Source organism: Odocoileus virginianus, chromosome 33, assembly GCF_023699985.2.
Source record: "Odocoileus virginianus isolate 20LAN1187 ecotype Illinois chromosome 33, Ovbor_1.2, whole genome shotgun sequence".
In the NCBI taxonomy this organism is placed as follows: Eukaryota; Metazoa; Chordata; class Mammalia; order Artiodactyla; family Cervidae; genus Odocoileus; species Odocoileus virginianus.
The window spans coordinates 8,798,384-8,917,378 of record NC_069706.1 but is presented as its reverse complement, the minus strand read 5'-3'; the positions used below and the strand labels follow the sequence as shown (position 1 = coordinate 8,917,378).

General features: G+C 41.0%; 1 protein-coding gene and 3 pseudogenes across 8 annotated transcripts; 2 read left to right on the top strand and 2 right to left on the bottom strand.

Moving 5' to 3' along the window:
- The first annotated feature begins 13,402 nt into the window (after positions 1–13,402).
- LOC139032887 (tricarboxylate transport protein, mitochondrial pseudogene) lies at positions 13,403–13,939 on the top strand (annotated as a pseudogene).
- A 4,495-nt stretch (positions 13,940–18,434) lies between these two features.
- On the bottom strand, positions 18,435–86,603 carry ATF7IP2 (activating transcription factor 7 interacting protein 2). 8 transcript variants are annotated; one of them, XM_020903151.2, is made up of 14 exons: positions 86,463–86,603; positions 85,782–85,900; positions 85,178–85,319; positions 84,980–85,093; positions 69,066–69,922; positions 67,926–68,050; positions 56,912–57,046; positions 56,246–56,344; positions 53,157–53,314; positions 30,215–30,285; positions 28,968–29,029; positions 28,431–28,500; positions 20,551–20,636; positions 18,435–19,944 (listed from the first exon to the last, which is right to left on the bottom strand). In XM_020903151.2, the coding sequence occupies exons 5-14, from the start codon at positions 69,910–69,912 to the stop codon at positions 19,531–19,533; spliced, it is 2,067 nt and encodes a 688-aa protein (XP_020758810.1). In that variant the 5' UTR covers positions 69,913–69,922; positions 84,980–85,093; positions 85,178–85,319; positions 85,782–85,900; positions 86,463–86,603; the 3' UTR covers positions 18,435–19,530. The 8 variants fall into 8 exon arrangements, with proteins under 8 accessions (XP_020758810.1, XP_020758809.1, XP_020758808.1 ...); XM_020903150.2 differs by lacking the exon at positions 86,463–86,603 and adding an exon at positions 86,143–86,369; XM_020903149.2 differs by lacking the exon at positions 86,463–86,603 and having other exon boundaries at positions 85,782–86,134.
- Positions 38,091–38,190, top strand: LOC139032927 (U6 spliceosomal RNA; annotated as a pseudogene).
- A 3,028-nt stretch (positions 86,604–89,631) lies between the features above and the next one.
- On the bottom strand, positions 89,632–90,325 carry LOC110143503 (bublin coiled-coil protein pseudogene; annotated as a pseudogene).
- Positions 90,326–118,995: the final 28,670 nt, after the last annotated feature.

The window sequence follows — 118,995 nt, the reverse complement described above, 5'->3', positions numbered from 1 at the left end:
TAAGTTGCTTCAGTCTTGCCCGACTCTTTGCAGCCCTATGGACTGTAGCCTGCCCAGGCTCCTCTGTCCATGGGATTCTCCAGGCAAGATTACTGGAGTGGATTACCATACCCTCCTCCAGGGGATCTTCCTGACCCAGGAATCAAAACCGCATCTCTTAAGTCTCCTGCACTGGCAGGGGGAGTCTTTACCACTAGCGCCACCTGGGAGGTTTACAAAATTCCCATTAATCATACTGACATGTGTTGCTTTCTTTCTGACCATTCCCTTTCCTTTAGTAACGACACCCCAAACCCCTTTTGGAATCATCTCTACCTGCCAGTGGGCAATTAGGTAGGCATGTCGATCTATCAAGGTGTCTCGTGACCCGAGCCAGGTCCATGGACACTTCTCTCTAGACTCTCCTAGGCTCATGAGTGTGGGAAACACGACCCTCAAGAAGCTACCTTTTACGGTCTCCATTAGTTCCTGTCCTTTGATTCTCCACTGTGGCCCCTTTTGAGCCATCTCTAGCTGACAGCACAGTTCTGTGGGCTACCCCAGGCTCCTCCCATAAATGCTTTTGTTGCTGAAATTCTGGTCCACTAGACCATGGGTTCCCAACCTCCGGAATCTAATGCCTGATGATCTGAGGTGGAGCTGATGTGATAGTAATAGAAATCAAGTGCACAATAAACGTAATGTACTTGAATCATCCTCAGACCATCCACCACCTCTCCCCACCAGTCCATGGAAATTTTGTCTTCCACCAAACAGGCTCCTAGTGCCAAAACGTTGGGGACTGCTGCACTAGACAATGCTGAAGTGTCTCTCTTCATCTTTGTCTGCATACTGCTGGAAAGTTCTGGAAGGCTATGTCCTCTTTGGATTTGTCATGGGGTTGGGGGAGGAGCTAGGTGGGGACCAGAAAGTGTGTGCTGTTTATTTTGCCACTTTCATCACAGACAACAAAGGGTAAGTTGCTTTCCAGAATCTCATTGGGATTTGAGTCTTTTCCACTTGCATTGGACTTTCAGCTTAAATTAATTGCCTCTAATTTATACCATTCAATTCCAATTTAATGAAATGAAGTGAGAATGATAAAATCCACCTGCTAGGGCTTTTGTTTCTTAGTGGACCTGAAGCTACAGAGTGGAGCACATGGGCAAGGAAGAGCTTCTGACTCTAAGTTTAGAAAAGCAATTCCAGTGAAAATGTTTGACTCCAGACACAAAATCAACTGCGAATCCATGTGGAGGTCTGAGAGGAAAGGACCTTGCTGTACCTGTATTAGCTAAGGTCTTGCAACACTGGCACCGTGTTTCAACTGCGTCGTTTGGTAGTATTGTGACCATCGATTGATTCCAACACCGAAAATGACAAGTGAAAGTGTCAGTTGCTCAGTCCTGTCTGACTCTTTGAGATCCTGCAGACTGTTGCCCGCCAGACTCCTCGTCCATGGAATTCTCCAGGCAAGAATACTAGTGTGGGTAGCCATTCCCTTCTCCAGGGGATCTTCCCCACCCAGGGACTGAAACTGCAGTCTCCTGCATCGCAGACCATCTCCTGAAAAAGCAGGTTTAATTTCAGCTTCAACACTACGGAGAAGGGGCGTGACTGCCCCCTGGTGGCCATTGCTCCAAATTGTTCGTTCAGGTTTTGAACGAACAGGTCTTCAAGATGAGGGGATGAAATTTGTGAAATTGAATGTGGGCGGTAAACTGCAAACATTCCAAAATCTCAACATTTAACCATTGACCTGGACTCTATGCATCTCTATATTCAATTACAGTCTCAATCAGAAAGCAAAGCAATTTGGTTTGGTCCGGTCAGATAAAAAGTCTTTTTTTTTTTTTTTTTTTTTCCGAATTGGATATTCCTCAGAGAAAAGAAATCATTACAGGAGTCCTTTTGTGGCCATTCTACATTTCCTCTGCCTTGCTATTTCTTCCTGGAGGAAGAAGGGTGTGTACATTTATCTTGCCATCCTTAATAGCTGCGGGGCAGAGTAACTGAACCCCGAGGCTGGTATGTGCATTGATGTTTCCCAGGAAAGAATTTATTCTTCAGTTCCTCTGCCTCTGGAGATGACTTCCCAGTCTCAGCTGCTGTCATGTTGCCCTGACCATTGCCATAGCCTTTTAAAAAAAGTTATTAATCTATTTATTTTTGGCTGTTCTGTTGCTGTACGTGGACTTTGGCTAGTTGCGGCGAGCCAGGGCTACCCTTGGTGGCAAAGCACGGGCTGCTCATTGCAGGGGCTTCTCTTGTTGCAGAGCACGGGCTCTTAGCCGTGTGGGTTCAGTAGTCGCACTTGTGGGCTCTAGAGCTCGGGCTCAGTGGTTGGGGCGCATGGGCTTAGTTGCTGTGCAGCATGTGGAGTCTTCAAGGAGAGGGAATCAAACCTGTGTCCCCAGCATTGACAGGTGGATTCTATCTGTTGAGTCCTGCCCCAAAGCCACGGGTGTGAGGCCTTTGATACCAAGGCCACAGAAGCAGAATCCAGAACCAAGGTCACCTCCAAAGCTGACTGAGCAAAAGCCCCCCTGATCATCACTAACAAGCTTCCTGATCCCAAATTAGGCAAAAATGCCCACCTTGGCAGTCACCCTATCGCGCCCTAGTCAATCACCTGATGCCAACCTTCCAGCAGGAATTTTCTTTGTCTCGAGGCTGTAAAAACTGGCTATTAACCCTTGAAAAGCGTTGACTCTCCTCGATCTAGTAGAAGGTCAGCCCGCTGTGTTGCAGTGCCCACATTATCTCTGCCCTTTGTTCTTAATAAACTCACTCCTTTCTGAAATGCTCTGTGTCTGGAGATTCTTTTCCAACCCACGCTCAGACTGACTCAAGGCTATCCACTGCACCACCAGGGAAGTCCACCATAGCCTTTTAATTTGTCACCCTGGCTTCCCCCTACTCATCGCCCGCCCCACCCCACCACTCCCAGCCCATTTTCTCTGTGGCAGCCAGAGTGATCGCAACCTGCAGCCTGGTCCTGTCTCCCACCTGGGTTGAAAGCTTCAGTGGCTCTCTGTTGCTCCCAAGATGATGACCGAAATTCTTAACACAGACAACAGTGTTTAACAGCATCCCAGGTGCTGGTCGCTGCCTCACAAAGGAGCCCCAAACTTAAGTGATTTAAAATTCATTTTGCCCCCAGTTTTATGGGCCCACTTATGGCTAGGATTCAGTTGGGATGTTCATCTGCTCCATGTGATCGCAGCTGAGGCTTTTGCAACTCAGGATCTGCTCCAAAGATGATTCCCGTGCTCACAGATCTTCCACCTCAGGGCCCCCTCTCTCCATGTGGCAATCTGTCCTCCAGGGCCTTGTGGTCTGGGCTTCCCAGCCACAGGTGATCTCAGGGCTGTTGTATTTCTTAGATGGTAGCTGGTATCCGAGAAACAGGAAATAGAAGCCGCCTGGCTGGCTCCCAGGGCTGGCAAAGCATTGCTTTCATTGTATTCTGTTGGTCAAAGTCATCCTAGAAGCCCCAGAGTCCAGGAGGTAGAAAGACAGAGTCCACTTCCAGAGCAGGAGGCAGAGCAGCACTGCAGAAGGGCAAGTGGCCTGGGAGGTCCTAGGCTAGGTACTAGGACTAGGTCTGGCCCCCACCCTGGACTCTCCCAAACCACCTGCCGCTTGCAAGCGTTCCTCCCATGCACTTCACCTGGTGTGTTCTACCCAGCCTACTGCTGCTGTTCAATTGCTAAGTCATGTCTGACTCTTTGTTGACCCCAAGGACTGCAGCACGTCAGGCTCCTCTGTTGTCCACTATCTCCCGGAGTTTGCTCAAATTCATGTCCATTGAGTCGGTGATGTTGTCGAACCATCTCATCCTGTAGATTTCAGCTAAATCAGGATTTCCAGGGGATGGTCTCACCCGACCCTCCACGAACTCTAAGAATCCACAATCCGTTATTTTGTCTCCCCAGTTGCTCATTATGAAAATTTTCAACCTGCAGAAATGTTGCAAGAATAACCCTACTTTCCACTTAGAGTCACCAATTATTAACATTTTTGTCACATATGCTTTTATTATTCTCTTTGTGTGTGTGTGTGTAAATATTTTATGAGCCCTTTGTGAGTCAGCTTTGCCTCCAAGGCACTTTGCCTCCAAGGACTTCGACATCTCTGCTAAGGACAAGAGTGTCTTTCCACGTAAGTACAATATGATGGTGGCTTTCAGGTGGTTTAACACCTACCCACAGAGTCCAGAGTCAGACTTCATCAAGGTCCAAATAATGTCCTCTAGATCCAGGATCCGCTGAGGGTCATGCATGGCCTTTCATTGTCCCATGAGGTCCCCCTTTAAACCCAAATCCTTTTCCTTCAGAGGACCTCCCTCGGGGGCCCTTCTCCAGGCAGTCTCATGTCTTTCTCTTTAGGATCCCTCAGCTTAAGTGCCTCCTCTTCCAGGAAGTTCTCCTGCTTCTCTTTTAATACTTATTTACTTGACTGCTTGGGGGGTCTTAGTTGTGGCACGTGGGATCTGGGATCTTGGTTGTAGCATGCACGATCTTGTCACCGGAGGACGCGAATTCTTAGTTGCAGCATGCGGACTCCGGTTCCCTGACCAGGGATTGAACCCAGGCCCTCTCGCATTGGGAACTTGGAGTCTCAGCCCCTGGACCACCAGGGAAGTCCCCAGGAGGAAGCTATCACGCCACACAGCATCTCCCTGCTTATTTTCACACGGACCACGTTGCATCACTCTCTGAAAGTCTCACGTGTGCACTTTTTACTTGTTAACTCCTGTGTCTCCTACCAGCTCAGCCCCTAGAGGGCAGGGACAGTGACCAGTCTTGTCCTCCACACGAGTGCCTGGCATGGTGTCTGACATCTAGTAGCTTTCTTGATGAATGGATGCATGGATATTTCACTGTAAAATTTCACCAATGGATGAAAATGGAGTTTTGGGTTGCTGAGGCTATGTGTCTTTACCAAACGTCTACCATGTCCTAAACCTTTAAACAGGGCTTCCCTGGCGGCTCGGCAGTAAAGAATTCGCCTGCCGGAGATGCAGGTTTGATCCCTGGTTCAGGAAGATCCTCTGGAGAAGGAAATGGCAACCCACTCCAGTATTCTTGCCTGGAACACCCCATGGACAGAGCAGACTTGGGGGGGCTACAGTCCACGGGGTCGAAAAAGAGTCGGATACAACTGAGTGGCTGAACAAGGGCAACAAAGGCAGCCTTAGGGGCGGGGTGATCAGCTTGCGGACGTTCTCGCCGTGGTTGGTGAGGTAACAGGAGATGTTTAGGGAAACTTAGCCGTCAGTCTTCTGACCCCAACCAGTCTGCCGTCTACGTGCTGGTGGTCAGCAGTTTCTATCCAGTGAGGCCCTGGTTTCTGCGGACAGCTTGACATACATGTCAGATTGTTATCTGTTTCCCTGGAGGATGAACCGGGGTGCTGTGACTGTTTCACGGCTGACCTGTGGTTCCAGCTGTCACTAGCTTTCTGGCTTGACTGCCTTTGCCTTGTTCGTGCGTTCCCTCACTTCCCTAATTAGTAACTGCTTGAGTCTGCTCTTCGGATTTGGGAGAAAGACCTGTGAGGCTAGAACCTTTCTCCTACAAACAAAAAAAACATGGGACATAGAAGGATCTGCCGCCAGGAAGTACCCGCGGGGTCCTGTTCAGTTTCAATCTCACAAATCTTTGGTCATAATTTCAAAATTCCTGTTGCCGGCCAAAATTATTGGCCTTCTCTGCCCACTGAAGCCAAATGAAAAATATGGAGACAGTTCGGAGGAAATAGACAGTTGGTTTTAATTCTCAGCCGGCGGAGAGGGGACGACAGTAGGCTCATGCCTCAAGAGCTGTGCCCCCTCTGACACCCTTGAGGAGTCTAGGGGCTTATATAAGGCAGGGGCTCGCAGTCAGGAGTCGGTGATGAGGAACAAAGGTGGTGGGATCCTGATTTCTTCTTCTTGCATTGTTTCAAAGACAGTCATAAAATGGCGCCAGAAACCCAGTGATTGAGTCTGGCAGTTCGGTGGCCAGACTGCAGCCACCTGCGGGGAAGGCCTGCAGCCTTCTCTCTGATGTGTAACTAGGAGGGCAAGAGTGTTGTAGGGGTAAACAGAGAGGGGATGTATTTAGCACAGGGGCAAAGGAGAAAATGCAGATTGTAGCTCCTGCGGAGTTAGGGGGCAGAAAAGCAAACTTAGTCACTGGCAGAGTTAGGAGTGTTACAGAAGTCGGACGTTGAGAAAGCAAGCCCCACCCTGGGAGAGCTGGAGAACTCAGGTTTATGACGCCGGCGGGTCCCGAGGAGTTAGCACGCCAAGCTCTGGGTTACAGAGCTTTTATAGGCAGTGCGTGACATCAGGCTACAGTAGGCAATGCTAACTGTTAATAGGCTAGTTTGAACTAGAGGTTTCCCGCACAGGACACCGGTTAGGACCGGGGCGGGGGTGCGGAATGCCTGACCTTTCACACAGACAAGCAAGGTTAAGGAGGATTACAGGGGCTGGGCAATTGCAAAAGCGGGGCAAAGGTGAGTGAGAGAGGTTTCAGCTCCTAACATTGTTAGCAGTCCCCGTTTCCCCGAGACTACGTGACCTACGTGATCCAGACTTTGCAAGGAGCAAACTAAATTACAGAGGCAGAACGAGCCGGAAGTTATTGTAAATTTTAACTTTTCCTCTTCAGGAGCAGTTAAAGTAAAAAAAAAAAAAAAACAACAGGAATGTTCAGCCCTGCTCACGGTTCTCTTTATCTTCTTTGTTCTCAGGAGAGGGAAAGAGAACTCATTTCTCTTTTTGCCTTTTCACTGCAACATTCCTTTCAACGAAATTTGAGAAAAACATCCTGGTGTCTGGAGTATTATTTCGTTGCGTGTAAGAGCTGTTGCTTGTTGACTAGTGATGGTTTGAGTTTTAACTAATTTCTGTCCTTTTCTACCATCTAAAGGGCCAATCTGTCAAGATCTTCCACCACTCATAATTCCTGTGGTCTCTGTCGCCAGGTGGCACTAGTGGTAAAGAATCCACCGGTCAATGCAAGAGACACAGGTTCAATCCCTGGGTCGGGAAGATCCCCTGGAGGAGGAAATGGCAACCCACTCCAGTGTTCTTGCCTGGAGAATCCCATGGACAGAGCCTGGCGGGCTACAGTCCATGGGGCCCAAAGAGTCAGACATGGCTTAGCACACACACCCTGTGGTCTTAGAACTTACCTGTACCCTTGGAGGCTTAGATTCTGGTGTGTGAGCTATCACAAACTTGTATACCCGATGCATAGTAAAGCCAAACTGAAACACTGGAATTCGGAGCAGAGCAAGATTTATTGCAGGGCCAGGCAAGAAGATGGGGTTTGGCTCATGACCTAAAAAGCCCCAAGCTCCTCAAAGAGTTTCAGCAAAGCACTTTTAAAATCCAGGTTGGGGTGGAGATGGGGGTGGGATGTCCCAGGGTCTGTGGTTAGCTTGCACACAAATCTCTGACTGGCTAATGGTGAGATAGCAAGGTGATGTCAGCGTGAGGTAGAAACTGCTAGGCACTCAGCATAAAACACTGAGACCTCAGTCTTTTTTTCCATAAACATCTTGCTCCATTAACCTAAATCTATATACCCTTTATTTCAATTTCCTGGCATTCTGAAGAATGCCTCCCTGGTCTGGCAGCTCATAAAACATCCAGAACCAGGACAGGACATCTATTAACTGCTGCCCAACTTATCAGGAAGAAAAATATCAGGTGGACCATTAACTCTTAGCCCCTACATCTGGTCCCTAAGTAATGGCCTGGGATCATGAGAAAGGGTCACAGGATGGCGACTCAGTGTCTGAGGAAACTTAGAAACTGGGGATCAAAATAAGCCATAAAGATGTCAAACTGGATGTGGTGGCCTTTAAACTGATTGGTTAGAAATTACATATGTTAGGGGCTTCCTAGGTGGTGTTAGTGGTAAAGAACGTGCCTGTCAATGCAGGAGACATAATAGATGTGAGTTCAATCCTCGGGTCGGGAAGATGCCTTGGTGAAGGGAATGACAACCCACTCCAGTACTCTTGCCTGGAGAATCCCAAGGACAGAAGAGCCTGACGGGCTACAGCCCGCGGGGTCACAAAAGAGTTGGACACAACTGAGCGACTAACACACACAGGCTAAGAAATATATAGTAAAGGCAGTCCATGGGGTCGCAAAGAGTCATATGCGACTCAGGGACTGAACAAAAAAACAACAAAGGGTTTGCTTAGTAGCATCTGTTATGCAGATTGATCTTAGGTCTTCTAGGCACTGGAGAGGGAAATTTCCATCTTTACAAATGGAAATTTATGCCCTGGTTTTAGGCAGACGGGGGAGGGCAGTGAGTTCTTCCTGTGTCTTCGGCTTTCTCTAATGCCTTCTGTTCAACATAATCCATTTTATGGTGAAGTGGCATATTTGTGGTAGCAAATGCTGATCCCTTTCAACATGGGAATAGCATAAAAAAAAATCAAGCAGCTACAATCCTCCCCCTGAGAAAATCTCAGGAGGCTAAAAGGTAGGAAGTAACTGAATCAGATTCGTCTGTGTTACAGGACTCTTGTTTTTTAACTCCATCCTCTGGATTTGTGGTAATAGCGAACATAAGTCTATGTCTACGCTTTATCCACTTCAGCTCTGTCAAAGGGACATCAAGATGGAGGGAGGAGCTTCCCTGGCGGCTCATCTGCCTGCCGATGCAGGAGACACGGGTTCCATCCCTGATCTGGGAAGAACCTACGTGATGCAGAGCAACTAAGAAGGTGAGCACAGCTATTGAGCCTGTGCGTGGGAGCCTGGGAGCCCTAGAGGCCCCTGCTCCACAACAAGAGAGCAGTCCCCGCTCGCTGCAACTACAGAAAAGCCTGCACAGCAGTGAAGACCCTGCACGGCCAAAACAAAAGTAAATAAGTTCAGTTCAGTTCAGTCGCTCAGTCGTGTCAGACTCTTTGCGACCCCATGAATCACAGCACACCAGGCCTCCCTGTCTATCACCAACTCCTGGAGTCTACCCAAACCCATGTCCATCAAGTCGGTGATGCCATCCAGACATCTCATCCTCTGTCGTCCCCTTCTCCTCCTGCCCCCAATCCTTCCCAGCATCAGGGTCTTTTCCAATGAGTCAACTCTTCGCATGAGGTGGCCAATCAGTGAAACAAATAAAATTATATTTTAAAAAAGATGGACTGAGCATTGCTAAGAGAGCTCTCTGAAATGAAGCCGGGAGGCCATCAGGGGAGTGGGACTCGTGCACGTCTCATTTTGGTTGGAATCTGACCTTTTGAGCACTTACTATCTTAAAGCAGGCATCCAGGACACCTACACAATGTTTCAGAAACTCTAGATAACTGCCAGACCTGGAGCCTGAATAACCTTGTGACTTTTGTCTTTCTAAGGCCTCAATGCCCTCTTCCCCAGAATACTCTTTTGATTTTACCTGAATCTGTGTCTCCCGAATTGCAATTCTTAGGACCCTAAATAAGGCTCTTTGTTCTTTGAAGCCTTGATAGGAATTATTGTTCAACAGCTGCTCCCGACTAAAAAAATGCACAAAGTGAGAGTTGTGAGTTAAGTTTTGTTTGAGGCAAAACGAGGACTGCACCGGGAGGCAGCACCTCAGAAAGCTCTGAGAGACGGCTCCAAAAAGGCAGGGGGGGGAAGGTCAATATATAAGGTTTTGGTGAAGGGGAAATTCAATACCATTAAGTACTCATTTTACAAAAGATTTTCTGCTAGTCACAAGGATCTGATGTCACCATGAAGGGATTTAGTGCTTTTCTAGATATGAGGAGATGCAAGAATAGGGAGCATAAATTCAATTCCTGAAAATATCTGACTATCTAAAGACCTGTCCCACCAGATCCCCTGGAGCATAGAGTGTCTCAATCCACCTTAACTCCCTCAGGGGGTGTTGAAGGTCAACAGCACTGTGTTCAGTCTCTGAAGAGGCAAATGGCAAATGCCCTTGCTTTTCAGTTGCTAGCAATGCTCTTCAGTTCAGATCAGTCGCTCAGTCGTGTCTGACTTTTGTGACCCCATAAATCGCAGCACGCCAGGCCTCCCTGTCCATCACCAACTCCCAGAGTTTACTCAAACTCATGTCCATAGAGTCGGTGATGCCATCCAGCCATCTCATCCTGTCATCCCCTTCTCCTCCTGCCCTCAATCTTTCCCAGCATCAGGGTCTTTTCCAATGAGTCAACTCTTGGCATGAGGTGGCCAAAGTACTGGAGTTTCAGCTTCAGCATCAGTCCTTCCAATGAACACCCAGGACTGATCTCCTTTAGGATGGACTGGTTGGATCTCCTTGCAGTCCAAGGGACTCTCAAGAGTCTTCTCCAACACCATAGTTCAAAAGCATCAATTCTTCGGTGCTCAGCTTTCTTCACAGTCCAACTCTCACATCCATACATGACCACTGGAAAAACCATAGCCTTGACTAGACAGACCTTTGTTGGCAAAGTAATGTCCCTGCTTTTTAATATGCTTTCTAGGTTGGTCATAACTTTCCATCCAAGGAATAAGCATCTTTTAAATTCATGGCTGCAATCACCATCTGCAGTGATTTTGGAGCCCAAAAAAATAAAGTCTGACACTGTTTTCACTGTTTCCCCATCTATTTGCCATGAAGTGATGGGACCAGATGCCATGATCTTAGTTTCCTGAATGTTGACATTTAAGCCAACTTTTTCACTCTCTTCTTTCACTTTCATCAAGAGGCTTTTTAGTTCTTCTTCACTTTCTGCCATAAGGGTGGTGTCATCTGCATATCTGAGGTTATTGATATTTCTCCCTGCAATCTTGATTCCAGCTTGTGCTTCTTCCAGCCCAGCATTTCTCATGATGTACTCTGCACATAAGTTAAACAAGCAGGGTGACAATATACAGCCTTGACATACTCTTTTCCTATTTAGAATCAGTCTGTTGTCCCGTGTCCAGTTCTAACTGTTGCTTCCTGACCTGCATATAGGTTTCTCAAGAGGCAGGTCAAGTGGTCTGGTATGCCCATCTCTTTCAGAATTTTCTACAGTTTATTGTGATCCACACAGTCAAAGGCTTTGGCATAGTCAATAAAGCAGATATAGATGTTTTTCTGGAACTCTCTTGCTTTTTTGATGATCCAGCGGATGTTGGCAATTTGATCTCTGGTTCCTCTGCCTTTTCTAAAACCAGCTTGAACATCTGGCAGTTCACGGTTCACATATTGCTGAAGCCTGGCTTGGAGAATTTTGAGCATTACTTTACTAGCGTGTGAGATGAGTGCAATTGTGTGGTAGTTTGAGCATTCTTTGGCTTTGCCTTTCTTTGGGATTGGAATGAAAACTGACCTTTTCCAGTCCTGTGGCCACTGTTGAGTTTTCCAAATTTTCTGGCATATTGAGTGCACCACTTTCACAGCATCATCTTTCAGGATTTGAAATAGCTCAACTGGAATTGAATGTCAACATTCTAGGAATCAGCAAACTAAAATGGATTGGAATGGGTGAATTTAACTCATAAGACCATTATATCTACTACTCTGGGCAGGAATCCCTTAGAAGAAGTGGAGTAGCCATCATGGTCAACAAAAGAGTCAGAAATGCAGTACTTGGATGCAATCTCAAAAATGACATAATGATCTCTGTTCATTTCCAAGGCAAACCATTCAATGTCATGGTAATCCAAGTCTATGCCCCAACCAGTAATGCTGAAGAAGCTGAAGTTGAACGGGTTCTATGAAGACCCACAAGACCTTTTAGAACTAACACCTAATAAAGATGTCCTTTTCATTATAGGGGACTGGAATGCAAAAGTAGGAAGTCAAGAAACACCTGGAGTAACAGGAAAATTTGGCCTTGGAGTACGGAATGAAGCAGGGCAAAGGCTAATCAAGTTTTGCCAAGAGAACACACTGGTCATAGGAAACACCCTCTTTCAACAGCACAAGAGAAGACTCTACACATGGACATCACCAGATGGTCAACACCAAAATCAGATTGATTATCTTCTTTGCAGCCAAAGATGGAGAAGCTCTACACAGTCAGCAAAAACAAGACTGGGAGCTGACTGTGGCTCAGATCATGAACTCCTTATTGCCAAATTCAGACTTAAATTGAAGAAAGGAGGGAAAACCACTAGACCATTCAGCTATGACCTAAATAAAATCCCTCATGATTATACAGTGGAAGTGAGAAATAGATTTAAGGGACTAGATCTGATAGTGCCTGATGAACTATGGATGGAGGTTCATGACACTGTACAGGAGACAGGGATCAAGACCATTGCCATGGAAAAGAAATGCAAAAAAGCAAAATGGTTGTCTGAGGAGGCCTTCCAAATATCTGTGAAAAGAAGAGAAGCGAAAAGCAAAGGAGAAAAGGAAAGATATTCCCATTTGAATGCAGAGTTCCAAAGAATAGCAAGGAGAGATAAGAAAGCCTTCCTCAGCAATCAATGCAAAGAAATTCAGGAAAACAACAGAATGGGAAAGACTAGAGATCTTTTCCAGAAAATGAGAGATACCAAGGGAACATTCCATGCAAAGATGGATTCGATAAAGGATAGAAACGGTATGGACCTCACAGAAGCAGAAGATATTAAGAAGAGGTGGCAAGAATATGCAGAACTGTACAAAAAAGATCTTCAGACCTAGATAATCATGGTGGTATGATCACTCACCTAGTGCCAGACATCCTGGAATGTGAAGTCAAGTGGGCCTTAGAACACAATGCTCTTGGCAAGTGCCAATTTGCAGTTGACAACTGCCATCTACCAGTTGAAGATAAAACCACCATCTGATTTCATGGTGTTGGACATATCTCAGTGATGGGAAGACATTTGAAATGATTGAAAGGGGCTTTGCATCTTCCAAGTTTAGGGCATAACACCACCTCATTGACTATGCTAAAGCCTTTGACTGTGTGGATCACAACAAACTGGGGGATATTCTTAAAGAAGTGAGAACAGCAAACCACCTTACCTGCTTCCTGAAAAATCTGTATGCAGGACAAGAAGCAACACTTAGAACTGGACATGGAACAACAGACTGGTTCCAAAGAGGAAAAGGAGTAAATCAAGGCTGTATATTGTCACCCTGTTTATTTAACTCATAGGCAGAGTACATCATGAGAAGTGCTGGGCTGCATGACTCACAAGCTGGAATCAAGATTGCCAGGAGAAATATCAACAACCTCAGATATGCAGATGATACAGCTCTAATGGCAGAAATTGAAAAGGAACTGAAGAGCCTCTTGAGTGAGGAAGAGAGTGAAAAAGCTGTCTTAAAATTCAACATTCATCATGGCATCCAGTCCCATCACTTCATGGCAAACAGCTGGGGAAAAAGTGGAAACAGTGTCAGATTTCATTTTCTTGGGCTCCAAAATCACTGTGGATGGTGACTGTAGCCATGAAATTAAAAGACGCTTGCTCCTTGGAAGAAGAGCTATGACAAATGTAGACCTCCCTGCGCAACTGGTACCGAGGGGACAACCCCAACAAGCCCATGAACCCGCTGATCACTGGTGTGTTCGGAGCCATCGCGGGTGCAGCCAGTGTCTTCGGAAACACTCCACTGGATGTGATCAAGACCAGGATGCAGAGACTGGAGGCACACAAGTACCGAAACACGTGGGACTGCGGCCTGCAGATCCTGAGGAACGAGGGACTCAAGGCGTTCTACAAGGGCACTGTCCCGCGCCTCGGCAGTGTCTGCCTGGATCTGGCCATCGTGTTCATCATCTACGACGAGGTGGTGAAGCTTCTCAACAAAGTGTGGAAGACGGACTGAGCCCTGGGGTCTGTGTGCAGGCTGCCCCCGGCGCCCCCTTCTTACAATTCCAGTGCAGTCGTGCCAAAAGGCCTGTTCCCTGTCCCGCGTACTCCATGGCCTGGGTGTCCCCTGTGGCCGTCGGGTCCACACGTTCTCTGTGGCCTGTACACCGCCACCACAGTGTCTGTGTGTCCAGCTGAGACTGGGTGTCCCTCTGGCCTGTGAATCTGTGCCCACTTGTCCACATGCTTGTGTGCCCGTGTCATGTTTCGTGTGCTGTGACCCTGTGCCCCACTTCCCGGGGTGCCCGTGTGGCCGGGGTCACGTCCCAGCCTGGTGCCTTCCACCCTGGGCAGCAGGGGCAGTGCCCCGGCCCACCACAGCTGCCTCCGGGCCTCAGCCTGGCCTCACTGCATTCCAGGGGCTGCGTGGCCCCCGCTTTTCCCGCCACTGGCCTTAATGGCCCTCGGGCCCTCCCTCCGCCCGGGACAGGGTGGCACCTGCCACTCTCAGGACCACCCTTCCAAGGCAATAAACCGGATCCTGTTGCAAAAAAAAAAAAAAAAAAAGCAGGGATGTATAGTCAAAGCTATGGTTTTTCCAGTAGTCACATATGAATGTAAGAGTTGGACCATAAAGAAGGCTGAGCACCAAAGAACTGATGCTTTCAAACTGTGGTGCTGGAGAAGACTCTTGAGAGTCCCTTGGAGAGCACGGAGATCAAACCAGATCAAACCAGACCCTGATGCTGGGAAAGACTGAGGGCAAGAGGAGAAGAGGGTGACAGAGGATGAGATGGTTGGATGGCATCACTGACTTAGTGGACATGAATTTGAGCCAACTCTGGAAGATAGTGAAGGACAGAAGCCTGGCGTGCTGCAGTTCATGGGGTCACAAAGAGTCAGACATGACTTAGCGACTGAACAACAGCTAATGAGAGTGTCTTATGGGCACCTGTTATGGGAAACACCGACTGAGACCACTCACCTTGGCCAGGGACCATAGTGACCATTTGGGTGAGTTATTTCACAACAGAAGGTCCTGATAAGGAACATGGAACTAACAAGCCAGCATCAATGGAAGAATTCAGGAAAGGTCAAAAGGAGATGCCACGTGTCCTGCTACCTCCCGGATCTTTCTCGCTGGCACCCATCTCAGCTGAGCGATGCGTGTGTCACCAGAAGGACCCTGAATCGGAATGATTGGCCTAAGGCAACCTGGAAACTAATCCCATCACCACAAAATGGCAGGGCAGTGCTCCTGTATTCCCTCCCCCTCCTGCTCTCCACCTGGGCACCACTTCCCTATAAAGTCTCTTGCTTTGTGAGCACACGTGTCTACTCAGACAATTCATTTCTGAGTGTTAGACAAATGCTCCCTTTGGGGCCCTGGAAGGGGTCCTCCTTCCTGCAATGCACCTTGGAAGTCCCAGCTCCACAAACTGTTGGGTAAGGGCCAGGCATCATTGTTTTAAGCAAATTGTGGTCCCTCCCCAGTGATGAGTGACTGGATTAATTTCCCTAAGGCTGCTTAACAAATTCCCACAAACTCGGTGGCTTGGAACAACAGAAATGGATTTTCTCACAGCTCGAGAGGCTGGAAGTCTGAAACCAAGATGCTGGCAGGGCTATGCTCCCTCTGAAGGCTCTGGAGGACAATCCCTCCTCCCCTCTTCCAGCTGCTGGTGGCTCCGCTGCTCCTTGGCTTGTGACTGCCTCACTCCAGGCTCTGCCTCTGTCTCTGCCTGTCTCTGCCTCTGTCTCCACATTGGAAACGTGTTCACATTGTTGCTGTTGTTCAGTCACTCAGTCGTGTCTGACTCTGCGACCCCATGGACTGCAGCACGCCAGGCTTCCCTGTCCTCCACTGTCTCCTGGAGTTTGCTCAAACTCATGTCCATTGACTCGGGGATGCCATCCAACCATCTTGTCCTGTCGTCCCCTTCTCCTCCTGCCTTCAGTCTTTCCCAGCATCAGGGTCTTTTCCAATGAGTCGACTCTTTGCATCAGATGGCAAAGTATTGGATCTTCAGCTTCAGCATCAGTCCTCCCAATGAACATTCAGGGTTGATTTCTGTTAAGATTGACTGGTTTAATCCCCTCGCAGTGCAAGGGACTCTCGAGTCTTCTTGAGAATGTTCACATTATAATCTTTAAAAGGATTTTCTTCTATGTCCACAGCCACCTCTGAGTGACATGCCATCTCCTGCTGATCCTTGCACCCCAGTAAATTAGTGGTTACTTTGGAAACAAGGTATTTCTAATTTCCCCACCCCCTAGCATAGACTTAAATGTTTTTGATTTCAACTATTTGCCAATAAAGGACTTGCTTTGTCCAAGGTATTCTACGTTACATTGTTAACTCCTTATAATGACCCTGAATCTCTCACAGCTCTTGAGCTCAGACAGCAGAGCCCCAGTTAATCAAAGAGGGAGAAAGAGGGAGAGGAAGGAGTCAATACATTGAGAAACAGGAGGCTCAGATGCTAACCTCACAGTGAAGAAGGCTGGAACTGGCTTTCAGACTCAAGGGTCTTTCTGTGAATTCCTAATTCCACAAGAACAACATATAAGACGCTCCGTTTCTGGGACAGTCGGACAAGCTACTGACCTACTCAGCTCCCGGGGTGAGAATGCGCCTTGACTGTGTGGGGGCCCCCTGGTCTCTGAGGGAGTCGTCGAAGCTGTAGAACTGGGAACTGATCATAGGGGCTAGACCTGGCCCACTGTGGGAGAGCTCGTGAAGTCTATGCAAGCTGTTCCCTCCAAGTCTATTCGAGTCTGGAGTTGCCAGAGGCCAGCCAGGTGGTCGACAGGAAGGAAGGAAGGACGTGAACAAGAGCAAGGACAAACTGGAAGCACGTCGGTATCACCACCTCTAGTCTTGAAGCCACAGGAAACACGCCCAGTAAGAAGGGCCCAGGGCCGCACACGGACGTGCCCTGCACTTGGACAGGCTCTGGCGTAAGCGGCGGGAGCCCAGAGTCTGCAGCCAGCAGAGCTTGGGAGCGGCCATGCTCTGAGGCCCGGCATCCACCTTCAGAACACACAACAGGGAACTGATGTTGTGCTTCTGCTCTGAATCTCATGCAGCGTCTCGTGACACTAAACTTGAACCAGCCAGGGAAGGACAGCCCGGGAAGGCAGTTACAGCCTAGCGATGCAGACAGGACCCAAAGCCAGCACATCTACCCTATTAAGAGCAGCAGAGTGCACCTCTCATGGACCGCAAACCCCAGATGAGATGTGTGTGTGGGGTTTTGATTCTGGAGCCACAAGGCAGCAAGGACAGTGGGGAAGGTTTCGTTTCCCCCGTTGTCCCCACGGGGCAGCAGTGTATAGGCGGAACCCAGGACGAGTGCTGTGTGTAAATGGGCTGCATCTCTATGACTTGGACAAGCCAACTCAGCTCCCAGGGCCTGTTTCCACATCTTTAAAATGGGCAGAAAATATCTTCACTGTCAACTACAAATTGGCACTTGTCATCTACAAGGATTAAATCATGTGCTGCTACAGCTGCTGACCTTCAACACCCCCTGAAAGTTGTTCAGGGTGGAGATGAGAAATGAGTTCCTCTGTGCTTTGAGGGGTTTGGGTGCTGGCAGAACAGTTCTTCACATAGGTATTTTCAGGAGTTGATTTTATGAGCCCAATTCTTGTATCTTCTCGTATCTAGAAAACCACTAAAATCTTTCATGGTGAATGCTCTTCGTGACTAGCAAAATCTTCACAAGACTATAGAAAGCTTTTGGAAATTTAAGTGCTTGATTGCATGTATTTCCCCTTCACCCAAATCACATATATACTGACCTTCCCCCCTGCCTCTTTGGAGCAGTTTCTCAGAGCTGAGGTGCTGTCTCCTGGGCTGCAGGCCTCATTTTACCCCAAATAAAACTTAACTCACAACTCTCACACTGTGCATTTTTTTGAAGTCGACATATCACAGTTGTACATTTTTAAAAGTCAACATATTATTATGTAGTAGAATATAAATTGCATAAACCGTCTCAAGTCTGAAACCTCATGGGAATTTGTTGCAAAGTTATCTTTTCCCCTTTCCTGTTTTCCAAGCTAGAGTCTCTCAGCTCCCTGGTAATTCCATAAACTACCCACAGCCTTTTCTCAGTATAGCCAATTTTAGCCTGTCAATTTAAGATTTTGGTTCTGTTGCTTAGGAGGCATAAAGATTTCCCACCAAAAGAACATGAGACTTTTCCTGGGTGGGGGTGGGGTGTTTACCTTGTACTATGTAACTGCACGTCCTGGTCTTGTCCCCAGGCCAGTTCTGTTCTGGTGTCCCTGGTGGGTAACAGTGGAGGATCTTGCCCTTGACCCTAAAACATGCAACAAACATTGATGCTTTCTGAACCAGCAGTTTGAGGATGCTTGCCACCTGCCTGCCTCCTCTTCCTGTTACTGTGAAAAGTTCTCTTCCTGAAGACTTGTTTACCTATCAACAGGCCAGAAGATCTGCTGGTTGGGGAGCAGTCTCACTCTGCTGATGCACATGGGAGTCCTGCTTTGGGGTCAAGGCACTGGGCCTCGCTTGGTGAGTGCCAACCCAGAGGTGCTGTCATCCCCAAACCGAAGCCCTCGTCCTCTGCTGCAGCATGCCGGCCACCGCTCTGGGCTGAAAATAGGACCTCACAGGGGGTGCTCATCTCTTCACATTCAGAATCTGGCTCTTCCCAGTCATACTGGTTGAAAAGGTAAAGACACAAGAGACTGAAAAACAACATCTTTTATTTATGACTGAAGATGTGACAGCATTCACAAAATGCCAAGGAAAGCCATTCCCTGGTTCAGTTTTTTAAATCTGAGCCTCTGACGTCTGAACTTTTCACTATGTACCAGCCAAGGATGCCTCTTTGTGGGAAGTTTCCCACTAACAGCTATTTTTCTGTTTTCTTAACGTCCTAGTGTTACTCATCCAGTTTTTCCCCTTGGGTCCTGACTGACACTTGTCTACTATGCTCATCTGTTGCGTTTCTTGGGCTATTTGTAGGAGCCGCAGCATCATATCAGTGATCCCTAAGACAGAGGTAAGCAGGATACATCTATGGGAACCCTCCGTGTTATATTCTTTCTCTGAGTAATGATGGCAGCCTGGAAATGAACAAAGGGGTTTGCCAAATTAAAGCCTTAAATTTACGGTACACAACTTCATTTTCCTCAACTCAAACAGCAGGTTGGATAATTTTTTATTTTACAAGAGCTACTGTATTTTTTGTGTACACAGCACACAACATTTAACTAGCTTTATTACACATGTTAAGTATACAAACTGATTTAGGGAAAACCTCTAGACTGCTTCCTCAAATGATTGACATGGCCCAAAAGTTGGGAGGGTACAAATTCATAGCCCTTAGAATATGAACAGAATGGGAAGACATCTAGTCTCAAAAAACCTTGGTGGAGATGCACCCTGGGGAATGATCAGGCCTCAGTAAACAGCTGAATTTCCCTGTACCTGTATGGGACCACAAACAAGTCACCAAAAGTGAACTGTCAACAGAGAAAACAGGGGCTGCTTGCCTCCGAGGGCTTCTCATAGAAGCAACAGCTCCATAGTACCAAAGTTATTGCACCTACGGCTGAGTGGCATGGGTCCATGATATCCATTGAAGTACTTCTTGAACGCAAATCAGAATTCACTAAACAAGAGGCCACTTACAACATGGGAAAAAGGACTGTCCCTGTATGAAGGGTTCACAATCTGAACTGGCCCTTTAAGACAGTGAATAGTGTTACAGAAACATTGTAAACAAATAATTCAAATATGAAAACGCAAAATGTGCAATTAGAAAATACATTTTTTACTTTTAGGTGAGATTTTCAGAAAACCCAGGAATGGATTTTATATCACAAAATGGTCCATATCGCCCAAAAATGTCTTTTGATTGGACAGTAAAATAATACTTTCTGGAAGCTAAAAACTGAGATAAAGTACAGGCCATTGGGAGTGGCAAAGCCTTAATCTCTCCGATCTTCTTCCAGATCAGCTGATTACTCGGGCTCTCGTGGCAGAGGAAAAGGTGGTAGCTCTCCACGGGGGCGCACTTGGGGTTGATCTTGGTGATGTTCCACGTCAGCGCGATTCCCCTGGGTCTCAGCACCCGTTTAACTTTGAGCTCAGGCTTCTGTGGAGGAAGTGTATCACGGATTTTGTCTACCAGTTCCGGGAGTAGTGGCGGCGGTTCTGGGAGAGGTGGCAGGTGCTCAAAGGATTCACGAACCTAAAACACATTCATAGAAAGTTTAGCAAGCTGGATTGGTGGGTTCTGATTTTTTTTTAAGTGGTCAACTGCAGTTCTACAATATGTTTCCCATTCCTCAATCCATTTATCAAAATCATAAGAGCAAAAGGATGCTTCAAGGATATGTGAGGCTGGTTCCAGTTTTTTCAAACATTAGCTTTGAGTTAAGATCTGTACACTTTGGAATATCACTAATTTAGAATGAGTTAGGTCCCAGACCTTCTGGAGAAATATTCCATCTCATTGCCAAACTGTGTTCCCAAACACTGTGCCAATTTACATGAAAAGTACAAGTGTAGGAGAACATCCATTTCCCTCCACCCTCATTAACAATGGCTACTACTCTTAAAAATCTTTTCCAATTTGTTGGATTAAAAAATGGACTTGTTTTAATTCTGTAGCTTCTGGAAAATTCAATTACATTATTTTAATTGAGTAAGTAAGTAGATTCATAATAGCACATTTAAAAAGCATACTAAAGTGCTTTCGAAGCTGAAACATGACCCAATGTTTCTTCATTAGTGAAATGGGTGCTTTCACTCAACTTGGAACAAATATCCCTTACAGAACATTTTGTATCAGTACCTGGGCTGCATTCTGTGACACTGGGGTTGTCTCTTTTGAGACTGAAACAGCTTTCATAGGTGACTCAAGGGTGGATACTAGGCTTTCTGTGAACAACACAAAGTTTAAAAGTAAAATTTATCTGCAATAGTCAATCCCATAAACTTTAAAGCCAACAGCAGTTTACATCTTGTGTAATAAGTAAATGTGAATTAAAATTATAAAACTATGAAATAAGATAAACTTTTGCCAAAAGTTCAAGTCCCAAAGGTATCAAATATAGATAATTTTTATTTGATATGACAAAAAGTCCCCTTTCAAGGTAAACATGTATATTGTGGTGAAACTGGGAACTAGGAAACATTACCCATAGAAGAGGGATTCCTGCTTAGCAGTCTTAGGGGCTGTTAGGTCAACACGGTTGTCTGTAAACACGGAACGGTTCACAATCCTGTATGAACGTGCAACACAAACAAGATCTGCAAATTCAGAGTAGAACTCACGCAGACCTGGGTTGCAAGAATCTCTACTGCTGAGGTCCATGTTAGCCCAGGGGCGATTAAGACATACACTGTGGGCTGCTGGAAGGAAGGGGAGGAAGGAGAGGTAGAACAGAGAATGGGAGAGAGAGAGATGGGTAGAAGAAGAAAGAAAAGGAGAAAAATAGAGAAAATGTGGGTGTGAGGGAGAGAAAGAAGGTTTAGTAGGTACAAGAATAGTTTGAGGACAACTAGGGAAAGTATTAAGAGGATAGTAAGAAAAAGGGCTCCATGTTGGAAAGAACGGCCTGATAACTAGAAATTTCAGAAATTTGAACAAATTTAATAAGCAGCAAAAACCATTTTAGATTCATTGTGTGTGCTGTGATATATTAATAACTGTTTAATATATTTTATGAATCTCATCAAATAAAATTTCTTTCATTTGTTTTTTCCTTTTAACTGACAAGGATAATTAAGATTCTTCATAGTGTTTCAAAGATATTAGTCACATTATTTACTGGTATTAAAAAATCTTTTTAGAAGAGGTAATGATTTCATGCTTTTAATTGTAAGATAATCTGGACAGCCTTTTTAATGGGTTTGTTAATTAAAACTAGATTTGTGAAATCATAATCTGCAGGTTAATCAATGCACAAGAGCAGATACAAATAACTTCCTTTATATTTTCAAATGAACAGTTTCATACAAAAAAAAATTTCAACAGATAATAGCTTTGCATAACTAACATTCCTTCTTTCAAGGTAGCAGGTCAACAAGCCTTAGCAAATTTAAACAGGTTAGAAACAAAACAGGACTTTTGTCCCAAATCAGTGAATGTTTGGATCCTCTCCATCATCAGTGTCCATGTCTTGTGAACACTCTGCAGCTTTTATCCTTACCTCTATAAAAATGGGCAGTGGTCACTTTAGAACTTTATACTCTCAAAACAACAGGAGCAAGCACCCCATTATTTTAACGTTCTTTCTCATTAAATTGCTAGGGGAGAATTGTGGCTTCTAGTTTCAACTTAATCCTTTGGTGTTTGACCTTCCAGATCCTTTGCTGCATGTATATGTACATGCATTCACTTGTAAATATTTATAGTATAGACATGATTTTTAAAGTTTGCATTTAAAAGTGAAAGTGGAAGTCACTCAGTCGTGTCTGACTCTTTGTGACCCCATGACAATAAGCCCACCAGGCTCCTCTGTCCACAGAATTCTCCAGAAAAGGATACTGAAGTGGGTAGCCATTTCCTTCTCCAGGGGATCTTCCTGACCCAAGGATCAAACCTGGGTCTTCTGCACTGAAGGCACTCTTTACCATCTGAGCTACCAGGGAAGCCCATAAAAGTGAATTATTCAGATACAATTTACATACAGTATAATGTACCCGTTTAAAATGTGCAACTCTTTGAGTTTTGACAAATGTACTATTGTGAAACCCTCACCAACTTCAAGATACAATGTTTATATTACACCAAATAGTGTCCCTTTTGATAATACTAACGAATCTGACTCCATATTGGATCTATTTCTTTTATTTGAACCTTTGTATTCTACTGCTTTTGCTGCAACTTAAAAACATTGCTGATGGCCTGAAATATATAGGATAGCTCATTCTCAAGGTGCTGACCTTTAAAATTAACACTTTCCCATTTACATAGAGATAAAAAAGTTGCAGAATAGAGAGTAACATTTGTCTTGCTGGAGGTTTAAAGGAACACTGTAAAAGGACCTATGTGAACAAACAGCTGCCAAGAACAAAGGATTCTAACACCAAGAAGTCTGTAGCAACCAACCACATTCCCTCCCCTTTTAGTATAAAAGAAGCCTGAATTCTGACTCAGAGAAGATGGTTCTTTGGGACACTAGTCGACCATCTTCTTAAGTTTCCTGGCTTTCTGAAGGAAGTTGCCACTCTTTGCCCTAACAACTCATCTCTCGATTTACTGGCCTGTCATGCAGTGAGCAGTACAAGCTGAAATTCAGTAATATTCACAATCCCTCTCTCATCACTGGCCCCATGAAACCATAGGGTCTGTTGTCACTAACAATTAGATGGCTTTTTCTAGAATTTGACATAAACTGAATTAACATGGTTTTTGTTCAACATTTTGTTTCTGAGATTTATCAATGTTGTTGTATATAATAATATATTTTGTTCATTTTTATGTTGAGTAGTACTTAGCTCTATAGACAGTTATGCCACAACCTACTTATCTGCTGATGAACATTTGGGTTGTTTCTAGTTTGGGACCATTATAAACAAAGTTGCTATGAACATTTGTGTAAAAGTCTTTGTGTAGATGGGCTTTCCCAGTGCCTCAGTGGTAAAGAATCCACCTGCAATAGAGGAGACATGTGAGATGCTGGTTTGATCCCTATGTTAGAAGATCCCCTGCACAAGGAAATGGAAACCCACTCCAGTAATCTTGCCTGAAAAATCCCATGGACAGAGGAGCCTGATGGGCTACAGTCCATAGGGTTGCAGAATCTGAGTGACAGAGCACGCACATTTTGTGTAGATGTAGGTTTTCATCTCTCTTGATAAATACCTAAAGATGGAATACTAGTGTCAATTGCTAATGTATTTAGAAACTGCAAAACCACTTCCAAAGTGGTCTTACCATTTTATATTCCTACCAGCAAAACAAGAGAATTGCAGGTTGTTCCACATCCTTATCAACACTGTATATTTTCAGTTGTTTACATTTCAGCCATTTTAGTGGCTGTGCTGTAGCATCTCATTATGGTCTTAACTTCCCTACTGATGAGCAACGTTGAGAACGTCTTCTTCTGTTTATTTGCCATCCCCATATCTTCTCTAGTGAGGGGTCACCTAATTGCTTTGGGTTTAATTTGTTCTTTTTATACCTAAGGCAGTTGCTGCTGTTCAGCTGCTCGGTTGTGTTCAACTCTGCAACACAACAGACTGCAGCAGGCCAGGCTTCCCTGTCCATCACCATCTCCAGGAACTTGCTCAAACTCATGTCCATTCAATCAGTGATACTGTCTACCCATCTCATCCTCTGTCATCCCCTTCTCCTTCGGCCTTCAGTCTTTTCCAATGAGTCAGCTCTTTGCATTAGGTGGCCAAAGTATTAGAGCTTCAGTTTCAGCATCAGTCCTCCCAATGAATATTCAGGGTTGATTTCCTTCAGGTTTGACTGGCTTGATCTTCTTGCAGTCCAAGGGACTCTCAAGAGTCTTCTCCAACACCACAGCTCAAAAACATCAATTCTTTGGCACTTAGCCTTCTTTATGGTCCAACTCTCATATCCATACATGACTACTGGAAAAACCATAGCTTTGACTAGACGGACCTTTGTCGGCAAAGCAACGTCTTAAGGCAGAATCTTAGGTTATTCATGTTAGACTTTCATTTTACTTTCTATCTTTCCTAATATAAATATTTAATGCTAGTAATTTTCTCTAAGCACTGCTTTAGTTGCATTCCTTCAGATTTTGATATGCTGTGTTTTCATTCAGTTCAAAATATTTTTAAACTTCCCTTTTGCTTTCTTTGACTCATGGGTTATTGAGAAATATAATCTTTAGTTTCCAAATATCTAGGTATAACCCAAATAGCTTTCTGTTACTGATTACTTGTTGTATTGTATCTGTAATCATAGAATATATTCTCTATCCTTTTAAATATACTGAGACTAGTTTTACAGTAGAACCAGCTTTGTGGTATGTTTCATATCCACTTAAAAAGAATGCATATTCTTCTGTGACTGCATTTGAGTGCTATAAATGTCAAGTAGATTATTTAGTTGGTTGATAGTGTGGCTCAGGGTTCTATAACTTTACTGACTGTATATTGTATCAACTACTGAGAAGGGAGTGTTGGAACCTCAAATTATAATTACCTTTCTATTTATAATTTCGTCCAATTAGTTTTTATATTAGGAATCTTGAAGTTCTACCATAACGTGCATTAAGTGTAGATTTGTTTTTTGGGTGCACTGGGTCGGCCAAAACAACTGGTCTGTTCTTCTGGTTGCAGCATGTGGGCTTACTCTAGCTGCAGTGTGCATGGACTTATCCTGTTGTGGTGCAAGGGCTCTAGAGCATGCAGGCTCAGCAGCTGGGGCACATGGGCTTAGTTGCCCCATGCATCATGGCATGTGGGATTTTAGTTCCCCTACCCGGGACTGAACCCACATCCCCTGCATTGGAAGGCAGATTCTTAACCACTGGACCACCAGGAACGTCCCATAAACATAGGTTTAGTGTGCCTTTCTGATGAAATGACTGTTGCACTGTTATGAAACAGCCTTTTTTTCCCCTGGTAATATTCCTTGTTCTTAAGTCAGTCTGATAATAACATAGCCACTGCAACTTTATGATTAGTGCCTGCATGGCTTACCTTCTTACACCCTTTTAATTTTAACCTATCCATATATTTATATTTAATGCATATCATGTAGCTATCATAATTAGGTCTTGTTTTGTTATCCAGTCCAACAGTGTGGTTGCTTAAAATGCTGTTTATTCCATCTACTGAACTTTCAGTAGTTTCTTTTTACTTCATTTGATTTTCTATCTTTTATTTCTCTTATTTGTTCATGTTTTCCTTTAAAACTTTGAGTATATTTCTATTAGTTCTTTTAAGGTCTTAGTCTGTTAATTCTGTCATCTGTCAAAAGTCTTTCTTTTGACTAATTTTTCTCCTGGTTTTGGATTCCATTTTTCTTCCTCTATCCCAAGTGATTTTTAAAAATTTGATGATGAATATTATGAATTTTACATGGTTGTGTGTTGAATTCTATTGTCTCCTTTGAAAAAAAGTAGGCTTTGTGTGATTAGCCGCTTATTTTGGTTTTATTAGGGCAAAGCTAGAGTTGCGTTTGCTTTAAGATGAGTTTGCACCCATGTATTCAGTGAGAATCTGCCACTATGGCGTGTCAGATACGAAGCATTTCCCACTGCTGTTTGAGCTCTGGAAACTGTTTGGCGTGAAGCTCGTTGGTCACTCTTTGCCCAGTTTCATGCAACTTCACTCTATGCATGTGTCACTTGACATTTCAGCAGACTCAAGAGGACGCCTGTGCTAACCTCTTGGAACTCTTTCTCTGAGTGGCTTCCTCATCTCAGTATTCTTCACCTCATTCCAGCTGCTTCAGCCTCTCTGAACGTCAGTCGCTGCCTCCGCCTGAGCAAGACAGCCTCTTTCTGCTTAGGATTTCTGTCAGAGGATGGCAATCTAGAATGAAATCTGGGGCAATTCACAGGGCTCATCTCATTCACTTCCTTCTCTCAGAGACTGCAGTCCTGTACTGTAATATGTGAAAAAATTTTTCCTAGATCTTGTTTAGTTTTCTACTAGTTTAAGTCTGATCCCATTAATTCCACCCTGAGTCTACATATGTACTTTCATAACTTTTTTCTCTTGATATATTATTAACATGTTTATATAAATATATATACTTTGATATTATTTTTAGTGGCTGAATATGGTTGTACCATATAAATCTAATTTTTGCAATTAATCTCTTATTTCTAGAAATTTAAGGGTTTCCAAAGTTTTATTTTTCATGAATAGCACTGCAATGAACATTTTCATATTTCCTCTATACTTCAGGTTTTTCAGATAATTATTCAAAGAATTGAGTCACAAAGCTTGCATATTTGTAAAGTTTCGATGTAACAAAATGTCTTCCAGAAAAATTAATTTACAATCCTGTTCACAGTATATAAACTTACATTTCTTTTAAAACTATTTAATGGGCCTCTCCTTTGGGGCTGGCCCGCCCTCATGCCTCGAGGGTGTACTATCCTTTGTTTTTCCTAATAAAACTGAGCTGTAACAGAGCTGTAAAACAAACAAACAAACAAACAAACACAAAAAAACTATTTAATGCAAAATCTGCATTAATTCAACATTCTTTGGGAAAACGTATACTGTGTGCCAAGCACTGTGCTAAAAAGATGAAAATACACGGATTAATAAAAACATTAAAGTTGCTGCAAAGAACGTTAAGTCTTTTTAGGAAGACAGATATGTGCAGAAACAATTATGAAAAGAAAAATAAAGGTATAATATAATCATGCGCAAAATACCAAGGGTAAGGAGAGCCAAAATAGCCAATTTCTGCCTGGAAGGAATAGTTCAGCACAAGTGTCTAAATTGAATATATTAAAATATGAGAAGTGGGGTCATCAAACAAGCCTAAGAAGGTACAGAGGGGCAAGCATTCCTGGCAGAGAGAACAGCATATGTAGTGATGGCAAGGAGAGAAGCAGCACTACCTACTGAGATGCTATTAAGGCAGAGGGAAGGAATTTGTAGAAGATAAAGCTAAAAGTTTTCAAGGTCTAAGTCATTAAACATTCTGTATAGGGTGAGAGGAACTTTCAAGAGGGAGGGGACTTACATATACTTACAGCTGATTTATGCTGCTGTATGGCAGAAACCAACACAGCATTGTAAAGCAATTATCTACCATTTAAAAATTTAAAAAAAATTAAAGATATTCAATAAAAGAATTCTGTATATCTTGTTAATGAATTTGGATTTTACTCTAAAGACAAAAATATACACCAGATTCATTATGGACTCCAATTCATTTTAATCTTTTTGTAATTGGAAACTGAAGGGTTTTTTGATTCTGTCATGAAGTTCCTGAAGATTTCAATAGTTCAACCTTTGTTTGGATCCACAGTTGTGATGGGAGAATGAACTGGACTGTGTAGTTCATATAGTAATCTCTGCTTTTAAGTATTACATAATTTACCAATCCTAATAAGTGGAATTCAAATATTTCATTAAATAGTACCATAAACACACAAGTGCAATTAAGAGATGAAACCCTGTAATTTATTAGCAGCCCTAGAACACTGTATTTTACTTCTTTTTGCTTAAATCTGAGAAAGAGGGCACTGCTGTCACATTTTCATGTTATGCCCTAGCATCCTCTCATAGCCACTATTGTTTAAGGAAAACAGGGGTGTCTCATAGGTAAAACAGAGATTTCCAATAGCCCCAGGCAACCCAGATGAGTGAATGGATAAATTACTACACATTCACATCATGGAATACTACTGAGCAATAAAAAGGAATACTTGCTCAACAACTTGGATGACCCTTGGGGGAAATTATGATGAGTGAAAGAAGGATACATATTATATCACATTTATATAACATTCACACAATAATATAATAGTGAGGAACAGATTAGTGGCTGCCAGGGTTTAGGGACTGGGGGAAAATCCTAAAAAAATCCTTACAGGTAGTATGAGGGAAACTTGGAGTGATGTAACAGTTGTGCAATTTGATTGTAGTGGCAGCTCCATAAATCTACACATGATAAAATTAATGTACACTAACACACACAAAAAACTTCATAAATGGGTCAAATGTATCTTGAGTTGTTACCCCTTCCCACTTTCTTGAAAAATAAAAATCCTTTACCTGTGTTGCAGTCTGACAGGCCTTCTTCTGTCAGATCAATCACAGAATCATGTTTCTTCTTCTCTATAGCCTGGAAAGTTGTTAAAAAATAAGATTGTGCCTCAACAGAAAATGTTTTTTAAAAACTAGAACACACACACAAAAAATAAAATAAAATAAAACACGTTATTTCAAATTACCATTTATAAGCTAGAGATTGAACATTCTTTAAGTTTTATGGTTTAGTTCAACTCTACTATGAAAGAGAAGCTTGTAAAATACTATCCAGTTTCTGTGAGGATGATTAAGGAGGGTCTAAATGATTTAATCTGGTAGTAAATACAGCTGTGACACATGTTTATCATTAGCTGTTTACTTTTTAATGTTTAAACTGGACTGGAACCTGGTCATGCTAGCTAATCAGATATTAATTTGTCAGAGAATGACTCTCAAAAGAATAAATGACACAGATGAGTCATCCAACATGTAGCAACACTAAAGTTCCTAGAACTAACATATTCAAATAAATAATATTCAGAGACAATGTTTGCTACCTACCATAGCTCTCTTTTTAGCATCAGCTGAATTGTTAGAATTTCCTGATGTAATTTTTCCAGTAGCTGAAAGAAAATTATTAAAATATGAACATTTGACAAGTTTACTAACTATTAAATATTTATGGACCTTATAAGATACAAATGCTGAAACAATAATAATGGGGATGCTAACTAACTATTAAATAATCATAAAAAATTGTAACTCAACTGACTTATTCCAAAGACCAACAAACCAGTCCAAAAAAAGCAAAATCTAATTTTGGTTCAAAAGGTTTTGTCCTTTGGTACCTTTACAACTGTATTAGTAACTCTTTTTTGAGTATCTGTCTGTAAACTACTGGAGCATTTGAGGAGATAAACTGGGAAATGTACACATTTTTTTTAATTTATAGTATCTTTAGATTAGACCACCTGCAATGGCTGAAGAGGATTCTTCATAGAACCAGTAAAGGCATCAGATAAATGTGTAATATCCCTTAACTATCTGATTTATAATCTTAACAGCCCAAATCATGAGGGCAATTAAGTAGTTATGTAAGTGGAGATAAAGTTTTCTGAAAAGAAGATGTAAATTTAATTCTCTAATATATACTAAAAATGAAAACAAAATGGGGAATTTTGAAAAAGAAATTATGAGCCAACAAGATAGCTATTTGAAGGGAAAGGAAATTGACTGGGAATCTAAGGTTAAAGATTTTTACCTAAGTATAATGAGAAACTCTAAAGAGTAACATAGGTGTTATTTTTTAAAATTAAAAAAACAAAAGATACTAAAAGATTAGCCAAACTTTATTTTTTGCTTTTTTGACTGTGCTGTGCAGCATGTGGGATCTTAGTTCCCCAGTCAGAGATCAAACCTGTTCCCTCTGCATTGGGAGACCAGTCTTGACCACTGAACCGCCAGAGAAGTCCCAGATTAGCCAAACTTTAAATCCTAAGTACATCACTACCACCACCAAGACCAGAGCAAACAAGTACAAATAACAGATATGAAAGGTAAGTAGTTTTATAATTTATAAAGCCATTCAACACACGTAAAGAAACAAACAAGAAAGAAAAGGCCATAAATTGATTAACACAAGGTTAAAAAGAACCTCAACTTTATTCAACAATCAACTGATTTATTCAGGTTAATCACAGATATAAATTAAACATTTTTTGAGAGTAGAATTTTCAATTCTGTTTTAAACAAATACTGATTTGAGGCTTTCTGATTTGACAGAACATATTTTAATCAACTTAACATACCTGTTGGATTTGATGCAACTGGAGTTGTCAGATTAGGATTTTCCACAGAAATCAATAGGACATCATCGTTACTTAAATGAAATAAACATGTATTATTATGTTGAGACATGTAATCAATGGTTATAATTATTCTATTTTACCATTTCATAACTGATATGTTTTAATCTAACAACTGGTGGGGGGAGTCAGAATGAAGATGATTAACCAAGAACCCAAGAAACCCTGGGCATAACCAATTATTTATATAATCAAAAGCTCACAATACACAATGAATTTAGTAGAGATCCTTAAAATTTAGTAGAGATTCATTTACAATAAAGCCAAATGTATAATCTATAAGTATAGGATATCTGTATGTGTACAAAACATACAAATGTCACTCTAGCACACATATCTGCCTTCATGAAAATGAAACAATGTAAAAATAAATTAAATCTTTGTTACAGATGAAGAAGTATAAAAAATATATTAAAAAATTAATTCTGTTACTACATTATATTACTATAGTAGCAACATTTACCACACAAAAGACTGAGGAAAGGATGATAAATGATGCTGATTCTGGTTACAGAATATTCTGAGTCAGAAGACTGTCTTCTGCTCCATTTACTCTGACTGCACTTTTTTGAATCTGACATTTAAAATTGGAATTTTTGTTAAGAAAATCTTAACACAAATTTTAGTAAGCCAATTTAATTTGCTACATGAATTTCACGTGACTAGTACACAAGGTTGTGCCATTTTCTTATAGATGCTTTTAATTCTTAGCTTTGCTATTTGATCTATGATTCATTTCAAGTTATTTTTGTATACGCTGTAAGAGGTTCACTTTTCCCCTCTGGTTACTCCAGCAACATCTGTTGAAAAGACTACCTCTTCCCTATTAAATTATTTCGGCAACGTCATTGAAAACCAATGGATTCTCTGTAGACTCTAATTTGTCCATTGATTTATATTTCTTTCCTCATGCCAACACCATTCTCTTAATTCTTATAGCTCCACAGCAAGTCGAACTCAGGTAGTATATGTCTTCCAATGTTATTCTTTTATAACACTGTTTTCATCTTCTAGGTCTTTTGCATTTCACACAAGTTTTTTGTTGTTGCCGCTGTTAGTTTATTTTTGGTTGTGCTGGGTCTTCAATGCTGTACAGGCATTTCTCTAGTTGTGGTGCATGGGTGTCTCATTGCCGTGGAGCACAGGCTCCACAGTATGAGGGCTTCACAAGCTGTGGCACATGGGCATAGTAGCTGCGGCTCCTGGGCTCCAGAGCACAGGTTCAATATTTGCGGTGTATGAGTGGGCTTAGTTGCTCTACGGCATGTGCCATCTTCCTGGACAAGGGATTGAATCCATTGTCTCCTGCACTGACAGGTAGATTCTTTACCACTGAGGCACCAAGGAAACACTTCACACAAGTTTTGGATCTGTTTGTTACTTTCTACAGAAAAGGATGCCAAGATTTTGATTAAGAGTGCACTAAATATATAGAACAATCTGGGTGAAGTGACATCTACGATGAATTTTCTGATTTGTAAACATGGCATCTATGTATTTATACATCCTTTGTCTCAGTAATATTTTGTACATTTAAAAGTTACTAAATAACTTTTCCAACAGCAGTTTTACATTTATAATAAAGTTGTAGAAAGTAGTGTTTTCCCATATACCCCCAACCCCTCCCACACACAACCTCCCACAAAATCCTGTACCACAATGGTTCTCTTGTTACAACTGCTGAAACTATGCTAACATTACCATTATTGCCAAAGTTCATAGTTTAGCATTCACTCTCTTTTTTAAAACTATTTGGCTGCATGGGGTCTTAGTTGTGGCATATATATATATGTATATGTATGTATATATATACACATATATGTATATATATGTATACATGTATATATATATATATGAATATGTATATGTGTGTGTGTGTGTGTGTGTGTTGTGGCAGGCAGGATTTCCAGCTGTGGCACAGGCACTGCACTCTTCGTTGTGGCATGTGGGATCTGGTTCCTTGACCAGGGATCAACCCGGGGTCCCAACATTGGGAGCACAGTCAGCCACTGGACCACCAGGGAAGTCCCACAGTAGCATTCACTCAGTGTTAGGATGTTTTATGAATACTGACAAATGTACAATGACAAGTATCCACCATTATTGTATAATATAAAATAGTTCCACTGCCCCCAAATCCCCAGTGCTTTGCCTATTCATCCCTCCCTACTAACTTCTGACAACATTTGATTTCTTACTATCTCCATTTTTACCTTTTCTAGAATGTCATGTAGTTGAAATCATCAGTATACGGCTTTCACAGATTGACTTCTTTCATTTAATAATACACATTTAAGTTTCCTCCATGTCTTTTCATAGCTTGATAGCTCATTTCTTTCTTTTTTTTTTAAGCACTAAATAGTATTCTATTGTCTGAATGTACCACATTTGTTTATCCATTCACTTACGGAAGGACATCCTGGGGCAAGTTTTGGCAATTATGAATAAAACTACATTTTACATGATTCTATTTTCTATCCTTTTTTAGCATATTATACTATTGTAATTAGTGGCTGCCCTAGAGTTTGCAAAATACATTGACAACTAATCCAAGTCAGTTGTCAAATAAATACTACATTGCTTCACAAGGAGTACCTTCATACTCAGTTACAGCTGACTCTTTGCGACCCCATTAACTGTAGCCCATCAAGCTCCTCTGTCCATGGAATTTCCCAACAAGAATACTGGAGTGGGTTGCCATTTCCTCTTGTAGGGGATCTTCCCCACCTAGGAATTGAACCTGTGTCTCCTGCATGGCAGGCAGATTCTTTTCTGTTGAGTCACTGATAAAGCCCCTACAAGTACCTTATAATAATAAAATATTCCTAATTTCTCTTTCTGTTCCTTGAATCACTGCTGCCATTCATTTCACTTATAGTAAGTGTGTTAATGAGCACACACATGCATACACAATCAAATACACTGTTGCTATTAATTTGAACTCATCGGTTAAATCAACTAAGCTACTTTATGTTCACTTATTCCTCTTCTTTATGTAGATCTGATTTTCTGACATGCCATTTTCTTTCCCTATGAAGAATTTTTAACATTTCCTGTAAAGCAGATCTACTGGCAACTAATACCCTAAATTCTTGTTTGTCTGAGAAAGTCTATTTCTCCTTCAACTTTGAAGGAGATGTTTACAATGCAAAGCATTTTAGGTTGGTAAATTTTGTTCTCATAACACTTGAAATACTTCACTCTACTTTCTTATTGTTTGTATAGCTTAAAGGAGAAGTTGATATAACTCTTATCTTAGCTCTCTATAGACAAGGTGCTTTTTCCTTAGCTTTCAAGACAGCTTCAATTTCTGAAGTTTAAATTATGTTTAGGTGTATGTGTTTGGTATTTATCCTGCTTGGTGTTCTATGAGCTCCCTGGATCTGTGGTTTGGTCTCTAACGTTTATTTGGGAGAAATTTTTAGTCACTGTTACTTCAAACACTGCTTTTGTTCCTTTCTTTCTTCCTTCTGGAATTCCCATTATGCATCTGTAACACCCTTTGTGGTAGGCATCCTGAGTTCTTGGATATTCTGGGTTATTGTTTTGTCACTTTTTTTCCCCTCTTAGTCATATTATTAAAGTCAGTCATTGCTTTTCTCAGCAATGTCTAACTAATAAGACCATAAAAGGCTTTCTTCAATTCTGTCAGTAGTTTTCATCTCAAGCATTTTTCTTAGAATATCTATCTCTCTGTTTACATTACCAACCAGTTCTTGGATTTTGTCTCTTTCCATTAAAGTACATTAATCATAGTTTCTAAAAAAATCCTGGTCTGATAATTTGAACATTCCTGCCATATCTGACTCTGGTTCTGATGCTCGTTTGCTATCTTCAAATTGTGTTTTTGTTTTTTAGTCTGGTCATTTTTTTGTTGAAAGGTGGACATGATGTACTGGTTAAAAGGAACTATGGTAAACAGGCCTTCAGTAATTCAATAGTAAAATATGTGGGAAGAAGAGGCACTCTACTTTTCCTATGATTAGGCCTGTCTTTTAGCGAGCCTGTGCCCCTAGAATGTGAAATTCACTAGTGCGTCTCTATCCCCCACTGCCCTCTTAGGTGGGACAGGATGGCCAGAGGGGGCTGGAATTGGCTATTTCTCTTCTTCCACGTGTAATGCTAAAGGGAGCACATGTTGGATGTTTTCTTTCCCCCAGGTAGGTTAATCTCTGGTAATAGTTTCTCCTGAGGGCAGGCCTATTCAAAAGCTTCTTTTTACCTTGCCCATTGCTGGAAGCATGAAAGAATTTTTTTCCAGTGATCAGTAGAGCTCGTATAGGTAAAACTCACAAAACCGTGTCTTCTCCAATACCAGGACACTGCCCCCCTTCCCCCTTCCTTGGAGTTTTTAACTCTGGGATTTCCCTGAGCCTTTAGCAATTACAATTTGGGATTCCCTACCCCAGCAGTGGTTGCCGTGGAGGTTTCTTTCTGATCCCGTTCCAGGATGTTTTGATTCTCCATTTCTGCCTGTTTCTCTCTCCAATTTGAGGGGCAGTAGTTTGCTCAATGACTTTACTTCTATGGTGAATCAAAGATGAGTGGTTGATTTTTTTCAGTTTGTTCAACTTTTTACTTGTTAGTATGGAGTGATGACACCTCACATGCTAGACCAGAAATCTGAAGTCTACTTTGTAGTTCTGAAGTTAGGTATATATATATATATTCTGGTAATTTATGCCTATGAATATCACATTCTTTGATGATATTATATTCATAAGTGGCACTAATTTAAAATTTTAAATTGTTTATTGCCTGTATATAGAAATACTATAAGAAAACAGTATTATATGTAACATATATACACACACCACATAGTACAGAGGAACGGTGTGATATACACACAGACATAGACCCTACACGGGGTTTCCCAGGTGGAGCAGTGGTAAAGAATCTGTCCGCCAATGCAGGAGATGCAAGAGATGTGGGTCCAATCTCTGGGTCAGGAATATCCCCTAGAGCAGGAAACGGCAATCCACTACAGTATTCTTGTCTGGAAAATTTCATGGACAGAGAAGTCTGGCAGGCTATAGTCCATGACTGAGCACACATAGATAGATACCCTATATAGAAACACAATAAAATGTATTTATCCACATATTTATAACTTGTAGCACTCTTCATTACTTTACCTTTGCAGAGATCCAATTTTCCATCTGGTATTATTTTCCTTTTACCTGACGAAGCTCCTTTACACTCCTGTAATTCAGGTCTGCTGCTGATGTATTTTCACTTTTTTTTTTTAGTGTGAAAAGTCCATTTTTCCTGTACATGTCTGAAAGATATTTTCACTGAGTGTAGAACTGCAGAAACTTAGACAGTTTCTCTTTTAATCAATTAGAGATGTCGCTCCACTTCAGTACTTTAGAGATGTCTTGTTTTCAACATCTTTAAAGTTTTGAATAGTTTACAGTGAGAATCCACATCCTACTTTTGTTCCTTTCCGTGTAACGTGTCTTTTCTCTCTGGCTGTTTTAAGATTTCCTTGTCAACACTGATTTTTAGCAATCTGGTTATGATGTGCTTTCCTTTTGCTTCTTCTTCTTGGGTTTGTTAACCTTTGTTCCTTTCTATTTATGGGTTTAGAATTTTCATCAAATTTGGAAAAATTTTAGATATATTTTCCTGCCTCCTGCCTAGTGATGACTACAATGATATATATATATATATATATATATATATATATATTAGACTGATTGATACTATTCTTCAAGTTTCTCATGATCTGTGCTTTTTCTCCTCATGCTTTTGTTTGAACAGTTTTTAATGATATTTCACTGATTCTTAAAAAGTCAGTAGTTATCTATTTTGTTATTAATCCTATCCAATGTACTTTTCAATTTAGTCTTTCTCCTCTAGAAGTACATTGCATTTTTAAAATATCTTCCATTTCTCCTGTCATGTTGACATTTTGTTCTATATTGTTGGATATGAAGAATATATAATTGCTGTTTTATATTGTTTTCTGGTAAGCCCATCAACCATGTTAATTCTAGGTTTCTTTCTATCATTTTGGTTTTCTTCTTTTACAGGTTATATTTTTCATATTTTGCATGCCTATTAATTTTCTAGCAGATGTCAGACACTGTAAAATTTACACTGTTGTACGATGTTCCATTCCATCAGAGGGTGTTGGACTTTATTCTCACATAAAGTTAAATTACTGAGGATTAGTTTGACTCCTTTGAGTCCTTTTAGCTTCTTGGGATAGGTCTACTGTAGTCTTTTAGTCTAGGACTAATTTAGCTCACTACAGCTATACACGTCTAAGAAGTTGACCTGTTGTTCCACTTAAGTCTCTTCATTATAGCCAGTGAGAAAGAAAAAAATGTTCCCAGCTCTGTGCAATCACCAGAAAGTGTCTGGCTCTCTTCCTTACATTAGTTCTGACCTAACCCTCTCATTTTTCTATTCTTGGCTTGTATAGATCTGTGATCAGCCAAAGATTTGATGGGTTCCCTTTGCAGACTGAGTTCTGCCTTTATGCAATGACCTCTTCTTCATTGTTCTGCCTCAAAACTTCTAGGTAATTCAGATTCTCCAATATCTGATAAATGTACTAAGACCAGGCAGGCTGTTTGGGCTCCTCCCACCCCTGTTTTTCAACTTTGGAAATGCCTCCAGGCAGAGTTGGCATAATTGTTTGGTGCATTTCATTTGTTTCCTTTCTCACAGGGATCACAGTCTTGTGTTCCTTGTTGAACAATGTCTGAACACAATTTTTTTCTTTGGTCTAGTCTTCTGGATGTTTACAACAAAAGAACAATTCCTTTAGCAATTAATACTTCATGAACAGGAGATGTTTCCCCATACAGTGATTTCCACTTCTGTGAAATCAACTGTTTTTTAAGTACACTTTTAAACCCAGATTTAATTGAGTAATTTTTTTGAATAATTTTTATATCAAAATTTTCAATAAGAGATTCTGACTAAAGCTATTATTTCTAAGTTCAATAAATAAAGTTTAGATCCAAATTTTTTATCAATGATATTTTACTCTTCTACTCATTTTTGGCCTTGAACAAAACTTACAAAGTTTATTTTGTATATATTTTTTTCTACTAGTCATATAGTGTATGGAAGACTAATAGCTGTGTTAATTCTGTTGCTTAACTACAAAAAACTATAAGCAACTCTTTTCAGATATTCATTACACTACAAAATTCTCTTCTCAAGCTCAAAATGCTTCATTTGATATCTCTACTGTTTTTAATATCTTTATTTGCTGCTATAGTAGATCAAACATAATGTTATTTAAGAGTCTAAGACATTAAGCAGAAAGACTTTAAAAAGCAATGTCAATCTCATTGAAATTTTGGTTTGGGGAGGTAGGGTGAAGAAAGCTGAGTGCTGAAAAATTGATGTTTTTGATCTGTGGTGTTGGAAAAGACTCTTTATAGAGTCCCTTGGACTGCAAAGAGATCCAACCAGTCCATCCTAAAGGAGATCAGTTCTGGGTGTTCATCGGAAGGACTGATGCTGAAGCTGAAACTCCGATACTTTGGCCACCTCATGCCAAGAGTTGACTCATTAGAAAAGACCCTGATGCTAGGAGGGATTGGGGGCAGGAGGAGAAGGGGACGACAGAGGATGAAATGGCTGGATGGCATCACCAACTCGATGGACATAAGTTTGAGTACGCTCCGGGAGTTGGTGACGGACAGGGAGGCCTGGCGTGCTGTGATTCACAGGGTCGCAAAGAGTCGAGCACGACTGAGGGACTGAACTGAACTGAAAGAGTAGAGGCCCTGGTGAGCACTACAAGCTTTCAGCTGGAATCCAGTAAGGGCTGGCTACATCTTCAAAGTCAGAGTAAGTGCTCGCTTCGGCAGCACATATATTAAAACTGGAATGATACAGAGAAGATTAGCAAAGTCAGAGTGAACTAGATGTAGAAGGAGACTAACCAAAGTAACAGGCCTGAATTTATAACCGTTCTTTGAGCAGATTAGGTGACCAGGCCCTACTCTATCTGCCAGAGGACAGAATAAATCTTGTCTATAGGAAGATATTATCCAGAGCCTCACCAATTCTTCAGAAATTATCAAGTACATTTGACAGAATCAAATGACTGGAAACTGAGAGAAAAACATATACACAGATGATTGTGATACTGGAGTTATAAAACAAGGACATAAAAAAAAACTATGAAAGTTAGTTTTAAAAATATTGAGGAAAGATAGAGAAAACAGTTAAAACCAGATGGAACATTTATCAGAAAAATAATAATCTGCCTGCAATGCAGGAGACCCAGGTTTGATCTCTGGGTCAGGAAAATCTGAAAAGCTGAAAATCCAGGAAAATCTCTAAGCCTGGAGAAGGGAATGGCTACTGACTCCAGTATTCTTGCCTGAAGAAGTGGAAAGACTTAGAAAGGAAAAAGATATTCTTGGTAAATAAATCTGACCAAAAATTTAAGACAGGCAACTCAAAAGGAAAACATACAAAAGTCTTAGAGAAACTTAATGAAGGAAGTTACCCAAATTACTACCAAACATAAAAAAGTATTTAATTTCATTATTAGAAGGAAACCTGGAGAAGGCAATGGCACCTCACTCCAGTACTCTTGCCTGGAAAATCCCATGGATGGAGGAGCCTTGTAGGCTGCAGTCCATGGGGTCGCTAAGCATCGGACACAACTGATGGACTTCATTTTCACTTTTCACGCATTGGTGAAGGAAATGGCAACCCACTCCAGTGTTCGTGCCTGGAGAATCCCAGAGACGGGGGAGCCTGTTGGGCTGCCGTCCATGGGGTCGCACAGAGTCGGACACGATGGAAGTGACTTAGCAGCAGCAACAGCAGAAGCAAACAATTAAATCAAACATAGGCATACTACAGAGACATCACATGTCTGATTCCAGACCATAGTAATGTTAAGCAAATACCTCAATAAAGTATATCACATGAATTTTTTTGATTTCCCAGTGCATATAAAAGTTATGTTTACTATACTACACTGTGCTGTACACGCCACAGTAGTCTATTAAGTGTGAAAAAGCATTATGTCCAAAAAAAAACCAATGTACATACCTTTATTTAAAAATATTTAATTTCTAAAAGATGCTAACCCATCATGTGAGCCTTCAGTAAGTTGTAATCTTTTTGCTAATAGCTGATCTTGTGTTGATGTTGATGGCTGCTGACCGATCAGGGTGGTGGTGGTTGCTGAAGGCTGGGGTGTCTATGGCAACCTCTTAAGATCAGTTAAATCTGCTGCATGAATTAACTCATCCCATCACAAAGCGACTGGTGTTTCTGTAGCATTAGCATTTTATCCATGGAAAAACATCTTTAAAAATTGGAGTCAATCTTCTCAGACTTAGTCACTGCTTTGGTTTATGTAATATTCTAAATCCTTTGTTGTCCCTTCAACAGTCTTCACAGGATCTCCAACAAGAACAGATCCATCTCAAGAAACCAATTTGTTTGTTTGTCCATCAAAGGTTATCATGAGATTGTAGCAATTCAGTCATCTTCAGGCTCTGCTTCTAGTTCTCTTGCTATTCCACATTTACCGTTACTTCCTCCACTGAAGTCCTGAACCCCTCAAAGCCATCCATGAAATTTAAAATCAACCTCCTCCAAACTTCTGTTAATGTTGACCTTTTGACTTCTTGTCATGAATCATGAATGTTCTTAATGTATCTAGAATGGTAATTCCTTTCCAGAAAGTTTTCAAATTACTTTGCTTAGATCCATTGCAGGAATCACTATCTATAGCAGCAATAGCTAAACAAAGTATTTAAAATAATAAAATTGAAAGTTGAAATTACTCCTTGATGGATCCATGGGCTGCAGAAAAGATGTTCTGTTAGCAGGCATGAAAACAGTATTAATCCCACTATACATCTCCATCAGAGCTCTTGGGTGGCCAGGTGCATTGTCAATGAGCAGTAAATTTTAAGAGGAAACTTTTTTCTGAGCAGCAGATCTCAAACATGCAGTTGAGTAAAATATTCAGTAATTTAAGCCTTGGTATGCTGTCAGCCAGGCATTGTTGCTCTACTTATACAGCACAAGCAAAGTAGATTCAGCATCCTTCTTAGGAGCCCTGAGAGTTTTGGAAGGGTAAATGAGCACTGGCTTCAATTTAAAAGTCACCAGCTACATTAGCCTTAAAAAAGAGAGTCAGCTTGTCCTTTGAATTTTTCTTTTTCTTTTAAAAGTCAGGGCCCAAGGAGGTCAGACTTTTAAAAATTAATTAATTAGGCTGCGCTGGGTTTTAGTAGCAGAACTCTGGATCGTCAGTCTTCATTGCGGCATGCAGGATCTTTTAGTTGCAACACGCAAACTTAGTTGTGGCATGTGGGATCTAGTTCCCTGACCAGGGATCAAACCTGGGCCCCCTGCATTGGGAGGTTGGAATCTCAGCCCGTGGACCACCAAGGATGTCACAATGTCCTTTGAAATTCTGAAGCCAGACATTGACTTCTCTGTTATTAAAGTCCTAGATGTTTCATCTTCTTGCAAAATAAGATTGCTTCATCTGCACTTTTGTTTAATGTTACCACCTTTGTTAATTATCTTTGACAGATCTTCTGAATAGTTTACTGCAACTTCTCTATCAGCACCTGCTGCTTAACCTCACACTTTATGTTGCAGTTTTTCCCTTAAACCTCATGAACCAACCTCTCAAACATTTTCTCATCACTCTGATCCTTCATAAAACTGAAGTTAGAGCCTTGCAGGTTAGGCTTTGGCTTAAGTGAAGGTTCTTAAACATTCTAAAAAAAATTAAATAAATCACTATGTATAGAAAATTTACATACATAAATTGCTATGCAGAATAGCTATGATGGAGGGAGGCCCTTTGCATTCATCATTCACAGCTTGGCCAACTGTTTGGTTCCAGAGGCCTAGTTTTCTGCCCACCTCAAAGTTTCTAACATGCTCTACTCACTAAGCTTAATCATTTCTAGCCTTTGACTTACAAGTGAGAGACATGTGGGTCTTCTTTTCACTTTAACATTTAAGAGGCCATTGTAGGGTTATTCATTAGCCTAATTTCAATATTGTTAAATCTCAGGCAATAGGAAGGACCAAGGAGAGGGAGATAGATGGGGTCAGTGGAGCAGTCAGAATGCACATATTTTTATTAAGTTTGATATCTTATATGAGTATGGTTTGTGGCAACCCAAAACAAAAAAATAGAATGGGTCTAAATCCTGGCTCTGTCATTTATTTACTAGTTGAGTGTTTTAGGGGCAGGAAACTTGGTTAAAGAGAGATATGTAATAAATGTAAGATTAAATAAGTATTAATAATGAATAGGAAGGAGCACATGCAAAACAGTGGAAAGTTTTATACTATAGCTCGTAACTACTATTTTCTCCTTTGTATCTCTGCAAACATTTCTTCACATAAAGTTCAATGTAAGGCTTATTTTTTAGACAATAGTAATGTTTCATTGCATCAACACTGGTGAAATGATCTGTTCTTGGGTGCCTTAGACCATGATGTTTTTCATCTTTGGAAATGATTGCATATAAAGGCATTTTCTTCCTATTTGAGCAAGTTCCTTTTTCATCGGATACATATTCTGGTTCACAAGCCTTCTCTTCTATGAGCTTTTTGGCTCAGCTGTTAACTGCCTTTTTTCTTCACACTCTAAAAAGAAAATACTTAAACTTCTAAATTGAACCATTACTATAGACACAGAAAGTTAGAAGTGGCACTAATTCCTTCAACACCTGAGGTATCAGAAGAAACAATTATAAAGTCTTAAATAGAAAAAACAATATCTTCCCTTTACTTTTTAAAAAGATCCTTTATTTCTTAAATATTCTAAAAAATTTTAAATAAATTACTATGTATAGAAAATTTACATACATAAATTGCTATGTAGAATAGCTATGATGGAGGGAGGCCCCACATTTGAACAATTCAAGAAGCTATATTAAAAAATTTTTTAAGAAATAAAAATTAAAATATCTGTTTGAAGACATCAGAAAGCTCTGACGAAAGCCAGGATACAAAGAACTATTAAGATCCCGGAAAGAAGTGGGCTAGACACTTGCCACTGATGTCCTCTCAAGGCATCTGACAACTAAACCACACAGGAATACAAAGATGCCAAGAACAAAGTGACTGATAGCAAAGTGAATTGTATTGGGGAGACAAAAACTGGAATACCAAGATCGCTTAAAGAAAAAAAACAACAGCCAGACCACAGGAATGGACGAAAATGAGCATAAGTCGAGTCCAAAAACTGCAAATCAGCCTCAGTTCTGCTCAATTTCCAACTGGACTGAAATGTTGTACTATTTACCTATTGCTATATAACAATTAATCCCCAAACATAATGGCTATAAAAAATAACATTTACTACCTCACAGTTTCTGCAGGAAAAGTACAGAACTGTCTAGTTGGGGGGGTGGGTTAGGCTCAGGATATCTCACGAGCTCACAGTCAGGATGCTGGCAGGGGCTACAGTCACTGGAATACATGACTGGGGTGGCACGTTCAAAGGGTTTACTCACATGGTTGCTGGCAAGGTGCTTCACCATGTGGGACAGGATAGGCCGCTTGATGTCCTCAAGAAACTTATTCTGTCCCCATGTTATTATGGTATTTAACCTGCCCCAGAGCATGCAATCCAAGAGAAAGAAAGCTATAATGTCTTTAGTGATTTAGTTACATACTGTCACTTTGCTACTTTTGTATCCTATTTGCTGTCACTAAGTATAGCCCAAGCCAGGAATTAGGCTCTACCTTTTATTGAGAAGTTCAAGTATTAGCCGCTCAGTCATGTCCAACTTTTTTGGACCCCATGGACTGTAGCCTGCCAGGCTCCTCTGTCCATGGGATCCTCCAGGCATGAATACTGTGGTGGGTTACCATTCCCTTCTCCAGGGGATCTTCCTGACCCAGGGATTGAACCTGGGTCTCTGGCACTGCTGGTGGATTCTTTATTGTCTGAGCCACCAGGACTATCAAAGAATTAATGGGTACATTTTAAAACCTTCAGTAAAAGAGTCTGTGTCCCTCTCTCTGCCTCCTGCCAGAATATAGGGTGAATTCACTCTGATAAAAGATAATATCATTTAGAGCCTCCATTATTTTTAATACATAATGTCCAAGATTCAAACAAAAAAAATCAGTAAGTGCAATAAGAAACAGGGAGGACTTCCCTACTGGCACAGTGGATAAGAATCCACTTCTCAGTGCAGGGGACATGAGTTCGACCCCTACCTGGTCCAGGAAGATTCTACATGCTGCAGAACAATTAACCTGGGTATCACAACTACTGAGCCTTTGCTCTAGAGCTCACAAGCCACAACTACTGAGCCTCCATGCTGTAATTACTGGAGTCCATGGGCCTAGAGCCAGAAGAGAAGCCACTGCAATGAGAAGCCAGGGGACCACAGTGAAGAACAGCTACCACTTGCCACAACTAGAGAATGCGCGCGCAAAGCAATGAAGACCCAGTGCAACCATAAGTATATAAATAAAAGAAACAAGGCAAAGACGACCTGTTCAGTAAACAGAAAGAGCTCAAAGTGACCCAGATATGAGTGATAAGAAGTAAATCAGAAAATAATAGTAATTAAAATGTTCAACATGTGATGACAAGATGAAGAATGTCACCAGAGGACTTAATTGAATCTATTAAAATTGAATCCAATGGGAAGAAGAGACTGGAACATTAAACTGAAACTAAGAACTAAATACACGTGTATTTAATAGCCACTTGGATACAGTTGAAGAGAGGATAAATAAAATAGAAAACAGTGAAAATAGCACAGAGAACAAAAACGATGGAGTGTACAGAGAAGAATGTAACTGGAATACCAGAAGGCGAGAAGAGACAGGATGGTGCAAAACCAGCATCTAAAAGGAAAACAGCCAAGAAGACTCTTTCAAAGATAATAAAAAGACACGAAGTCACAGATTCAAGAACTCTGAGCTCCAATCAGGATAAACTATTTCCCCTCCACATGACAGAATATGACTGACAAAAATCAACGATATATATAGACTATCTTGAAAACAGCTACAGAAATACACACACTATCCTCAAAGAAGGAACAATAAGATGGATATCTAACTATTCAATAGCAATTCTAAAAGTCTGAAAACAAGGTAATGACATCTTGAAAGTGCTAAAAATTAACTGCCAACTTATAATTCAATACTGGGTTAAAACATTTAAAAATAAAGACATATGAAGTTTTTTTTCCAGACAAATACAATGTCCTGGGTGGAATTTTAAAAATAAATATTAAATGGAATTCTTGAGGCAGAAGAAAAAGTATCCCTGATGGAAATACAGGAAGAAATGAAGAGCAACAGAAAGGGGAAATACAGTTCACTCTTGCACAATGAGGGCACTAGGGGTGTCAAGCCCCCCTTGCAGTTGCAATCCAAGTATAAACTTCTGACTCCCCCCAAAGCTAGTAATGGGACTCATAGGTGGCTCAGTAGTAAAGAATCTGCCTGCCAAGTAGGAGACCTGTGTTCGAGCCCCATGTTGGGAAGATTCCCCTGAGGAAAGATATTGCAACCTACTCCAGTATTCTTGCCTGGGAAATTTCATAGACAGAGGAGCTTGGTGGGCTACCGTCCATGGGGTTGAAAGACGTGACCTTCAGCTTTATGACTAAACATGGACATGACTTTATGACTAAACAACAAAAACAAAAACTAGTAATAGACTACTATTGACCAGAAGCCTTACTGGTAACATAAATAGTTAACATATATTTTGTATGTTATATTATATACTGTATTCTTTCAGTAAAGCAAGTTATAGAAAATATTAAGAAAATCATAAGGAAAATACAGTTATAGTACTCTTCTGTATTTACTGATACTGTAAATTTACATAGTTTACAAGATGAATTGTCTGTCAGTACCTACATCAATATTTATCCTATAAGATACAAAATACCATAGATAGTGTATGTATTATTAACATTAGACATCAAAAATGAAACTGAGAAATTCATATTTGCTTACAGGTACTATTTTTACTGAAAAAATCCATTATGTCCATGTATATAAGTAGACTGAGCAGTTCAAACCCTTACTGTTCAAGAGTCAATCATATTTGAGGAACTCTTAAGTGAATGATGAAAGTGAAGAGGAACTAAAAAGCCTCTTGATGAAAGTGAAAGAGGAGAGTGAAAAAGTTGGCTTAAAGGTCAACATTCAGAAAACGAAGATCATGGCATCTGGTCCCATCACTTCATGAGAAATAGATGGGGAGACAGTGGAAACAGTGGCTGACTTTTTTTGGGCTCCAAAATCACTGCAGATGGTGACTGCAGCCATGAAATTAAAAGACACTTACTCCTTGGAAGGAAAGTTATGACCAACCTAGATGGTGTATTAAAAAGCAGAGACATTACTTTGCCAACAAAGGTCTGTCTAGTCAAGGCTATGGTTTTTCCAGTGATCATGTATGGATCTGAGAATTGGACTGTGAAGCAAGCTGAGCGCTGAAAAATTGATGCTTTTGAACTGTGGTGTTAGAGAAGACTCTTGAGAGTCTGTTGGACTGCAAGGAGATCCAACCAGTCCATCCTAAAGGAGATCAATTCTAGGTGTTCATTGGAAGGACTGATGCTGAAGCTGAAACTCCAATACTTTGGCCACCTCATGTGAAGAGTTGACTCATTGGAAAAGATCCTGATGCTGGGAGGGACTGGGGGCAGGAGAAGAAGGGGATGACAGAGGATGAGATGGCTGGATGACCGACTCAATGGGCATGAGTTTGAGTAAGCTCTGGGAGTTGGTGATGGACAGGGAGGCCTGGAGTGCTGCGATTCATGGGGTCGCAAAGAGTCAGACACGACTGAGCAACTGAACTGAACTGAACTGAACTGAATGATTGTGTACAAAGTAATGATATTGTCTTATGAGATTTAAAATAATGTAAAACTCAAGTGCACGAAACAAACACAAGGAGGAAGCAGTGAATGGAGTTAAAAAGTGTTCTAAGGTCACACACTGTCTATAAAATGGTAAAAGTAGCAATTCATATTAGACTCTAATGTTATGAGTCAAGAATACATATCATGATCTTCAGGAAAACTTCTAAAGGTTATCCTTTAGGTTGAAAAATGTGTTTTCCTAAAGGTTGAAAGATGTGTAATTAATGAAGAAATGTGGAATGGAAAAAAAAAGAAATTTAAGACAAAATTCACATAAGTTGAGAAAAAGACATGGATAACGGAAAAGTATAAAAAATAAACGGCAAATAGAAAACAAGTATTAAGATTACAGTTATGAGCCAACAAAAAGCAGTGAAGATTACATTAAACATAATCTAAGATTTCTAATTAATAATTATCTTCAGGTTAGATTAAAAATACATGCTCAGCTTAATAAACAATTATAAAGCTAGTATTCACATAGCCTCTACTCAGATAAATATATTGTAAATTATTAGCACTGCAGAAATCCACATGCCTCTATCCTGAATCATAAATCTCCATAAACAGCATTTGTGGTACTAATCCCCTTTTTTACTCTTTAGATTCACTATCTGCCTCTGAATCCATAAATAACATAGTTTTTGCTGGATGAACTTCATTTGAATTGGAATCATGCTATTCCTTGTATACTCCTTTCAATCATGTTTTTTGTGGAAATAATTCATGTGGTTACATGTGACTGTAGTTCATTTTTGTTAATGTACAGAATTCCACCATATGGATTTACAGCAATTATTCTTCTGTTAAACTGTAGATGGACTTTTTTCCTTCTGGTTTTTAGCTACTATGGAAAAATCCGCTAATAAACATTCCTAAATATATATATATATGTCCTATTGTACACATGTACATGTTTCTAGCTAGGGTATTTATCAAGGGATAAAACTCTTAGGGCAAAGGACATTCAGATCTTCAATATTTCTAGATAATGCCAAATTTTTTCTGAAGAACTATACCAATTTACTCACCCAACAACAAAATATTAAATGAAACCAATTCTCTTATCTCAAACTCGCACTGTCAGAATATAAAATGTTTCACTTTTCCTTGAAAGTGAAAGTCACTCAGTCATGTTCGACTCTTTGTGATCCCATGGACTTTACATACAGATCGTGAAATTCGGCAAGACAGAACACTGGAAAGGGTAGCCTTTCCCTTCTCCAGGGGATCTTCCCAACCCAGGTCTCCCACATTGCAGGCAGATTCTTTACCAGCTGAAGCACAAGGGAAGCCCGAGAATACTGGAGTGGGTAGCCTATCCCTTCTCCAGTGGATCTTCCTGACCCAGGAATCGAACCAGGGTCTCCTGCATTGCAGGTGGATTCTTTACCAACTGAGCTATGAGGGAAGCTTTTCCTTAACCAATATGAAATGGTATCTCATGTGGTTTTAATTTGTATTTCTCTGATTACTTAGTGAAGATGAGCACCATGTCATGTGTTTATTGGCCATTTATAGCAAACCCCCTCTTCCAACAACACAAGAGACAGCTCTACACATGGACATCACCAGATGGTCAATACCAAAATCACACTGATTATATTCTTTGCAGCCGAAACTGGAGCAGCTCTATACAGTCAGCAAAAAAAAAAGACCGGGAGTTGAGTATGGCTCAGATCACAAACTCCTTATTGCAAAATTCAGACCTTAAGTGAAGAAAGTAGGGAAAACTACTAGGTCATTCAGGTATGACCTAAATCAAATCCCTTACAAATATACAGTGAAAGTGACAAATAGATTCAAGGGATCAGATCTGATAGACAGAGGGCCTGAAGAACTATGGATGGTGGTTCTTAACATCTTATAGGAGGTGGTGATCAAAACCATCTCCAAGAAAAAAATGCAATAAGGCAAAATGGTTGTCTGAGGAGACCTTACAAACAGCTGAGAAAAAAAGAGAAGCAAAAGGCAAAGGAGAAAAGGAAAAATATACCCATCTGAATGCAGAGCTCCAAAGAATAACAGTGAGAGATAAGAAAGCCTTACTAAGTGAACAGTGCAAAGAAACAGGAAAACTATAGAATGGGAAAGACTAGAGATGTCAAGAAGTTTAGAGATACCAAGGGAACATTTCATGTCAAGATGGGCCCAAAAAAGGACAGAAATGGTATGGACCTAACAGAAGCAGAAGACAGTAAGAAGAGGTGGCAAGAATACACAGAATTATGCCGAAAAAGATCTTCATGACCCAGATAACCATGATGGTGTGTTCACTCACCTAGAGCCAGACATCTTTGAGTGTGAAGTCAAGAGGGAATTAGGAAGCATCACTACGAACAAAGCTAGTGGAATTCCAGCTGAGCTATTTCAAATCCTAAAAGATGATGCTGTGAAAGTGCTGCACTCAATATGCCAGCAATTTGGAAAATTCAGCAGTGGCCACAGGACTGGAAAAGGTCAGTTTTCATTCCAATCCCAAAGAAAGGCAATCCCAAAGAATGCTCAAACTACCACACAATTGCACTCATCTCACATGCTAGCAAAGTAATGCTCAAAATTCTCCATGCCAGGCTTCAACAGTACATGAATCATGAACTTCCAGATGTTCACGCTGGATTTAGAAAAGGCAGAGGAAGCAGAGATCAAATTGCCAACATCCGTTGGATCACTGAAAAAGCAAGAGTTCCAGAAAAACATCTATTTCTGCTTTACTGACTATGCCAAAGCCTTTGACTCTGTGGATCACAATAAACTGTGGAAAATTCTTAAAGAGATGGGAATACCAGACCACCTTACCTGCTTCCTGAGAAATCTGTATGCAGGTCAAGAAGCAACAATTAGAACTGACACTGAACAATGGACTAGTTCCAAATTGGGAAAGGAGTATGTCAAGGCTGTATATTGTCACCCTGTTTATTTAACTTATATGTAGAGCACATCATGCGAAATGCTGGGCTGGATGAAGCACATGCTGGAATCAAGATGGCGTGAGAAATATCAATAACTTCAGATATGCAGATGACACCACCCTTATGGCACAAAGCGTAGAGGAACTGAAGAGCCTCTTGATAAAAGTGAAGAGAGTGAAAAAGCTGGCTTAAACCTCACCATTCAAAAAATGAAGATCATGGCATCTGGTTTAATCACTTCATGGCAAATAAGTGGGAAAAAACAATGGAAATAGTGACAGGCTTTATTTTCTTGGGCCCCAAAATCACTGCAGATGGTAACTGCAGCCATGAAATTAAAAGATGCTTGCTCCTTGGAAGAAAAGTTACAATCAACCTAGACAGCATATTAAAAAGCAGAAACATTACTTTGCCAACAATGGTCGGTGTTTCATCAAAGCTATGGTTTCTCCAGGAGTCATGTATGGATGTGAGAATTGGACCATAACGAAAGCTGAGTGCCGAAGAACTGATGCTTTTGAACCATGGTGTTGGAGAAGACTTGAGAGTCCCTTGGACTGCAAGGAGATAAAAACAGTCAATCCTAAAGGAAATCAGTCCTGAATATTCATTGGAAGGACTGATGGTAAAGTTCCAATACTTTGGCCACCTGATGCAAAGAACTGACTCATTGGAAAAGACCCTGATGCTGGGAAAGATTGAAGGTGCGAGAAGAAGTGGATGACAGAGGATGAGATGGTTGGATGGCATCATCGACTTGATGGACATGAGTTTGAGCAAGTTCTGGGCATTGGTGATGGACAGGGAAGTCTGGCATGCTCAGAAAGAGTTGGACACGACTAAGACTGAACTGAACTGAAAAGTTAATTGTTTCCCCAATGATCTGCCATACAATCTCCAACACAAATGATGAATATATTGATGTAGAGGTTTCCAGATACTGTTACACAGCTCTATTCCAGCACTTGCCAATATCATATTATCTTAATTTCTGCAGTTTCATAATGTCCTGATGTCTGATGCCAAACTCCTTTTAGTTTGTTTCTCTGTTTAAAAGGTATCCTGACCTCTTAATCCATTGCATTTATCTTACCATTTCAGAATTAAATTGACTTGTCAAGTTCCATAAAATTGCACACTATGAAACTGAAATTTTACTCTAAATTGAATGAATGTAACAGCAATTTCTTGGAGAAGGACATGGCAACCCACTCCAGTATTCTTGCCTGGAAAATCCCATGGACTGAGAATCCTGGTAGGCTACAGTCCATGGGGTCGCAAAGAGTCGGACACGACTGAGCAACTTCACTTCACTTCACCTAACAGCAATTTCTAATACTGCATTGTCCAATGCATAAACATGGTACATTTCTTCAGTGAATTCTTTAATATCTCAAAGTTTTGTAATTTCCTTCAGAGTTATTACATGCCTGATAATTGTATTTCTAGGTACCTGATATGTTTAATACTACTATGTTAAAAGTGTTTTCATTTCCTAGTTTTTTATATCTCGTATTGTGCTAGTCGTTCAGTCATGTGTCCAACTCTTTACGACCCCATGGACTATAGCTTACCAGCCTCCTCTGTCTATGGAATTCTCAAGGCAAGAATACTGGAATGGGTAGCCATTCGTTTCTCCAGGGGATCTTCCCTACACAGGGATAGAATCTGGCTTTCCTGCATTGTAGGCAGATTCTTTACTGTCTCAGTCATCAGGGAAGCCCATATTTGGTATATAAGAATACAACTGATTTCTTAAAAAAAAAGAAAAAAGAATACAATTGATTTCTTATATTAGCAATTGTGCTAAACTCTTAACTAATCCTAGTAATTTACCTGTAAGTTCCGTTGGATTTTCTACGTATATATAATACACCAATCATCTCTGCAATAATATTTACTGTTTCTTTTATATTTTTATTTCTTTTTTTTTTTTGCATTAGCCAAGATATCAGTATAACATTAAAGTGGTAACAGCAGGCACCCTTCTATTTTTATCTCAAAGGGAATGTTTCCTATATTTCACTATCAGATTAGTTTTAGGGTTTTTACAGATACTCTTTCGGAGAAGGCAATGGCAACCCACTCCAGTACTCTTGCCTGGAAAGTCCCATGGACGGAGGAGCCTAGGAGGCTGCAGTCCATGGGGTCGCTAAGAGTTGGACACGACTGAGCAACTTCACTTTCATGCATCGGAGAAAGAAATAGCAACCTACTTCAGTATTCCTGCCTGGAGAATCCCAGGGATGGGGTGATGGGCTGCCGTCTATGGGATCGCATGGAGTCGGACATGACTGAAGCGACTTAGCAGCAGCAGCAGCACAGATACTCTTTATTAGATTAAGGAAGTTACCACTTATTCCAAGTTTGCTAAGAATTTGTTTTTAATCATAAAAGATATTTTTATCAAATCCTACATCTATTTTGAACTGATGATGACTCTCCTAGCACATTACTTAACTCGTTATTATTAACCCAACACTGTAGCATTCCTAGAACAAACTCAACTTTTATATATTGTTGAATTTGGTTTACCAGTCTCTTGCTTAGGATTATTTGAATCATTTTGTGGGTAAAAGTAAATTGTAATTTCCATCTCTGTAAAATCCTACAATTGATTTTATTATCAACGTGTCAGAGTTAATACACTTTAGTATCTACTCTTGAAATGAACTGGAGAATAGTCCCTCTTATTTTTATAGTTGGTATGGTTTGTTTAAAACTGGTATTGTTTCTTCCTTAAATGTTTTATAGAACTCACCACTGAACCTCACCTACTTACTTACTAGGGTCAAGTTGCACATTTCTTGTATACACCTGTTCTCACGCTCACCTTGGGCTGAGAGTGCTGCCTGAAACGGTTTCATAAATCGTACATTCTGCCTTCATTACAGAGCATGGAAAGGTGACTTGTTCGTATCACAGATATAAGCCTTGATAAATTTTGCATATCAGCCTATAAAATGTTATTTATATAATGGTGTCTTCACTTTTCACTTCTATCAACAGCATTTTATTTTTGTTTTTTGTCACTTTATGAGTTTTAGCACAGGCATCATTAAGTGGCAGCAATAAAGACTCATTGAAATGTGACTCTTTTCTTTGCCAACTAAGTAAATGCCTTCTTCACAGCAGCTTCCTGACTCAAACTAGAATGCAGACCTCAATATCATGGAACACTAGGATTTCTTCTGAAGAGTCAGAACTGCATGTAAATGGCATAGATTTGAAATGCTTCTCTTCAATTTTACAGCATCCTTGAGTATGCACAGTCACTTGGGGAAGAAGAGTGATATTGTCCATTCAACAGCCATTATTTAACTCAGTTATTTTTGGTTATATAGTTTCCTCTTTTTAAAAGCTGAGGTATAATTTACCATATAAAAGCAAAACCATAGGATATATTAAGGAGTGAATGTTAAGTAAATAAGTAATATAAAGCTCAAAAACTGTTGAGAGGCACCAGTGAAAATAATTCATTAAAATGTCCCCACCCCTCTACCCTTGAACATCAATTCAGGCCAAGATCACCAATCAAGCTTCTCTGTTAAACTAAATTACTTCCTTCCCACCAGCCCCAAATCTTTTATTAGACTAGACTGGAGATCAGGTGTGTCTCAGCCGCTTTGTGATCAATTAGATGATTAAGTTAGTCTATTCACTCTAATTTGACATTATCATGATACTATATACTTACAACATGCAGGGAACTAATTTTAGTCACTTTTTTCCTTGTATTATTTTCCTAATCTTACTCTTCTTTGTAATTTTTTAAAACCACTGTTTCATAGGGCCTTGATTCTTCTATGAGTAGAGGTGGAAACTACTAGAATGATCCAGTTTATCACTCTGGTTGTCATATCAAAGACAGAAAGCATCACAGTGAAAAACCTGATCATCTAACCAATTCAAAGTTTTACTGAGTACAGTTAAAACAATTAAACTTCTAGAGAACCAATTTCTTCATAATGGACAAAAATAGTTTCCATATAAATATGAAGCTTTAAGCTATTTTACGTTGAGAAAAAAAGTACATGTGTTTACAAACACATTTAGATGAGCAAGTTCATGCATTTTTATAGAAATGCCTACCTTTCAGAAACAGCTTCATTATAGTCCAGTGACCAATTAATCTTTCCACTTGATTTTTCTGAAGGGTTACAAATTTCAGATTTCACAGTTTTCCTCTCCTGTGGACTATTAACTGACTCTGGATTCTTATCCAAAATCATCGTCTCTGAATTTGCAACCTGTTAATTGGGTGAGGAAAAAGCAGTTGAGGGGAGGGTTACCAACTGTGGTCTTCCACACAAAATTGGTAGGTTAAAATTTCACGTGGAAATTGTTCTCAAACTATTTCTACATACATATGGTAAAGAAAATTATATGTGTATCAATGGCTGATGACCATGATCGCAGTTACTCTGCCAAAATGAATTTTTAAAAAATACTTCAAAAGAAATAAAACTAATGACAACATGAAGCAATTTCTTAGCTTTAAGAGAAGGAAAAACAAATACCTAAGTACTTAGATACAGAAGAATGAAGAAGATATTTTATTCCTATTATACTGAATTTTAGGAATTAATTTAACAAAGAAAATTTTATTTTTTATACTTATAGTAATAAGTGAAGACCAGAAATGAATCAATTTTCCAACTTGTTCTTTTCTAGTTGATGAGTTTTAGATAGTCTAATACTTTGCCAAATCAAATACTGGTTCCTTTTTGCTAAACAGTTTCTCCTTCAATTTATCTCTTCTCTCTCACATTTTACTGTAAGAAGCAAGAAACCAAGCCAAACTTTCAACACTGCTCAAAAATCTCAACAGCCTAATAAAAATACAAGCTCATCACTTATAAATTCTGCATGTTATACCACTGTAGGTCACATTTCAGCTAAGCTTTCTGCCACAATGTAACAAGAACTCCCTCCTCCCCAATTTCCAATAATATGTTCCTTATTTGAGTCTTTGTGGACAGTGCTTTTAAATGTCCATATTTCTACCAACAGTCTGTTTATGAAGATTTAGGTATTTTCTTAAAATACATAAGGTTTCTCTAAGATGTTCCCCATTTCCTCCTGAGCCCTTATTTGCAGACTTTAATATCTATATTTCTACTAAGTCTGTTCAAGGCAATCCAAGTTTTTGAAAAATCATCTTTCTCAGTATTCCTCCTGCCTCTACCATTCCAAATCCACTTCCACATTTTTAGGTATTTGTTACAACAGCACACCATACTTCCTGGTACTACATCCTCTATTAGTTTTTGGAGGATGTGATAACAAATTACCACAAACTAGGTGGTTTAAAACAACAGAAACTTATTCTATCACACTTCTGAAGGCCAGAAGTTTGAAACTGTTTTTTTTTTAAGATCAAGTTGTTAGCAGGGCTGGATCCCTTCTGGAGGCTTCAGGAGAGAATCCATTTCCTTTATTCCAGCTTCTAGGAGCTGCCAGCATTCCTTAGCTTGTAGCCCTTGCCTCCATCTTCAGTGCAATCATCCAACCTCTGCTTTTACTGTCCCATCTCTATTTTCTTCACTCCTTTTTTATAAGGACCCCAATGATCATATTGAGCACACTAGGATAATCTTCCCATTTATAAGCTTCTTTTAAGTACATTAAGTAACATACTCACAGGTTCTGGGGATTAGGTCAGGACATCTGTTGGGAGCCATGATTCACCACTATAAACCATCTTGATACAATTAGCACAGATGTGAAACTTATCAAATATTACACCCAATAGTCTTTTTAAGTGTACATGGAACATTCACCAGGGGAAAGCATACCTTGGGCATAAACTAAGTATCAAAAACTCAAGATCAAAATTTTACATAGTATGTTCTTTTGACCAAAACAGGTATCAGTAAAATTAAGATAGTTAAGAAATGTCTGAAAATTAAACACATACTTCTAAATAAGCCACAGATCAAAGAACAATACCACAAGAGAAATAAATTATTTTGAACTAATGAAAAACAAAAATACAGAAAAATACAGTATAATACAGTATAATACAGATTATTATACTTTCGACACTGAGAAGTACATAAGTGCAAAGAGGATGCTTAGAAAAAGCAGTGCTTAGAAGAAACTTATATCTTTAAATATTTTCTAGTAGAAACGAAGGTTAAAAATTAAAGCTCTCTCTTAAGAAGCTGGAAAAAGAACAAATTACATCTAAAGTAAGACTGACCAAAAAAAAAAAATGGTGTATACAAGTAACAGAAATGAAAGAGTATATCACTACAGATTTACAAATATTAAAATGACAAGGGAATTTTATCAACAACTTTATGCCAACAAAACCAACAACTTAGATAAAATGGACAAATTCCTTGCTAAGATAACTTACAAAACTAATACACAAGATGAAACAAAAATCTTAATTGCTTTATACTATTAAAGAATTACACTTTCAGGAAAAAGTCTTCTTAGAAAACTTCTGGCCCAAATGGTCTTCAGAGGTGGATTTTATCAAATATTTAAAGAAATAATAAATACCTTATACAAACTTTCAGAAAACAGGGAAGAAAATGCTTTGCAATTGAGTTACTGAGGCTAGTGCATATATGATACTGAAGGGAATAAAGATAGAAGAAAAAAATTCAGTGAATGTATACTTAAGACTATTTTAAATTTTATATAAAAACTATAAACAGATACTAAACTCTATTTAATGACACTCATGTTAAGATATTTTGAAGTGGACACTGCAAAGTGTATTTTGATACGAAATACTTTAGTATTTATGAATGGACCAAATATAAAGATGGCTTGGGGGATGAGTAGAATGACAGATACATGACAAATATAAATATATTCAAAAAATAAAGGTAGAAGTTAGACATTGACTATATAAGCATTTACTGTAAAATTCTTTTAGCTTTTCTGTGTATGTTTAAAATTTTTCATCCTGATAAAATGTCAGAGGGAGGCAGTTTAGGCGATCACAAATCACCTCTCTACTCATTTTATAAAAGAAATACAAGTGGCATTACTTTTGGCTATCTGAGGTTATCTTCTCCAGAGTCACAGGAATATTCTTAAGTATAAATTTATTATCTTTTAAACCCGTGTCTTCATCTGGTAGTATATTCTGGTTCTTACAATCCAACTGCTTATAATGTGGGTCAAGTAAGTTATTAAAACTCCTATACATTTATACCAACCTTACAAGCTGTATTGTTGGATACCATATTTGGTTCCACACAATGCCTTTGAGGTAACAACACTGCTTTAACACGTCTTTCAAGTTTTGCTATTTTTGCCTAGAAGAAAAGAACAAATAAATACAAAACCGGAGTACCAAAAAATATATCACATAGAGACGGTGAGAAAACTATTTGCCTATGTAATTTTGTGAGACTTAGGCATCCATCAAATATATGAGAAATTCTTATGTAAGGCAAACATTTAAATCAGGTTTGATGCTAGTGTAATATGTCCAAGATTGGAAGATTAAAAAAGAAAATGAAACTTCTAATTAGTTTACCATAATATTAATAGTGATAGAAATATCAATCCACAAGTAACCCTAGAAGAGTAAAATAAAACAAACCAAAAAAACCCCTAAAGAAAGCCTGAAACAGGTTACATAAACTCTAATACAGAATGTATTTTTTAATTGACACCTAAAGGCTGATGGCTCTACAAGTATTTCTCAAGAACCAAAATAGCTGAGGTATAATAAATTCTATGTATAGTATTAATATATCAGGTGTTGGCCAGGGATCAGATTTTAGTCTACCTTTATTTCCTTTCCTAACATGTACAACATCATTAAATATTACTTTTTAAAAGGACTCGAACGAAACTAAATGAAATTAGAAACTTACAAAGAGATTATCCGCTATTGCTTCATATTTATTCTTGCACTGTGTCTTCCCAATGCGTTCAGTCAATTCTCTCAGTTTGCTATCAAATAGTTTGTAATTTATACTACAGATCTCCTGTCGAATGAAAAGTCTGACCTAGAATTTAAAAATACAAAACACCCCATGTTTCAAATTTAAAAGCAATTTATTTTCTACTTCTTGTAAACAGCTTTGCTTTTATCTAGGTTTACTGTAACTAGTAAAATGTACTTTATTTATATATTTGTATTACTATATCAGTAAGTTTTATAAAAGTTAAAAATCAAATTCAGCAGAACACATCTAACATGTAAATATATATGGATAAGTTAGAAATTAAGTTTATTCTCCCAATACTAATTTTAATTTCCTACAGTTTCAGTTGAATTCCATAATACAAATTAAAGGAACAATAAAAGCCTATTTGGTCCCATTTATATATATTTTTAATGACCATAACTGAAACCTAGTACTCTATGAAGAGAGACTGTACTTATCTCAAATGGCTGGTTGATCTGCAGTAGATATAAAGAAAATTATGAAAATTTGAGCCTTGACCTTGTCATTAACAAGCCATATGATCTTTGGGAAGTCACAACACCTCTGAGCTGCATTTGCCCTGTCTACAAATGGACAGATGTCATACAGTGTTGAAAAAGCGATGCTTGTAGGATTTTTGTTAAGAACATAAAAAGATAATATGCGTAAGAGCTCTGTAAAATGGAAAACACTGAATTGAAGGAAAGGACATAAATATGCAAAATAATCTCCTTACATAGTTTTATTTTGGGGGTGGGGATGGGGGATAGGGAGGACTTCTTGTTGATAAAATTTTAAGATACTAGTGACATTTATGTGACTAATGCTATCTGGCATAATGCATGCTATTCTATCAGATTATAGTACTTAACACATGAAACACTAATGAATTTTATTATCTGGCTGGTTTTCAGAAAATAGATTGGCCTATTTTCAGGGAGCATAATTAATCTCAATGCCCAAGGAAATGAACAGCTCTACTGAGCCATACATTCAGAAATATTCACTACAAGTGTTTCCTCAATGTAAATGCTCCTTTAAGCAACTCTCACAACAGAGTAGTCTCTTTTAGTACAAAACCTGTCATGATATAATTAAGGTATTTATTAGTAATGTTTATATCTTCCCCTAGTATCTTGTAACTTGGGGTTCAAAATTAGAACATGCTTCTATGTTAAACTCATTTATACTGATGTCACTTGGATGATTAGTCATAATCAGTGACTTTGATTATTCCCAAGGCTTTTCCTTTTCCTTCCCAATTGTTCTTGCTCCTCAAAATTACTGTCTACTCTATTTCTTCTGTAGTGCTTCATTAACATTTCTTCAGTGGTTTCTCAACATTATTAGACATGATTATCACTTGTACTCTTACTATTTTTGAATATCTGATTAAATTAACTGCTTAAAATAAATGTAAGTAAATGCTCAGAAACTCACACTATTTTTACTGACAGCCGTTACCTATCAACCATGTAAGATTTTTATGCATTACTGCATGCTTGCCAGTTCACTGACGAAGGTCAATATGTGAAGCTCCTACCCCAGTGAAACTTTGGAAAAACATGTCCGTTCTGTTTAGGGAAATACTGTTTTGCTAAGAAGCAAAAGGAACACAGTGTTCGTCAAACTTCCCTGGTAAGGAAGAATCACATGGAATACTTGTTAAAAATCACAAATTCTTAGGCCCTAACCTAGATTCATCAAACAATTTCCTGGAAAGGGGCCTGGAAAGTTGTACAGTCACCACTAATGATTCTCATCAGGTAAGTTTGAGAAAGAAGAAGTTCAAAACAATTATTAGCTCAATTTAAAATAAACACAATTTAAACAAGTGCTCTTGATGATTCAGATGAAGGCAGACTCTTAAAACTTTGTTACTTTGGACTAACTGCCCATTAAGGCATGATTCCTATGGTGTAGCAGAGACATTCATTCTCATTTAGTGGTGACATTCTTCATAGAGAAGGCAGGCACAATAACCTCCACCAAATACCTTATAAATGTCTTCTACCGATGGTAATGTGACTAAAATTATGGAATCAGATGAAGTCCTAGCTACAATTTGCATATGGCAGGCAAAGTGGCCTAAATATTAGAGAAAGACTGGCAATTATGTATCTGACTCAACTTTCTACAACGGTGCATAGGGTAAATAACTTAGGTGCATAGGGCAAATAACTTAGACTTCAGAAGAAAACCCCCGTCTACTTCAGTAATTTAATTGGAATACACCAGGACAAGATCCTTTTGAAACCTCAAAAGATGAGTCAACAACTTTTGGACTCTCTCAGTAGGAAAGAACAATGTCAGAATGGGAAGCCCTATTCCACTGGGGATTCAAACAAGGAAAACAGATGTGGTTTAGAGAGTCAACTGTTTAGACAGGAATTAAAATATCAAGTGAGGCAGAGTTAGTTACTGGGAGACAGATAAAAGGAATTAACTAAAAACCTTTGTCTCTGGACAATGCAAGAAACTTCTGGTGGTAGTGGCCAGGGAGGATAACAAATAAACTGCATTCTCTAAACCTCAACGGGAAGGACCGTATTCTGCATCAATGTGGACTATTTTGTGAGGCAGGTAACAGCAGTGAATGAAACTCTGATTTTTCCATGCCAGAAAAGTTAAAATGTTCAAAGAATAAATTTTGTCTTTATATGTCCACATCAGAAGCTATTTCTGAATTCAGCTACTAACTCACTGGGAATAACACATCTGCAATCCCCAACCTCTTAAGCTATATCCACACAAAAGACGCAGCGGGTTGGATCCCTGGGTCAGGAAGATCCCTGGAATAGGAAATGGCAACTCATTTCAGTATTCTTGCCTGGGAAATCCCATGGACACAGGAGCCTGGTGGGCTACAGTCCATGGAGCTACAAACGGTTGGATACGATTGAGAGACTGCACATGCGTGCGTATGTACACGTACACATACAGACACACGCAGACACACACACACGCTTAACATAATTCTGCTACCTCATTCTTGCAAACAACAGAATATTTATGTGTTTTTTATTAATGTCTCCTTTGCCTTGCAGAAGAAAGTAAGAGGTAGAAAGGTTGTGAAAGTGTTGCCTCACCTTTTAAGCTGATTCTGTTTGAGTCTTTCAAAAGGTTTCCATGTATTATGCAAATATATATTCATATAATACGTAACTATGTAATTTTAATGGCCTGTGTTAGAAACTACAGTAGTGTTTTTGTTTCTGAAGCAGTAGGATAGTTTGGATTGAGACATTTTGATCCATTATAGCTAATGACAGACATTAATTTATCACATAATGACTTTTAGTTGCAGCATTTCAGTGGTAATAAAATAGCAAAACATGACCATCAAAACAAGTCCTGATACAGGACTTACTAAATTTGAAGCTCATTATACTCAAACTCAGAGTAAATCAGACATGTATAGAAACTGTAATACAATGAGATGAAATAGGCCAAAAAGAAAAGAAAAAGTACATTTAATGATGCCAGAAAAGCAAAATGTCAGATAATGCAACATATCTGTATAAACTTGGAAAGGATGGCAAGTGAACCCAAATGTAGCAGGACTTTACAAAGAATGTCTGGGCTGCCTGACTCTATGAAGTATCAACTGTGATAACAAACAGCTATAGCTAGAGATCAAAGAATCCCATGACCAGTACAAAAGAGACAGAATTGTTCACAAAGCTCAAGGTCATGTAGTACCTGACTTGAAAGATTTGAGCAAAATACTAACTGAAAAGCCTATTCTCTATTAATACCATAGCTCTCTCCCTTCACATGATTCTGTAGGCTTCTCTGCAAAGGACCATTTTCAAGGATCTAGAGATGTGATGTAAACAATTATTTTTTCCTAATATCTCTGTTGGGGAAGCAAACTGATTGAAACCGCCCACCCTGGCCAGGCACCATAGTAACCATTTCCATGAGTTGTTTTATGACAGGAGATCCTGATAAGGAATATGGAACTAATAAGCCATCACCAACCGGAAGAGTTCAGGAAAGGGCGAAAGAAGACACTGTGTGTCCGTCCACTTCCCAGAATCCCTCTCGCTAGCATCCATCTTGGCGCCACCAGGAAAGACTGAAATAGAATGATTGGCCAAAGACCACCCGGAAACTAATCCCATCATCATAAAACCACCATACAACCCCAGACTGCAATCAACACGGCAGAGCAGTTCTCCTGGGTTCCCTTACCCTCCTGCTCTCCACCCGGGCGCCCTTCCCAATAAAATCTCTTGCTTTGTCAGCACATGTGTCCCCTAGGACAATTCTTTTCCGAGTGTTAGACAAGAGCCCAGTTTTAGGCCCTGGAAGGGGTCCACCTTCCTGCAACAAATGGCGACTCTGGTGGGACTCTTCTTCGCTGAGACTGACACCCTAACCAGTTGGGGTACTCAAGGGCCAGCTTGCCTGCCAATGGACCAGACCCAGCGGCTGCAACTGGGACCCTTTTGTCCCTGGTCTCCTCCTGATGTGCACAACTTGCCAGAGTGCTCCGACCAGTAAGGAACAAGAGACTTTATTGACCTCTCTCCCTTTCCCTCTCTCTTTCCTCTCCTTAACCCTTCCTATCCTTCCCCTTTTTTCTAGTCCCCTGGTCCTGGATGCAGGAATCTGGTTGAAGGGCCTCAGCCTGAGCTGAGGATTGGAGACTGATTACCTGCTGCTCTTGGCAGAGAACTCGAATTCTGGTTCTGATTTCTGGGAGGGCCAAGTTCCAGTCCTCCCTTCTCTGAAGGCCCAGGGTAAAGTCCCGTAAGGCCTGGGTATCTGCAGGTGGCAGGAGACGTCTGTAAGGCCACCCCTTTTGCCCCACTCTCCTACCTCCTCCTCCTCCTTCTTTCAACCAGGCTTCCTTTCCTCCCTTTGAAATCTTAGAAGACCTGAGATATTTTCCTTTACTCTGTTAGTACTTGGATTTGAAGTTCTGTTTCTCTAGAGAAGGTTTTCTGAGACTGCATTCTTGTATTTCAGGGAGTGTCTGATGAATACTGCCAGGTTTACATGTGTCTGTTTTAACTCTGTGTTCTGTGTTGTGATTTTTGATGGCCATCTTGCTTTGTCTGGCCACCATTTGGTTTAGACCTGCCGCCATTTTGTTAGAACTTGATTTTCTTTCCCTGTGCCTTGAGACCAGGGCTCTCAGGAACACTTATCTAGACCATCTCTTAACTCCTGAGACTGAGGGAAAAGGGGAAAAAGCTTTTAAAAATTTTATTTCAACTTTTTTATAAACTAGTAAATCTTATATTGTAATATCTAATTCATGACGAAACTTAGAAAATGAAGCTAGATCTTGCACTGTGTCTGTCTAAATGTCTTGGTATGTCTTTGTCTCTGGGTAATATTTTTTAGGTTAATTTGTAAATGAGCTCTATTTAATTGGCTTAAAGAAAGGTAAGTGCTTACAAATCAAATAATTCTAAATTAAACAATAAATTCCAGGTTCAGGTGAACTGGGAAGTATTCAGTATTAAATACCTGATATTAATGTTTGTTTGTTGACCTATCTAAAATAGACATGTCTTAGAGTAATTAACATCAAGTGAAATGTTTTCATTGTGCCTAGGTTTAATGTAAGTTAAATATTATATCTGTTACAAGTTTGTCAATAAGGAAATTACCTCGAGTGCAAAAACTTCTAAAAAAAAATGTAAATGAGATATGAGCTTTTATATAAACTCTATTAAGAATAATTATTCTTTAGGAATATCTGTCTAAAATAGTCTCTCCAGATTGGTGTAACTTGAATTTCTAAGGGTTGTGCTAAGTGTGCTAAGTGTTGGAAGTCGATTGAACAGTTAGGTCATTTCCAAATAAAATAAGATTGTGAAATGTTTACTACTAAACACTAATTTCCTTTTACAGAGAAACTAAAGAGATTTGGGACTATAAATGAATAATGTTTGGTGCCATCCTAAAATGTTCTAAGAAAGCAAGGGTTTTAGACATTATCACTGGTATTGATGCTCACCAATCTATAAAACGCTAATATAAATGTTAGCTCTTAGTTGCTAAAGGAAAGCAGAAAGTATACTTTCAGTAAAAAAAGAAAAAAGGTATGAAAAAATACTAAAAAGAGTTATGCATGATCAGGATTTTCTAAAATTGGATTACAATTAGTTAGATAAATGGATTTTGTTAGGAATGACACAGCCATAAGAAAACTGGTTAGAGCCAACTAGGTCCAAGATGGTGGAGGTGACTTTCACTAGACCTTGAGCCTTGGTATTTACACCCATTGTGACATATCAACAAGCTAAATGATACACCCATCAACATTGACTAAATCTGACCAAATATTCTAAATGCTTTTAATTGATCTTTTTGATAAAACTTCCTAAATCAAATTCTTTTGAAGTTCCTTTGACCTCTAGCTAACTTTGGGGTGCTTCAGAGGGTCCCTGAAACATCCCAAAGAGAGATATTAAACTGTTTATTTGGTTGGTTAAATTACATGAAAAAGATTATCAAATGAGTAATAAATCTGCTCATGTTATAATGTATGGTAAAATTATTAATACAGATATCCTAGAAATTATATGGAGTTCTTAACATTTTGATATGTCCTGGTATTCTAATGAAAAACCTGATGACTTCACAAAAGTTAACAAAGGACTGAATGAACCAGCAAATATGCTCATAACTTTAATGGTTTCTACCGGACAAATTACAGGTTTGAATCTTTTTTTCTGGGAGTAGGCAAAACCTTCCTCTCAAACTAACTATGAAAATAATTTGGTAAAATTATGTTATAAACAAAACAATTATATTTTCTGACTCCTCCAGAAATTTGAAACTCTTAGGTTTCCAGTAAGTTTATCAAATGAGCTAGAAAGGTTATCTCACTAATAGGTACAAAAATCTCAAGGAATTTTTGAGACCTTAAAAAGGGAAGAATTCACCTAGATTTTTTAGGCAAAATCTGTGATAAGCCTTTGGTGTGAGTTTCCCAGCCCTGTTTTATTTTAAAAGGTCAGTCTGAGATTGTATAAATGTTTCAGCAAAAAAAAAATCTATGATCAATTATGGTTATATAAATCATCAGACCAAAGTTAGTGAGAACAGACCTATTTTGCAAACAAGCTAACCTTAATTTGGTTATATTTGATAAAAATGAGGGTAATTTTAGGCAGAAAAAGATGTTTCAATAAATGTTAAATCCCAGTTTGTTAATGGAGGTCTACCAATCATTTCTTGGATAGTTCTTTGCTGTTATGTGATATTAATGTAAATTTTAGTTGAATTCTTAAAGAACATACTAAGTTTGTTTCTGAAGCTTATCTCAGTAATCTATCTTTGGATGAAGATCAGACGCCTCATGACCTGCAACCAGGACTGGAAAAAGACATAATTTAAGGGACTGTCTCCAACCTGGATGGATGGACTATTTTATCAGGAGAAACTACACTACACCAGGATAAGAAGATGACGACATCAGAGGTAGACAGCTTGCCCAAGATGCTGGATCTGATTTGTATGATCATTTATAATGTTTTCTTTACTTCTGAGGCCTTCGCATATAAATCAAATGCTTTTCTATCACAGGCCTGATGCTATGCTAGTTTTAGAAATCAATCCAATTGTTGGGTTTGTGGCCAATTACCTGTGTCTAGTTCTGGGTTACCTTGGTAAATTTCTCTACTACAAGACTCTAACCAGTTGGCCCTGAGAAAATTTACTTTAAAAAAAAATTATAGTCATATTCAGGTCACTGTGATATTGCTAGTTGGGATCCCCTCACCGGACCAATTAATAATGCCTGCTCTGATTCTGGCCACAAATTTGAGCCTTTTTCTATTACTCAAGCTCAATCAGAGCAACAAGAAAAGTTTCAGCAAAGGAGGAAAAAACCTCCTACAATCACAGGATGGATTTATATAGATTAACACCAGGCTATGGTAATTTAGGTTTAAAGTCTCCTCTGTGTTGGAAACAATTAAATCATACTGAGGATAATCAGTCTAGTAACACGAGACAACTGGGCTATGTGCCTTATAGACGGTGGTGCCAATATATAACTTCCCTGGAAGATGAAGATTCCACAGAGTAGACTAAGTCAGATGACCTGAGATATACTGGGCTACATCTAATGGAAGCTCTTAAGTCTTACTTGTGACTTTACTAATACTGCTGGCTATGTTATTTGTATTTCACCTGTTTTACAAAATTGCTGTTTCTTACACTGTCAAATGTGTGTCAGGCCTCTGATAAGAGATCGATGATGGTAACAGTGTAACTCTATATATGGGAAGAAGCAACAAGAGGCAATATTTTCCTGGACCAAGAGGCTAGTAAGACAGGTGGTTCAGAGAATTTTGGATACTGTTTTATGGCCTAGTCCAGTAATAGCACATTGAGTGGCCCATCAACAAAATCTTTGCCAAACCTGAGAATGGACATTCTCAGCACCATGGGATAATATGGTCATGAAATGCCCCCTCAAAATCATGTTCAACTCTGTGGGAGAAGGCGAGGGTGGGATGTTTCGAGAGAACAGCATCGAAACGTGTATATTATCTATAGTGTAACAGATCACCAGCCCAGGATGGATGCATGAGACAAGTGCTCAGGCCTAGTGCACTGGGAAGACTTAGAGGGATTGGGTAGAGAGGGAAGTGGGAGGGGGATCGGGATGGGGAATACATGTAAATCCATGGCTGATTCATGTCAATGTATGACAAAACCCACTACAATACTGTAAAATAATTAGCCTCCAACTAATAAAAATAAATGAAAAAAATTTTAAAAAAAAGAAATTGACAAATATTTGAATTTATATAAAATGCAAGCTACTTCAATAAAAATAATAAAAAAAATTATGGTCAAGTTTATGAGCAAAAAGGGGCTCTGCCAACTGAAGACTGACACTTTCCATCTACATCTACAGAGATTAAATCATGGCCACTGCAACTGCTGACTTTCAACACCCCTGAAAGGAGTTCAGGGTGAAAATCAGGAATGAGGCACTCTGTGCTCTGAGAAAAACTGGCAGAACAGGCCTTCAGATAGTTAAATCTTTTCAGGAGAAGATTATATGAGTTCCAATTCTTGCATCTTCTCATACCTAGAAAAACACTGATGTCATTAATGGTGACATCTGCTTTGGCTATTAAGGAAAACTTTACAATTAAAAGTCAAAATAGAGTAGCTATTGTTCAGACATCCTGGGAAATAACCAGGTGTTACTATGGGTGTAATTTCAGATCAGATGTTGTATTGCTAAACACTTGAGTTTTCTGAGTTGTGTCAAGCTTAGATGCCACCATTCTCAAAACAATGTCTGCTGGAAGCTAATAACTGCAACCTTACTTTTTATAAAACTAGGCAACTGGCTAACTGGCTACAAGTCTCCCTGAAGTGCCAGGTCCAGACTGGGTTTCAGGCCTATTCTTCTAAAAAGAAGTGAGATTTATTTTGTCTATTAAAATTCCAGTTATCCCTCCTCCAGCTACTAATTGGGTCTGTTACAACAAAATGGCAGACCAAGGGACTGAGATTTTAATCATATGAGGCTCAGCTCTAGGACTTGGAACTCAGGAATACTTCCAATTCAGTGTCTATTCTCCAAGCTGAGGCAGTCCTATGCCCCATTTTGACAGAAGTTAGCACAGTCATAGTTGCCCTGTTCCCTAAATTAAAACTGAGCAGGACTCTGTGGGGCTCTTGACGACAGATCTGTTGTGTGTTCTCCATTTCTTACCTGTAGGATATAGGAGGCTTCATTCAGCCTCCTTGACCTTCCCTGGTTCTAAAAGGCAGATTCAAACAGTTGCTAATCAGGGAAGAGAGGGGATATGGAAATAGAGGAGAAACAATCAAATGGTGGTACAGCCTCCAGACAGGGTCCTGGTTCCTATTCAAAGAAATATGCCTAACAATGTCTTTGAGCTCTACAGAACTGGAGCCCCACCCAGGTGGAGGGTGGTAACTTCAGACTGAGCAGATTCCTGGAGCACAGCCCCGTTGCTTCACCACCAACCAAAAAAAAAAAAGTCACAAACCCTGCACACCTCACCCCAAATGTTGCCTCCTGTTTCTGGGGACCAGTGATGACCATCCTGTTAGGTTTCCTGTTTGGCCCTTTTCTATTTTATCTCTGAGAGGAGCCAACAGTTTCAAACTAAATTGCTATTATTACAAGGCTGAATGCTGGTTTCAGGCAAAAAAATACCTTGACTTAGATCAGGTAGAGAGAGACTTTCGCTCTGCTAGGCAGGCCTATGCCCATGCACAGCAGGAAGAAGTTACAGAAGAAAGAGACCTCTGCCCCAATTCCCAAGAAGTATCTTGAGTATGAAGTCTCTCAGGGGGGAGTCGTTAGGGGAAGCACACTGATTGAAACCACCCACCATGACCAGGCACCATAGTAACCATTTGCCTGAGTTGTTTTATGACAGGAGATCCTGATAAGGAATATGGAACTAATAAGCCACCACCAACTGGAAGAGTTCGGGAAAGGGTGAAAGGAGACACTGCGTGTCCGTCCACTTCCCAGAATCCCTCTTGCTAGCATCCATCTTGGCTGAGTGATGCGTGCACCACCAGGAAAGACTCTGAATTAGAATGATTGGCCAAAGACCACCCGGAAACTAATCCCATCATCATAAAACCACCATACAACCCCAGACTTTGAGCCAGGTGGCAGAGCAGTTCTCCTGGGTTCCCTTACCCTCCTGCTCTCCACCCAGGTGCCCTTCCCAACATAATCTCTTGCTTTGTCAGCACATGTGTCTCCTTGGACAATTCTTTTCCGAGTGTTAGACAAGAGCCCAGTTTCGGGCCCTGTAAAGGGGTCCCCCTTCCTGCGACACCTCCACCTGCTAATTTAGTTTTCATGTAACAGTCCATCATTAAAGTTATCTGTACTCACTGTGTAAATCAATTAACTTTTACTATCTTTTACTCATCAAAAGTAAGCTTCTGAAGCAAATATTTAAGCCCAATATTTTACCTGTTCCAGCAAAGCTGTTTGCTTTTCCAGAGCTACAGAAATATTTTCATTAATTTGCTCTGAAGTTTTCACACGCTTAACATTTTCTTTGTTTTCTGAAAACATCCTCTTCTTTTGATTATGGCCTTGGGAAGATGAAAAGATCAGAGATGATAATATTTCTTCTAATGAAAGAAACAGGGGGATTTTCTAATTTAGGGACCCGTAAGCAAATTTAAAAACAAAAATGTGACCACAGGAGCATTTTTTAGAAAATGTAATTGTATAAAAAATTCCAACAAATTAAAAAAAAAAGATCTTAGTACTGGTCTAGAATTTACTTTCCTCCCATCTTACTTAATACCAATTTAATGCTTATTTAATAACAACTGAACAAATTATAGCATTAGATCTTCTATTTACAGTTACTTGAGTGGTCTTACATTATTTTTATAGTTATTCAGGCAGTCCAACATATTTTTAACAGGTGACCCTACTATTACTTTTAAGCAATTTAAAATTCACCTTGTTAAATGATTACTCTGTAGCCAAGAAAACAAATATATTTTTCCTGTGAAATAATTTTTTTTCTTGTATTTCATTAAGCTATAAAACACCCTACTTTTAATAAAATTTACTTCTATTTTAATGATTTTATAATCCTAAAACTTCACTGGTTAATTATTTGATGTATTCCTTACACTACATACACACAAACCTGTATGCATATGTATGCGTACTCAGCTTATACTTGGCATGTGATATATAGGTCAATTCTACGGAAAGAAATGGGTTCATCAAAACTATTTTAAAAACCCACTCTCTCAACTAGCCTTCTTATTAATAAAACTCCAAAAACAGAAAAGGTGTCAATGAAGCAAACAATTTCTATAAACCACCTTTTAATCCTATTGTACTTTCAAAGGAAAGTGATTGATTCCTCCTTTGCCAGAACTTACTTCCCTTTGGAGACAGAGGATACCATTCCCCATCACTGCCAAGAATGGTTCAGAAACAAGAAACTCTGAAATAATTATTGTCATCATTTACTGTTTTCCTGTCTATAAGGATTCTACTACATCTTTATCTGAGATAATGAAATTCCCCCAAGCAAAGTAACTATTTTTAATTTCTCCAAGAGATACATAAGTATTCACTTACTGTTATTACTATCAGTGTCAAGTGAGGACAGCCACTTTGCGTCTAAATTTTCACAACTTAAAATGCTGGAAAGACAGTTTCTATAGGATTCTTCACTTTTCAAAATGTCATCAGCACAGTTACTTGAAATGACTGAATTCACCAACTTAGGTATTTTATCAGCAGGCACAAAAGGGTCATCTGAACTGAAAATTAAAATGTCACTTTGCTTTTTATCATATAACTCAGCACTGGAATTTGCTTCTAAATAGGAAACTATCTTGTCAATTCTCTTATCATCCAAGGTATTTGTTTTTGTAGACTTTGGAATTTGAACTATACCACTCAATACACTGGATAAATGGCAAATGGATTTCAGATTACAATCTTCTTCATGTTCAAAAAAAGATCTTGTTACACTTGCCTGACATTCAAAATGATTTTCAGTAGTATTTTGTGAATCTTTTGCCTCGTGTATAAAGAGTTTCCTGGGAAATTCTACTGTTTTACTTGGCTTTTCATAAGGGTACACAACTTGTTCTTCTGTGTATTCCAATCTTGTTTCCGAATCAGTAATTTCTAGTGGTTTTAGTAAATTCTGAGAAAATTCTTTATTTTTTGGTTCACATACTGAATTTTTGATGGAGTTCAATGAGGAAGCATCATTTTCAGAATGTCTACATTTGCTACTTATGACAGCAGTACTTGAATTCTGATTACCACTTGATATATTATTCTCAATTGCTGCTGTTTTTAGTGCTTCAACATTCCTCGCCTTATTCAGGATCTCTACTTGCTTCCGGCAACTTACAGGCATTGTTTTCTTGGCTTTTAAAATCTTCCGTTTACTTCTATCTGGACTTGCCATCTTTCATATCCTGGAATGTAAAATACCACATTTGAATCCATTTCTCTAACAGACAAAAGCTAACATTTATTTACAATATTAAAATAATGTTGAGACTATGTGCCAGATTTAGATAACTATTTTTATTGAAAATTATATTCATTTTCATCTGTGTCACTGATAATTAAAACACTGTTCTATAACTCTAACTATATAAAGCCAAAATTTATATTGCCAGTAAGCCTTTATTTGGTATTAAGTCTGATCATTTATCAGGCCACTTTTTGTTATGATACCTCACTACTATAACCATTGAGTTCTAATTTAAATAATCTAAGCAGGCCATACTTCAAACATTTTTTCATAAAAACAGACAAACAATGTTTTGCATGGAATATTCCATTTTCTGTATCACGAGGCACCTTTATTGAAGCTTTCCTAATATTCCAATTTCCAAATTAATGGTATTGCAAAAGCTGATTCCCAACAGTTATCAGTATGAAATGAGCACTAAGATACACAACATGATGCTAGTTCAAATAAGAAAACAAAGTTAGTTTTCAATACATTCTTAATTCTGAATTATTTGTTAAATAAAAATCTACTACATAGCAGAGAAAAACAGTATTTATCTGTATTTCTGATTATTCACATTAAGTATTCATATTAAGTCCAATCTAAACCATAGATAGGTAAATGGTTTAGAAGAAAACTGCCAAATTACAAGGCAAATATAAGCAAAACAAACAACTATATAATACACCGTAGACCAGTTACCTAACAAACTAGAGCACACTTACTAAATTCAAAGACAGAGTCTAAGACCTTTCAAGGTACAAATAACCCAGTGGGGGTGGGGTAAGGTCCATGGGATTGCAAAGACTTGGGACACAACTTAGCAACTAAACAACAACAAACCCAGCCAAAGCTACCTGAATAATTTTTTGATTTATCCTTATCTATTTTTTTACTTGAAGCTTTCATTGACTATATATATTCTTTTCATTCAGTATATCATTTTATCAGGAACAATTCCAGGATTTTTGAGACCTGAAGGCTGAGTGACTCTTACTTAAAAGAAGGGGGGAAAAAAAACCATAAATTCAAATTTCAAAAACCTGTCATGCATACTTAAAAATCAGAAAATCCAGAAAAACAGCACACTTTCATTAAGGGCCTGATACAAGAGAGTTCTACTTTCCCTATTTGACTCTATATTTGATTGCCTCTTTATGAATACAGTTTTTGTAATATTCACCATAGAAAAAATGGAGAAACAAAGTCTTTTCTAGAGCAAGGCTGATCAATTTTTAATTCTTTTATTTTGGGGATTTTTTGTTTTTTGTTTTTTCTTTTCCAAACTTAGTATAGTACCTACAGAAAAGTGCACATATCATGTGTACACAGTTAAAAGAATTTTCACAAACTGAGTCCACCCCTTTAACTAGAATCTAGATCAAAAAGAGAATGATTCATAGATTCATCAATTACAACAAATACACCACACTCTGGTAGGGGATATTCATAATGGTGGAAGTTATATATGTATGGGGCAAGGGACCTAGGAGAAATCTGTTATTTCCCTCTTAATTTTGCTGTGAGTCTAACTATTCTTTAAAAAGGTTATAGAAATAAAAGAATAAAAAAAATAATAATTCCAGTCCCCTGGAAGCCCCCTCATACTTCTCCCTCTAGTCACTGGTTCCCCATCTCCCAGGGGTGATCAGTAGCCTGCAATCTAACAGCATAGATGAATTTAAGCCACTTTTTATGTTTTATACAAATGAGATTACATAACAAGCACTTTTTAGTGTCCGGCTTCAGAGAAGGCAATGGCACCCCACTCCAGTACTCTTGCCTGGAAAATCTCACGGAAGGAGGAGCCTGGTGGGTTGCAGTCCATGGGGTCGCAAAGAGTCGGACATGACTGAGCGACTTCACTTTCACTTTACACTTTCATGCACTGGAGAAGGAAATGGCAACCCACTCCTGTGTTCTTGCCTGGAGAATCCCAGGGATAGGGTCACACAGAGTCGGACATGACTGAAGCAACTTAGCAGCAGCAGCAGTGTCTGGCTTCTTTCACTCTTCCTTATGTTTGTAAGATTCATGCATGCTCTGTTTAATTGTAGATCATTCTTTCTCATTGCTGTACAGTAGTCTATCATTTGAATATGCCACAGTTTGTCCATCTGTTCTGGGCTGATTAATTTTAAACCAAAAATCAGGATGTATACAACAATCAACTTCATCTAAAAATGTAAGTTCTTATTGATAATTCTACAGCTTTGTGTCATTTAAAAACAACAACAACAAAAAACTCTGTTCTATTTGAAAGGTAGAGTTCTATCAAAAGGAAAAATATGTATAGCGAATTTCTCTACTTGAATGTGTTATTGAATATATTTCTAATAAAAGTTATCTTTTGTGGGGAAATCTATGAGAACTAAATTCCCTAGTTAAAATTTTAAACATCAAATAATTGGAAAAAATTTCCCCTATCTTCTGGCTTCATAAATTACAATCTTCAGCTTCTTCACTACTCAGATACTCCAGGTGCCAGGCACCACAGAACACATTCCCACCACAATAAAGCTGACAGTAGTAACTGAACACACTCAAAAGTGACTGTGAGCCACAAATGTATCCTATTAAAGACAAACTAAGTATATCCCCCATCACAAAATGCCTGAAGCAATTCTTTTGCTAGGTAAAGCAAGGGTAAGATGAAATTAAAATGAGACACAACAGTCTTATATGATTACAGTTAAAATATCTTACTTCTGTAAACCTTGCAAACACCAACTAAGGGAACACACTGCTGTGGTCCTTTTCAGGGTCTTTGGAAAAGTCCCAAACTAGCGAAAAGCTGTAAAAACCTTTGAGATAAATATGCTTCTACATTTGGTGCATAAAGACATATATGGATTCCCTGGTGGTCGAGAGGTAAAGAATCCACCTGACAATGCAGGAGACACAGGTTCAATATCTGGGCTGGGAAGCTACCCTGGAGAAGGGAATGGCAACCTACCCTAGTATTCCTGCCTGGAAAATCCATGGACACAGTAACCTGGTGGGCTAGAGTCCATAATGTCCCAAAGAGTCTGACATGATTGAGCATGCACACACACACACTAGGAACATTCCACATACTGTGGAGCAAACAAGCCTCTGTGCCACAACTAAGCCAGTGCTCTAGAGCCAGCAAGCCATATCCATTGAGCCTGCACCACAGCTACTGAAGCCCACATACCTAGAGCCCATGTTCCACAAGAAGTCACTGCAATGAGACTCCAATGCTTGCTGCAACTAGAGAAAGACTACACACAGCAGTGAAGCCCCAGTGTGGTAAAAAAGAAACAAATTTTAAAAATACATGTAATACATATTATAATGTATAATAATATTCTGAAGATACTGAGTATCTCTGATCCATCCACCATTTAACCAAATACGATTAGCAACTTGCATTTACCTATGTTTTCCATACTGTGCCCCTTCTCTCTTCCCCATCCTGAGGTAATCTGTAACCTGATTGTTGAGTTTATATATCTACTGACTTTTAGGAATTATAGTTTCACTACAAATGTCATGCAAAAACAATGAAATTTGATTATACTTACTTTTGGGCAAACTATAGTTTCCTAATACTTGTTTTTTCACTCATATTCCTCTACTTTATGCATGTGATTATATACAGCAATACTTCATACATTTTCATGACATTATAATAAAGCACTAGGTCAGTAAAACAAAATTTGTTCATTTACCTATGAAGGATATTTGAGTCATTTCCATTTTTATCTTTTTTGTTTTTCTTAATAACACTGCTCCTGTGAACATATTTGCTTCAAAGTGTATATCTGTAAGCATTTCTTGAGTGGGTTTGTTGGGTAGCAATAAGTTACACAAATTTTCAAGTTCTCAAGAGAGCCAACTTACTTTCCAAAGTAGTTGTACCAATTTACATCCCTGCAGGAGGTGTGTACAAGTAGCTGTTATTCACATTCTCTTGAGCCCCCGGTATTGGTAGACCTAATTTTTATCAATCCACTTGGACATAGATGTGCATCTCACTGCCTTAATTTGCATTTCACTAATTACTGGTATTTTTTCATATTTACTGGCTATACCTGTTTCCCTGTCTGCAAAATTCCTGGTTATGTCTTGCTCGTTTTTTTCTACTGCATTATCTTATTTTTAAAGAGAACTCAATAAATTATGAATATACTATATATACAAATAACACTTTGCTATGAGTTATGGGTATATTCTCTCATTCTGTGGTTTGTCTTTACTCCTAATTTTAATATAGAAAAGCTTTATCAACTACTTCCTTTTATGCTAAAACGTAATCTCTCTTCTTTGATAACTTCTTCCCTACCCCATGGTAATGTATAAAATACGGAGGCCTACTGGTGGTAGAGATGCTTTCTGATCTAATTTATTGGAGAACATGGAACTACATTATGGGCTGCACAATGATCACAATGATAAAAATATAAGAGGAATGCAGAACTCAGAATGAACATATAATTGGTATGATTTTTCACAGTGAATTACTCATAAAGTTTACAGAAAAAATACTTCGTAACAGTGTGCAACTTGTAGTTGATACAACTTTACTTAGGAAAACCTCTGCATCAAAATGCTTCAGCGTACGAATAAAACTTGTAGAAGGCTCAGAAAAGTACAGCTGACACTTGGACAACATGTGTTTGAAACAAGTGGTTTCACTTATACTCAGATTTTTTTCACTGAATATATACTACTGTACTACTGGATTCATCCACAGTTGGTTGAGTCTGAGGAGTGCCAACTATAAAGTTATATGGTGATTTCTGACTGTATGGAGGGTCAGTAGCTCTAACCCCAAAGTTGTCAAGGCTCATCTGTACTGGTAACTGCCCATAAGGTGAAGAAATGGCTTCCATGTTGTAGAGAGGTTGAGAGAATGAAATTTATTACTGGAAGCATAAAAAGCAATGCATGCATGCATGTGTGCTAAGTTGCTTCAGTTGTGTTCAACTCTGTGAGGCACTATGGACTTCAACCTGCCAGGTTCCTCTATCCATGGTACTCTTTAGGCAAGAATACTGAAGTGTGTTGCTATGCCCTTCTCCAGGGGATCTTCCTGACCCAGGAATTGAATCTGCGTCTCTGATGTCTCCTGCATTGGCAGACAGGTTCTTTACCACTAGTGCCACCTGGGAAGCCCATAACTCAGTCTAATTGGGGAATACTGACATCACCATGCTGACTTTTCAACCAGCTTGAATCCTTTGCTGCAAGTAAGCCTGGAGTGGGTTTCTGTGCCTTCCTCCAGGGGATCTTCCCAATCCAAGGATTGAACCCAAGTCTCTTAAGTCTCCTGCATGGGCAAGTGCATTCTTTACCACTAGTGCCACCTGGACAAAGGAGTCTGACAGGCTACAGTCCATAGGGTCGCAAAGAGTCAGACATGCCTGAAGCGACTTAGTACTCATATTTAGTGTACAACAGACTAAAACGAACAATGTACATACCTTAATTTTAAAATACCTTACTCCCCAAAAATGCCAAAACAATTCCAATAGGAATGTCAAAGGTCAATGATCACAGATCACCATAGCAAATAAAATAATGAAAAGGCTTGAAATATTCTAAGAATTACCAAAATTCGACAGACAGCATTGGACAAAGGATGTCAAATAAATAGTGCCCACAGAGTTGCTCAAAGTAAGCATGCCAGAACCCTTCAGTTTGTAGAAAACATAGTATCTGTGAAGCAACAATTAAGTGCAATAAAGCAAGGTATGCCTGTAATTGTTTGAAAACATTGTTAATTTTAAACTTTAAAAACCTAACCTAATTGCCCCTTTTATTCTATTTTATCTAATGATGTAATTCAGCTAAATATATTGTCCATCTCACCAAATTGTTTTAGATGTTCCTTACAAAATTTATTGAGAATATTTTAAACAAATGAATCTGTCTTTTAATAGGAGAATTTAATCCAATTTGCATTTATCATCACACATTAATACATTACACTTGGTTTTATGCCCTCAGATTTTTACAACTTGCTGCTGTTATGTTTTACATTTTCTTATTTACGCTATCTCCATGTCATTTTAGTGTGAAAATGTCCTATTTTTTAAGGTATACATTTGCTTTCCATAGGTTTACACATGCTTAATAAAGATATGAGCTGTGCTGTGCAGGGCAACCCAAGATGGACAGGTCATGATGGAGAGTTCTGACAAAATGCAGTCCACTGGAGAAGGGAATGGCAAACCACTTCAGTATTCTTGCCTTGAGAACACCATGAGCAGTATGAAATGGCAAAAAGATATGACATGGGAAGATAAGCCCCCCAGTCAATAGGTATCCAATATGCTTCTGGGAGACAGCAGAGAAATAGCTCCATGAAGAATGAAGAGAATGGGCCAAAGGAGAAATGCTCAGGTGTAGATATGTCTGGGTGGTGAAAAGTAAAGTTCGATGCTGTAAAGAACAATACTGAATAGGAACCTAGAATGTTGGGTCCATGAATCAAGCAGGAGATGGCAAGAGTGAACATTGACATCTTAGGAATGAGTTAACTAAAATGGACAGGAACAGGCAAACTCAATTCAGATGACTATTACATCTATACTGTGGGCAAGAATCCCTTAGAAAAAAATGGGAGTAGCCCTCATAGTCAACGAAAGACTCCAAAATGCAGTTCTTGGGTGCAATCTCAAAAACAACAGAATGATCTCAGTTTGTTTCCAAGGCAAACCATTCAATGTAACAGGAATCCAAGTCTATGCCCCAACCACTAATGCCAAAGAAACTGAAGTCGAACGGTTCTATGAATACCTACAAGACCTAGAACTAACACCAAAAACAGATGTCCTTTTTATAAAGGACTGGAATGCAAAAGCAGGAAGTCAAGAGATACCTGAAGTAACAGACAAGTTTGGCCTTGGAGCACAAAAGGAAGCAGGGCAAAGGCTAACAGAGTTTTGCCAAGAGAACACAATGATCAGAGCAAACCCCCTCTTCCAATAACACAAGACACGACTCTACACATGGACATCACCAGATGGTCAATACCGAAATCACATTGATTATATTTTTTGTAGCTGAAGATGGAGAAGCTCCTTACAGTCAGCAAAAAAACACACCTGGAGCTGCTTGTGGCTCAAATCATGAACTCCTTATTGCAAAATTCAGGCTTAAACTGAAGAAATAGGGAAAACCACTAAGATGATTCAGGTATGACATAAATCCCTTATGCTTATGCAGCAGAGACGACGAATAGATTAAGGGAATTAAATCTGCTAGAGTGCCTGAAGAACTCTGGATAGTGGTTCACAACACTGTACAGGAGACAGGAATCAAAAAAGGAAATGTTACGAAGGCAAAATGGTTGTCTGAGGAGACCTTACAAATAGCTGAGAAAACAAGAGAAGCAAAAGACAAAGGAGAAAGGGAAAGATATACTCAACTGAATGCAGAGTTCCAGAGAAGAGCAAGGAGAGATAAGAAAGCCTTCCTAAGTGATCAACATAAAGAAATAGAGGAAAACAATAGAATGGGAAAGAACAGAGATTTCTTCAAGAAAACTGGAGATATCAAGTGAACATTTCATTCAAAAATGGACACAATAATAAGACAGAAAGGGCAAGGAACTAACAGAAACAGAAGATATTAAGAAGTGGCAAGAATACACAGAACTATACAAAAAAGGTCTTAATGACCCATGAACGTGATAGGTTCATTCATCTGGAGCCAGGCATCCTGGAGTATGAAGTCAAGTGGGCCTTAGGAAGCATCACTACCAACAAAACTAACGGAAGTGATGAATTCCCGCTGAGCTATTTCAAATCCTAAAAGATGATGCTGTTACATCATCTTTGCACTCAATATGCCAGCAAATTGGGAAAACTTAGCAATGGTCACATGGCTGGAAAAGGTCAGTTTTCATTCCAATCCTAAAGAAAGGCAATGCCAGAGAATATTCAAACTACCATACAACTGTGCTAATTTCACACAATAGTAAGATAAAGCTCAAAATCCTGCAAGTTAGATAGACTTCAACAGTACATGAACCGAGAACTCCCAGATGTTCAAGCTGGATTTAGAAAAGGCAGAGGAACCAGAGATCAAATTGCTAACATCTGTTGGATCATAGAAAAAGAGAATTCCAGAAAAATAACCTAATTCTGCTTTAGTGACTACTCTAAAGCTTTTGACTATACGGATCACAGCCTGTGGAAAACTTTTTAAGAGATGGGAATATCAAACTACCTTACCTGCCTCTTGAGAAATCTGTATGCAAGTCAAAAAGCAATAGTTAGAACTAGATAAGGAACAAGAGATTAGCTCAAAATTGGCAAAAGAGTACACAATGCTGTATATTATCACTCTGCTTATTTAACTTATATGCAGAGTATATCACGCAAAATGCAGGGCTGGATGAATCACAAACTGAAATCAAGATTGCCAGGAGAAATATCAACAATCTCAGATATGCATATGATACCATCCTAATAGCAGAAAGTGAACAGGAACTAAAAAGGCTCTTGATGAAGATGAAAAGAGGAGAACGAAGAAGCTGGTTTAAAATTCAACATTCAAAAAACTAAGATCATGGCATCCAGTCCCATCAGTTCAGTTCAGTTCAGTTCAGTCACTCAGTCATGTCTGACTCTTTGCGACCCCATGAATCGCAGCATGCCAGGCCTCCCTGTCCATCACCAACTCCCGGAATCCACCCAAACCCATGTCCATTGAGTCTGTGATGCCATCCAGCCATCTCATCCTCTGTTGTCCCCTTCTCCTCCTGCCCTCAACCTTTCCCAGCATCAGGGTCTTTCCAAATGAGTCAGCTCTTCGCATGAGGTGGCCAAAGTACTGGAGTTTCAGCTTCAACATCAGTCCTTCCAATGAACACCTAGGACTGATCTCCTTTAGGATGGACTGGTTGGATCTCCTTGCAGTCCAAGGGACTCTCAAGAGTCTTCTCCAACACCACAGTTCAAAAGCATCAATTCTTCTGCACTCAGCTTTCTTTATAGTCCAACATGACCATACATATGGTCGTATGTATGGATGACCAGTCACATCCATACATGACCACTGGAAAAACCATAGCCTTGACTAGATGGACCTTTGTTGGCAAAGTAATGTCTCTGCTTTTTAATATGCTGTCTAGGTTGGTCATAACTTTCCTTCCAAGGAGTAAGAGTCTTTTAATTTCATGGCTGCAATCACCATCTGCAGTGGTTTTGGAGCCCAGAAAAATAAAGTCAGCCAACTGTTTCCCCATCTATTTGCCATGAAGTGATGGGACCAGATGCCATGATCTTAGTTTTCTGAACGCTGAGCTTTAAGCCAACTTTTTCACTCTCCTCTTTCACTTTCATCAAGAGGCTCTTTAGTTCTTCTTCACTTTCTGCCATAAGGGTGGTGTCATCTGCATATCTGAGGTTATTGCTATTTGTCCCAGCAATCCTGATTCCAGCTTGTGCTTCCATCACTTCATGGCAAATAGATGGAGGAAAAAGTGACAGATTTTTCCTGGGCTCCAAAATCACTGCTGACAGTGACTGCAGTCACAAAACTAGAAGATGCTTACTCCTTGGAAGAAACGCTATGACAAACCTAGACAGCGTACTAAAAAGTAGAGACATCACTTTGCTGACAAAGATCTATATGGTCAAAGCTATGGTTTCTGCAGTAGTCATGTACGGATGCGAGAGTTGGACCATGACGATAAAGAAGGATAAGCACCAAAGAAAAAGATGCTTTCCTGGTATAAATCTCACATGGTCATGACATTGCTGGATTCAACTTGCTAGCATTTTGTTGACAATCTTTGCACAAATTCATAAAGAGATAGTGCTCTGTAGTTTTCTTGTAATTTCTTTGATTTGTTAGCAGGATAATACTGGCCTTCCTCTTTAATTCATTGGAAAAATTTGTAGAAAATTGCTATCTTTAAACGTTCGTTAGAATTCAACAGTAAAACCATCTGATAATGGGTTTTTCCTTTATGTTTTAATTCAATCTCTTTTCAGATTTTCTATTTCTTCTTGCGTCAGTTTTGTTCATTTGAGTCTTGCTAAGAATTTGTCCAATTCATCAATTGATTGATTGGTATATAAGTGAATCATTCTATAGTAGTCTCTTACAATCTTTTTAACTTCTGCAAGATCAGTAGTAACGCACCCTTTCATTCCATATTTTAGTAATTTGAGTCTTTTTCACGGTCACTCTAGGTAAAGGTTTGTCAATTTTGTTATCTTTTTGAAAACAACTTTTGGATTTCCTTAATTTTACTTTTTTCTTCCTTGATTTTATTAATAATTTCCACTTTAATTCTTACTTTCTTCATTCTATTTAGGTTCAGTTTCTTATTTTTTTTATTAAAGTTAAAAGTTAATTGATTTGAAGTCTTTAAAAAAAAAAAAAACACAGGCATTTATCACTACAAATTTCCTAAGGGAAACTATTTGCACCTGAAATGTTTTGCTGTCTTCATTTTCTTTAATGTCAAAGTATTTTCTAACTTCTCTCATGATTTCTTCTTTGACCATCAGTTATTAATATTTAGGAAAGTGTTGTTTAATTTCCTCATGGCTGCGAATTTCTCAAATTTCTTGTGCTTCTTCAATTCTAATTTCATTCCACTGTGGTCAGAGAACATACTTTGTTGTGGTTTCAGTCCTTTAAAACGTGATGAAGTTGTTTTATAGCCTAACATAATATCTATACTGGAAATTTTTCTATGTATGTTTGAGAAGACTATATTCTGCTTTCATTTGGCTCAATGTTCAAAAGATGCTTCTTCAGTCTAGTTGGTTCATAGTTACTCAAGTCTTTTCTAACTGATCTATTACTTAGAAAGTGTTTTAGTCTCTAACCATTATTGTTGAATTTTCTATTTCTCCCTTCTTGTCAGTATTCATTCCATCTATTTCAGTGCTGTTCTTAGTTGCATATTTTTCTCATTAACTACCTACAAGACTGCACCTTTTATTATAAAATGTCCCTTTTTACCTCTAATCTTTAAAGACTATCTTGTCTTAAATTAGCATACCTACTCTAGTTTCCTTACAATTGCTATTCACAGCTTTAAAAAATCCTTTTACTGTCAACATAATTGTATCTTTCAAACTAACTGTGTCTCCTACAGATAGCATATACTTGGATGCTATGTTTCATTCAGTCTGACAATCTGGTATTTGAATTGTCCAATCCATTCACATTTGATATTGATATAGTTGATTAATGGCTGTCATTTTATTTTTTGTTTTACATGTTTCATGTCTGTTGTTCCTCTATTCCTTTACTGCCATAGGTATTCATTATTTAATGCTTTCTATGTGGCATCATTTTAAATTTCATTTTTTTCTGCCTCAATAGAGAAACATAATTGCTATCTCTAATTCATTAAACTCACTTATTAAACCTAATAAATTCTTTTGAACTTCCTATTTCTGTACTAATTCTCATTTTCTTACTGCATTAGTTAGAACCTACAGTATGCTATGAATAGGTATGCTGTTAATGGGCATCCGTCTCTCATCATCAATCCTGAAGAGGGTATGTGGTTTCACTAACCATTAAATATAAAATATCCTTCTATTCCCAGAAAGTTTTATCATCAATATGTTTTTTACTTTATCCTTTTCATATGTTTAGATGATCATATAACCTCATTTCCCCAATTAATTTGTATTTTGGTTGAGCTCCCAAAATATTAAACCTAGATTATTCCTGAAATAAACCTCAGTCAGTCATAATATGTCCTTTAAAAAAAAAATTTTGCTTCATGTTCCTGTATTCAACTCGGTAACATTTTGTTTACGAATTTGTATCAATAGTAAGATGAGTCATAGCTTTTATCAGGTTTTGAAATCAAAGTTATTCAGGATTCATATAAAAACTGTTGTCTTTTTTTAAAAAAATTCTGATGAGTTTGTCTTTCCAAGTAGTATTACTCCTTCCTTAAATTCTAGAAATAATTCATCATAATGCCATCTGGGCTTGGAGTTAAGTTTGTGATAAAGGTTTCAATTATGACTGAATTTTTTTAAAATACAGGATCATCCACATTTTGTCTTTCTCTAATTTTTTTTTCCATACTTCAAAGCTTAACAGAATCCCTGGTTTATAAGGTTCTTCATAATATTCTCTAATTACACTTATAATGTAATCAAGATCTGCAGCGATGTCTCTTTTAATTCTTGATATAAGGGATGTGTTTTTTTTTCCTTTTCTTGGTCACTAGACTTTTATCCATTTAATCAGTACTCTCATAGCACTGACTTCCAGTTTTCTATTACATGTAGTGTTCCAAACATTTCATCATTTCCTGTTAGTTTTATGATTCAAGTTTTTCTTTTTGCTGGGCTAAGTCTTTTGTTGGTGCATGGTAGGCTTTCTCTAGTTGTGATGGGTTCTCTTGCTGTGGAGCACAGGCTGTAGGGCTCAAGGGTTCCAGAATTTGTGGCAAGTATGCTCAGTAGTTGTAGCTCATGGGATCCAGAGGGCTGTCTCAGTAGTTCTAGTGCATGGGCCTAGCTGCCTCATGGCATGTGGATCTTCTGGACCAGGGACTGAACCTGTGTACCCTGCACTGGCAGGATTCCAAACTAATGGACCACGAGGGATATCCAATGATTCAGTTTTCTTCAGGCCTGATTTTCTTCCAGATTGAGATGAAAATTCAGATCTTGAACTTTCAGTCACGTTCCCTTTTTTTTTCTTTTGCATTTAAAGCTACAAAATATCCTAAGCTCTACCTTAGTTAAGTCTCATAAATTCTGATGAACCCTCTTGATTCTCATTTGAAATACTTTCTAATTTCCACTGTAATTCCTTCTGTGGGGATAAATATTGATCTATCCATTATTTAGAAATACATTAATTTCCAGGCAATTGCAGATTTCCAAGTTGCATTTTTGTTAAGGTTAGCTTAATTCAAGTCCACTGTAATTAGAGAATCTTCTGAATAATTTCAATCCTGTAATATTTGTTGAGGATATTTTCATGGCTAATTTTTCCAAAAGGTCCACCTGTATTTGAGTAGAACATGTATTCCAACATTGCTGGGTGCAGTGTTACTCTATGTTGATGTCAACCAGTTCAAATTTCTTCGCTGTGTTGTCCATATTCTTCCAGTTATTAACAGTGTTTTCAGAGTGGTATACTACTGTTGTCAATTTGTCTATTTTTTTCAATTAAATCATTCTCTCCCCCTCCTTATAAATCCCCCTCCTTATAAACTTTAAAACTATGGGTATATAATGATTGCATTTATTTTCTGTACTTCTGGTGGTAGACTGATTTTCTTCATTACAAAATATCTCTCACTTGGGTTGCTTCTTGTTGAAATACTACCTTAATGTTATCAATACTAAATAAAGTACCATTGTTATATTTTACATTTAAATTATCAAAATGAATCTAAGATAGGTTGTGTAACTTTTTAAAAAAAAGTTTAAAAACACACACATACACACAATTCAGGAGCCAGCCAAGGATCTTAAGACTCAAAGAAATCTCCTATCACAGGTAAAAAATCAGACACTATGATGTGCCAAGGTTACTGTTAAGGGATATACAGTGATCAAGAAAATGACAAAACATGACCAAGTTGTGTCAGGTTTTACAATGAGCATGAATATTATTACTACTCTAAGTGTGGTCCACAGACCAGCAGCATTAACATCTTCTAAGTGCTAGGAGAATTCTGCTTTTACTTAAAAATTTTCTTTTTCTATGTGATAGCATAAAATTAAGCAGTATAAAATGTTCACAATGAAATAGCTGGTTGTCAACACTCACTGCCTAAGGCAATCACTTTTAACTAACATAACTTTTAATTAATCTCAGTATTTTAAAATATGCTCACTCATATTTCCTGAGTTACAAATTTTAGCCACTATCATGGTCCATACTTACAAATGAGAATTTAGCGCTTTTCTATATCTATACACCTTTTTATCACATATAATTAAATCAATACTTGAGTTGTTACAAGCAAATAACCAGAGAATCAAAATTGCATTATCTTTTTTGTATTTCCTTTTTCGTAAAGCTATCAAATTTTATCGCCAAATTTCCTACAAATTTAGCCTTCACTTTTTTCATCAAAACTGCCATACACCAACATCCTCCCTTATTCTCCACTCGTTTTAAGGTCACGTTTAAAGATCATTTCCTCAGCAAACATCTTTCCCTAAGAGAACTACTTCCTCATCTGAATTTCCCATTAGAAATATATATTTTAGTCATGATCTCTGTGGGCTGAGATGTGTCTTATTTTTAAATTCTCAGCGAGATGCTTTTCATGTAGAAGCTTTATTTAATGCTGCTACTTTTTCCTTAATAGAGGACCAGAACAGACCTCAGTAACTTTTGCAGTAACTATACCATAAGCAGCACTATACATCGTAGAATCTCAAACATATACTAATGGTACCACATTTAATAGATACATATAATACCTCTAGTTATCTATATACAAACACCCCTTATACCCCTAGAAATTTAATAAGAAGTTCAAAAATTAACGTTATATTAAATTATCTACCCAAATGAGACAGTCCACTTTCCTCTAGATATGGCCTGACTACAAGCTTTCTGTCCTACTTAGATTGGTAAAGGTAAAAAGGGATACAAAGTTACCTGAATCTATAGTAATGCATTTGAAAGGTGTGGGTTGAGGTTTAATTAAGCCTCAGAGAATAGAATAAGTATTTAAATGATGTAAGAATATGAAACAGAATAAGATAGAATATGGCTATTTGTATTTTATATGTAATAATCTCATTCAACTTAATGAGAATACTCTTGTGCATTTAAAATCAAAGTTTATTTTTATTTTTAACAACTGTTATTTAAAATTTGATTACATCAAATTAAATACATCTGTACACATCCATTATAACAGAACTACATGATATGCACAGGCAACAATGCAGGGATCATGCGATAGTTTCAGACCAGAATTCAAGATACCATGTAGAAAGTACATACAGCAGAACTGAAGGTTGAGATGAAGTACAAGAGTCAATAAGGAAAGCAGAGCAGAAAATTCAAGATGTACCTAGATACACCAGTTCTTAAAGGATGCAAATCATTTCCAATAACACTGTTCATGCATTTCTGTTGAGGCAGAAGTCAATCTTAGGATGTAGTCTGTAAAAATCTGTAGATAAGACTGAGAGTTAAGTAGATTAATTTGATTATGGTCAGACTCAACATTTCCAAAAATGTATTGAAAGATGAATAAACTAAGACATACTTCACAAGAGCTGAATTCAGTGTAATTAGTCCTTCAGCCAGACGCTTCATTTTTGTCTTTTCAATAGCTTTCCTGTGATATAAATTATCTTGAATGTTCTTCCCTATTTGGCAAATACTTATGTCGCAGATCATTTTACTGGCTATAAGTGAATACATGGCAAAATCATCATGAAAAGAGTATTAAATCCCAATTTAGTATAACAGCCCGCTTAACTAGATTTCACATAATTCTTCTACTTTTTAACATTTTGTTTCTAATGAATTATTCTGTACGATTATCTTTTCCTAGGTCTTGACCATAAGTAAGTCTTTAGAGCAGTGAATACCAGCTCTTCACAAAAGAAGCAACACGTGCTGGCTTACAATGTTGGAAATTTCATCTTCAACACAGAAGTCAGTTTTACAGGGACAGTGAGATTTTAGAGAGAAAAAGTAAAATAACTGCTTCCTCTGTACAGAACACATTCTTGAACTTTGCCGAAAAGGAGAAAGTAGGTGGGGGAGGGGCATTTGGAGAGAGTAAGTGGCGGGGGGCGGGGGGGGGGCGAGGGCCAAGAAGCAGGATACGGTCTTTTGTGTTTTGTTTTGTTTTTTTAACTTACTCAAAAATAAACTGTGTTAAAGAACCACGCCTGCTGGTACACGGCTTTCATCCTTCAATCACAGCATCCCTACACGGATGAGCTCCACAGGTGTACGTCACACGTTTGTGCTCCAGGTGCTTTAATTTAAAAAGGCATTTGGGCATCAAATGTTCTAGTGCCTTCGAACAACACACATCAGTGAAAGCCTCCCCGCCGCCAGGACAAGAACACAACTTCTGGCCCCTGGTTTCTTCAGATAAATTATAACTAAAACGGCTCCTGGAAATGTGGCAACGGAATCCCAAAGGTGGGGCGAGGGACTACATTTTCTCCGTCAGTTTCTAAAAGTAGTCCCGTCGGGCCCCAAGCTCGTACTTACTCGCCGAGTACCAAACCCTGAGGGGACGTGCCTCCGCGACCCCGACTTGCACACCCGCCGCCCGCTATTCCCGCTTCGCTCGCCGCCCGCTCCGACAGCGGGAGGAGACACGTCCTTTCGCCCTTCGCCGGCGTCTTCCCAGCCAGGTCGGCGCCCCAGCGACTCCACACGCCTTGGAGTCAACCCCGCCAAAACCTCCCGGGTCGCGCAGCGCTCCGAGGCTTCCGGGGACCGGCCCTCAGGAAGGCACGCGGCACCAGAGAAACTGCCGTCCCGGCCAACCGCCGCTCGCGCGGGGCTTTCGCCCGGTTCCAACGTACCTAAAGCGGCGCCTCGCTGGCCGCTTTTCTGCCGTCGCACTGCAAGCTCTACCTCCGGGGACAGCAACCGCCGGGGACTGCAACCGCCGGGCACAATGACGATGTCCAGTGAACTGACTGAGGTAAGTCTCTCTGCGCCCACCTCCGACGGACTTCCGGCCAATGGCAGAGCGCACTTGCGGCAGCCAACCAATCAGAGGCGACCTGGTGGAGGGGGGGGGGGGGGGGGGGGGCAGGGAAGTGGAAGTCGGCTGAGGGGTGCGGAGAGTTCGCCTCCAGACGCGCGACTTTCTGTCAGTGTGTTGCATCATCCGCAAGTCACGCGACCAGGCTCCTGGTCCAGGCCTTGCATTTGAGTGACTGAAAGTTTTCCGAAAATCACTATTTACAAAAACAGGTGGCCCGTCTGCAGGCATTTAAAGTTTTAAAATACTTCAAAAACATTCCGTAGATCTCGATTTAGGGTTTTTTTGACAACTTAAATTTTGAGACACAGGCCACTGTTAGTATTTTTTTGCGTTTCCTAAACGGAATTGCCACGCTAGGCCGCGTCAAACGTCAGAAGACCTACTTTGCTGCCGGATAACCGCTTTTTTAGTGATTAAAGTGAATTCTCTAAGCACCCTCGATCTAGTTTAAGGGCTCCTCATCACAGAGCTGCCTACTTTGTACTAGTAACTACTGGCTACGAGAAAAAAGAGCCAAAATTGGACGATCTAGAAATAGATTATTCATAGAAATAAGTACTGTAATCCAATTGGTTCCCAAAAATGGGGTCCAGGGATCCCTGGAGGTATATAAAGTCAAGCTATTTTCTTAACAATTGGAAGATGTTACTGGCCTTTTTTATTCTCATAATCTCAAGAAGTTAAGTAGAATTTTCCAGAAGCTTCTAAGAAATTAGCAAGTCTTTTGCTACAAGTTGAATGCAGAAACAGATAGGAGAATCCAGTTGTTTTATGTCAAACACTAGGGAAACTGGGAAAAATGTAAAATATTGCTATTCTTTGCACAGTTTTTTTATTCATAAAATAATTTTTCTTCCATTTTATTGAGATATAATTGACATGCAGCCTTGTATAAATTTAAGGTGTACAGCACTATGATTTGACTTACCTTGAGAAATGATTACCACAATAAATTTAATGGATATCATATATAAATACAAAATTAAAGAAATAGAAAAAGTTATCTGTGTGTGTGATGAGAACTCTTAGAATTTGCTCTTTAAAAACTTCATATATTTTAGTTCAGTTCTGTCACTCAATCCTGTCCAACTCTTCCCTGTCCATCACCAGCTCCTGGAGTCTATTCAAAACTCACGTCCATCACGTCAGTGGTGCCATCCAACCCATCTCATCCTCTGTTATCCCCTTCTCCTCCTGCCTTCAATCTTTCCCAGCATCAGGGTCTTTTCCAATGGGTTGGTTCTTTGCATCAGGTGGCCAAAGTACTGGAGTTTCAGCTTCAGCATCAGTCCTTCCAATGAATATTCAGGACTGATTTCCTTTAGGATTGACTGGACTGGTTGGATCTTCTTGCCGTCGAAGGGACTCTCAATAGCCTTCTCCACACCACCGTTCAAAAGCATCAATTCTTCCATGCTCATCTTTCTTTAGAGTCCAACTCTCACATCCATACATGACTACAGGAAAAACCATAGCTTTGACTAGATGGACCTTTGTTGGTAAAGTAATGTCCTTGCTTTTTAATACGCTGTCTAGGTTGGTCATAACTTTTCTTCCAAGGAGCAAGTAAGTGTCTTTTACTTTCATGGCTGCAGTCACCATCTGCAGTGATTTTGAAGGCCCCCCAAAGTAAAATATCTCACTGTTTCCATTGTTTCCCCATCTATTTGCCATGAAGTGATGGAAACAGATGCCATGATGTGATGGGACTGGATGCCATGATCTTAGCTTTCTGAATGTTGAGTTTTAAGCCAACTTTTTCACTCTTCTCTTTCATTTTCATCAAGAGGCTCTTTAGTTCTTCTTTGCTTTCTGCCATAAGGGTGGTGTCATCTGCCTATCTGAGGTTATTGATGTTTCTCCCAGCAGTCTTGATTCCAGCTTGTGCTTCATCCAGTCCGGCATTTTGCCTGATGTGCTCTGTATGTAAGTTAAATAAGCAGGGTGACAATATAAAGCCTTGATGTACTCCTTTCCAGATTTGGAACATATAGCAGTGTTGATTGTACTTAGCATGTTGTATGTTACATCCCTGTTCTTATTTATCTTATAACTGGAAGATTGTACCTTTTGACTTGGTTCATCTTATTCCTGCTGCCTCCCTACCCCTTTTCTTGCAGCCCCCACCCCACCCACAAATTTGATCTTTTGAGAAAATAGCAATTTTGAATATAGTTAAAGAGTATATATAGAGTTGCTGAGAGAGAAGGGTGGTGTGGAAGAAGGGTGAGACAAGTGAATTGGAACCGAATAAGGAATTTAGAATGAATTCAGTCACATTACTGAAATCAGGGATGATTGTGGTAACATTATTACATCCTTATAGATGTCAACTGAAAAAATGTACAACCTGAGAGTTGAGAAGTATGTTTTATTTGGGGCTTTACTGAGGATGTAAGCCTGGATACAGCCTCTCAGATAGCTCTGAGGGACTTTTCCAAAGAGGTAATGGAATAGCCAAGATACATAGGAGTTTTTTTTACAAAAAAACAAGTAATAATTTAGGCGTTGTGGGCCACCAGGTCTCTGTTATAATTACTCAGGTCAGCTCCTGTAGTGTGAAAGCAACCATAGGCAATATTTAATTGTCTGTGTCTCAATAAAACTTTATTTACAAAAAACAGATAGTGGCTCTGATTTGGTCAGCAATCCATAGTTTGCAGAGCCCCAACAGTCAACAACATGACAATGATTCACACTTATGTTTCTTTTAGACATTTTAAAATTATAGCTTTTATATATAGATCTAGATCAATATTGAGTTAATTTTTGTTGATAGTATAAGGTAGGATCAAGGTTCACTTCTTTGTTCATACTATTTTTCTCATTTCAATAACATTTTTTAAAAGACTGTTCTTTTCCCTCTTTAAATTGCTTGACATATTTACCAAAAAGCAATTTAACCATGTACAAGTCTATTTCTGGACTCATTGTTTGTTTCTATTGATTTATATAATTATCCTCATGCCAATATCCCATAGTTTTGTTGTTGTTGTTGTTGGAGACCCGTTTAATGTGGACAGTCAAGGCCTGGGTAGAGTGGGGAGCATCCAGGAGTTGGGCAGGCAGGCATGCTGGGTGAGCCGCTGGCCCACACCTGGCTCCAGGAGGGGATGCTGGGAGGTGGGGGCTGGCCCAGGCACACCAAGGGAAGTACCAGAAAGGTGGCCTAGGCATGCGGAACCCCCAGGAGATCTGTCGGCCAGCCCCTGAGAAGGTATCTAAGCCAGGTGGTGAGTGTTCAGGCCAGAGCCTGGACCAGCAAGGCAGGGTTGGGGCCTGGCTGGGGGCCCCCAGGGCCTAGGGGTTGGCATCACTCGGGGTCTCCCCAAGCTGCTGCTGGAACTCAAGGCGAGTCTGCCGGTTGGATTCAAGCAGTTCCTGGAGGCGGGCACGGAGGTGGTCATTCTTCTCCTCCAGGTGGTCCAGACAGGAGTTGATCTGGTCCAACATGGAATTGATGGCAGCGTATTCTGCTTCCCCGAAGCCGTCTTCCTCGCCTTCCGCGCCCGCCTCCACCGGCGTGCCTAGGTCCCCGTTGGGGCCCGACATTGCGGGCTCGGGCGCCGCAAGGGCCACGGGATGATGGAACGCGGCGACGGTCTCGCCGAATGCCGGCGCGGGGCGGAAGGTGGAGGCGGTGAATGGAACTCCGAGCCGGAAGGGTGGAACACCGCGGTGGAAAGCGCCGGGGCGGCCGGGACCGCCCCTAAGGCCCCATAGTTTTGATTACTGTGGCTTTATAGTAGGCCTCTAATTTAGAGAGTATAAATCCTCCAACTTTGTTCTTCATTTTCAGAATTGTTCTGCCTATTTCAAGTCCTTCTCATTTCCATATAAATTATAGAATCCACTTGTCACTTTACATAAGAAAACCACAGTGATATTGATTTTGATTGTATTGTATATGTAGACAAGTATAGAGAATTGACATCTTAACAATATCGAGTCTTCCAATCCATGAGCAATTAACATGTATATGTATAATTTTTATTAAAAATATTAGTGGTAATCTTCTGAGGGCTGAGATTATAGCATATTTTTGTTCTTTTTACTTCTCTGTCTCAAAATATTATTTTAAAAATATTAGTTAGACCAAAAAAAAGATACTAATTTTGGTTATGCAACAACTCAATTTAATTTGAATGATTCAGAGACAAGTAACTATATTAGAAAAAGAGAGGATAATTGTTTCTGTCTTTCTAACTAAAATAGAAGATTCATTACCAAAAGAAACAAATTATTTGATGATGTGTCCTGTGTCCTTAGCAACTAAATTTTTAAAAAGCAACTGAAGAAAAAAAAGAATGGGAAACTGCATATTCATCACACCATGAGAGCACCTTCATCCAAATAACTTTTTTATACACTGTGCATTCATAATCTATTTTCTCTTTTGAAAGCAAAAGAAATATGCATTTCTAACTTTCCCCATTGAAAAATCCAAGAAATAATGACCAATCTAATGGCAGTGAACTCCCCCAAGTTTCAGGCTTTGTGTTACTTTCCACTCCAAGAAGCTTGAGCTTCTAAGAAAAATAGTTGATTCCAGTTCTGAGCAGGAAAGTACAACTTAGCCTGGAGCATCAAGAAGAGGGGAATTAAATTTTACCTTTTAAATGGAGGAGTATTCTAGAAATTGTGGGCTGATTTTAAAACCATCACCACAAAAAATAAAAATAAACATCACCACAAACCCATTAAATGATTTTGATTTTTTTTAAATGTACCCAATGACTATCTGTATGCATCATTATAAAACACAAACCATATACAAGCATATTCTACACAGTAAAATTTGAAATCCCCTGTTCACATCTAAGGGCTTCCATGATGGCTCAGTGGTAAAGAATCTATCTGCAATGCAGGAGCCACAGTAGACCCAGGTTGGATCCCTGGGTCAGGAAGATCCCCTGGAGGAGGGCATAGCAGCCCACTCCAGTATTCTTGCCTGGTGAATCCCACAGAGAGGAGCCCGGTGGGCTATAGTCTCTAGGGTTGCGAAGAGTTGGACACAGCTGAAGCGACTTAGCATGCACACACACGTTCGCAACTAAACTTACAATCCCACTCTAAGCTTCCTACCATGACTTTACAGCTTTTTTCCTACTTACACACATATATACACACATCTGTTCACAGGGCATGTACAAATTTAGAGCTTTTATTAATAAGTACATGAATGGGCTCATCCTACCATTCTGTTTATCAATCAAGACATAATACCTTGGGACTTCCCTGGTCCAGTGGCTAGGACTCTATATTCCCAATGCAGGGGGGCCTGGGTTCAATCCCTGGTAGGGAATTAGATCCCACATGCTGCACGTAAAATAATCTGTATTCCACAACTGAAGATCCCATGTATGGCAACTGAGACCTGGCGCAGCCAAATAAATAATTGCTGGGGTTTTTTTTTAAGACATAATATCATGACATTCTTTCCATGTCTGCATTAACCTAGCTCATTCTTCTTAAAAACTAGGGCACCATATTCTGTTGTACAGATGTACAGTAACTTATTTAGCTAATTCCTAACTTTTAGACCTAGCACAATGCTCCCTCCTACTTTTTTTATACACATTATGCAATGAATACCTTTCTGTCTTGTTCCCTTGTTCTGTAAATTAAGGAACCATAAGTGGGAAAAAATGCTTTAATAAATGGTAACTGTGTATTAAAATTTGACAATAATTACAAAATGTTGGATTCACAGGAAAGTTGGTCTAAAAGGGAAGTTGTTCCAGGAAGAAAGGACTGGACTTTTATCAGTTGGGATGTTTTGCAAGTAACAGAAAACCCAAAGTAGCCCAAACATTAAGAAAAAAGAAACAATTGAAAAATAACGTTTCCTTCCATCTCTCTAGTACACTGACTAAGATCCTGTGGATTCAGGATAACTTGAAATTTTGAGGTGGAAGCACAAGGTCATTTAATGATAACAACTTCGGAGAACTGTGTTAGCTCTGTTGCAGTTTAGAAAGAGGAGGGGGAATTTTGCCCCAATTTCTGGCAAACAGAAGATAAGAAGCCCAGCAAGACCTAGGGCTTTAGCTCCTCCCACCCCTCCCCCAGCCCTGCCACCTCCCACACCCATCCCCACCCATCCCTTGCATCTACCCCAAGGTCCCAAGGCAGCAGGGATTCTTCCATCCCTATGCCCTGATGGCCGCAGGCATCTGTGGGCCTGGCTTCAAGGCGCAGAGGCTGCCCTGTCTGGGTTGGGCCGAGGTGAACCCCCACCAAGCTGCAGAGGACATGGGGTCTTGGGGTGATATGCTTGGTGGAGCAAGAACAAAGGTGACCACTGGAAGGGCACCAGGGCAGAGAAGGCTGGTCTAGGCTGGCGTAAGCTTGGCCATCTCAATATCAAGCCAAGTTATCACACCAATCCAGCACCTAAGGTGACTGACTGGTCCCAAACAATGTGAATGAAGCTTTTCAGGGCCCGGAGTGAACTGTGGCAATTATAGTTGGGGCACTGGTGGCCCTTGGGTCTTGATACTGGAAGCCAGAGATAATAGAATAGCATACTGTGTTAGGCTGAACTTCCCAGGTGGCTCAGCTGTAAAGAATCCACCTGCCATGCAGGAGATACGAGTTCAATCCCTCGGTCGGGAAGATCCCCTGGAGAAGGAAATGGCAACCCACTCCAGTATTCTTGCCTGGGAAATCCCATGGACAGAGGAGCCTGGAGGGCTACAGTCCATGACATTGCAAAGAGCTGAACATGACTGAGTGACTAACACACACACATACACACTCACACACACACTGCATTGGGCCAATAGGAGGTGCCCACCATCCTTGAGGGAGATTTGCTGCCATTTATGAAAGACCTGTACATAGATTATAGAAACGCTGCTCTTCACTTCTCTCCCAACCTTTCAAAGGAAGACTTCTGCTACATCTAGGCCTTCCAGCTGTAAAGCGGTTGCCCATCATATGGTGAAGTAGGGTTAGAAAATCACACGACTTGGAGACCTCCCTGGCGGTCTAGCAGTTGAGACTTCACTTTCCAATGTGGAAGGTGCAGGTTCAATCCCTGAACGGAGAGCTAAGATTCCACATGACTCACTGCCAAAAAGCCAAAACACAGGCAACATTATAACAAATATAATAAAAACTTTAAAGATGGTCTACATAAAATTTTTTTAATTTAAAGAAGGAAAATCACATGACTTTTATAGAGCCATTTGTTTAAAAAAAATCATAAAATTGTCTTCTGGAATGTCTTTTTGAAATGGTGTTGTTAAGATGACCTCTAGAAGCCACATTAAGTGCACACAATGTCCACGTTTTTTTTCTGTAGTTTAGAGGACATGGAGCAGAAGGTATGAGGAGGAAGAGAAGAAGCTCTCTGCCAGACTGGCCAAGTTTGGAAGATATTTTCCTAGTAAAACCACTGTTCCATATGTGCATTTTATTCCTCACTATATATAGTTGACAATGCTAAGAACTATTTAAAAATATCTAGTCTTGCTAGATGTTCTGAAGTGCCTAATATGTATTAAAAGTAGAGGTAGTAAAATAACATTTTGTAAATATCTTTTTGTTCAGATTAATAAGAAATATTAATTTGGCCAAACTACTTTGAGCACATGTTGTGTGTGTTTGTGCATTGGTTTGGGGGAGGATAGAGGAGATATAGATACAAAGGGTTGTCTCAGCAAGTGTGTTTATTCTTAGGCAAGATTAACCATTGCCCTTTAGGGTCCTACATTTCACTTGTATTGCTGTGTATATAATAGTGCATGTAATGAACAGATAATATGGGGTTTACAGCAACTAGGCTTCCTAGATGTCAAAGATACTGCTAGTCTGTGACTGACCAAGGTTCTTGGCCTCCTTAGTCAATAGAAATTTAAGAGGCCAGACATGAAATTCAGACAAGGTTATATTGGGGCTGCTACTGCAGCAGCATTCATGCTTAAAACCTTGCATGCGAGGCTTCAGCATTATGTGAACCAAGAACTTCTGGATGTCTAAGCTGGGTTTATAAAAGAAAGAGGAACTAGAGATCAAATTGCCAGCATCCGCTGGATTCTAGACAAAGCGAGGGAATTTCAGAAAAACATCTATCCTTGTTTCATCGACTACACTAAAGCCTTTGACAGTGTGCATCATGACCAACTGTGGAAAGCTCTTAGGGAGATGGAAGTACCAGACCATCTTCCCGGTCTCCTGAGAAACCTGTATACGGATTAAGAAGCAACAGTTAGAACCCTGTATGGAACAGTTGGTTGGTTCAAGATCAAGAAAGGAGTATGACAGGGCTGTCTACTGTCACCCTATTTGTTTAAACCATATGCTGAGGACATTATGAGAAACGCCAGTGGGATGAATTACAAGCTGTAATCAAGATTGGTGGGAGAAACATCAACAACCTCAGATATGCAGATGATACCACCCTAATGGCAGAAAGCAAAGAGGAACTAAAGAGCCTCTTGATGAGGGTGAAGGAGGATCATGAAAGCCAGCATAAGACTATATATTAAAAAAACTAAGATTATGGCATCTGGCCCTATTACTGCATGGCAAATAAAAGGAGAAAAAGTGGATGTAGTGACATATTTCCTCTTCTTGGGCTATAAAATCACCACAGACAGTGACTGCAGCCATGAAATCAGAAGATGATTACTCCTTGGCAGGAAAGTGATGACAAACTTAGATAGCATGTTGAAAAGCAGAGACATTACTCTGCCAACAAAGGTCCACATAGTCAAAGGCTATAGTCTTCCCAGTGTTCATGTACAGTTGTGAGAGTTGGACTGTAAAGAAGGCAGAACACCAAAGAATTGATGCTTTCAAACTGTGGTGCTGGAGAAGACTCCTGAAAGTCCCTTGGACAGCAAGGAGATAAAACCACTCAATCTTACGGGAGATCAACCCTGAATATTCACTGGAAGGACTGATGCTGAGATTGAAGCTCTAGTATTTTGGTTATCTGATGTGAACAGACAACTCACTGGAAAAGTCCCTGATGCTGGGAAAGATTGAGGGTAGAAGAAGAGGGCATCAGAGGATGAGATGGCTGGTTGACATCACTGATGCAGTGAACATCCTTTCAGTTCAGTCACTCAGTCATGCCCAACTCTTTGCGACCCCATGGACTGCAGCACACCAGGCTTTCATGTCCGTCACCAATTCCTGGTGTTGGGGACCACTGGGAGGAGAACAAGAGGGAATCCATCTTGGAGACTGTCAGCCATCTTAAGGCAGGATGTGAACTGGACCTGAACCTTGTTCAGGAATAAGGAAACCATTGTTAAAGAAAAACCAGGTCTCCATGGAAACCCCCTCCTCACAGATGGCAAACGAAGATTGGAAGTAAAGGTCTGGTTGTCTCAATTAGATTAATCTCTGACTAGATTAATCTCTGATTAGACTAATCTCTGATTAATCCGTTAGATTAAATATCTAATTAATTAGATTAATTAACCATTAATCTCTGTTAGACTAATGTTAGCAATGTCCCTTTGACATATAGTCCCTTTTAATTTAATTGTTAATTCTCTATATAACTTTCTGTTGTAAAACTAAGTACATGTAACCAGTCGCATAACCAGAGTATAAAACCAAGCCGTCTGAAGTCATCGGGGTCCTTGCTGGGAGCCGATTCCCCTTGGACCCGCTGGTGTAATAAACTGTACTCCTCTGTCTTGAGTGTCCTCCGAGGTATGTTTTGAGACTCTGGATTCCACAACACCGTAGCTTGCTCAAACTCATGTCCATTGAGTCAGTAATGCCATCCAACCATCTCATCCTCTGTCATCCCCTTCTCCTGCCTTCAATCTTTCCCAGCATCAGGGTCTTTTCCAATGAGTCAGTTCTTTGCATCAGGTGGCCAAAGTATTGGAGCTTCGATGAGCATGAACTTGGGCAAACTCCAGGAGATGGTGAGGGACAGGGAGGCCTGGCGTGCTGCAGTCCATGGGGTTGCAGGGGGTCAGACATGACTGGGCAACTGAACAACAATAACTGCAGCAGGAGGGAGTGAAAAGAAACCGAGTTTCCCTTACTCACTCCCTGAGGAGCTGGGCGTGGAGTGGGTTGGGAGTTGGTAGGGGGTTGTGAGCTGCTTCCTTATCTGAGGCTGAGGCAGGAGATAGATGTGCTCCAGGCTATGCATTTACAAATAGAGTTTTCTTTACATTTCCTGAGGAAGGAGGAAGGTGGGGTCTAGGCTAAGTATTTATAATCAGCCTCTTATCTGCACTTCAAAATAGAAATAACAACAGTTTAGTTCAGTTCAGTCATGTCTGACTCTTTGGGACCCCATGGACTGCAACATGCCAGGCCTCCCTGTCCATCACCAACTCCCGGACTTTACTCAAACTCATGCCCATTGAGTCGGTGATGCCAGCCAACCCTCTCATCCTCTGTTGTCCCCTTCTCCACCTGTCTTCAACCTTTCCCAGCATCAGGGTCTTTTTCAATGAGTCAGTTCTTCATATCAGGTGGCCAAAGTATTGGAGTTTCAGATTCAGCATCAGTCCTGCCAATGAACACCCAGGACTGATCTCCTTTAGGATGGACTGGTTGGATCTCCTTGCAGTCCAAGTGACTCTCAAGAATCTTCTCCAACACCACAGTTCAAAAACATCAATTCTTTGGCGCTCAGCTTTCTTCACAGTCCAACTCTCACATCCATTCATGACCACTGGAAAAACCATAACCTTGACCAGACGGACTTTTGTTGGCAAAGTAATGTCTCTGCTTTTTAATATGCTATCTAGGTTGGTCATAACTTTCCTTCCAGCAGAGGTAGGTTACCTTTACTCAGGCAATGAGTTGTGACAGTCGGCCTAACGAACAGGCTGAGTGTGAGAGGGATCAGGGAGGCTTCATATTTAAAGGGAGGTTTGTGGAAGCGATAAAGGAAATGTTACTCAGGCGGGACATTTTGGGTAATCTTTAGTTGAGATGGCATTTGTAGTTGAACAGGGGATGGGAGGTTTTGGGCAGGGGGTGATAAGTCCCAGGTAGATGCAACTGGCCTGGAGCATCGGAGCAGGACTTCAAGTTCGATTTTGTTTTCCTGAAGTTTGATGATTCAGCAAGGGCCTTTGAGACCATGTTTTCTTTTCTCAGCCCAAGGACTCCTTCATTCCAGACCCTGAAATCATAAAAAATAGGAAAAAGGGTGCCGTATCTCTATGTCTACTTCCTGCTGGATGGGGCAACAGTTCTGGGTCTGGAGTGGAGGATCGTCCTAGGGCCCACAGTCTCCTTTTCCTGAGGTCGGTGTGAGGCTCTCGAGAATGTTATGCCCGATGTCTGAATCCCTGAGCGGGAAGAGAGAAGGCTTCCAAGACAATGCAACTCGCAAAAAAAGGGAAGTTTATTGCTGACTCGAGTCAGGGCTCCCGCCGCGCGTCCAACGCAGTGGTACGGGGTCAGAGAGTGCTGAGCTCAAGCTGTTACCCAATTTATAAGGTGTGCATAAGCAGTTGGTAGCTGGCTTAAGCGGATTGGTTACATGTTTGCAAAGTAATCTTACTGACCCAAACTTCGCGGGGTTTTTTCAAACTTGGGCATTCGTGGGCTTTTCAGCTTTCCCCTGATAGGTTCCCTTTTTCTTGCTAGGCGCATATTGATTGGCTGGCTCCAGGTTACCTGATGGGGGTGGGGAATCCCACCATTTCAGGGGAAACCGAAACCCAGGTCCGGGTCTCCTGCCAGTCCCGGCAGCCCCACAGAGAAAAAGAATGGTCTTGACCTGGTCTCTAGAGATGGCCCAAATCTGCTCTTGGAGAAACCTTTGAAAGAGAATGAAGAGACAGTATCCAAATAAGAGGAATAAAATGGTGAGTACCAATGGTCCCAAAAAAGGGAGCAACCAAGGGAGGATCTGTTGGAACAGGTTTTGGGGAGTGTAAAGGTTTTATAACTCTTCTCTGCAGTGTTCGATTCTGTCTCTAAGTTCTTTGACTCTGCCCTGGACTATGCCTGTTTCATTAACAAAATAGCAGCCGTCCTCTCCTAGGAAAAGGCAAGTTCCTCCTTTTCCATGGTTAGAGGGTCCATGGCTCGCCTATTTTGTAGGGCCACAGAGGCTAATGAGTTAATTTGTCTTTGGACCGAAACGAAGGACTCCACTACCCCTCCATATCCTCATTAAGTTCTTGGGACAGCTTGTAGTAGAAATGGGCCAAGGTCGAGATGCCCCCAATCCCAGTGCCTAGGGCTGCTGCTATGCCAGTCCCAATCAGGAGGGGGGCTGTGACAGCTCATCTTTTTCTGTGGGAAAGTTCCCCTTGGGGGTAGACTATTTGTTCTATCTCTTCTTTGAGGAATGTTAGGCCCGGGGTCAGGAAGACCAAGATGCAGGGTCCAGGGGGCTCTAAGGGGAGGTGTGAATATGCATAGGTCCCACAGAGAATGAAGATTCCCAGATTGGTGCAATTATTTGTGCTGTTCCAGAAGGAGGAGTTTGTAAGACCAGTGTAGTCGGGACTAGAGTAGTTGATACAGGTTAGGTTTGAAGAGGCTGGGAGTGGGACATTGTCAGAGACTGGCCCATGAGTTGTGTGGTTTTCTGTTGGGAAGGGGAGGTATAGTTGCCTGTGACAGCCAGGTTGAGGGTCAGGGACCGGCTCTGTGTGGTGAGGGAGACAGTGGCATGCCTATCCAACACTGGGATGCGTGCTGTGTGCACTGGAAGAATTGGAAGGAAGAGTTGAGAAGGCGGGTAAGGTGGTGGTTGTTAGAGGTTTTAGGAGAGGCCGTAATTGGGAAAGGAGGTCTAGGCGTTTGTAAGGCTCAGGGGTCGCCTGTAACCGGGAAATTATGTTCTTTATGACTTGTTCTTGTTTCTTTTCCCGATATTGATCTGGTACCTTCCCCTGTCTGAGTACCCCCAGTGGGAAATGGGATAGAAACATGTTTCTTCCATTTGGCTTATGGCAGATGCTCAGGAAACTCCCTCTCTTCTGTACTTTAACAGTGATTAGGGATTTGGACCCCCACCCTGAGGTTCATGGTGCATGATCTTGGAGCCATATTATAACATGAGGAATGAACATAGGAATAAATGTCTGAGCAGGGGTAGGGAGTGGCCAGAAGGCTGGGGAGTGCAGCAAGGATAAGGAACAGAGGAGTCATGGGTCTGTTAGTTAGTCAGTGCAGAGGAAATAGCACCCTAGGAGTAGAACACAGCTAACATCGTAGGTGATACCCACGGAAAGATGAAAGATAGGTGGGCAGTCCTGAGGGGAGACAGTTACTAGGCCTATAGCAAGGACTAAGATTAAGAGTGTAGTTATGGTTAGAGAAATGGGAAGAGGCCAGTCAGGACGAGGGGCGGAAGGCCCCAAGTTAGTGGTTGGTTGAATCTGAAGAGGAACAGTGTTCATTAGGATGTAGAATGATGTAGAGAATGAGAGTAAAGAAATCAATTTCATCTGGAGTCAGGTTGGAGAAGGTTCCCTGGAGCCACAGTTGAGACACCAGTGTAGTCAGGTCTTTGAAGGACGTTGCTGTTGGGGCACTGATCCAGAGGTCTTGTAGTAGCTGGGTCAGGAACAGTTGTAGGTTGACGAGAGTCCAGGTCATTCAGTGTCCTCTCCGATGGTTGACAGGGGTTGTCGCTGGGTGAATTTTAAGGAGGTCAGTCCTGTGAGGGAGACCTGATAGGTGTCATTTAAGGAGGGCAGCGCAGGATTGGAGGTGACCCATTTTAGACGAGAGAGGTGTCCCCAGGAGGTGACCTTTTCGAGTTTAGCTGCAGTTGGGGCAAGGAGGATGACTTTGAATGGTCCCTGCCACTTTGGGGTTAAGTCACCCTGGGGATTATCAGACAGATAGACCATGTCCCCAGTTTGTAAAGGGGGCAGGGAGGCTTGGGGGTCAGGGGCAGGCAAGTTATGGTTGATGTATTTCCTGAGGGCATTGCGGAGTTCCGTCAAAGGGGAGTGTAGGAAGCTTGGTATGGGAGGAGGTTCTGGGGGGAGTCCAGGAGGGAGCATGGGCCTTCCTTACATCACCCCAAAGGGGCTCAGCCCCAGGGGCTTTCTGGGCAAAGCCCGTACTTTGAGGAGAACAATCGGCAAAAGTTTAGTCCAACCTAGATGTACCTCGAGGGATAGTTTGGTAAGAGTTTCTTTGATTATTCTATTCTTCCTTTCTACCTTTCCTGAGGACTGGGGATGATATAGAATGTGAAATCTCCAGGGTATCTGTAAGGATTGGACAAATTGTTGGGTGACCTTGGACGTAAATTCCGGGCCATTATCAGACTGTAGGGATGAAGGTAGGCAAAACCTGGGGCTAATTTCTGTGAGGAGGATTTGGGCCATGGTGTGGGTTCTCTTGTTTGTGGTGGGAAATGCTTCTACCCATCCCGAAAAGGTGTCCACAAGGACCAGGAGGTATCTGAGTCTCTGAAATGGGGACATATGAGTAAAGTCTATCTGCCAATCCTGGGCTGGGAGGCTGCCTCACATTTCATGGGTTGGAAAGGATGTAGGTTTAAGGTTGGAATTTGGATTAGTATGTTGACATGTCTGACAGGAGCCGGTGAGGTTATCTAAATGTTGTTGGTCAGCATTGGATATGGGGAAGTGGTTACGGAGGAACTGTTGGAGTGTCTTGGAGGCGGGATGAAAGAGTGAGTGTAGATAAGAGAGGATTTCTCTGGTGGTGGGAGGGTCGGGTGGAGTCAGAGCTAAGATGACAGGGGACTGGAGGGAAGGCTGGGACAGGGCTATCTCCTTTGCCTTCTGGTCTGCGGCATTATTGTAGGTTGATATGAGACTTCCCTTTTGACGTCCCCTACAGTGGAGGATGGCGGCTTTGTTTGGTAAGAGTGCTGCCTCTACAAGTTTGTGGCTCAGGTCTGAATTAATAATGGGGGATCCCTTTGGGGTTAGGAGACCTCTTTCTCTCCATATTAGGATGTTTTGAGTGAACTATGTTATAGGCATATTTGGAGTCTGGGTGGATGTTAACCCTTAGATTTTTAGCCAGAGTCAAAGCTCTGGTGAGAGCTATCAGTTCTGCCTGTTGGGAGGTGGTGTGAGGTGGCAGAGGTGAAGCTTCAATTGTCTGGGTTCTATGATTGTGACGAAGGTCCCCCTGGATGATGGCATATCCTGCTGCGAAGGGTGGGGATTTTTTGAGAGCTGCCATCAACGAACCAGTGTGGGGTGTCTGGGTCTAGGATGGGCTGATCTGTTACATGTTGGAAGGGGTTTTGGGTAAGATCTACTGTTAGGCTGCAGCTATGTAAGAGGGAGTCTGTTGTAGAGGACATGGGTAATAAGCTGGCGGGGTTAAGGGGAGAGCAGGGGGAGAATGAGAGCTGAGGGTCGAGGAGAAAGGCATGTAGGACCTGTACCCTGGAAGGGGGAAGGGAGAGGAAAGCCCGATGTGACAGCAAGTCTCGGAAGGTGTGTGGAGAACAGACTGTTAAAGGGGCATGTCTAGAGAGTTTGTTTGTTTCGGGTACGAGGGCTGCGATAGCAGCCATGGCCTGTATGCAGGGAGGCCACCCCTTGGTCACCATGTCAAGCTGTTTTGACAAATAGGCTATGGGTGCCCAGGTGTCTCCGGCCTGCTGACATAGAAGCCCCAGGGCCTGTCCTTGGTTGGAATGTGCAAAGAGAAAGAATGGTCTGGTGTGATCTGGCAGGTGGAGAGTTGGCACTCAGAGGTGGCACTCTGGGTGAGCTGGCGAAAGGGTTGGCCAGCGAGGAGGGGTTAAAGAGGGGCTCATCCAGACATCCCTTAGTTGCCTCATAGAGCGGCTTTGCAATGAGGGAGTAGTTAAGGATCCAGATACAGAAAAAGTTTAGGAGGCCGAGGATAGACAGGAGTTCCCCTTTTGTTTTTGGAAGTGGTCGGTTAATTATGGCCTGGATTCTAGCTGGGGGAATAGTTCTCTGTTGGTGGGATATGGAGAGCTCCAGGTAGGTGACGTTTGTCTGTACTACTTGGGCCTTGGATTGGGACTCCCAATAACCACAGGATCCCAGGGCCCCAAGGAGTTTGGCAGTGTGTTGGAGGCAGAGTTTTTGGGTTGGGCTACAAAGGAGGAGGTCATCTACATATTGGAGGAGATGACTCGGGGCTCGGTCGAGTGTCTGTAGGTCCTTTTGTAAAGCCTGTCCAAAAAAGTGGGGCCTGTCTCTGAACCCCTGGGGAAGAACTGTCCGTGTTAGTTGTTGGGAAACATGAGTCTCAGGGTCTTGCCGGGTGAAGGCGAAAAGAGGTTGGGAGAGGGTTTGGATGGGGATGGTGAAAAAGGCGTTTTTGAGATCTAATACCGTGAAGTGGGTTGCAGTCGGGGGTATGGTGTACAAAAGGGAGTAAGGGTTAGGGACTCCTGGGAATGTCAGCATGACGGCCTCAATGATTTTTCGCAGATCCTGGACCAGTCTCCAAGAGTTTGGTCCCTTCCTCACTGCCAAAATAGGGGTGCTGTGTGGTAAATGGGTAGGAATTAAGATGGAGGCTTGAAGAAGACGGTCTATGATAGACTTAAGTCCCTTGTGGGCCTCTGGGGTGAGAGAGTAATGTTGTTGGGTAATTATAGTCAAGCGGTCTTTTAAGGTAATGTGGACTGGGGGATGATGTTTGGCTATGGATGGGTGATCTGTGTCCCAGACTTGGGGGTCTAAAGTGGGTAGATCCAAGGGAAGGTCAGGGGTGAGCTGAGCTATAGGGACAGTCCAGGTGCCATCTGCATGCAGAATATAGAGACTGTATCGAGGGGGGTATGGTAATAAAGACCCCCAATTTGGATAACAAATCTCTCCCTAGGAGTGCCATTGGGCACTGAGGCATTATGAGGAATGAGTGTATGAGGGTCGATTTTCCAAATTAACAGAGTAATGGAGAGCTGACTTTTGGTCTTAAGGGAACTCCAGAGAACCCCTTGATTGTGAGTTCTGAGTCTTGAGTTGGGCCAGAGAAGGAAGTTAAGAGAGAGAAAGTGGCTCCAGTGTCTATTATAAAGGAGGTCTTTTTCCTGGCCACTATCCCATCTACCCTAAGTACTGAGCTCATGTCCAGGACACGGGCGGGGGGCTGGAACCCGGGTCCTGTCATTGGAACAACTCTCGTAGGGTTGAGCTGGGGTTCTGGGGAGAAGTGGGGATCTCCCCAAGGGCACCAGGGTGTCCCTGTGAACATTCCACTTTCCAGGCCTGGGATGTGGGGACCTCCCCAGGGGTGCCAGGGCATCCCTGGGGACAGTACATCTTCCGGTGTCCCCATTGACCACAGACTGGGCACACTTTTGTGGGGGGTCATGAGTTTGGGCATGCCTTTGTCCAATGTCCTGACTGGTTGCATTGAAAGCAGGATCCATGGAGGATCTTAAACCCCAGTCTGGGATGACTTGGGCCGGGCTGATCTCTTCCCTTAATAGATGCCACCAAAAAGGCACATTTAGCTTTTCTCTCACGGTCTTTTTCTCTCTTAGCCTCCTCCTCTCTATTATTGAACACCTTGAAGGCTACTTCCAGGTCTCTTTGGGGGGTCTCAGGGCCCTTCTCTAGTTGTCAAAGCTTACCTCTAATGTCAGGGGTGGACTGGCTGATGAATTGAACATGAAAGTAGAGTAACCCAGCAGGGGTGGTGGTATACTTCTGGACTGCCTCTGTGAGGCGTGCCAAGAATAAGGCTGGATCTTTGTCCACTCCTTGGGTGATTTCCCTGACTTTATCATAATTGACATGGATATGAGTATTTTTCTGCATTCCTTCTAGAAGGCAGGTAATCATAGGATTAAGTCTCCTGATACCTGGATCACTGGGCTGGTACGTCCAGTGGGGATCTAATTGAGGCACTGCCTCATCAGCAACTGGTCTATCCCGGTCTTGGTTACGTAAGTGATCGACATGGGCTTTCACCACTTACCAGGTACGGTTTTTTTCATCTGGGGTGAGAGTGGCATTTAGGATATAATATACGTCACTCCATGTGAGGTTATAGGCCTGGGAGAGTCTCAGGAATTCTTTTCTGTATCTGGTAGGATTTTCTGAAAATGATCCTAACTTTTCTTCTATGTGGCTCATGTCTGACCATGAAAATGGCTCGTGGACTCGGGTGGGGCCCTCTGGTCCTGCCACCTCTCTCAGGGGAAACATGTGTTGGGTACATGACCCTGTGGCAGCGGGGGAGGGAAGGAGGTGGGGGAGTCGGGGAGATGGGGTAGCAGGGTTGAGGGAGGGTCAGGAGAGGTTTCAGAGTCAGTAGGTGAGTTGGATGGAGAGGGTTGGCGGTGTGGCTGGTAGGGAAGGGGCTCGTCCATGGGGTCGAACTGCAGCGGTGCAGAAGATCATGATCTGTGGTTAGTTGAAGAGCCCTTTTGCTTGGGACACAAGGTGCATAGAAGGACCTCATGGGTGGAGCAGGCCTGGCATAGGGAGGGCCTGGTCCAAAGGGCCCAAAAGGCTTGGGCATATGGGGCTCCCCCTACCACTTGCCATTCCGTTTAAGGAAGTCGGTAAGATCTTGAAGAATGTTGAAGTCACATGTGCCGAATTCAGGCAAGCAGTCTTGATTGTCCAATTGGTATTGAGGCTAGATCTGTATACAGAGTTGTTGTAAGTGGTTAGCTTTGAGTTCAGTGAGTAAGAGTGGTTTGAGATTTTTGAGACCACAGGCCAGAGGGGAATCTTTTGGGACAGATTGGCCTGACCCTATAATTGAAAGGCAAGCAGAGGCTCCTATTGAGAGTTCGAGTCATCACCCATAGTCACAATTGGAGTTACGGAAAGAGAGCTCTGTGTCGAGGTAGAGCATCCCCCATCATTGCCTACAGAGTGGCCTTAGGCCAGGAGTCCCCAGGACCTGGAGAGGACTGGGTTCTAGGGTGCCTTTAGAATACCGTCTGGATCTTATCTTAATCTAAGGGGCCGGGCTTGAGTGGAGTGTTGCATGTAGAGCAGTCAAATGTGAAGAGTTCCCTGTCCCAGAGGTTGTCAGAGAGAGAGGGAGAGAGAAAAGGGGATAGAGCCGGAGGCCTGGGGGCGCGCAAAGCACCAATAGAGTCTTAGGACAAGGCTTGCACTGCTCACGAAGGCACTAGGTGTCCCCGAGGGGAACTTATGAGCCCTGGCAGAAAGGGAGCTCAGCCGATGTTCGAGCTCCCAGACTCCGGGAAAAGGGAAAACAATGAGAGGGAGAGAGAGGGAGAGACGATTGCCTTGCCCTCTCCTGGGTTTCGGGTTTTGACACCAAGAATGAAAGTTCAGGCTGAAGCAGAAAAGGACAGACAACCTCAGCGGAGATAGGCAAGGAGGGGACCAGGGAGGCTTCATGTTTAAAGGGAGGTTGTGAAAGCGATAAGGGAAACGTTATTCAGGAGGGACATTTTGGGTAATATTTAGTTGAGATGACGTTTGTAGTTGAACAGGGGGTGGGAAGTTTTGGGCAGGGGCTGATAAGTCCCAGGTAGATGAAACTGGCCCGGAGCATCAAGTTAAAGTTCGGTTTTGTTTTCCTGAAGTTTGATGATTCAGCAAGGGCCTTTGAGACTGTTGTTTTCTTTTCTAGGGTCAAGGACTCCTTCACGTTCAGTTCAGTTCAGTCACTCAGTCGTGCCCAACTCTTTGCGACCCCATGGACTGCAGCACACCAGGCTTCCATGTCCATCACCAATTCCCGGTGTTGGTGGCCACTGGGAGGAGAGCAAGAGGGAATCCATCTTAGAGACTGTCAACCATCCTAAGGCAGGATGTGAACTGGGCCTGAACCTTGTTCAGGAATGAGGAAACCATTGTTAAAGAAAAACCAGGTCTCCATGGAAACCCCCTCCTCACAGATGGCAAACAAAGATTGGAAGTAAAGGTCTGGTTGTCTCAGTTAGATTAACGATAGCGATGTCCCCTTGATGTATAGTCCCTTTTAACTTTAATTGTTAATTCTCCATGTAACTTCGCGTTGTAAAACTAACTACATGTAACCAATCACATAGCGGGGGGTATAAAACCGAGCCTTCTGAAGTCATCGGGGTCCTTGTTGGGAGCCGATTCCCCTTGGGCCTGCTGGCATAATAAACTATACTCCTCTGTCTTGAGTATCCTCTGAGGTGTATTTTGCAACTCTGGATTCTACAACACCGTAGCTTGCTCAAACTCATGTCCATTGAGTCAGTAATGCCATCCAACCGTCTCATCCTCTGTCGTCCCCTTCTCCTCCTGCCTTCAATCTTTCCCAGCCTCAGGGTCTTTTCCAATGAGTCAGGTAGCCAAATTTTCCAATGAATCCGGTTCTTCACATCAGGTGGCCAAAGTATTAGAGTTTCGATGAGCATGAACTTGGGCAAACTCCAGGAGATGGTGAGGGACAGGGAGGCCTGGTGTGCTGCAGTCCATGGGGTTGCAGGAGGTCAGACATGACTGGGCAACTGAACAACAATAACTGCAGCAGGAGGGAGTGTAAAGAAACTGAGTTTCCCTTACTCACTCCCTGAGGAGCTGGGCATGGAGTGGGTTGGGAGTTGGTAGGGGGTTGTGAGCTGCTTCCTTATCCAAGGCTTAGGCAGGAGATAGATGGGCTCCAGGCTATGCATTTACAAATAGCGTCTTATTTACATTTCCTGAGGAAGGAGGAAGGTGGGGTCTAGGCTAAGTATTTACAATCAGCCTCTTATCTGCACTTCAAAATAGAAATAATAACAGTTTAGTTCAGTTCAGTCATGTCTGACTCTTTGGGACCCCATGAACTGCAACATGCCAGGCCTCCCTGTCCATCACCAACTCCTGGACTTTACTCAAACTCATGCCCATTGAGTCGGTGATGCCAGCCAACCCTCTCATCCTCTATTGTCCCCTTCTCCACCTGTCTTCAACCTTTCCCAGCATCAGGGTCTTTTTCAATGAGTCAGTTCTTCACATCAGGTGGCCAAAGTATTGGAGTTTCAGCTTCAGCATCAGTCCTTCCAGTGAACACCCAGGACTGATCTCCTTTAGGATGGACTGGTTGGATCTCCTTGCAGTCCAGGGGACTCTCAAGAGTCTTCTGCAACACTGCAGTTCAAAAGCATCACTTCTTCAGCGCTTATCTTTCTTCATATCCAACTCTCACATCCATACATGACCGCTGGAAAAACCATAGCTTTGACTAGATGGACCTTTGTCAGCAAAGTAATGTCTCTGCTTTTTAATATGCTGTCTAGGTTGGTCATAACTTTTTTCCAAGGAGTGAGTGACTTTAAATTTCATGGCTGCAGTCACCATCTGCAGTGATTTTGGAGCCCCAAAAAATAAAGTCAGCCACTGTTTCCACTGTTTCCCCATCTATTTGCCATGAAGTGATGGGACTAGATGCCATGATCTTAGCTTTCTGAATGTTGAGCTTTAAGCCAACTTTTCCACTCTTCTCTTTCACTTTCACCAAGAGGCTCTTTAGTTCTTCTTCACTTTCTGCCATCAGTGTGGTGTCATCTGTATATCTGAGGTTATTGATATTTCTCCCAACAGTCTTGATTCCAGCTTGCGCTTCATCCAGTCCAGCATTTCTCATGATGTACTCTGCATATAAGTTAAATAAGCAGGGTGATAACATATAGCCCTGACACACTCCTTTCCCAATTTGGAACCAGTCTGTTGTTCCTTGTCTGGTTCTAACTGTTGCTTCTTGACCTGCATACTGATTTCTCAGGAGGCAGGTCAGGTGGTCTGGTATTCCCATCTCTTTAAGAATTTCCCACAGTGTGCTGTGATCCACACAGTCAAAGGCTTTGGCATAGTCAATAAAGCAGAAATAGATGTTTTTCTGGAACTGTCTTGCTTTTTCAGTGATCCAGTGGATGTTGGCAATTTGATCTCTGTTTCCCCTGCCTTTTCTAAATCCAGCTTGAACATCTGGAAGTTCACAGTTCACGTACTGTTGAAGCCTGTCTTGGAGAATTTTGAGCGTCACTTTGAGCTAGCAAGTGAGATGAGTGCAATTGTGTGGTAGTTTGAGCGTTCTTTGGGATTGCCTTTCTTTGGGATTGAAATGAAAACTGACCTTTTCTAGTCCTATGGCCACCACTGAGTTTTCAAGATTTGCTGGTGTATTGAGTATGGCACTTCCACAGCATCATCTTTTCGGATTTGAGATAGCTCAACTGGAATTCCATCACCTCCACTAGCTTTGTTTGTAGAGATGCTTCTTAAGATCCCCTTGACTTCCCATTCCAGAATGCCTGGCTCTAGGTGAGTAATCACACCATCGTGATTATCTGGGTTGTGAAGATCTTTTTTGTACAGTTCTGTGTATTTTTTGCCACCTCTTCTTGATATCTTCTGCTTCTATTAAGTCCATACCATTTCTGTCCTTTATTGTGCCTATCTTTGCATGAAATGTTCCCTTGGTATCTAATTATCTTGAAGAGATCTCTAGTCTTTCCCATTCTATTGTTTTCCTCTATTTCTTTGCATTGATCACTTAGGAAGGCTTTCTTATCTCTCCTTGCTATTCTTTGAAATAACAACAGAAACAGGTATATAGCCAGGCTTTGTCTCTGAGGACACTTTAAGCTAACAGGCATGGAAGAGATCAAAAGGGATCAAGAGATCAAGAGGTCACATAATTTCCATCCTTGGGCAAGGGAGACACTGCAAATGTGCAGAAGGGCTCCTTGAGGGTCGAAAAGGAGGAGGGGCACCACCCCATAATAAATGATGCGAGGCCCTCCCCACCTCCATTGGCCTCTGCGCTGGAATCATCTTGGGAAAAAAGTGTGTGGGCATGTTGGCAAGGGTCCTAGGGTAGGACAAGGCCTGCGGGCTTGGACTTGAATAGAAAGTAAAGCAGGGAGCAAGGGGAAGGGGGCAAGCGTGAAAGTCAGAGGCCTAAAGGAGCAGGTGGAATAAGCTGGGTTTACTTTGAATTCCCAGTTTTGGCACCAAATAAGGTCACAGGTGACCTCGACCTGTGGCATCTTGAAGCAGGGTTTCAGTTCCCAACCTGAGACTGAAGTCAGGCCATGGCAGTGAGCAAGCTGGATCCTAGCCACTCGACCCCCCGGAACAGCGGCCAGTGAGAAGGCCCTGGCCCATCAGTTGTGTAGAAATAAGTAAGGCGGGTGCAGAGAAAAAGACAGCGAGCTGGGCAGTCAGGCAAGAAAAGGGAATTTATTAGCGGGAAAAGTGAGGGCGACTGGCCCTTAAGGAGAACCAGTGTCCTCCCTTTCTGACAGGGTCTTTCTTATACCCCGCCAATGAAAAATTCTCTGTAGGGATGGTTAATTTTTAGCCTGTAGTTGAGTCCTGTGGTCATGTAGCCAGAGGTCTGGAATCTGGTGGTCTTGTAGCTTTGAGAAGGTAGGCACCAGTGAGAAAACAATGTTATTTGGGCAATTTGGTCAGTCTCAAGGATCTCTGTGATTTTATTCTTAGTTTGCAAGGTCAATGTAATGAGCCATCTTATCAATGAGCCCCCATGGGACCTTATCTTTCCAGCCTTTTTGATTTAGGATAAGGAGCAAAGGTCAGTCTTCTGTAACTGCTTTCTGTGGGACATGGCCATTGTGGGGGTGAGATAAGAAAAGGATGGAATGTGGGTCAAGGGGATTTGTGTGGGGTCGAAGTTTATGATAACCTGAGTGAGTTATAGAAGTAGCTCATGGATAGTTCGGTTGGTGAAGGCGTGTAAGCGGTCCTGAAGAAAGTTTGAAAAAAGGCGCATTAAACATGGGAGGAAAGTTAGAATAAGGGTAAGCAGAAGGAGAGGGGCTAGAGAAGGTAGAACCCAGGGGATCTAATTGCAATTGCTTAGCCAGTTTTCCCATGAATTACTGAGGTGCTGACGTATTCGCGAGGCCCTCTTTGTCAGATTTCTTGCTGCTTCCTTTACAATGCCTGATTTATTGGCGTAGAAGCAGCAGGCTTCCTCCAAAAATAGGCGTAGGCCTTCCTTTTCTGCTGTGAGGAGGTCTAATCCTCTTCTGTTTTGGCAGACCATGGCTGCCAGGGAATCTAGCTAGTTTTGGATAATGATAAGGCTGTTAGCTCTTTCTTCTAGGCTGTCAGTGAGGTCTTTAGAAAGGCTTTGATAGTAATTTAAAGAGGTTGTGAGTCCTGTGGTCCCTGTCCCAACCCCAGCTGCTGTTCCTAAACTGATTAACAGAGGAATGAATGGAATTGCCCATCTGGGTCAGTTATGAGTTAGTGGGATGGGGGGGGCTTATCAATCAAACAATAGTCTGATTGTTAGGAGCAATAGACATATACCAGGGTGCATGTTCCTGTCCAGTTAGTGGGAAGACATAAATAGGTAGTGGTTCCACATAAGAAAACTCTTTCAGGAGTAAGAAGACAACAGCTGAAATCGAAAGCAAAGAGGAGTCTTTCTGGTGTTGCAGAAACCAGTACTCGAGAAACCAAGCACCACACTTGGAGAGTTGGAGAACTCAGGTTTATTACGCCAGCGGGCCCAGAGCAGTTAACACTCCAAGCTCTGAGCCCCGAACAAAGGGGTTACAGAGTTTTTATAGACAGACTAGTTGGCAACACTAGCTGTTAATAGGCTGGTTTAAACTAAGGGGTTTTGCGTGTGTGGGAACAGTGGTCAAGATGGGGAGGGGGATGCCTGGTCTGGAGGCATGATTAAACAGGTTTGCAGGGACTGGGCAGTTGCAAAGAGCAGGACAAGGGTGAGTGAGATAAACTCCAGTTCCTAGTATTGCAAGTCCCCACTTTCTGAGACTATGTGATCTAGACTTTGCAAGGGGCAAGCTGAGTTACAGAGGCAGAAGAAGAAGGAGGTTATGTAAAATTTTCACTTTTCCTTTTCACTGGGAACTTGTTAGTAGTCTCTGAAACTGACAGTGAACTCGCCAGTGTAGCCCTTACAAGTGGAGTATTTACACCATATGCAGAAGGGAGTCTCCCTGAGAAAGTAAAAGAATGTCCTGCAGTTCCTGAGACATGATAGACAGATCGGCCTGAAGGGAAGGAGAGATGGGAAATGTGATTACAGAGTTGTGGTGGTATAGTCCCTAGTTGATGGTAAGAACTGTTCATAGAGTTTTGTCTGGAAAAAACAGAAAGGAGTCTGTTGGTGTAGGCAGAGGTGGTGGGTCCTCCTATAGCGGGTCCTTTATGAGTAGAAGTGAAATCTGTAAGGAGGGAGGTCAGTATCTTGTGAGGATTGTGAATTTGATCAATTGAATATAAATAACATATATATGATAAAAAGATTCTCCTCTATATGTGTGATAAAGAGAAGTGTTTCTGTGAGTCCATTGATATGTGGAAATAGGAGATGGATAAGCAAATCCAACAATCACTGGCCAGGGTTGGGTTTGAGGTACTTAGTAAACGATGGGTCAGATTTAGAGTTCTGAATAGGTAGGCAAGGTTTGGGGCAGGGTGAGTTATAGGCAGGGTATTAATGTGAAGGTTGGATTGTAAAAGAAGAGTGAGTAAGAAGAAAATCATGATGTGACATCTCATGTCTAAGGGGAGAAAAATAAAAATAAGAATCCAGGCATAGAAATCAATTTGGGTCGGTGGGAACTCTATGAAATCTCCCTGGAGCCAAAGATCGGTTATAAAGTCAAGGAGGAGGGGAAGATCAGCAACAGTGGTGTTTCCAGGAAAGGTAAGGGCTTGTGTTACTATGTGAAGGAAAGTGGATAATGAATTCATCTAGGCTGATCACAGAAAGAGGAGGGCCACGCCTCAAAAACAAGAACTATGGTGAAGGAGGTAAAACAGAGGAAAAGCTTTTGAGTGATAGCCCACGCAGGGGGAGACGCAGAGTAAAGTCCTATTGTGAATAGGGTAAGTCCAATTAGTAACCAATACATCTGTCTTTGTTTTACTTGTCCGTATTTGTTTTTGGCTGGAATTCGATCCAGTTGAAGCCTGGTGGATCCCAGAACAGTGCCAGGGTAGCGAGGATCGTCTAAGTGGGGAATGTTTCTTGGCAGAGATGGAGAGTCTCCTGGGGCCCACTTTAATCTAGAGATATGAAACCAAGAGGAATGACCTGCTAGTTTAGCAGCTGTTGGTGTGGTTAGAATGACCTCAAACCGACCAGTCCATCGAGACTGGAGATCCTTAGGGTGTATGGCCTTAAGCAGGACTCGATCCCCGGCTATGAGGGTTAAGTCAGATGAATTCGTTTGATGAGGCTTTGGGAGAAAGCGATCTGCGTGTTCTCTCATGAGGTGGCTAATAAGGTTAAGGGTGGGAAGATAATCTCCCAGCAGGGGGCTGGCAGTAGGGAACTGACCTAAGAGAAAGGGGTGTCTGTACATGAGCTGAAAAGGACTTGAGGAAAGACCAGTCCCGTGGAGTAGATAGGAGCCCCTGTTCCTTCCAGATGCAGCATGTGAGTGTATGATGTAGAAAGTACATTTAGAATCAGTGTGTATGTTTGCTCTCTTGTTAGCTGCGAGGGTAAGGGCTCTAGTTAGTGCAGTAAGTTCTGCCTTTTGGGAAGAGGTTCCCGAGGGGAGATGTTGGGATTCAGTAATTTCGGTGTCAGAGACAACTGCGTTATCCAGCTACTTTTTTTCCTTCTGATGTCACAGAGGAACTGCCATGAATATACCAAGTAAAGTCAGGGTTATTTAAAGGGGTTGAGGGAGTGTGGGAGAGATGGGGCATCAGGCAGAGAGCTGAACCTTGGTGGGAGATACTCAATAGCTTCGATCACCTAGAAAGTTGAGAAGTTGTATGGTGTGTTATTGAGAGTGTGTAAGCGAAGGACTACAAAAGAGATCATCCACATATTGGAGGACAGTACTTGGAGTAAGATCAAAAGAGGTTAGGTCTGATGCTAGAGCTTGGCCAAAGAAATGAGGGCTTTCACGAAAGCCTTGTAGGAGGACTGTTCATGTCAGCTGTTGGGAGCAATGGTTGTCTGGATCAGTCCAGGAAAAGGCAAAGAGGTCTTGAGAGTCTGGGTGTAAAGGAATAGTAAAGAAGGCATCTTTGAAGTCTAGAACAGTGAAGTGGGTAGTGGAAGAGGGACTGAGAGAGGAGTATAGGGATTTGGAACTACTGGGTGTGTGGGGATAACAGCCGCATTGATAAGTCTCAGGTTCTGGACCAGGGCGATAGGAGTCATTTGGATATGGAGACAGGTAGGATAGGGGTGTTAATAGGGAGAGTGAGTTGGGTGCAAGACGCCCTGATGTAGGAGTTTAGTGACGATAGGCTTTAACCCTTGTTGATGTTTTTTGGAGATGGGGTATTGTGGTTGATTGGGCAATTTGAGGGGTCTTTGCGATGGATTTAAATTGGAGCATGGTGAGAGGCAACAGATGGGTTGTCTGTATCCCAAACTATGGGGTTTACAGGCAAGGAGGACAATGGGGCAGGGGAAGAGGAGGTGGGGTTGAGGAACTAACCAGGCTAGATCAGAGGGTGGGCTTGGAATAGTAATAGAGGCTTTGACTTTTGAGAGAAGGTCTCTCCCAAGAATAGGAGTGGGGCATTTTGGGAGTATGAGAAAATAATGGGAAAGGGGGTATCTTGAAGTGTGCAAGGTAGAGGTTCGGTTATTCGTCGTGTAGATACTAAACTGTCAACCCACATAACAGAGACCTGGGAGACCTTGATTTTTCTGCAGTAGGCAGGCACAGCAGAATAAGTGGCCTCCGTTTCAGTGAGAAAGGAGATTGGCTTTACCTACCACTGTAAGAGTTACCCTGGGCTCTGTAGAGGTGACAGAGCTGGGCCTGGGGCCCCGGGCACCTTCAGTCTTCAGCGGTGAGTCCGAGGAGGCTGGGCAGGGCTGGGTCGGAGGACTCCTGCTCGGGACCAGGAGAGGATGTCCGGATCCCTGGAGGGGGATTTGGGCAGTTAACCTTCCAGTGTCCCTCTATGCCTCAGCTGGGATATGGCCCTGGAGGCGGCCTTGGCTTTAGGCATGAGTGGGCCCAGCGGCCTTCTTTGCGCGTTTGCAGCAGAGCCCAGGCGGCTTCCTTTCTTTGTTGGTTGATGGAGGCTTGGAGCCATGTAGGGCAGTGGCTAAAAGGTGGCATTTAGCCTGATCTTGTTGGGCTTTCTCTAGCTTTGCCTATTCTTCCCGGTTATTGAAAATCTTGAAAGTTAAATTTAAAAGGTCTCGTTGAGGGATTTGAGGGTCTTGTTCTACCTTTTTTAGTTTCTGGATGCCTGGGAGATAAAATGGGTGTTAGGGACAATGGTGCCCTCTGTTGAAGTAGGGTCTAATTTTGTATATTTTTGTAGGGCTTCTGTTAACCTGGCTAGAAATTGTGCCGGGTTTTCACCTAATCTTTGAGTTATTTCCTGGAGCTTATCAAAGTTGAGGGCTTTATGCCCTGCCTTTTGAAGGTCCACAATGAGGCAAGCAACCATATGATTACAGGTTGCTCCTCCTGGTCTCCCTGCCCGCCAGTCCCAGCTGGGATCATCTTGGGGGTGGGGAAGCCGTTGCCCCTACGGGCTTAGGGTCGTCTGTCCTGTGTGTCTCATCAGCATGTGCCTGAGATGCTTGCTGAACTCCTTCCTTCTCTTCTGGGAGAAGAGTGGAGGAAAGGATAATGTAAATACCATTCCAGGTTAAGTCGTAAGACTGGGTAAGATACTAGAATTCTTTTAGATTGTGTCTGAGAAGAAGGAGCCAAGACGCTGACAATAGATCTGACATAGACCGGTGAGGGAGAATGGGACATGAACCCAACAATGCATTCTGCTCCGGCTACTCACCATAAAGAGAGGACTGGAGCTGGGAAAGGAGCAGGGTCCTGCTGTGAAGTTTCCTGTTTTACGGTGTTCCAGGGAGGTCAGGGTAAAGCCTTGGGACCCTCGGGGTAGAGGGTGGGCCTGAGGCCTCAGAGCTTGCCTCCAGCACAGGCAGGAAGGAGTGTTGGGAGCTGCAGGCGGTGGTGGTGGTTTGAGAAGGACGGAGGGAGGAGGGGGTGTAAGGTGGAGGTTGTGGAAGTGGATCTGGACTGGCTGCAAGGGGACTGGGAGTGGTAGGGGATGGGCTATGGTCGGAAGGGTCGAAGGAAGAAGAAGAAAAGTCTGAACGGGGATTGGGAGACATTGTATTAGGAGAATGCGTCCCAGAGTGCGCTAAAAGTATTTGAGTAGAACAGGATTCACAGAGGGAGGGTTGAAAGTGAAGAGTGAAGAAAGCCTAAACATAAGGGATTTCTAACCACTTGCTGTTGCGCCAGCAGAAGTTATCGAGGTCCTGTAGAGTATTATAATCAAGACTTCGGTATTCTGGCCATTGGGACTGAAGGAAAGCTACACAGCTCAAAAATAGCCTGGAGTTAAAACTCCCCTCTGGATTCCCCCCCCCCCCCCGATTCTATAAAGAATAAAGAACTAAAAAAAAAAAGAATAAAGAACTTTCTCCCCCAAAGAAAGGAATGAACATTAAAATTGATCACGTTCAGCTCCCAGCTGGACCCAGTCTCGGGCTGGTCTCAGGAATTCCTTGCCCCAGTTGTTAGAAGCTAACTAATCAAAATAATCTTGAGGAAAAACAGTTCAGTTCAGTTGCTCAGTCGTGTCTGCCTCTTTGCAACCCCAGGGACCGCAGCACACCAGGCCTCCCTGTCCATCATCAACTCCCGAAGTTTACCCAAACTCATGTCCATTCAGTCAGTGATGCCATCCAAACTTCTCCTTCCACCTTCAGTCTTTCCCAGCATCAGGGTCTTTTCCATTGAGTCAACTCTTCGCATCAGGTGGCCAAAGTATTGGAGTTTCAGCTTCAACATCAGTCCTTCCAATGAACACTCAGGATTGATCTCCCCAGGATGGACTGGTTGGAACTCCTTGCAGTCCAAGGGACTCTCAAGAGTCTTTCCAACACCACAGTTCAAAAGCATCAATTCTTCACCGCTCAGCTTTCTTTATAGTCCAACTCTCACATCCATACATGACTACTAGAAAAACCATAGCCTTGACCAGACGGACCTTTGATGGCAAAGTAATGTCTCTGCTTTTTAATATGCTGTCTAGGTTGGTCATAACTTTCCTCCCAAGGAGTAAGCGTCTTTTAATTTCATGGCTGTAGTCACCATCTGCAGTGATTTTGGAGTCCCCCCAAAATAAAGTCTACCACTGTTTCCACTGTTTCCCCATCTATTTGCCATGAAGTGATGGGACCAGATGCCATGATCTTAGTTTTCTGAATGTTGACCTTTAAGCCAACTTTTTCACTCTCCTCTTTCACTTCCATCAAGAGGCTCTTTAGTTGTTTTTTGCTTTCTGCCATAAGGGTGGTGTCATCTGCATATCTGAGGTTATTGATATTTCTTCCAGCAATCTTGATTCCAGCTTGTCCTTCATTCAGCCCAGCGTTTCTCATGATGTATTCTGCATACAAGTTAAATAAGCAGGATGACAATAAGCCTTGATGTACTCCTTTCCTGATTTGGAACCAGTCTGTTGTTCCATGCCCAATTCTAACTGTTGCTTCCTGACCTGCGTACAGATTTCTTAAGAGGCAGGTCAGGTGGTCTGGTATTCCCATCTCTTTCAGAATTTTGCACAGTTTATTGTGACCCACACAGTCAAAGGCTTTGGCATAGTCAATAAAGCAGAAATATATGTTTTTCAGGAACTCCCTTGCTTTTTCGATGATCCAGCAGATGTTGGCAATTCCTCTGCCTTTTCTAAATCCAACTCAAACATCTGAAAGTTCACGGTTCACATATTGCTGAAGCCTGGCTTGGAGAATTTTGAGCATTAGTTTACTGGCATGTGAGACAAGTGCAGTTGTGTGGTAATTTGAGCATTCTTTGGCATTGCCTTTCTTTGGGATTTGGAAAAGGCAATGGCACCCCACTCCAGTACTCTGGCCTGGAAAATCCCATGGACGGAGGAGCCTGGTAGGCTGCAGTCCATGGGGTCGCTAAGAGTCGGACACGACTGAGCAACTTCACTTTAACTTTTCACTTTTCACTTTTTCTTTGGGATTGGAATGAAAACTGACCTTTTCCAGTCCGTGGCCACTGCTGAGTATTCCAAATTTGCTGGCATATTGAGTGCAGCACTTTCACAGCATCATCTTTTAGGATTTGAAATAGCTCAACTGGAATTCCATCACCTCCACTAGCTTTGTTTGTAGTGATGCTTCCTAAGACCCACTTGACTTCACATTCCAAGATGTCTGGCTCTAGATCAGTGATTACACCTTCGTGATTATCTGGGTTGTGAAGATCTTTTTTGTACAGTTCTTCTGGGTATTCTTGCCACCTGTTCTTCATATCTTCTGCTTCTGTTAGGTCCCTACCATTTCTGTCCCTTGTTGAGCCCATCTTTGCATGAAATATTCCCTTGGTATCGCCGATTTTCTTGAAGAGATCTCTAGTCTTCCCATTCTATTGTTTTCCTCTATTTCTTTGCACTGATTGCTGAGGAAGGCTATCTTATTTCTCCCTGCTATTCTTTGGAACTCTTCATTCAAATGGGTATATCTTTCCTTTTCTCCTTTGCTTTTCGCTTCTCTTCTTTTCACAGCTCTTTGTAAGGCCTCCTCAGGCAGCCATTTTGCTTCTTTGCATTTCTTTTTCTTGGGGATGGTCTTGTTCCCTGTTTCCTGTACAATGTCACGAACCTCCATCCACAAACAGACCCCCTAAAAACAATGTATCTCTGCATGTATATGTTTTCTATATATAGCTACTCTTTTCTTGACTTAGCGCAGCAGCTCAGTGGTCTGACTGCTGCCCCTTCTTGCCTCATTAAAGGTGATCTGTTCCTGTAGAGTATCAGTCTTGTTCTTTGTCCGAACCTCGCCTTCTCTAGTTCCCTTACCTTACAGGGACCTATTATCAAGTCTGTGTTGCAGCCAGGCAGCGTTAGAATAGTAAGTAAGTCTTTTTGGTCTTATCTCCCCTTGGAAGCCCAAGGCTTTTAGGTTTTGGAGAAGGCATCCTAGAGGAGTCAATTTTGAGGGCTGGGATTGAGAATTTCCCATTGCGGCCGAATAGGGAGGTTAGACAAGGGTGAGAAAAAGTGAGGAGAAAGGCCTGAGAGAAAAGGCGTCCCCGTTCTCAGGACTTGCTCAGAGAGTAACAGTAGTCTGCTTTGAAATGGGAGTCTCCTATTTCAAAGTCAGACTGGGCACCTGAGGGCCGTGGGGACTCTCCCGCCTAGCGCTAGGACTTGGAAACGAGGCAAGAGAGACAGGATCTGAGAGGATGGGATTTGACTCACCCTTGTGACTGATGGATGAAAAGTGGGCTGTTGTATGGATGCCAGTCCGGCAAGGCAAATGGAGAGTCCTTTCCAGGAGCTCCTCTCAGCTTCTCGGCGAGGTCCAAAGGAGGAGACCATGGGAGGTGGGCTCGTGAGAGGAGCCCGCCCAGCTGCGGTGCATCTTCCCTCCCGGGTTTCGGCCCCAGAAAGTAAGGCGGGAGCAGAGAAAAAGAGAGCGAGCGGGCAGTCAGGCAAGAAAAGGAAATT

Coding starts and splice junctions, on each gene's coding strand:
- ATF7IP2 (XM_020903151.2), bottom strand. CDS start 69,912: ATGGCAAGTCCAGATAGAAGTAAACGGAAGATTTTAAAAGCCAAGAAA. Junction 29,030..30,214: donor AGTTGCATCAAATCCAACAG/GTATGTTAAGTT, acceptor ATTTTCTTTCAG/CTACTGGAAAAATTACATCA. Junction 28,501..28,967: donor ATGCTAAAAAGAGAGCTATG/GTAGGTAGCAAA, acceptor ACAACTTTCCAG/GCTATAGAGAAGAAGAAACA.